At 35.7% G+C, this 132178-nt stretch overlaps 1 protein-coding gene across 1 annotated transcript; it reads right to left on the bottom strand.

Annotated features, from left to right (window-relative positions):
* Positions 1-14003: 14003 nt before the first annotated feature.
* On the bottom strand, positions 14004-127071 carry LOC148939089 (DNA mismatch repair protein Msh6-like). The gene is made up of 13 exons (XM_089107303.1): positions 127030-127071; positions 120715-120858; positions 107991-108207; positions 104376-104618; positions 102117-102346; positions 99404-99548; positions 75302-75561; positions 68157-68386; positions 37109-37226; positions 33289-33486; positions 30105-30282; positions 23349-23542; positions 14004-15332 (listed from the first exon to the last, which is right to left on the bottom strand). Exons 1-13 carry the CDS (start codon positions 127069-127071, stop codon positions 15108-15110), a joined length of 2424 nt encoding a protein of 807 aa, XP_088963429.1. The 3' UTR covers positions 14004-15107.
* Between the last annotated feature and the right edge of the window lie 5107 nt (positions 127072-132178).

The raw sequence follows: 132178 nt of genomic DNA, 5'->3' as shown, positions 1-132178 counted from the left end.
ACTTTTGTTCCGGTTAATCTTAAAAGTAATTAAATAGAAAAAACAAGTTATTTTTAGCTGGAAGCAAGGAGCGATATTAAGGCTTAAAACAAACAGAAATTATTTCGTATATGAAAGGGGCTGTCCCCTCCTCAACGCCTCACTCTTTACGCTAAAGTTTTTTATTGTTAAAAAAAAGAGCTTCGAGAAAGAGTCAAACTTTAGCGTAAAGAGTGAGGCGTTGAGGAAGGGACAGTCCTTTTCATATAAGGAATAATTTCTGTTCGTTTTAAGCTTTAATGTCACTCCTTACTTTCAGTTAAGAAAACCTTTTTTTTATTAATTTCTAATGCGGATTTTTTTCCCAACTAATGCTGGTTCGACTTTGGCTTACCGTACATGAGAAATTAAAAGAAAAATTTCTACATTAATTTTGGCAGATTTATTCTGGATGTGAAGGAGTGCCCCCTCCTCAATACCTTGCTCTTTACGCTAAAGCTGTTAGCCCTTTTAAAAAGGTTCCTATTCTAATTAAATGGGCCCCATGTTTAAATTTAGTAAACATTCAAACTTTAGCGTAAAGAGTAAGGTATTGAGGAGGGGACAACCCTTCATATACTTCATAATTTCTGTTCGTTTTCAAAATAATGCTTGTAAATTTGGCTCAACCTCTATGAGATATAACCCTCCCCCTCATAGAAAACTCCTCGGTGGGAATTTCATCCAACGTAAACAGCACCCTCCCCCGTCGAATTCCCCCTAGACTGTTCCATCCTCACCGAGAACCCCCTCCCCCCGCCTTTCTGTAAAATTGGTTATGAACGATTTACCCTGAAAAGTTCCCCTTAGCATTTTTCTCATTTGAATAAGACTTTAAATTCAAATCGGTTAGTCGATCACTCCAGAGATGTCCCCTTCAGTAGAAATTATTTTCAGAAAACAAAACACGCGAAAAAAAGCTTTTGGGCAATTCCCCTGGAACATCTCCACACCAAAAAAAATTGGCAAAGAGAATGTAAGACAATTAAAAAGAATTACATATAGTAATTCTGTCAAAACCCCGCAGTGTAACATTTCCCCTTGAATTTTGGGAAAATTAAAAGTGTAACACTCCCTAGAAATTTCCCTCCCCAAGGAAGATTCTCCCCATAGAAGTCCACCCTAAGCACAACCCTCCCCGCCCCCAAAAAATGGCTGTATACTTTCCATTAACAAATACAATATGTAAACAATCGGCAAAGTTCACAACTTGCAGCATGCAGCCCTTCCCCTGGGGACTGTGGGGGTCATTTTACAGCTATAGATATAGTTATTAGATTTTTTTCACCATGCTGAACACAATGAGTACCTCAAAATTTTGATCGAGTGACTTTGGGACAAAATGAGCGTGGGAAGGGGCCTAGTTGTGCTTCAATTTTTTGGTCAATTAAAAAGGGTACTGGAACTTTTAACTTACGTTTGAATGAGCCCTCTCACAATATTCTAGGACCACTGGGTCTATAAGATCACCCCTTAAAAAAAAAAAAAAGGCATCCGTGATCTTTCTTCTGGCAAAAAATACAAAATTCCACATTTTTGCAGATAGGTGCTTGTGTAAGAAATGTCCTTCTAATTTTATAATTAATACCAAGTTGCTATGAATCCGGCTTAAGGCAATGTCCTTTCAGGGTATGTTGAACCCAATGAACTTATCTTTGTAATCCTTTCCCTGTACACAATTTCCTTATTTTGCAATAGAAACCCTTTCTTAGAAAGGATTGAATTTAGCTACGTTTGTTTGACAAATAAGGGAAACATATCTTTTGATATAGCGTCACATTGACGAGGGAAGTCAGTTGGGTTTTTGGCTTTGCTCAAGCTTCTCGTATGCATGTAGAATGTAATTCTAATGTGTTCCTTGCTTTTTCTTAATTTTATTATGTTAAAATCCTAGTAAATGGGTATATATCCCATTCTTTAATATTATTATTAGATTCTCTTAAGCAGGAACACATTAGCCTTAATATATTAGTTATAATGCTTGCTTCTCTTTAATAATAATAAATTTTACTTCTATAAATTATATGAACAATAATTGATCTTTGATTGTTAATGATCATTATCGAATATTTATTTATAATGAAATAACTATTAACTAAAAGGTTCTCTTCTTTAATAATAAAATCTTAGCTTTTCTTATACCTGTGTTGTCTTGTATATTTTATCACGATGATTAGGATTTTGTCAAGATATCTCTCTCACTTGGTTCATTTCGTCTATTGAGGCTTATTTAGGGGTACTCGGGTTTCATGGCTTAGTTTGGTCATGGATTCATCACCATAAGAAGACCCCCCCCCTCTAACGAAAGGGTGGCAGCGGAAACGCGATGCGATTATATTGAATTAACAGCGCCTCTTGTTAACGATACGCTTAATTTCGAGAGAGCAGAATCTTGATTGTAAATCCTTTTTGTAATTTTTTATTAATTAAATTAACATAATTAATTGAATCCCTTTAATTTTTCTTCGTCTTCACTCCTTGCCTGTACGTTTATGCTTTTTTATATTTATAAAAAAAGACTAACCGCAATAATAAAAACAGTCAAATAATGTTTGGATATTGCTCAATTTGGTACCCTCATAAAGGAATTGTTGGTTGGTGGAGTATAAGAATAGATAGTTGCCTTTTCCTCAGTTCCAGTTCACTCAAACAGGATTAGTTGGTTGCTTAAGTTTGGTAAGCTATAATTAATTTCTCCTTAATTAATGTCCCTACCTCGGGAAAGTGATAAACCGGAAGCCTCAGCCCTTGGGCAAGCTTCTAATGTTAATACAGGAGCTACGCCAGCTCTAGTATTCCAACATGTAGCTTATAGCATTATCCATTGTCCATTATAAAACAAGTTCATTAAACCACAACAAATGTCTAGTTGGGTTAAATATCTTCAGAGAGTTTGTAGATTAATGGGATTCGAATCAGTTATGATCGAGAGGTAAGCATCCTTAATGTCTGATGAACCGTATAGCTTGCATTTAGAAAAATATGTGACCGCTACACATTTTTCTGGGCTAAAAGAATCCCTATGCTCTGCTTTTCTTAATAAAATTTCACCGACCGAAAACATTTAACATATTATGTAAGTTAGACATGAAAATAATGAGCCGGTCATAGGATTTTTTTATGCGTATTAATGCGGAATTTGAGAGCTACTCTTCTTTAGTTAAAAATGTTCCGGGGAGTGCATGCCTCCTTTCAGGTATTGATTTATTTAAATAATAGGTCTTTGAATAAAAATTACATGAGAATATCAAAAGATTGATTCGCCAAAAAAAAAGAATTGCGCAGATATTACACAAATATTTCAAAATGATAGATTGTAAAATAAGACAGTTAGTCTTTTCGGGGATTTTTTGGTAGTTGACAATTGCCTTTCACTGTAATCCTAGAGTTCAAAAATATGGAAGGAATAGACAGTCCCGTTCACTTTCGTGAAAGAAAGTTAGAATTTGCGACCAAGGCTAAGGATTAAGCAGGTTTAATGATGGATTATCATATAGGGGTGTATTAGTGATTTCTGATACACCAATTGACCCTAGATAATTTAAAAAGTAGATTGTAAGCTAGTTACTACAGAAAATATCTTAATTATTGATGGCGATAATTTAATATTGTTCCATAACCAGAATATGAAGACTTTTTTTCAACGTTTAACTTTTAAACGTACAAAAAATAATTGTTTTGCGAGAGCTAGTTCAATTGCTCTTAAATAGTGGCAATTGCTTTTCTCAAGAAGCGTATGACCAATGTATAAATGATTTAACGGTTTTGAAGCTTTGATGTACCACTTGAAAGATAATTTAAACTACCTAGGCAGTTGAGAATCCCTCATTAAATGGCTGAGTGCTAGAGGAACATGTATAAGCTATGCTGAAATCCGGCATAGTAGAAGAAAGGGCATCTTCTTTCCCTTCTCCTCTTTTCCATATAAGGAAACATTCTGTGAGTGAAAATGAGGCTCTTAACAGAAAAAAATACTCAATTTCTAATTAATTTAAGTACAGTTAATAATAACATGAAAGACACAGCCTTCCTAATTCCTCGAACTTCTGACATTTTACAAAATTTGTCGAAAGGAATTTTCTATAGTGAATTTGACATGCGCAGTGGTTTTTTTTCAAATTTCCATTGATGAAAAGTACCAAAAATTCTTTTCGTTTTTATCACCTTTAACTGGCCACAGCCATTGCTACACAAGAATACCACAGTGAAGTGTATTTGGGCCAAAAGCTTTCGCTAGCTTCATGGATAAATTATTTCCAGAAAGTTACCGTTCCTTCATTTTCAATTTTTTTTCATATGTTTATTAAATAAAACCTAACGTAATGACGTTTATTTCATGTCAAGATATTTTTCAGGCGTTTAAAAACTCACAACAATTAGTTATTAGCTTTTAAATCACAAGTTTTAAAGAACCTATTCCAGTATTAAGATATATCGTGTCGCCTGACAAAATTAGACCACAAGTATCCAAATTGGTTGCTATGGAAGAACAGAAGGGCCTGAATATATTCCTATTTTTAAATTATTTGTTGACTCCTCTTAAAATGGAGCCGGGGCTGTTCTTTGTCATGGAAAGGATGACGGAAGGATGGGAGTCGTGTTTTTTTTTTTTAGTAGAGTTTTTTCTAAACCATTTTCCAAGCAGTCTTCTATCGTTAGGGAGCCATATGGCTTATATAAAACTCTGAAGAGCTCTCAGATTCAGTATTATTTGGAGAAGATTGTGTAATATTTATGCGGATGCTAAGAAATTTAAATATTTATGTAAACATCGGGATCTCTCTAGAAAGATGTACCCGATATCATTACTTATTGTGGATAATCCTTTATATACGCATGAAACATATTCCTGAGATTAAGATGATACTTAATATTTTATCGAGGCCAAGTCGAGAGATAATAGACAGCAGTCAGACCTTATATCCGGTTCTTAACGAACTAGAAATTTTAGCAGCGGGCATTTTTTTTATTAGTAATCCTAATGTAGATTACTTAGGTCTGCAAGCTGAGAAATTATACCACGGACACTTACGTGATCCCGAGACGAGACTGAATATTGAGTGATTGAAAGAGCTGGATGTGTCAAAAGACAACCGTGCTCAAAAGAGGGGCTCTCGATATGATCATCCTACTAGGTTATAAGTGGATACTGACCCCACATTCCTGGTGTGACCCAGGAACCCAGAAGGATTGGCCAATCCGCGGTGAGCATAGTGTCTGCCGCATTTTTAATTTTGATGATATGGATATTGAGAAAACAATATGGTATATGATAGTCTCTTGGTGGTTTATTCATGTTATTAAAAGTTAAGTTTCAATTGATGGCGTTCTGTATAGAATAAAGTATGCTCCGAATAACCATTCTAGGCTAAACCAAAAAGCGCGCTCTTAACCATCTATTTTGATAAGTTTTGCCTAGAGTGATGATTCCAGGCAACTTAAAATTATTTCATGATTATTTGTTGTTCAGTAGCCAAACCGGCTACGAGAGAACGTTGTGAAAACTCGGCAGTTTGTGTTTTTGAAAATAAGGCCTTCGTTATTAAGGAATTTGTTGTAAAATTTTGACCGCGGACCGCGTTGTGTACCGCGTAAATAATAAACAGAAAAAGAAAAAAATATTTGCATATGTATACATTTATTTAAACCTCTGAGAAAAAAAGGTAAATGACTAAATTGCATTTTTGTTTGGGGAATTGACGGACAAGTTAATTTATTTAATTATGCTATTGCAGCAAAAGGATTCCAATATTATTAGGGAACCAAAAATTCATAATACGAGAAGTTTGATTCCAAATTAAGAGTGAACTGGTCAACTGAGTACAATTGTCACGGAATGAAACTAAAAAATTGCAACTCATTAGAATTGATCTTTTCTTGCTTTCTTCTTTTGCCCTTAGCCCCAACGAAATAGATGTAGTTAGTACTTAACTTAGAAAGACGGTGACGGATTTCGTTGTGATAGATGGTTTGGTTATGTTTTAGCTTGATGTTTGGGTTATGTTTGATTCTTCCCTAGTTACTGAGTTACTATTAACTTTTAAGCATCAATTAATATAACAATAATGTATGTAATAATTAATAGAAATATATATATATATATATATATATATATATATATATATATATATATATATATATATATATATATATATATATATATATATATATATATATATATATATATATATATATATATATATATAAATTAATAAGAAGAATATTTACCTTTAAATAATAATTGACCTTTTAAAACCTTTTATTTATAAGAAAAATGATAGTCGTTTGAAGTCCTTATTCTGTTCAATGGCCTTCAAGAAAAGAAAAGAATCGTGTTGTAAAAAGGTTCTACGTTCCTTAATGACACGATAAGGCACGATCGTAGATGTGAGGAAAATAGACCCAGTATCGCAAATGATAAAAAAGTATTAAATCATTAAAGGCTAGCGAAAGAAGCTACCTTCAGCTGATAATCTTCTGTCTAGTAATAGTCTTACAATTTTCTTGGTCACTTACTCATTCAATAGCGTTGCAGCCTAAAATTCAATTGATTTTCTATTGCTGTATACTAATTAAGTATTTAATTCTGTGTTTCAGTGTTTTCTTGTCTCATGATTTATCCTTGTAAAGGCCAGCGCAATTGTAGTGGGACGACAATAATATTTTTATATAGTTATTCGAAGATACCAGCATAATAAAATCTTTAAAAACTTTTACGCAAGCTTATATTACAAGGTCGGATTTGTAAGAAATGTCCTTCTAATTTTAAAATTAATATCAAGTTGCTATGAATCCGGCTTAAGACAATGCCCTTTCGGGGTATTGAACCCAATAAACTTATCTTTGTAATCCTTTCCCTGTACACAATTTCCTTATTTTGCAATAGAAACCCTTTCTTAGAAGGGATTGAATTTAGCTACGTTTGTTTGACAAATAAGGGGAACATATCTTTTGATATAGCGTGACACTGACGAGGGAAGTCAGTTGGGTTTTTGGCTTTGCTCAAGCTTCTCGTATGCATGTAGAATGTAATTCTAATGTGTTCCTTGCTTTTTCTTAATTTTATTATGTTAAAATCCTAGTAAATGGGTATATATCCCATTCTTTAATATTATTATTAGATTCTCTTAAGCAGGAACACGTTATCCTTAATATTTTAGTTATAATGCTTGCTATTCTTTAATAATAATAAACTTTACTTCTAGAAATTATATGAACAAGAATTGATCTTTGATTGTTAATGATCATTATTGAATTTTGATTTATAATGAAATAACTATTAACTAGTCAGTACTATTCCTAGTCAGTATCTAGCTATTGAAGAGTGAACTCCTATAATCGGATTACTTTTTCAAGTTAAAAAGATTAAATTTGATATTGTTTTGGACTTTGCCATTGCGTAATTTGATGCAAGTGTAGACTTCTACGTGCGGATTATAGCATTCATTATGGCTGTCACTCAAGCAAAATTTTATGAAGGAATGAAACCGCTTCAGGCGTTGCTGGATAAAATATTAGCAGAGCAGAAAAGTTTTTCTGTCTTAATAATTTCCCTTCAAGATGAAGTTAGGCAAATATCAGCTGAAAATGCGAATCTACAAGAGGAATCTAAAAAGCTTCGAAATGATCTAGAGCAAGAAAAATTGCGGAATAACGATTTGGAGAGTAAGCTTCTGGACACTGAAGTGAGAGAAAGAAAGTTGAATTTGATTGTTCATGGTCTGCCTACTGAAAAGCATAATCAATCAGTGACTAGCAACGTAAAGTCTCTTCTTTCTGAAAATATTTGAAAAAAACTACGTTTTCTAAAGAGTTAAAGAGGCTGAGTTACAAGGTCGAACCTTAAAACGTACAGGGATTAGGAGGCACAGTTGGGGGGCTACCACCCCCAAACCCCCGCTTTCGCAGCCTTTAAATATAAAAAAAATTTCTTTAAACTGAAAGTAAGGAGCGACATTAAAACTTAAAAAGAACAGAAATTATTCCGTATATGAAAGAGGCTGTGCCCTCCTCAACGCCTCGCTCTTTACGCTAAAGTTTGACTTTCTCACAACTCTTTTTTTAAACAATAAAAACTTTAGCGTAAAGAGCGAGGCGTTGAGGAGGGCACAGCCTCTTTCATATACGGAATAATTTCTGTTCTTTTTAAGTTTTAATGTCGCTCCTTACTTTCAGTTTAAAGAAATTTTTTTATATTTAAAGGCTGCGAAAGCGGGGGTTTGGGGGTGGTAGCCCCCCAACTGTGCCTCCTAATCCCTGTACGTTTTAAGGTTCGACCTTGTAACTCAGCCTCTTTAACTCTTTAGAAAACGTAGTTTTTTTCAAATAATTTCTGCACGTTTTTGTACAGTTTATTACTTATTATTGCTTGACTAACTGTTAGCTGATCGTGTCAGGAGTTAAAGTTGGGGGCTTCCGCCCCCCAAACCCCCCGCTCTTGAACATTCTTGTGTTAAGGCTTTTAATTCCTGAATACTCAAATCACGTCGTACAGGGTGCCTCCTAATCCCTGTACGTTTTAAGGTTCGAACTTGTGACTCAGCCTCTTTAACAGCCCCCCAACTGTGCCTCCTAATCCCTGTACGTTTTAAGGGTCGACCTTGTAACTCAGCCTCTTTAACTCTTTAGAAAACGTAATTTTTTTCAAATAATTTAAAAAAGAAACTGAGTTTCTTTTCAAAGTATATAAAAAAGTTGCTCTGATGGTGAATCGAACCCGAGTTTTCCGCCTGAAAGTCTGAAGTCTCAGCCGCTGGACTATACAAACACAATAGTAATTGTTGTTTAGCAAATAGAAGGTATTTTCGACGCAAGCAAATTCCCAAAAATCTTGATATGTGGTTTTTGGAAAACAGGGAAGGAGTGATCAGATTGAGCTGAAATTTCGACGATAAGCTCCCAGGCCCCAGGAAAGCTTATCCTCTAAATTTCAGCCCGATCAGACAACGTTAAAGGGGGGTTGTGGAGGGAAAAATTAACATGGGCTAATATAGGAAAACGAGGTTTTTCGTAAATGTAAATTCGGGGGATAATTTTTTCGGTCTGAAAATATCAAAAGGCCCTAACAGGTCGAATTCTGCTTCGAATGAGTCCTCATTCAACCGGATCCGGGGCCAACTGTGGCCTGTAGGCGTGGCTAACAAAAAAAAAAAGAGATGAATTTTAAGTGGCTATATTTGGTTTTTTGAAAACAGGGAAGGAGTGATCGGATTGAGCTGAAATTTCGAGGATAAGCTCCAGGGCCCTAGGAAAGCTCAACCTCTAAATTTCAGCCCAATCGGACATCGTTAAAGGGGGGCTGTGGTGGGAGGGTCCAAACTTCCGGCCCAGTTTACCCCATGAAGATAAAGTCGGAGGAGGATGAAATTTTGCAAGTTTCTTAGTTTGAGCTTGGGCTACAAAATGCAATTACCGCCGTCTCTCTGCGACCTCTAGGACCTGAAATCGCTTAACATTGTGGTGGGTCGCCTCTTTATAGAGGCACAAGTGTGCCTCCTTGATTGCAAGTTACCGAGGACATTTCTCTTACCAAGTGTTATCGCCTTGCGAGAAATAGCAGTTCAAACATCACTAGTAGGAAAACTAGTGTTCGACCGGCCCCTGTTTTTATATCGCTAGACACAGATTATAGCATTCAGGCGATTCTCAGTTAGGTGAATAAGTTGAAGGGTAGTGGAATTCGCATTTGCACTGATCTCCCACCAAAGCTAAATTTCCTACGGAATGATCTATTGTCCAAGGGAAAGGACATGCGTGATTCGGGTTCGGTTCATCTTACGCGTATTAAACAAAGGGGAGTAAATTATGGCTCGAGTTTAAAAAGTCTCCGTCTTCACAGTGGGCTAAGATTGACTAGTTACGGTGATTAATAATGACATTCGTTTGGTGAGATTATTTTTATTACTTTATGTAATGTTTCTCTGTTCATAGTATCTATTATTTTTATTTCTTGTGAGGTTTTTTGCCTCTCTGTAGACTTATTATCAGTTTATTTTCTGTCTTTTTTGTGTGTTTCTATTATTTTTTATTTCTTGTGAGGTTTTTTGTCCCTCTGTAGCTTATTATAAGTTTATTTTCTGTATTTTTTGTGTGTTTCTATTCATATGAAGTAATTTAGAACAATAATTTTTTCTGTATCCGCATTTCATGTTACAATGGATAAGTTCAGTTTCTTTCTCTTGTTTCTATTTATTTTCAAGCAGTTTCTTTTTCTTTCATCATTATTTTCGAGTTCTCGCTGGTTCAGTTGTTTTTGATACGTTAAGACTCAGACGGTGTGCATTTTGCGTAAATTTCTGCTAGTCCTGATTATAATTCTGATTATTTACATTGGATGATAATTGTATTGGGGATAGACTGAGAGACCTAGAGGCTAACCCTTTTGACTTTTCCATTTTCCAGAGCCATGATAAATTTTTTGGAAATGAGATAAATGATGGTGGGCTAATTAATTTTCCAAAATGTAGATATAAATTACCTTCCGAGGTTTCTGATCTTCCCAGTACTGGGGTTGTGAGAACAGGATTTTTAAATTGTAGAGGTTTTTTTAGTTCACCGGACGATCTTTTCGATGTAGTTCATAAGCTATCTTGACATGTCGTTGGATTATGTGAGACTTTTCTTATATACACGATGTTGCTTTTTCTCGATAGCAATTCACTTTCAAAAACCAACTGACATGACGCCAAGGTGGTTTGGCAGCATTAGTTAAAGAAGGTATCTCTTTTCGACGCCTTGCAAATCTAGAAGGTTCTCATGATGAAATGCTTTTTGAAGTAATCGTAACTGAAATTCGTCTTGGAAAAATAGATATAGTTTTTTGCGTAGTATTCCGACCTCCTTCTTCTCCAGTCAAGTCTTTCCTCTCTAAACTCCATGATTTTTTGCATCAACCTCATTTTCAAACTATAGATGTTATCATCTCCGGAGATTTCAACATTGACCTTCTAGAAGCTTCAAATGAAGCTTCTGTTGATTTATTGTCTTCTTGCTTTTCTGCATATCTGCTTCCTACTTGCCTGATACCTACAAGAATTTCACCTAGTTCTGCTTCTCTCATTGATAATATTTTTACATCTTTACCAATTAGAACAAATTTCGTTGTTTTAAGCGATATATCGGATCATTCCCTGCTGGTTTCAGATTTAGCTTTTACTTATAAAATACCGCAGATAAGGAAGGAACGTCCAGTACGGTTAATAAATAAAATATCATTGAAAAACCAGAATGGAAGCCTTGGTCTATTGGATTGGCAGGATGTAATATCCACGGAGGATACAGATGTGGCAACTGAGACTTTCCTAAGAAATTTCAATTGCTGCCTTGATTCTAGTTGCCCATTTGTTACGAAGAAAATGTGCAGAGAAAAATTTCCTATAAGGCCTTGGATAACGTCTGGAATTTTGATATCAGTTAATAAAAAAAACCAGTTATTTAAAAAGCAGTTAAAGAATCCAACTGATTATAATATTAAAAATTTTAAAATCTTCATAAATAAATTAACCGCACTGATACGATTGTCGAAACATAGATATTATAAAGAGTCTTTCGAAGAAGCTCAAAATTCTCCACGCAAAACATGGTTTTTAATTAATTCTATTATTAAAAAACAAAGGAATTCTAAGTTGCCTGAAGTTATTAGTTTAGAAGATGGATCGACTACTAACAAATTGGAGAAAGTGGCTGATGTTTTGAATACTTATTTCGCTAGTATAGGAGAGAAAATTGTTTCATCAGTAATGAACCAGTTTGATTCACGCAGTAATAAACATTTTTCTTCATACCTTCCATCTTCTCAAAGTAATTCAATTTTTCTTACGCCTATTTCTCGGTATGAAATAACAAAAATAGTGTGTGATCTAAATCCAGGTAATTCAGCGGGAATTGACGGGTCTAGTTCTATAATTGTTAATGAAATATTGTCTGCAGTAATTTTGCCATTACAGCATATAATTAATCTTTCATTTAAAAATGGAGTTTTCCCGTCTGCTTTTAAAGAAGCAAGAATAATTCCGCTTCACAAAGGTGACTCTCCTGAAAACCCATCAAATTACCGACCTATTTCTATTTTGTCAGCATTTTCTAAAATATTTGAGAAGGCAATTTATAAGAGGATCTATGACTTTCTTAAATCGTTTAATTTTTTCACAAATTCCAAGTTTGGTTTTAGGTCTGGACACAATACTGAGCACGCTATCATTGCTCTCATCCAATATATTCATGAATGCTTAGATAGAGGTGAAATTCCAGCAACAATATACTTGGATTTTAAAAAAGCATTCGATACAATATCCCATTGTATTCTTTTTTGTCAATTGGATAATTGTGGTGTGCATGAACCGGCGTTGGATCTAGTTAAATCTTATCTTGATAAGAGAAAGCAACGAATAGATGGAGGTAATTTTCTCTCTTCGCCTGTTCCTCAGTCCTCGATGTTTGGGGGCCTCAGGGCTCTGTCCTAGGTCCTCTGCTTTTTCTAGTTTATATAAATGATTTTCACCGCGCTTTGGCAATCCCATGTCTCAGCACGCATTTTGCTGATGATACGGCAGTTTCAATTTCTGAGAGGAATGACGAGGACTTGGAGGCAAAACTTGATACTGCATTTTCTAATGTTCTTGAATGGTGTTCTGCAAATTTTATTGCTTTGAATTTATCAAAAACTAATTTCATAATTTACGGCAGGAAGTCAAATATATGCCCTCGTATTACCCGAGTTACTTCTTCAAAGTATCTATTATCAATATCTCGGGCGAATGTGATAAAGTACCTTGGACTTATGATTGATGAAAGCTTATCTTTTAAAACACACATTCAAAATATACGCTTAAAGATTTCAAGGTATGTTGGTTTAATGCGGAGGTTGAAGCATTATTTGGCCTACTCTGCTTTACGAAGCATTTATTTTGCTCTGATTCAGTCTAATATTAATTATTGTTCTCTAGTATATTTATCTACATTTAAAAGCCATATTAAACCAATACAGATTTTACAAAATAAAGCAGTAAGAATCCTCAAACTTTTTATTTCATCGCCTATTTCACTTCCAAATAAGTCTTCTACAGCATCTTTATATACTTGTTTGGATATACTTTCAGTTTCTCAACAATTTTGGATTTACTTTTGGAGCAATTATTTTCAAATTTAATTATGACATTAAGAAATTACCGCCATATTACCTCAATCAAAGTTTGTTCTCCCAATCACAAGATTTACATCGTTATAACACGCGACAAAAAAAGAGTATCTACATTGACAAGTATAGTACTGAGAAAACTAAATTCGCCCCGTTTGTGTCAATAGCCCGGTGCTGGGATGCTCACAAGGATTTTATTGATAAATTTTCTTCTATCTATTTAATAAAAAGGAATCTTAAATTTCATTTAGTTCAGGATTATTTTTAATTAAGTGTCTTTTTAACATGATTAAGTTATTTGTTTGGATTTTTGTTCTATGTGAATGTGGGCCTCTCGGCTATCTTTTAGTATGAATTTATATTTAATAATATTGATCTCTCTTTTTTTTTATCTCTATTTATATTTATATTTGGATCCTGGGCTAGCTGCTACTTTCATATTATTTTTGTATTATTGTATATTTGACGTCGTAATTATCTTTGTATTGTAGAGTAAAATTTTTTATTGTATCTTTGTCTAGGCCTAGTTTTTCGAGCTTGTCTCCCCATGGGCCTATGTCAATTATATACATGTATATGTTAATAATAAAATGATTGAACTTGAACTTGAACCTCTATACCACGCCCGTGAGCTGTTTTGATGGGCAACGATACAGCACCATAGAGTAGGATGGCCCTGATAGAATAGAGTAGAACTGCCGTTGCGGAAACAAATATTTGCCGTAAAATATGTCGTAGCATTGAAGATAGTGATTCTGAAAAAGGCTTATGCCAGCCTCTCACTTAGACTATCTGTCTTGGATTTTACTCCAATTAGTCATGGCTGGATAACAACTCAATTTTGATTTAATTAATAAATAGCCTAATTATGGGACAATACAATGGCAATATAAATGTTACATCATTTAATAGCGGCCTGCTAAAATACAGCATAATTAAAATGGAATGATTTAAGAGTAGAACAAAGCAAACACAAAATACTGAAATAAAAGGAATAATGAAAGGTATATTCCAATACGATGTCGAAATTATGAGGTAAAATAAATAATTTTGATTTTGATTTAATTAATAAAGGGCCTAATTATGGGACAATACAATGGCAATATAAATGTAATATCATTTAATAGCGGCCTGCTAAAATACAGCACAATTAAAATGGAATGATTTAAGAGTAGAACAAAGCAAACACAAAATACTGAAATAAAAGGAATAATGAAAGGTATATTCCTATACGGTGTCGAAATTATGAGGTAAAATAAATAAAAATTTTCTTTTGAGTTTGATATAATATTGATCTCGACTTAACTGAAAGCTTCTATGTGAGTATGGGGGGGGGAGAAGGGGAGGGGAATAGGTCTTTGCTAAGACCAGAAATAATTTCGTTTACCACGCCCCCAAAGCACTATAGCGAAAAATGTTTGGTTCAATTAGGACCCCAAAACAACAAAAGAGACGAGAAGTCTAAGAATCCTCAAATAAAGTTCTGGGTTTGAGATTAATTTACTCATTTTTAAAAACAGAGGGGGAGATCAAATTACTAATGAAGTCAATACCAGATATGTGGAATAAACAAGCTTAGAAGGTAGAACATAGAGTAGCTTTGATAATTTTTTCAGGCTCAGGGAGGATGGAACGGAGGACAGTCTTTCAAAATAACTTCAAAATTATGAAGATACTGTTCGAAACATGACACTGCAACTATAATATAAAATGAAGGCACTGACTCTACAGTAGTCAGGACAACTTTACGACGATTTTGTAATACGTTTGGATGGTTTAGTGTGAAATTAAGTAAATCTGAGACAAAAACACTTAAACCTCTTAATATCGGTTACGCTGTTCAAACTAAAATTAACACTGCTTTAGACCTGAATCAAAACCCAAAGGGAACGTTTTCCTGACATTTTACCTAATCCAGAACTGTAATACCCTTCCATCTGTTTTTAGCAAGCATTCATTTTAAAAACAATCTAACTGCCTGAGTCAATTTTTCATCATCTTCTGAGGTGTCAATAATTCGTGCTGCTCTAGCAAGGGCAACTTTTCTTTCAAACTGCTGTGCATTTTTGTGACTTTCGCGAATTAGGTCATCGCTAAGACCCGCCAAACTTGCTGCATTAAATCCATAAGACTTTGGGCAGGAACCGGGAACAAATCGGTATAAAAATGTAATTGTTTCCTAAAAGAAAAAACGTGAAAAAAATGACTTCGTGAATGACGTCATCGCTCAAACCAGCCAAACGTACTGCATTAAATCTATAAGACTTTGGGCAGGCACCGAGAACAAATGGGTATAAAAATGTAATGTTTCCTAAAAGAAAAAAACGTGATGAAAAAATGACGAAAAAAATTGCTCAAACTAGCCGATCGTTCTGTATTAAATCAATAAGATTTTGGGCAAGCATTGGAAGCAAATTGGTATCAAAATGTAATTGTTTCCTAAAAGACGAACAAAGTGGTCGAGGCCGATGGCCTCGACCGAGTCCGTTGATTTTTAATTAAAGTTATCAAGTATTTTGCAGTAGGTTTGCATCGATTGCATCAAGACATGGGTAATTTAGATAGAGAAAATCCAAGACAGATAGTCCTAATAATTGAGAGGCAAATGTTTAAATGGCAGGGGCACGGGTAAATGGCGGGTTGTATGCATGACTCTCTTATTGAACACATACTTGTTTGTTAGTTTTTGGAAAGGCACGCCTGTCCAGAGTCTCAGGCATTTTGATCAAGAGTTTAAAATTGACATAAGACCGTTAGATTGCCTGTAATGAGAGGCAAAGAAGGCTCACCCGCTTAAAGAGAAAGAAAAAAAAAGAAAAAAGAGAAAAAAATGACATCATCACTCAAACCAGCCAATCGTGCTGCATTTAATCCATTAGACTTTGGGTAAGCATCGGGAACAAAATGGTATAAATTTTACAGTTCCCTAAATCAGAAAAAGTCACATAAAATAAAACATGAAAAAACGAGAAAGGGCAACGAAGTGAAAACGAAAAAGAGAAAACAATAGAAATTGTGTCTTGACCTCTGCTCAATCGTCCTCAATGCAAAATTAAGATTAACCAAACAAAATACAGTTATAAGTCCACCAAGAGAAATTAAAACGAAAAAGAAACAAAAAAAATCACTAAAACAAATAATACTAAGTAAAAACCTTAAATACCTTAAAAACAAATACTAAAATGAAAGAGGCACTTTCCGAAGCGACAGTGAAAACACATCTCGGTTTAAATTGTTCACTCTTTGCAGAAAAAAGCAATTGAGAGTGATAGCGAAATGTCCTACTCACTGAAAATTTATTTCGAGAAAAAGTGATATAAGATTTTGATTACCCTTTCTAGTTTCGACATTATTAAGAATCTTGAAAACAATAAAAAAGGGAATCTATATATTAAGCAGTGGCACTCTAGCCTTTCTTGCGACCCGGGCAAAACCTTGATTTGACCCCCCTCCCTATGTCTCCCCCAAAATTTTCACACAAATTTTCATTTTAAAATAAATCTAAGGTATAATTCTAAATTTATTAATTAAATTATTTAATTATTAATTATATATTTTACTATATTAATTATTAACAATATTATATTAATTATATCTTAATAAATGATTTTTAATTATTATCATCTTAACTTTTTTAATTAATTTTATTGATTTTATTTTAATAAAAAAAGAATTTCAAAAATTACAGAATGATTATAACCGTTAGATTATTTACTTGAAATTTTACACCCCTAAAATTTTTGAGCTCCGGAGCAAGTGCCCCCTCTTCCCCCGTCTAAAACCGCCTCTGATAAAAGGCTAAGATGGGACATAGAAAAATAATTTCTCTCCAAGAATACGAGAAAAAGAGCCGTAGGACAATTTCACTGTGCATAATTATGCGCAGCGAAAATCATTTGCAGCAAAAAAAAATATTTCGTGCAAATAACAGAATAGAAAAAAAAATACAGAACCAAAAGCTCATTTTTCATGTTTTTTTTAAACTTTGATTACAGTTAACTAAAGTTAATTTAATCAGTTAATTTAAGAATAAAAAAAGGCGAAGACACCTTTTTTTGCGTTATTCTCAGAGTGCACGACCTATAAACCCCCTAAAATTCCTAACCAATACTAATTACTTTGTTTGTCGATTCAATTTTTGTTGCTAAGCAACAGAGGAACAGACCGAGTCTCAACATAGGCCATTGAAAAGAGCTGAAAAAAAACCATCTTAGGTGGCAATCCATCTACAATTTTAGCTTCAACGGAATACGACAATCTCGTTCTAAGTCTTGCATTGTTCCCTAGCTATTTACATTGTTTTCTCTTTCTTCACAAGCCGTGATTTTCCTCATTTTGTCTTCGTCAGGCTTTCTGATTTTTTCCTGCTTGGCCAATATGGCCTCAAATGGTTAGTATGGTCAGTGTTATCTAAAAAAATTATTTTAAGAAAATATGTCAATCTTTCTTCTGGAACATGAATAATTTTTTTCGAGATTCTGTTCTTGGACACAAAATTGAAGTACCAGATTGACTTGTTCGTTTGTGGATTCCAATTTTCAGACCAGATTAGAAACAACGCTTAGACCGAATACAATGAAAATATATTTCAAAGCTTTAAGGCCATTTATAAAAAAAAAAAATCATAATTAAACAAGTAGGATAGCATACATGTAAAAAAATATAAACAAAAAACCAATTTGAATTTACAAAACGGATTCGACTGACAAAAGATAACCAGAAGTCACAAAAGAAAGAATGTAGTATTTCTAAGAAGTTATCAAATGTTACAACAAAAGAGAAGTTGATATTTAAACAGATAGAAGCTACTCATTTCCTTCTTGCTTAACCCTTTCAGACCTGAACCAAGAAGGAGTTGCGTAAAAATTCTGAAAATAGCAGAGAGTGATCCTGGAGGTTCAACTAGAACATATTTATTTTTAAAAAAAATTTATTTCATTCCAAATCCAAACTGTGAATGGTTACCATATGGTCACGTCAGGTGTATACAGATACTATTTTAGGTGAAAATTTGTGAAACAGTTGCGATCTGAGTTCAAACACAGTCGAACTTTGCACTTCGAACACATGATTCGACTGATTCCACCCCTAACGCACTTCTCAAAGCGACACCTTCCCTTTTCAGTCGTATCTTGAAAATGCGAGGTCTGGTCAAACCTCATTGATTCCGAAGGCATCCCGTCTTGCGAGGTAGACGTATTGCGCTTTGTCACTAATAAGGATGCCCTTTCATCTCAAGGACTTTCAGATATGCCAGTATGAACCAACACACGAGCAATTTATATTTGGAAGTACAGTATAGACATATGCTGAACATTGGTCTACTTACACTGCCGGTGGTGTTTGAGCCAGGCGTTGTACGCAGCCATGTTATAGAGGTAGTACACAATCCTCATATACCACTTCTTCGAGTGAATGTCAGTCCTGTAAAGCTCCTGAAACATGTCAGCAAGATCTATGCCCCCCATTGATTTGTTTTAGTCACGGACGATTCGGGGGCGATCAACTTCGATGTATTTCCGTGTTGTACCATCCCATCTCTGACACTTATCAATTGGGGTGGATGCACAGTATGACGAAGCCAAATGGACTGGTTTGTTGTCATACCATTTTACTACCGATACTTCTGAATGTCTTTCAAAACGGAAGTCCACTGACCCTCGTCCATTCTTCTTCATGTTAGCGTAAGTATCTAGAACAGCGCCCCTCATTCTGTTGTTACGTATCGTACCACAAGACTCGATGCCATATTCAACCCAAAGCTTGTGAATGAGATCGATGCCAGTATAGACGTTATCAAAGAACAGCTTGAAGTTCATGAACCTTGAAAGATTTTCTACAGGCCGAAGGACAACGTCAGTACCTTGGCCAACTTCAGAAATTTCAACAGACCCTTTTCCTGTATATATCTCTATGTCACACACTATTCCACTGATGCCGGCTCTCGTGAAAACCTTTACACCCCACGAGTGGGGCTTGTCCTTCAAGTACTGTCGAAATCCAATTCTTCCTTTGAACGGGATCATCTGTTCGTCAATACTTTGGATCTCTTCAGGGTCTTTTTTTCAGATTCTCCCTGAATGCGTCGTATAGTCTTCTGATCTTGAATAGTTTATCAAGACCAGCCTCCCCTTTCGGTATCATTAAGGTGTCATCGCAAAATGTGGAAGAAAGATCTCAAGCTGATGAACCTATCTCTGCTCATGGTATCAGCCACCGGGGAATATCGTATTCCTTTCTCCCAGTACATTCTCATAGCTTGAAGTTTGAGAATGCTCATAAGCATTTGAACTCCAAGAAATCTGTGCAGCTCTTCAAGAGAAAGTTTCAGAACAAGATTCTTCTTTCTCATGGCATTCAGGTTCGTTTGGTCCACAATGTTTGAAAGAATGTCTTCTGTGATAAACATTTGGAAGAGATCAAGGGGCGTTTGTACCTCGTCATAGTGTGGCATAGAACCCTTCCAGGTAATATCTCGAGGTTCGGGCTCCGTTTTTATCCATTTGTATTGCTTTGCATCCTTTGCTACCTTCTTTTTTGCTACTGATTTTGCCGTGACCTGAAGAACATCAGTTGGAGTTACTAGACCGGCCACTGCTTGGGAGGGAGCATTTTTCTTAGCTATTGTAAGGACAAAGGGTTCAGCAGGTGCAATAACTGTTGCTGACTGCATTGCATAAGAAGTTGCCACTGGTGCTGATGATGTGCTTGAAGAACTGTTTGACGCTGCTGTGTCATTCAAGCTCGGGAGAGGCGAATCGAATTGATCCGTGTCATCGCCATTGTCTAACTCGAACCTGCCAAGCATTGATAAAGGGATGTCGTCTGTGTGGTCAATATCCTCTTCATCACTTCTGTCTTCATTGCCAAAACAGTTGAGAGAACGTAGAGGTTGAAATTCTTGATCTGGATTGTGTGGTGCCCAGTTTGGGTCGTCGTCGTCGGACGAGATATCGAGATCTGAATAACAATCAGGTATGAATAAAAGCCCTGCTGCTTCTTCTGTAGTCATTTTCTTGGTAGCTCTTCTACTTCTTTCCTTGATCAGTCTCTCTTCCAAGGGCTTAGGACCATGACCTCTCATGGAGTCAGAGCTCGTGCTTGGGCCAGCTGAAATGAAATTCAAGGTAAGTGCATCACTTAATAATAATAATATAATGCAATAAAATAGGCCATTGGCCTCTACACTTGCTTGAGCCATCACACAAAATAGCTCTTTTACCCTTGTTACCAGAAAAAAGGAGGAACAGAAAGAAAATGTGCCTATTCCAGATCATAAAAAGGACTTGCTGCCTCGTTTGCTGTACAAATCTGCCTAGGTATGGTTTGGCAATGGATGCCTGACGTGACCATTTGGTAATCGATCGTTAGCAACCTTGTTTGGGGCTAAACTACAGCTCAGAATTAGACTAGTGATATCTCATTCAAAAGACCGCATTCTTAGCTACAAAATATTGTCATAATCAGGCTCTGAACTTATCAGAAACGTCCAGGTCATCGAGGTCAAAATCTGCACCTTTCCTCTTTTTCGACATTTTATGTTTTGTCTAAACTTGGACGGTCACTCGACCGCTCGGGTAAAACCTTGAGGGATAATAGATTCAAACGCGAGACAGCCAAGCAAGCGCTATCTAGTGGAAAAGAAATCACGGTTGTAACTTTGTCGAGTCGAGAGAAAAAAAAAATAGGGGGCGAGGGGTATCCGTATGGTGACCACAGGCATGAAAGGGTTAAAAGCGATTTCCCGATCGACAAAAGCTTAACTTACTTACATATACTTGTAGCAGGATTCAAGCATCTCAGCTCCCCTTGGCGTCCAGTAGCTTTGTCATGTGGTGAGTCAAGAGTCTCGGTCAAACGTAAGTGGCTCAATCAATTCGAAAAAGGACTTATCCTATCTTCGTACATACTTCTTGAAGTCATGAAGAGAGTCTAGGTTGGCCATGATGTAGGCAAGCCACGTTTTCTTCTGTCCTCCATGTCACTGTTTTCATCCCGAAAGAGGCATACATCTGAGGGCATTATCGACGAAGGTGTACTGTGGGCGGCAAAGTGCATGGCCGAACCATCGGAGTCTTCTTTGTTTGATGATAGTGGCCAAATCATAACGGTGATGAGAAATTTTGCGGAGTTCATCATTGCTGACTCGATACAAAGTTTGATGCCAATGATTCTCCTTAGAAATGAGTGGTCGAATGCACTGAGGGCTAGTATATCAGATGCTTTCAGAGACCATGTCTCACAGTCGTAGAGTAGGACAGACAAAGGCCTGATATTTCCTTATTCTTGTCTTCAAACAGGTTTTTTTTTTCTGGTTCCATAGAGAGCGGTTTAGCTGGGTGATTCTCGACTGGCTTTCTGATGTGCAACCTCCTATTAGGTCTACCAGAGGCCCTAAGTATTTGAATTGAGGTATCCGGTCTACGGGTGACGGTTGTAGTAAGAATGGGGGGGGATGGTGATGGTCTTGAAATGATATAACAAAAACCATAACTTTTGTCTTTCAGGAGCTTATCTTCAAGCTCACTAAAGAGAATTCCTCAGCTATTTTTGATAGCATGGATTGTGCTTATGAACGAGATTCAGTTAATAAGCTAATATCGTCGGTGCAATTCAGATCGGTGATCACAAAATTAGGACTTACTTCAACGCTCGAGAAGGTCGTCATTGCTCTGGTCATGATCCAGTCGATTACGAAGTTAAATATTATGGGAGAAAATATAAATCCCTGTCAGGCACCAAAATTAATTTGAAACATCGAGGAGAGCTTTTTGAATTTGGAAATCTGAATTTGGGCTCGTGTACGCTGGCAGTATGCTGAAAGAGTCTGACTATCTAGTCTGGTACTCCATCCTCCGCCAAGGCTATCCGGATTTCATCACTTAGAACAGAGTCAAAGCCGTTATAAAGTCTATGAATAGAGGCACTGTTGGTATCTAGTGTTTTGCCCTGTGTTCAAGGATTTGTCTTGTGACGAATAACTGATTCTAGAGTTCTGCCCCTCACTAATTCTGGAGTTCTAGTTATTCTGGAGTTCTACCATTCAGTAATTCTAGAGATCCAGAATTAGTTCTTGAGTTCCAGTAAATCTAGAGTTTTATTCATCAGTAATTCTCAGCAATTCTAAACAAACAATTCTAAAACAACTATTTGATACAAGGTCCAGTTATATTGAATTTTCTTTCTTTAACTCCGTTTTCTAAAAGGGGAACATTTAAGAGAATGCAGAAGAAAAGAGATGTTCCGACAAAAAATAAAGCGATAATCAAAAGTATATCCAGAAATTTAAGTTCAAAGTAAAAGCAAAAATACATGTATAATCCAAAAATAGAAATTTTTTTTTATTTAATTTAACTGGAGAATTAAATTTTAATAATTCACTTATTAATTAAATTACTTGGATTAATTAAATCAAAATTTAATTAAAAGTAAAAAAAATTATGGTTAATCGTGCCTGAGTTGGATCTTCATCGTTTTCATTTTCAACCATAGAAGCCATATGGCCAAGTCCCACTTTTGCCTCTTGAGAGAACTCTTCGACGAAATTTCATGAGTTTTAGGAAAATAATTTCCACGGGAGGGGGATCTCTCAAGTTGCAGGAAAACGATTAGAACTTAAAGGTCTTTTCAAATGAAAGTATGCCAAGGAGAACTTTTCGGACTGAATCTTCTACAATAAATTTTATGGAGGGGGGATTTTCCTCAGGTCTTGAATACGTCACTAAACACTATGAATATTATTCCCTTAACAAGGTAGGGATAGCAAACAGTGACAGACCTAAAGCTCTATGTTATCAAACTCAGCGTAAAGGGCAAGTTCATGAGATGGGGGCTACACCCTCATATACGCAATAATTTCTAATTTTTTTAGTTTTAATGTTGCTTCTTACTTTCAGTTGAAAAAATTGCATCAAAATTAAATTTTTGATCGTTTTTTTAATAATGTCATTTAATCTGGCTCATTCTCCATGAAAAAAATCCTCCCCTTCCGATAAACTTCTCTGTCGAGCGTTCTTTACACGTAAGATGCGCCCTCCCACCGTAAAATTTACTCCAGGTATTTCCATCTTGTCTGAAAATACACCTCCCCTCGGTAAAATTTATAGCGGTAGATTCGGTCTGAAAAAAATATCCTTAGGATGCTTTTATTTGAAAAAGTTATTAAATTCCCAAAAAATTTCATAATTAATCGTACCTGAGTTGGATCTTCATCGTTTTCATTTTCGACCATATAAGCCATATGGCCAAGTCCCACTTTGGCCTCTTGAGAGAACTCTTGGACCAAAGTGTGATAATGGGTGGAAAATAAAGTGCGAGCACCAAGACGAACCAACGCACTGACAACAGCAGAGGCAATGGCTGTCCCATCATAAGTTGCCGTCCCAAGGCCTAAAAATTCAATAAAATAATTAGTGCATATTAGCTCACAACTTATTAATACATAGTACATCAACTTGTAGATAATAAAATAATTAGTCAGCAAAGGGCCTTTAACAGGTTGCCATAGTAAGTTTGTTTGTTTGTAACTAAGTAAACATATGACGTCATAATGTGACATGATATCAAACATACATCTGCAAGGTCCATTCACATTATTAAAGCAGGTTCATAGGAGCCAAATTTCACTTAGGCACCCAGTTTGAAAAACAAAAAGAAAAGAAAAAAACTCTACTTTGGTGGATCACTTGGTTTATTTATGTTTCGGGTCAGGGAAAAAAAGTTCATCATTCATGCTTTGCGTCAATATTTCACGCTGTCCAATCAAAAATGCTTTAAAATTGGTGGATATTCAGTTCAATTCTATGTCAAATTAAACAAGAAAGAAAAACATTTATTTTTCAACAGAAAGTAAGGAGCAACATTAAACCTTAAAATGAACAGAAATTACTTTGTATATAAAGGATGCTGCCCCCTGCTGAGTTCCTTGCTCTTTAAGTTCTTTGAAAATACTTCTCATTCAAAGTAAACAGCACTTGTATTTGAGGAGTCGTTTTAAGAGAATTGGGACAAAAAGGCAGACTTGGGCGTAAAGATCGATGGGTGAGAAAAGGGCAGAATAACTTCTATTCGTTTTAAACATAAATATTACTCCTTAATTCCAGTTGAAAAAACTTGTTTTATATTTAATTTCTGCCGTTTTTCAAATCATACAAAGACCCCCCCCCCCCTCGTGTAAAAATTTCCCCAGGAACTCTACTACCGATAGAAAATTTTGCCTATGGAAAAACCCTCCTCCCTGCAGAAATTCCCCCGAAAAATTTCGTACATTTTCCAATATTAAATTCGATACGTAAAGAATGGGCAAATTGCATAAATTTATAGCCCTTTCCCCAGGGACTACGGGAGGTCATGTCATCCCCAGAGGCATAATACTGGACCTTTCAATTATACTGAATAAAATGGCTATCTAAAAATTTGGATTGGATGTTTTTGGGAAAAAAGGTGGAACGAAAGAGTGATAGTTCCCTTCCAATCTTTAAGGTCACTTAAAAAAAGGCACTATATGTTTTGATTTCTGTTCGAATGAGTCATCTCCCGATCTCATTGGACCATTGGTTCGATACAATCACCCCAGGAAAAAAAACATACGCTATCTTCCTTATGGGAAAAAATACAAAATTCCACATTTCTTTTTAGATAGGTGCTTGAAACCTCAAAAGTAGGGTTCTCTTATATGCTGTGTTTTCGTACATTGATATAGAAAATGACCTTGTCTTTCAGTGTTGCTTTCTTACCGAAAGCTAGTTTCACATTTTATGAAATTATGGACTTTTCTGCTATTTTTTTTTTTTGGCAAGGTTCAACATTTCTGGTGAGACATCTCCAGCCTCGATCACGAAATCTGGAGTAAAGATCCGTCTGAAAAGTGTCACAACTAGTATTTTGATCTCTGAGTGCATAATAATATTTTTCTTTAAAGCAGGGCACTTCATATAGAAGGGATAGTCGTAGAGGCTTCAAAAGGGGCTGATGCGATTGGAAATTTAGATTTCTAGGGGCCTTTTTAATAGTCGAAAGTGATTGGAGGGCAACTAACCCCCCCCCCCCTCACGCCAATCATTCCCCCAGACACATCCAATCGAAGTTTTTAGATAGCCATTTTGTTAAGCGTAGTTGATTTCCAGATAGAAAATGCGGTTTTGAGGAGGACACTTCCCACAACCCTGAGGGCAAGGGTTTTAAGTTATGCCCTGAGGGCATATAAGGTTTTCATAAAAGGCGTTGTCGTAGAAACTTCAAAACATGCTCATTCGATTGGAAATTCAAAGGACTAGTGCCCTTTTTAATAGTCGAAAGTGATTGGAGGGCAACTAGCCCCCCCCCCCCCATGCCCATCATTCCCCCAAACACATCCAATAAAAATTATGAGATAGCCATTTTGTTCAGCGTAGTTGATTTCCAGATATAAAATATCTTTTTGAGGAGGACATTCCCTACAACCCTCGGGGCAAGGGTTTTAAGTTATGCCCTGAGGGCATATAAGATCAATGTTGACACAATGTACAGTTTATAAATTTTTTTCTTTAAAGCAGGGCACTTCATATAGAAGGGGTCGTCGTAGAGACTTCAAAAGGGGCTCATGCGATTGGAAATTGAGATTTCTAGGGCCCTTTTTAATAGTCAAAAGTGATTGAAGGGGAACTAGCCCCGCCCATTCACGCCAATCATTCCCCCAAACACATCCAATCGAAGTTTTTAGATAGCCATTTTATTAAGCGTAGTATATTTCCAGATAGAAAATGTGTTTTTTGAGGAGGACACTCCCCCACAACCCTCAGGGCAAGGGTTTTAAGTTATGCCCTGGGGGCATATAAGGTTTTTTATAGAAGGCGTTGTCGTAGAAAATTCAAAACATGCTCATTCTATTGGAAATTCAAAGGGCTAGTGCCCTTTTTAATAGTCGAAAGTGATTGGAGGGCAAATACCCCCCCCCACGCCCATCATACCCCCTAACACATCCAATCAAAATTGTGAGATAGCCATTTTGTTTAGCGTAGTTGATTTCCAGATAGAAAATATATTTTTGAGGAGGACACTCGCCCAACCCTCAAGGCAAGGGTTTTAAGTTATGCCGTAGGGGCATATAAGGTTTTTATTGAAGGCGTTGTCGTAGAAACTTCAAAACAGGCTCATTCAATTGGAAATTCAAAGGGCTAGTGCCCTTTTAATAGTCGAAAATGATTTGAGGGCAGCTAGCTCCCCCCCCCACCCCGTGCCCATCATTCCCCCAAACATATCCAATAAAATTTTAAGATAAGTATTTTGTCAGCGTAGCTGATTTCAAGATAGAAAATACGTTTTTGAGGAGGACACTCCCCCACAACCCTCGGGGCAAGGGTTTTAAGTTATGCCCTGGGGGAATATAAGGTTTTTTATGGAAGGTGTTGTAGATACTTCCAAACAGGCTCATTCGATTGGATATTCAAAGGGCTAGTGCCCTTTTTAATAGTCGAAAGTGATTAAAGGGCAACTAGCCCCCCCCCACGCCCATCATTCTCCCAAACACATCCAATCAAAATTGTGAGATAGCCATGTATATAAAAAACCTTATATTCCCCCAGGGCATAACTTAAAACGCTTGCACCGAGGGTTGTGGGAGTGTCCTCCCCAAAAAGATATTTTCTATCTTAAAATCAGCTACGCTGACAAAATACCTATCTCAAAATTTTATTGGATGTGTTTGGGGGAATGATGGGAACGGGGTGGAGGGGGGCTAGTTGCCCTCGAATCATTTTCGACTATTAAAAGAGCACTAGCCCTTTGAATTTCCAATCGAATGAGCCTGTTTTGAAGTTTTTACGACAACACCTTCAATAAAAACCTTATATGCCCCTACGGCATAACTTAAAACCTTTGCCCCGAGGGTTGGGCGAGTGTCTCTCCACAAAAACATATTTTCTGTCTGGAAATCAACTACGCTAAACAAAATGGCTATCTCACAATTTTGATTGGATGTGTTTTGGGGTATGATGGGCGTCGGGGGGAGGGAGAGTTGCCCTCCAATTACTTTCGACTATTAAAAAGGGCCCTAGAAATCTAAATTTCCAATCGCATCAGCCCCTTTTGAAGTCTCTACGACTACCCCTTCTATATGAAGTGCCCTGCTTTAAAGGAAAAAAAATTATAAACTGAGCATTGTGTCAACATTGATCTTATATGCCCTCAGGGCATAATTAAAACCCTTGCCCCGAGGAATGTGGGGGAGTATCCTCCTCAAAAATATATTTTCTATCTGGAAATCAACTACGCTGAACAAAATGGCCATCTCAAAATTTTGATTGGATGTGATTGGGGGAATGACGGCCGTGGGGGGGGGGCTAGTTGCCCTTCAATCACTTTCGACTATTAAAAAGGGCACTAGCCACTCCAATTTTCAATCGAAAGAGCCCTTTACGAAGTTTCTAGGACAACTCCTCCGATACGAAGTGCCCGAGTATGAAAAAAAACACAAAAAAAACACACATTGTGCCCACAACGTTCTTTACTTAGGAAGCGCAAGCGCTTATTTTGAACTTTAATTTAACCAAATAATATTTGCGATAAAAATACTGACTTTAAACGTCGCCCAAAAAGTTCGTTATTCTGGTTTAAAATAATGCCGGATCTCATGCAAATAGACATATTTGAAAAAAAAAACTCTCCAGAAACAGAAATAAGGGAATTAGCATACGAAAAAAAGGCCAAAGAAATGAGCCAATGGAACTAGAGAGCAGTTCTTAATCTGGGAATACTTCCGGGAAGTATACTAGTCCCGAAATACACAATATTTCCGGGAAATGTATCTCTTTACAGGGGCAACTGCCAACTAGATTTCATATTCGTATTCGTTATTGGAAAGTATATAGACATTTTCAGGAAGAATTTTTTTCTGGTGGGGGGGGGGCTGGAGGAGGGGGTTACTCGGGAGAATATTTCCGTGGAGGATGTTTCTTTGGGGTAAGGGACATTTCTATGAAGGTGGCGCCGGATTTCCAAGCATTATTTAAAAAACGATAAGAAATTAAATTTAAAAAAAAAAAGTTTTTTCAACTGAAAGTAAGAAGCAACATTAGAACTTAAAACGAACAGAATTTATTACGTATATGAGGGGATTCGCCCCCAAGTCAATACCTCGCTCTTTACGCTACAGTTTTTTTAGTGCTTTCAAAAGAGCCATCTATTCTAATTAAACGACCTTTGCGATTCAGGGGTTTGTGAATTAATAAAAATTTTAACTTTTAATGTAAAGAGCATGGTATTGACTAAGGGAAGAACTCCCTCATATACGTAATAAAAAAAAACAATAAAAAAAAACAAGCGATACGGCTCAATAGTAATCGAAACTTTTAAGAACGGAATTTTGATGTCAATAAATATTTCAAAAGAATGAGCTTATAATGCTGATTCTAACTGTATAAATTTTATTAAGTTTAGTATTACTCATCAAAGGCTACGAGCCTGAGAAAATTTACCTGATTTGTTAAAGAGGGGGGAACATCCCCTAGAAGTGAAAGAATTTTAATGAAAATCACACCGTCAGATTCTGCGAATCAGAAAACCCTATTACATAGGTTTCAAGCTCATACCTGCAAAAATCTGCAAATTTGTATTTTTTGCCAGAAGAAAAATATACGAATATAGAAGTTCGTTACGTAAGTTAATTTGTAAATTACGTCAGAACCAAATTTAGAGACAGCCAATTAGCAAAAGAAAAGTAAAATTGTCATCCAAATTTTGTTTATTTATTCAATGACGGTGATCCAAAATAAAAGCTGCATTAACTAAAAAACGATCAGAAATTAAATAAAAAAACAAGTTTTTTAGACTGAAAGTAAGGAGCGACATTAAAACTTAAAATGAACAGAAATTGTTCCGTATATGAAAGGGGCTTTCCCCTCCTCAACGCCTCGCTCTTTACGCTAAAGTTTGACTTTCTCACAACTCTATTTTTGTTAAACAATAAAAAATTTCAGCGTTAAGAGCGAGGCGTTGCGGAGGGGAGAGCCCCTTTCATATACGGAATAATTTTTGTTCGTTTGAAGTTTTAATGTCGCTCCTTACTTTCTGTTTAAAAAAATTGTTTTTTATTTAATGTAAGCAATGGGCAAAGTTCATAACTTGCAGCCCTTCCCCTGGCAACTGTGGGGGATTAAGTCATCCTAAAAGATAAATTTATTAAATTTTCGACTGTGCTGAACAAAGTGGCTATCTGAAAATTTTAACTGGGTGACTTTGGGGAAAAAATGAGCGTGGGAGGGGGCTTAGTTGCCCTCCATTTTTGGTCACTTAAAAAGGGCCCTAGAAGTTTTAATTTCCATTCCAATGAGCCCTCATACGATATTCTAGGACCACTGGGTCAATACGATTACCCCTAGAAAAAAACAACAACAAAAACAAATAAACACGCATCCGTGATCTTCCTTCTGGCAAAAAATGGAAAGTTCCACATTTTTGTAGATAGGAGCTTGAAACTTCTACAGTAAGGTTCTCTGATACGGTGAATATGATGGTGTGATTTTCATTAAGGTTCATTAATTTTTAAGGGGTATTTTCCCTTTTTTTCGAAAATAAGCCAAATTTTCTCAGGCGCGTAACTTTTGATGGGTAAGATTAAACTTGATGAAACTTATATATTTGAAATCACACTGGAGAGGTTAAGAATGTAGCACAATGACGAACGAAGAGGGAAAGTAGGTAGAACCAAAGCAACTGGAGAGGTTAAATATGCATCACAATGAAGAGAAGAGGCAAAGAGGGGGGCACCAAAACAACCGGAGAGGTTAATTTGGTGGTGTAAAGGAGAGTAAGTAGGAACGGCAGATGGCACCAAAACGGCTGGAGAGGTTAAGTAAGCGGTACAATGATAATTAAAGAGGAAGGTTGGGCGACACCAAAAACGACGAGAGGTTCAGTAGGTGGTACAAAGATAAGTAAAGAAGAGCAAAAATTGCAGTATTAGGGAAACTCTTACCCAGTTCATCCATTAAGATAAGGGAGTGGACAGTTGAATGCTTGAGGATCGATGCAGTTTCATTCATTTCTACAAAGAAAGTGCTTTCTCCCATGAATATTCTATCGGTGGCACCAAGACGAGTAAAGAGTCGATCAACAAGAGTCATTTCGCACACTTCAGCAGGAACATAACATCCCTAAGAAATAAATTAGGAAATTTTACTAGTTTTTTTTATTCATTTTAGTCAACTTTTTCAAGTAAAAGGATATTTTACTTTTTTTACTTTTCAATTTTACTTTTGTTTATTTATTTTATTTGATTTTTCCAAATAATAAAATTTTTCACTTTTTTTTACTTTTTAACTTTACTTTATTCAAATTTTTCAAATAAAAGGATATTTCCTTTTTTAAATTTATTTTATTCAATTTTTTGAGGAAATAGAATATTTTACTTTTTTTTATTTACTATATTCAATTTTTTTCAAGTAAAAGGATATTTTATTTTCTTTTATTTTTTTACTGTTTAATTATATTCAATTTTTATTTATTTTATTTCATTTTTTCAAGTAATAGGATATTTACATAATTATAAATAAAAATTGTAAATAAATAATATAATTTAGATCAATAAAAAACACAATTATAGTAAACAATTAATAAAGAATAACCTAATATTTATTTACAAAAGACTGCATTACTAGGATATAATTTTTCTCTGTGCAAGTCATTTACTCTAGTCTCAAGGGGAGTTCTCATCGGTACCTCCTTTCTCCTACCGCTATATCCTAAGAATTAATTTCTTTTCCAGCAACAAGTTCTAAAACATTAAGCTTCCGGAGACCTTGGAAAGGCTTTACAAGTATTCCTTTTTTAGCCAACTGAAAACAATGTTAACCAAAGACAAACGGAAATTAATTTGTATTTTTTTTCGAAATGAACTGAACTGAAGAGTCTGAAGAGTTTGACTGTTCAAAGCTTCTGTTTTCAAATTTCGACATAACTTGGTAGATGTATTCCCCTCATCAGCATAATCAACCGTGCGTTTAAAAAAAAATACATCTTTTTGCCTTATTACCATTGCCATTTTTTTCTTTTTTTCTGGTATTGGACAAAAGATAGTTTTTTTTAAATCTCTCTGAACACCTTCACTGAACACTCTGAATTTTCTCTCTAAATCAAGATCATACTGTCAATTTCAGTTTTAAACATGTCATTTAACTAAAACTAAGATCATGTCCCCCTAAATCTCGCAGGTCACTTCAGAATATTTTCAATTAAGGTTTATTTTTCCACTCCCGGAGAATTTGTCTCAAAGAGTATCTCTGACTCTGTGTCTCTACAAAACATTCGGTTACTGCACAGAAACATTGGAAAACATACTTAAATCCTGAAGCTTGTCCCCAAATAGATAAAAATAGGTAAAACGCTTAGGTAGAAAAGAAAAACCTAGATACCTGAAAGTGGAAAGAGGTAATCCCTAAACAACCTTTATTCTTAAGAATATGAGAGAGAAGGAAGGTTTTTAATTAGCGAAGGCCTCTCACCCTTAAGGAGAAGGAGATTTTAAGGAGAAGGAGACTTAAAGGAGATTTTAATATGTGATTACACCTCACCCTTCCGAGTCCCTTCTCGTTGTTCGTACCTGCCCAAGATTTAAACACTCAAGATTGTCCAGGGGGAGGGGATTTTAATATGAGATTGGCTTTTACCTTTCAAATTCCTTTCTCTTTTTCGCACCGACGGAGGGATTAAACATACGAGAATGCCCTGAACATTCACAGAGATTTAATAAAAATTTAAACTCCTGACAGATTTAAATTCAAATTTTTCACTTTTTTCTGCACCATATTTGTTTTTTGCTAGCCACCCTTTTCCTTTAAATAAAGTGAAATATCATATCCGTTTCCTTTGTAGGACAAAAAAAAAACTTAATTAAATCTACACAATAAAGCAGTTCTTGCAAGCAAAACCCCTAATAAGTAAACACTCGATCAGCGATACAACGTTTGTGCCTTATCTTTGGATCTCCATGCTTTTTCTTCTTCTTTCTCAAAATAAAAATGAACTTAATATTTGTTTGTTGTATATGTTGGAAAGCTGGTTTCAGCGTATTTGATATGTATTTTCAACAAGAATACTACTCCATATTACATTAAATAAACTGACTTTAATTTATAGGTATCAGCAAGTAAACTTTATGTGTAACATACATACCGTATGTAAAACTAACGTTATCAGTTTAATAACATTATCAGTTTAGTAACATTATTAGCTTAATCAGATATGTGTTGGTGTCTTCTTTTTTTTAATCAAGTTATGCCGGGTAACAAAATTCATGCAAAATTAACTTCAAAAAGTCGTTGCAGCTTCGTTTCTACTCGGCAGTGTTACCATTTTCCCCAATTACCACCTTTACCCTATTTAACGTCATTTTCACTATCTTTATAACAAAAAGAATCTAATAAACCTCCTTAAAACTTTAAGAATCGACACAAAACAAAAGGATTTCTGTTTTTCTTTAATATAGTATCTACAATCTTCTATGGTCTTGGGTCAACATTTCCCCCCCTTATCTTTTTTTCCTTTCCTTTCCTAGGTCTTGGTTTCAAGAAATCAAGATGTTAGCTCAAGAGGTCAACATGTATCGCAGTTTTTTCTTTGCTGTCCCTGTTTATAATGGGACAGGTCGATCGACCTAACTTAGTTTTAAGACCAATCTTTAGCTTAGAAACCACAAATTCCACAGAATTCCAAAATAAGGGAGTAAAGGGATATTGATTTTAGGAGTGTGCGAGGCTTAATAAGAAAAACATAAAGACAAAAAGATAACAATTCTTAGATATATCAAAATAAACTCAGTTAATTCGTCACTATTTTTCTAAAACTTTCAGTCATCACGTTGGATTATTCCCAAATATATTGCCAATGTATTCCCAAATAGTACAAAGGATAACAAAGATAAAAAATATATTACCAAGGATTATCAAGATACCAATATATACCGCCAAATAAATTACCAAGATAATATATTTGCCAAAGATTACTACCAATATATTAGAAAATTTAACGAAAGGTGCAAATTCAATTTTGTAAGGAAAAAAAGAAAATTGTTGCAAAGGTAACACTCCAGGTAAAACTAAAACTCTTATTTACAAGCATTTCATTTTTCTGATTGGGAGAAGAGAAAAAGCATGACAACTCACAATTTGTGCTAAAAGCGCAATCAGTCCAACTTGTCGCATCAATGTAGACTTTCCACCTATATTTGGTCCAGTTATCAGAAGTATGTTAAAACCGGATCCATTTTTTCGACCAACTGTCACGGAATTGGGTATGAAGTTACCACCCATAGCAGTCTGAGTAAGGCACGGATGTCTACCCTCTTTGATATAGAGATAGGGCTTAAATAAAAGGATATTTTAAGCATTTACTCCAACCTTTGAAATTCTTAGTGGCGTAAACTTGAAATTTTATAAAAAGTGGCCCTGATTCCTAGAAAATGTGTGACAGAGATTTGAAAATAAAGAAGGAGAGCAAGACCGAGCAAGAGATAGAGGGAGAGAGGTGGAGAGAGAGAGAGAGAGAGAGAGAGAGAGAGAGAGAGAGAGAGAGAGAGAGAGAGAGAGAGAGAGAGAGAGAGAGAGAGAGAGAGAGAGAGAGAGAGAGAGAGAGAGAGAGAGAGAGAGAGAGAGAGAGAGAGAGAGAGAGAGAGAGAGAGAGAGAGAGAGAGAGAGAGAGAGAGAGAGAGAGAGAGAGAGAGAGAGAGAGAGAGAGAGAGAGAGAGAGAGAGAGAGAGAGAGAGAGAGAGAGAGAGAGAGAGAGAGAGAGAGAGAGAGAGAGAGAGAGAGAGAGAGAGAGAGAGAGAGAGAGAGAGAGAGAGAGAGAGAGAGAGAGAGAGAGAGAGAGAGAGAGAGAGAGAGAGAGAGAGAGAGAGAGAGAGAGAGAGAGAGAGAGAGAGAGAGAGAGAGAGAGAGAGAGAGAGAGAGAGAGAGAGAGAGAGAGAGAGAGAGAGAGAGAGAGAGAGAGAGAGAGAGAGAGAGAGAGAGAGAGAGAGAGAGAGAGAGAGAGAGAGAGAGAAAGCCTTAAATTCCTCACTTTGCAAATAAATTTTATTAAACTAGCCTATAATTTAATTATTAGTAAATGTAAAACTAGCTTATAATTTAATTATAATTAAAATTATTATTTAGTCATAATAATCGAAGTAACAAAATTGAACTGTTAAATTATAAGATCAATAAGGAAGGCAGAATTAATTTGGTAACGAAGAAAGTTGGATTCTATAGTCTAAACTTGTTTTTTATAACAAGAAATAGAAAACACATTACAAATATTATTAACACATTAATTACATATTAACACATTAAACAAAAATATTATTAACACATTAAACACATATTAACACATTATTAACACCTATCGTTAACACATTAAACACAAATATTATTAAAACATTTAATGAAAACATTAAAAAACCTGAAAATATTCGCAATTACGAAAGGAGTAGTTTGCAATAACATGGGCTTGGGTTTAATATCTGGCTACCCAAAGTAAATAGCTAAATATTGCCACGTTAAAACCATATCTGTTGACACTTCCCCTTTCAGCATAAAAAAAAACAAATAAAAAACATGAAAATACATAAGAAAACATTGAAAGATCAGTTCTAAAAATGTTGCAAACTAGAGTGATACTCCGCTGGGTAGATTGTTCGTAAGAGAAAAAACGGAATAATTTTTCTATATATCCTAATCTTCATGAAATAAGATGTTACTATTTGGATCATTTTTTTTACATATTTTAATCTTCAATAAATCCGACAATATTCCTTACAAACATTTTATAAATTCTATGTGATTCTCTTGAGGATTTATTCTATTTTATATATCCTATCTTCAATCAATTGCAATGTTGATTATTTGCATATTTTAACCTTCAATAAATATGATGCTACTTCACACAGATCTTGCGTATATTCTAATGCTCAATAAATCCTATGCGATTCTCTAGAGTTTTTTTTCTGTATATTTTAGTCTTCAATTAAGGGACTTTTACTAATTTATTTATTTGAATTAGTAAAGAACGATCTGGGCACAACGTTTTTTTTTCTTCAGCGGGGCACTTCGTATCGAAGGAGTTGTCGTAGAAACTTCGAAAAAACCTCATTCGATTGGAAATTGAGTGGCTAGTGCCCCGTTTAATGGTCGAAAGTGATTGGAGGACAACTACCCCCCCAAGCCCATCATTCCCCAAAACACATCCAATAAAAATTTTAAGATAGTCATTTGGTTCAGCGTAGTTGATTTCCAGATAGAAAATATATTTTTGAGGAGGATACTCCCCCACAGCCCTCAGAGCAAGGGCTTTAAGTTATGCCTTGGGGGCAACTAAGGTTTTTTTTATAGAAGGTGTTGTCGTAGAAACTTCAAAAAAGCTCATTCGATTGGAAATTCGAAGGGTTAATGCCCTTTTCAATAGTCGAAATTGATTAGAGGGTAACTAGCCCCCCTCCCACGCCCATAATTCCCTCAAACACATCCAATCAAAATTTTGAGATAGTCATTTTGTTCATCTTAGTTAATTTACGGATAGAAAATATGTTTTTGAGGAGGACACTCCCCCATAAACCTCAGAGCAAGGTTTATAAGTTATGCCCTGGGAGCGGGTAAGGTTTTTATTGATATCTTTGTCGTAGAAACTTGAAAAAGGGCCCATTCGATTTGAAATTCAAAGGGCTAGTACCCTTTTTAATAGTCGAAAGTGATTAGTGATATTTTTTGTTGTTGTTGTTGTTTAGACCAGTGCACTTCGTACCGAAGGAGATGGAGTGGGAACTCCAAAAAGGGCTCATGCGATAGAAAACAGAAAGGGCTGATGCCCTTTTTAATAGTCAAAAGTGATTTGAGGGCAACTAATACCCCTTACATTCCCACCCTCTCACGCCCCGCCTTCAACATGCCTAATATTTTTAAAAACTAAACATATGACTAAGATAAAATCAAAATATTTTATGATAGTGGCAAATCCAAAAATGACATCTCGGAATTATCCCAAAAATGAGTGGGGGCATTATGTTTAAACCTTTGGGGCTACTTCTGCTCTTAGAATTTAACAAAATCAAAATAGCGCAAGTCTATCAAATAAATCAAAGAAAGTAAACAGATTTTTTGCGAATGGTATCAGATTTTCCATTTCTGGTCACTTAGAAGAGGTATGAAACTAAATTAAACAGTACTATTTGCGTCCAAATTTATAAAAGGGTGTATGTTGTTAAAAATTGCTGAAACTTTTTCTCCAGCATACAAATAGCAGGCCAAACTATAAAGTCTTAAAAACGAAAAGATTCAAAGTATTATTTTCTGTTTCCCAGAAAAAAACTATGTCAATATAAAACGAACAGAAATTAATAAAAAAAACTTTTTATACAAAATAAGTTTATCAAAAAAACTAAAGAACTCCATTAAACAAAAAATTAGCAAAAATAAAATCAAAGAATCTACCAAGCGTGAAACTACCAAAAATCAGCATCGATAAATAAATGAAACCCAAAACAAACAGAAATTACAATAAATAACCGAGTCAAACTCAAAACGAGCAGATATTAACATAACTTGGGCGCAAAACCGCTATGCCTTCCCAAGGCCAGAACAAAATTTGTACTTTGCTGAAAAAATACAAATAAAGGTGCATTATCAGTTTAATATACATATACTGATATTTAGTAATCAAAATGTTAATATTATTTGATGTATTTAAGTTATTAAAGTAAACACATTTATATTCACATTCGTCCGCTAGGTCAGAACCAAGAAAGAATTCGAGTAGGGCTCATAAAGAACACATTTATACTAGATCCTCCTCCCAAAACGCCAAATATATTTAAAATTGCAACACTTTTCAAACAGATAACTGAATTTTTTCAAATTGTTGCCCCCGTCCACTGGAGAAAATACGTAAACTAATTAAAATATGTTCATAATTATTATTATTGTAGCCCTGTTTGACTTGACTGTGTGTACTCACCTTATCTGCAGATTCTAGAAAGATTGGTTTGCACATATCGCCACTTAATGAATAAACAGACAAGCAAATTAAACAGTCAAGGATTGAAAGACAGCCAATCGCTGTTTCCCACAATTGCCTGAAGAAGAAAAGAATAAAGTTTGACAAGGACCACGAAGCAAGAGTGCAAGAGAAGAGGACAATCAGACCAACACCTCCAAACCCCAAGCTTTGATTAGTTTCTAAGTAATTTGTTATGTTTTACAGATAATTCACAAATGGCAGGAGCGTAAAATTTAAATAGCAAATAAATCACATAGGAAAAAAAAAATAACATAGTGGATTGAAAATAACCGAATTAAAAATAAAAGTAGACAAATGATAATATAAAAGAGAAATAATAATAACAAATCAATTCTTCATCACTCTTCAATTGCGTAATTATTAGGTATATTAGGGAATTCGCCCCTTGGTCAATACCTCGCTCTTTACGCTAAAGTTTTTTTTAGTACTTTCAAAAGAGCTATAATAATAATAATTTATTTATTACCCACTATAAAAAAGAACTGGAGTACATAAAAAACAACAACAAAAAAGCAAACCCGCACACTTAACAATTATTTACATAAAACGACGTAAATTATGGTGCGCAGTAAGACCTGAAGATAACGACAGCTTTCCCGCAAGCACAGTCACTTTTTTCTGTAAATCAGGGAGGCTGAATCGGGATATTAGATGTCGGTTCCGGAACCACGGAGGGAGGCACAAAAGATGAAGAGAAAATTTACAATAATAAGTCCGGATAGATTTCAGATCTTTAGGCTTCAGAATTGAAAGAAAACCAGATAAAAAAAAAGAATAGAATGATCGCAAAACGAAGAATATTATTTCCCAAGCGCTTTTCTATTGTACCTTCGTCTATTTGCAACAATTTTTGAATATCCTATCTGAATTTTTTTTTTCATTAGAAACTGTCAGAGCCCGAAGTGTTTTGAGATTATTAGTAATGTGAAGACCAAGCCACCGAAAAGAAGAGACACAGGGAACAGAGAAAAAAACACAGTTAAGAGGGAGCACTCGAATTAAATGAAGTATATTCGCACTTATCAACGTTCAACACAAGCCCAATCCGTCTGAACTGATCTGAGATCCAGCTGACAGAATGTGAGAGCCCAGCCCTAGAACGACTGACAAGGAGAAAATCGTCCTCATAAGCAAGATACGAGACATCAATTGTATGAGAAATGAAAGTCGAAGGCAAGGAAGAAAGGATAGGAGCAATACATAACTTAAAAATAGTTGGAGAAAGCACACCACCTTGACGGACCCCACGCAGAAGAAACACCTTTGAATCAGAAACTACTCTATTACATTTTACCCGAATAAAAGACTTAGAATACCAGTACCGTAACAAAACAACAATAGAAAGGTTCATTTTATTGGAAAAAACTGAATAGAGTGCATTTGAGTGGACTATACTATCGAAAGCTTTCGAAAATCAAGAGTACAGATATGAAGAGATTTATCGTTAACATATTGCAACAGGAGGAAAGCTAGAACACGATGGGCGTGCTAACATCCCAGCCTTTTTTGAAAGCCAAATTGGTTTTCACCAAAAATTTACATTTCCTGAAATGAAAGTGAGAAGAATATATTCAAAAATGTTGCTAAGATTGCACGAAACAGTAATTGGTCGATAACAACTACACTCTGACCAAGTTTTTCCATGCTTCAAAACCGAGGTGACTGTGCCACAGAGAAAACTGTCGGGAACCATAGAAGTAGATAAACAGATTTGAAACATTAGCTGAAGGTGATCTATCAAAGTTGAGCAAACTACTTTTAGATGATAAGAGGAAATTCCGTCTTGACCAAATAAATTTAATTTAATAGATGTGTCCCCAAGATTCAAGAGCCGATTTTCTTTGAAAAAACATATTTCAAAAATTGTTCTTTGCCTGGATGTTGGGATTGGTGAATTTGGATTTTAGTATGAAATTTGTTGTGGTGTTCTCGCGCTGGGGTGGCCTCCTCTGTTATCTCCTACCATGTGTGTCTTTTTTTTCATTATTGATATGCTTTATTTGTTATTTCGGATTTTTTTTTTTTTTTTTTTTTTTTTTTTTTGGCCGACACATCGAGCCCTGCTCCCCGTCGGCCAGTTTAGAAAATAAATTATTCATGTAATTTGTTTGTTAAATAAAGTATCTTATCTTATCAAAAGAGCTAGATTGCATGTTCTTAATAGCTTGACTAATATCAACAGTAGAAACTGGTAATACATTACACTGAGAAATACGTTTAGCCAAACACGACTCGAGAAGGTTACTAAAAAGCTTTTCAACTTCCTGGTTCACCTTGCCGAAAATATCATTATAATACGACACTCAAGTACGAACTACTATAGGACTTTCAGAAAACTCACTACTAAGCTTATCCGAATTCAGAACATGAGACCACTCCTTTCTCGACGCAGGAAAATCAAAACCAGATACCCTAGACTGCCATAAACGTTTTTTATAAGCACGCTTGGTACTTTGCTTCAGATCGAAGACAACTCCCCGATTTGGCCGACCGCAAGACACCCATATTTGTAGCCAAAACTTAGTTTTATTCTTTACAACTTTTAATTCTGGGTCCAAAAACCATTCTGGTTTTCTACTTTTAACTTAAATCTTTTCTAGAGGAACAGTAGTCACCTCTGCTTGTTTTAAGCACCAAATTATTTTATCATAATATTTATTTAGAGACTGCTTATCATTTGAGAAACGGTCAGTAACTTGAAGCAAATGGTAAGGAACTTTTATAGAACCGTATAACGCGGACAAAGTAGCAATATAAAGTACAAAATTAGCTCTACTCCAGTTATTCCTGTAAAATCACTTAGAACTTTGTGTTAATGGTCTAGTAGAACGGGAAGCGACTAGTGAAGCAGAGAACGAAATCGAAAGGTGGTTAATATAACGACCGTCTTCATGAACAAGAACAGTCGATACATTAATATTTGGCGAGGAAACTACATAGTCAATATTAGACAAACTTCCATATTGGTGAATATATGAATAATCAACACTTTATTCGACTATTTTATAAGCAGAAAAAGCATCAAGGACTATATCGGATCGACCTGACTGACTTGTAATTTCTGTGTTGAAGTCACCAACCACTATGAAATCATAACCAGTTCATACAACAGACCGAAGAATAGCGTCAAGACTTGTCGAGGCTTTCAAATAAGCGTTTAAAGCGGAAATAGTTTTTTTGTTACACGGGAGATACACATTTATCAGCACAGTACTACCAAACTGAACCGCAGGGATGAATTTATCACTGTGAAAACACACTGGAGAGAGCAAACTAAGGTTATTCTTAACAATGCACGCTAGGCCTCCAAAAGGTCTACCAAAAGTGACCTCATTTTAGCTGTAAAAACGGAATGATTACGACTTCTTTTTAACACGTTAATACTAGTAGAAGTCAGGAGGTGTTCTTGAAGGTATACTATGTCAAACTGGTCACACAATGTACATCTAAGACTAAAGGAGGCATGATTTTCACCACAATTGACACATCTTGCATCAAGCTGGTAGGGAGAATCCGTGGTGGAAATATGAGGGCCCGCACAGCGTGCACACTTCGCAACCAAACTTGCACAATCAGCTACTCAATGGTCTGGCGAACGGCATTTGAGACAGCACCGAGGTGGCGACAGATTTTCTTTCACAGATAAATATTCATATCCAAGTTTAACACCATTTTGCATAACCTTGGCTTTTGACATGGAATAACAAAACTCAAGCTTAACCGTGCCAGTGTCACCGAGCCGCATAGCTTCCACCACCCCTGGATATCCTTGAAAGAATGAGAGGTCTAAGTCCTTCAATATTCCTCTGACTACCCCGAAAAACCGCTTAGTGATCACCTTGGATGGAGATTCTGCTAAAATTACTGAAATAGAGTCTTTGAATTCTTCAACAGCAGATTTTTTAACATTAATTAGCCATTTGTCACCTCGCAAACTCAGCTTGGTAACTGCATCATGACAGCTTACTTCATCGAGCACTTGTTTGCGTTTTATCGGATCATTTGGTGTTTGCGACACTTTAGAGACAACAACAGTGGTGTGAGAGTCAGTTGACGGCGACGCACGAGCAGTCAGTGGCGGAAAGTGATTATCATACGAATCAAAATTACTCGAAACGGTCTTTAGGAAGTGTTCCGTTCTATTCAATTTTGCGTTCAAGCTAGAATAAACCAAAGCAGGGATGACATGTACTTCATTTGGAGAACGAATTACAAACATCGGTAGGTCTATGTCTTCATCGTCACATTTCACGAATATGCTTAACATATCCTTCAGATAGCTTTCCAAAGCCTTCGGGTCCTGTCTTCTCGGAAGGTCAGTCCCAGGTAGAGCCACATCGTAGAGAAGTTTTTTAGTATCGATTACACTCGGCAAGTCCAGAAAAAACTCTATTCCAAATTTCATTAATTCGAAACTGACGGTCACTGCAATCTACTGTAATTTACTCCAAATTTAATCCAGCTTAAATATTAATAGATGTTCACAGGTCAAATGCTAAATGATAACTATTTATTCTAATTAAAAAGCCAATGTGATTAGAGGTTCTTTATACAGTGTTTACTGTAAAATGTCATTACATGTAAAATGTTAACTGTAAATATCATGACAACGTCAAGTTATGTAAGGTTAGGCTTATGGGGGAACTTTGGCCTGAGAATGGGCGGGTAGTAGATTATTTATGTTTAGTTAACACTAGCATTCACAAGAACGAGTCAAAGATTTGTTCCCAATGTTAAAAAGAAAATGTAATATTTCCACTGCAATATCAGATCAACAATAAAATTTTATCAATTTGACCATTTTTTCCTTACTTATCCCGTCAATGAATTATTTTCATACTAAGAGTATCAAATTACATAACAATTACATAATAAGGTTTGCAAATAACAGAACCGTAAAAATGATTAGGTAAACACCTCCGAACCCGAGGAGCAGTTTCTAAGTAACTTGTTATTTTTACAAACTAGATATATGCTTTTTTTGGTAAAAAAAAATAAAACCTATCGTACTTGTCTGATCGACAATATACTGTAACATTGAGCGTCTCCTTATTCAAAAGGGCTAAAATTAAGGACAAGTAGTTTGGCCTGATGTTAAAATTAGCCTACAAATAAACATATTCTTTCTGGCTTATTTATATGAGATATACCTTTTTTATACACACAATCATTATTTTTGACACAAGGTCCAAACGGGAAAGTGAAGAGTTATCTTTTTCAGGGGGAGTCAGACAACCGGAGAAAGAGAAAAAAAGGCGACAGAGAGAGAGAGAGAGAGAGAGAGAGAGAGAGAGAGAGAGAGAGAGAGAGAGAGATAGAGAGAGAGATAGAAAGAGAGAGAACAGCAGACTTCAGTGTTTCGGGTAAACTGATAATTTAAAAGCATGCTCCTTTCTGTCTAGTTATGCCCAGGGAGATTGCAATATTCTTATTAAATTATTCTAATTCCAAATAAAGTGAGTACAATGATATATTTTTCGTCATTTTGGTGTTATAAAATGACAAATGTTAGTTCGTCATAGAGCATTATAGAACGTTAGTGTTATAAAATGCAGAACCAACTGGAATCTGGCTGTCGATGACCGTAGTGAGTCAGAGATTTTCTAGTGAGAGAAAAGTTTATATAGCAGAAATGTGATCCTAATCGCTTTCCTCACAAAAATTTGTAAACGGCAGTCAAACCATTGGCTTTCACTCTTTTTTACCTTCCCCCTTCCCCATAATGGATATTTGATAAGATAAACTTGTGTTTAAAAAAATGCAACAAAGAAGCTAGTAAAGTAGCCAAATTTATAGCTCTTCTCCAGCTAAAAATAACAGAGAAAATAAAACTCATAATATCTAGTCGTAAACCGACATCACAATAGGTAAAAAGATAAAAAAAAACTGAAAAAAAGCTCACGAACAAAAAAAACTCACTGGATGGAGCAGAAAAGCAAAAATAGGGCATAGAATGAAGCAGCACAACGCAAAAAAAAATATCCCTTGTGCACAAGTTCGCACATACTATTACTATTACTACTAACAATTCACCAAGCCGCCAAAGGCCAACACAGTTACGTATGCTCCCCCACCATAAAAGAATTTATTTTTATAATGGCGTTGGAATGACATAAAATTACTGAAAAAAACTAGAAATTTTGATAAACAGTGAATTTCGAACAAAAACAATGCTTTTTGTACTAATAGTAATACAAGTCTGAACATTTCTTATTCAAATCAGAAGGCTATATCATCAGACAAAAAAAGAAAGTGTTTTATTATTTCTTTTGTATAGGATTTATGTTTTTGTTAACTTTTTGTGTTTCCGTTAATTTTTTTAAGTAAGTTTTAGCTTATTTTCCCCCCTTTCCTTATTTCCGTTAGTAAAAGCTTCTGGATGTGAAGTCAAAATATTTGGCTTTTCACAGTTCTTTGTACAATTATTTGCAGTTCACGGTCTTATTAAAAGTTTTCCCCGTTTTTTTAATATTTTAATTTTAATTATAAATCTAAAAGCAGTGTGGTCTACGAAACTATTTATAATGGCGTCTGTTCACTTGAAAAAAATTTTTACTTGGTTTTTACTTTCAAAGTATTCAATAAAATGTATTAAAAGAAAAAGCGACCCTTGTCAATACAATCCAAACCTCTCAGCAAAAAAGGAGTTTCATACAATCATATAAACAAAAAAAAATCCACTTTGATGCTGATTCCTGATATATAAACTTATTAATTCTAATCTTACCCATAAAAGTTATCATCATAAGAAAATGCACATAATTTGAGAAAAAAGGGGAAACACTGACCAAAAGGCTACGTATTCTAAGGGATGAGTAAATGTGTGTGGGTACCCTCCATGCGATATAGTGATTACTAGTGATAGCGATAATATTGATAGTGATAATAGCATATGTTCACCTTTCCAATGTAATATTTTTGGTGTTGTTTTTGTGCTACCAATGATTGACCTGAATACCTAGCAAAACATCCTCCTAATTAAAGTTAGCTTCTTAGAATTTAATCCAGTCAAATTTAAGAAGCCAAATTTATGTAAATATGGTGATGCAAAATGAGAGCCTGAGAGACATCGCTCAAGTCTTCGTATTTGTTACGCACAGTATGCCAGAAACCTTCCACTTTCCTCTCCATTCTTGCTTTTGAAGTTTTGTCCACCGCCATTCTAATGATTGCTCTTCCAAGTCATCAAAAATTTCAGGAAGTAAAAGATGAGAGAAAAGTGACTATCAAGATATAAGCCCCCAAAGTCAATTGACTAAATTCAGTTCTCTTTTTGTCTTCAGTTACAACTGAGACTTACTTCTAAAAAAACTTTTTCGCCTGCTTGCTGAAGGTCTGCGTTGCGCAGGTACCGATCTCCTGATTCGACCCACACAATAGAGACCCATAAATAATTTTAATAAAATTTGATATCTTAAAGCACAACGTTGCATTGTTCTTTCACAGTTCTGTCCGTTGAAATTTCAGGCAATTTTATCTTCCTGGCCACCAGGAAGCTCTGCTTTCTTACAACTGTTTTCACAAGATAAATAAAAAATCCACAGGTTTTGGGCTTTATCCTTTTCAAATTCAGAAGCATATAGGGGTAACTGACCAAGTTGATTCCAAGTTGCATAGTTCTTACGCTTGGAAAAACGGACGAACGTTTACTAGATGTTTTCCAGAGATAATGTCTACAGATTGTTCTGGGTACCCGACTGGCTGACCGTATTTCAAACAGTAGGCAGTACGAAAAGTGTGGTTCAATGTTGCTTTTTAGGTTTATAATGAAAAAATGGCTAAGACGGGTATGGCACGTTCTGCGGATGAAGGATGACAGATTACCAAAGATTGCCCTTTTCGGCCAAACGTATAGGGCTAAACGGAAATCAGGTTGTCTTCGATTGGTTTGGGAGAATGTCATAATAAAAGATTTAAGGGAAAGTGGAACTCCCTAGGAGGGTATGAGAAAGGAGGCATTGAATAGATTGGGATGGAGGAGGAGCGTGCGTAACTGTGTTGGCCTCAAGCGGCTTGGTGCTCCGGTGAATTACTATTTGTAGTAGCAGTATAGATCTTACTTTGTGCTATAGTCTGCCGTAATTTCAGATAACTTTTTCCGTCTGCTGGTCTGTTGTCTACTGTCTAAACATTGTTTTGATCCAAACGCAAGGTGTTTTGGGTATTATCCATTGATATTTTCAGGTAAATATTAATTAAAAAACTTTTGCAACAAAATAAGTTTTTCGAAGAAAAGTAAAGAACTCCATTTAACAAGAAATGAGCAAAAATAAAATCGAATAATCTACCAAGTGTGAAACTACCACAAATCAGCATCGATAAATAAATGAAACCCAAAACAAACAGAAATTACAATAATTAACCAAGTCAAACTCCAAACGAGCAGAAATTAATATAAGTTGGGCGATAAACCCCTATGCCTTCCCAGGCCCAGAACAAAGTTTGCACTTTACTGAAAAAATATAAATTTTTTTACTTTTATAACTTTAATAAATCAAATAATATTAACATTTTAGTTACTAAATTTCAGTATACTTATATTAAACTGACAATGCTTATTCATTTGTATTTTTCAGTAAAGTGCAAATTTTGTTCTGGGCTTGGGAAGGCATAAGGGTTTTGCGCCCAACTTATGTTAATTTCTACTCGTGCTGACTTGGTTAATTATTGTAATTCCTGCTTGTTTTGGGTTTCATTTATTTATCGATGCTGAGTTGTGGTAGTTTCACACTTGGTAGATTATTTCATTTTTATTTTTGCTCATTTCTTGTTTAATGGAGTTCTTTACTTTTTTTTGAAAAAATCATTTTGCGGAAAAAGTTTTTTTAATTAATTTTTGTTCGTTTTGTATTGTCATAGTCTTTTCAGGAAAAAGAAAATAATACTTTAAATCTTTTCGTTTTTTAAGACTTTATAGTTTGGCCTGCTATTTGTATGCTGGAGAAAAATTTTCAGCAATTTTTAACAACATACACCCTTTTAAAAATCTGGACACAAATAGTACTGTTTAATTTAGTTTCATACCACCTCTAGTTGACCTAAAATAGAAAACTTGATACCATTCGCAAACAATCTGTTTACTTTCTTTGATAGTTTGGATACACTTACGCTATTTTGACTTGGTTAAATTCTAACAGCAGAAGTCGCCCCGAAAGTTTGAACATAGTACCCTCAGTCGTTCTTGGGATACTGCTGAGGTGCCTTATTGGGAATTAGCATTATCACAGTGCATTTTGATTTAATCTTAAGGCAACATTGAGTTTTTAAACATAATGGGCAAATGGGAGGGTGGGCGTGGGAGGGTGGGAGTGGAAGGGGGATTAGTTGTCCTCCAATCACTTTCGACTATTAAAAAGGGCATAAGCCCTTTCTATTTCCAATTGAATAAGCTCTTTTCAAAGTTCCCACGACGACTCCTTTGATACGAAGTGCCCTGGTCTAAACAACAACAACAACAACAAAAAATAATAAATTATTCCCACATCGATCTTTACTATAAAAATGTCAAGCCTTCCAATCACTTTCGACTATTAAAAAGGGCACTGACATTTCGATTTCCAATCGAATGAGCCCTTTTGGAAACGACAACGCTTTCTATAAACACCTTATATGCCCCCAGGGCATAAATTACAACCCTTACCTAAAGGTCTGTTAGTGTGGTTGTCATCCTCTAAGACCAAATCCCCAGAACTTTCAACTGCGTTAACCAAAATGGCTATCTCAAAATTTTGATTGGATGTGTGTTGGGGAAATTGTGGGCGTGAGAGGGGTGGTAGTAACTCTCCAATCACTTTCAACTATTAAAAATGGCCCTAGCACTCTCAATTTCCAATCAAATGCGCCCTTTTGAAGTTTCTGACAAAACTTTCTATAAAAATCGTATATGCCCCCGGGCATAACTTGCAACCCTCGCCCTGAGTGCTGGGGGGGGGGTCTTTCTCAAAGACCAAATTTACTGAACTTTTTACTACGTTGCACAAAATGGCCATCTGAAAATTTTGATTGGATGTGTTTGGAGAAATGGTGGGCATGAGAGGGGGGTTAGTTACCCTCCAATCCCTTGCGACTATTACAAAGGGCACAAGCCCTCTCAATTTCAAATTGAATGAGTCCCTTTTGAAGTTTTACGACAGCTCTATACCTTATATGGGCAGAACTTACAACCTTTGCCCTGGGACTCTGGAGGGTTTGTCATCCTTAAATACATAATTTCCAGAACTTTCAACTGCGTTGAACAAAATGGCTATCTGTAAACTTTGATAGAATGTTTTTGGGGAAATGGTGGGCGTAAGAGGGGGGTTAATTACTCTCTACTCACTTTTGACTATTAAAAACGGCAATTTTAATTTCCAATAAAATGAGCCCTTTTGAAATTTCTATAACCACTTTCTATATAAACTTTATATGCCCCAGGGCATAACTTACAACCCGTGCACTGAGGGCTCTGAGGGGGTTACCATCCTAAAAGACCTAATTTCCAGAACTTTGAACTACGTTGAACAAAATAGATATCTCAAAATTTTGATTGGATGTGTTTGGGAAAATGGTGGGCGTGAGAGGGGCATTAGTCGCTCTCCAATCACTTTCAACTATTAAAAAAGGCACTAGCCCTTTTAATTTCCAATTGAATGAGCCCTTTTGAAGTTTCTACGCTTTCAATAAAAACCTTATAGGCCCCCATGACATAAGTTAAAACCCTTGCCCTGAGGGCTGTGGGGGGGGGGGGAGGGGTTGTCATCCTTAAAGACCTAATTTCCAAAACTTTCGACTACGTTGAATAAAATGGCTATCTAAAATATAGATTGGATGTGTTTGGAGAAAAGATGGGCGTGAGAGGGGGGTTAGTTGCACTCAAATCACTTTCGATTATTAAAAAGGGAACTAGCCCCTTGAATTTCCAATTTAATGAGCCCGTTTTCAAGTTTCTACAACAAAAGTTTCAATAAAAACCTTATATAACCCCAGAGCATAATTTATAACCCTTGTCCTGAAGACTGTGGGGGGAGTGTCCTGCTCAAAGGTATAATTTCCTGAACTTTGAACTGCGTGGCACAAAATGATTATCTCAAAATCTTTATTGGATGTGTTTGGGAAAATGGTGGGCATGGAAGGGGTATTATTTGCTTTCCAATTACCTTCGACTACTAAAAAGAGCAAAAGCTATTTCATTTTCCAATCGAATGAACCATTTTTGAAGTTTCTACGACAACGCGTTATATAAAACGCGTTATATATGCCCCTTGGGCATAATTTACAACCCTTGCCCTGAGGGCTGTGGGGGTGTTGTCATTCTCAAAGACCTAATTTCCAGAACTTAATACTACGTTGAATAAAATAGCTATCTTAAAGTTTTGATTAGGTGTGTTTGGGGAAAAGGTGGGCGCGAGAGGTGGGTTAGTTGCCCTCCAATAGCTTTTGACTATTAAAAAGGGCACTAGCCCTGTGAATTTCCAAACGAATGAGCCGTTTTTGAAGTTTCTACGACAACACCTTCTACAAAAACCGTATATGTCGCCAGGGTGTAACTTACAACCCTTGCCCTAAGGGATGGGGGGGACTGTCCTCAAAAACATAATTTCTATCTGGAAATCAACTATGCTGAACAAAATGGGTATCTCAAAATTTTTATTGGATGTGTTTCGGGAAATGGTGGGTGTTGAAGGGATGTTAGTGGCCTTACAATCACTTTCGACTATTAAAAAGGGCACAAGCCATTCCAATTTCCAATTGAATGAGCCCTTTTCAAAGTTTCTACGACAACTTCGATAAGAACTACCCTGCTTTAAAGGTTAAATAAATAAATAATACATTGTGCCAACATCGTTCTTATATGCCCCCAGGGCATAACTTAAAACCCCTGCCCTGAGGGTTGTAGGAGTGTCCTCCTCTTTACTTATTCCAGTTTTTTGTCTCATTCTCGAGTGTCCCTATATGTCCCTATATATACTATGATTTATACAACAACTTTCTATATAAACCTTATATGCCCCCAGGGCATAACTGACAACCCTTGCATTGAGGGCTCTGAGGGGGTTATCATCCTAAAAGATCTAATTTCCAGAACGTTCAACTACTTTGAACAAACTGGATATCTCAAAATTTTGATTGGATGTGTTTTGGAAAGTGGTGGGCGCGAAAGAGGCGTTAGTCGCTATCCAAAACTTTCAACTATTAAAAAAGGCACTAGCCCTTTCAATTTCCAATTGAATGAGCCCTTTTGAACCGTTTCTACGACAACGTTTTCAATAAAAACTATAATGTCCCCAGGGCATAACTTACAACTCTTGCCCTAAGGGCTGGGGGGAGGGGTTGCCATCCTTAAAGACCTAATTTCCAAAACTTTCAACTACGTAGAATAAAATGGCTCTCTAGAAATTTTGATTGGGTGTGTTTGGGGAAAAGGTGGGCGTGAGAGGGGGGTTAGTTGCCCTCAAATCACTTTCGACTATTAAGAAGGGTACTAGCCCTTTGAATTTCAAATCGAATGAGCCCTTTTTCAAGTTTACGATAGAGATTTCAATAAAAACCTTATATGCCCCCAGGACATAACTTATAATCCTTGCCCTGAGGGATGTGGGGGAGTGTCCTCCTCAAAAATATGTTTTTCATCTGGATATCAACTACGCTGAGCAAAATGGCTTTCTCTAAATTTTTATTGGATGTGTTTGGGGGAAGAATAGGTGTGTGTGTGGGGGGGGGTCTAGTTGCCCTCCAATCACTTTCGACTATTATAAAGGGCAGTAGCCCTTTGAATTTCCAATCAAATGAGCTTTTTTTGAATTTTCTACAACAACGCCTTCTTTAAAAACCTTGTATGCCCCAAGGTCTTAACTTAAAATCCTTGCCCTGAGGGCTGTGGGTGAATGTCCTCCTTAAAAACATATTTTCTATCTGGAAATCAGCTACGCTGAACAAAATGGCTATTTAAAAATTTTGATTGGATGTGTCTGGGGAAATAATGGGCATGGGGGGGGAGGGGGGCGAGTTGCCGTCCAATCACTTTCGACTATTAAAAAGGGTACTAGTCCTTTGAATTTCCAATTGACTAAGCAGTTTTTGAAGTTCCTAAGACAACGCCTTCTATGAAAACCTTATATACCCCCAGGTCATAACTTAAAACCCTTGCCCTGAGGGTTGTGGGGGAGTGTCCTCCTCAATAAAAATATTTTCTATATGTAAATCAACTACGCTGAACAAAATCGCTATCTCAAAATTTTGATTGGATTTTTTGGGGGGAATGATGGGTGTGTGGGGGTGGGCCTAGTTGCCCTCCAATCACTTTCGACTATTAAAAAGGGTACTAGTCCTTTGAATTTCCAATCGAATGAGCCTGTTTTGAAGTTTCTACGACAACACCTTCTTTAAAAACCTTATATACCCCCAGGGTATAATTTAAAACCCTTGCCCTGAGAACGTGGAGGAATGTCCTCCTCAAAAACAAATTTTCTATTTGGAAATCAACTACGCTGAACAAAATGGCTATCTCAAAATTTTGATTGGATGTTTTTGGGGAAATGATGGGCGTGGGGGTGGGAGGGGGGGGATAGTTGCCCTTCAATCACTTTAGTTTATTAAAAAGGGCCCTAGACACTCCAATTTCTAATCAAATGAGCCCTTTTCGAAGTTTCTACGACAACTTCTTCGATATGAAGTGCCCGGGTATGGAGAAAAAAACACATTGTGCCCACATCGTTCGTTATAGTTGGGGTGGTTAGTTGCCCTCCAATCACTTTCGATCATCACTCGAATCACTGTTGAAAAGGGTACTAGCCCTTTGAATTTCCAATCGAATGAGTCTTTTTGGAATATTCTACGACAACCCTTCTATAAAAACCTTATATGCCCCAGGACATAACTTACAACCCCTGCCCCGTGGGTTGTAGGGGATTGTCCTCCTCAAAAAGATATTTTATATCTGGAAATAAACTAAGCAGAACAAAAAAGCTATATGAAAATTTTGATTGGATGTGTGTGAGGGAATGATGGGCACCGGGGGGGGGTAGTTGCCCTCCAATCACTTTCGACTATAAAAACGGGCACTAGCCGTTTGAATTTCCAATCCAATGAGCCTTTTTTGAAGTTTCTACGACAGCACTTTCTATAAAAACCTTATAAGCTCCCAGGGCATAACTTAAAATCCTTGCCCCGAGGGTTTTGGGGGAGTGTCCTCCTCAAAAAGATATTTTATATCTGGAAATCATCTACGCTGAAAAAATGGCTATCTCAAAACTTTGATTGGATCTGTTTGGGGGAATGATGGGCGTGGGGGGACCAGGTGCCCTCCACTCACTTTCGACTATTAAAAAGGGCACTAGCCCTTTGAATTTCCAATCGAATGAGCCTTTTTTGAAGTTTCTACGACAACGCCTTCTATAAAAACCTTATATGCCCCCAGGGGCATATACGGTTTTATAAAGTTTATCTCAAAATTTTGATTGGATATGTTTGGGGGACTGACGGGCGGGGGGGGCTAGTTACCCTCCAATCACTTTCGACTATTAAAAAGGGCACTAGCCACTCCAATTTACAATTGAATGAGCCCTTTCCGAACTTTCTACGACAACTCCTTCGATACGAAGTGCCCGGGTATGGAGAAAACAAAAAACAACACATAGTGCCCACATCGTTCTATACTTAGGCAGCGCTTATTCCGCACAAGGAATAAAAGCCAAAGCCTATCCAGTGTCAGAAGTGTCTGAAACTGGGACACACAACAAATAAATGCAATAAAATTCTCCTAGCTTGTAGTAATTGTAAAGGCTCCCAGCCTAAGGAATTGACAACTTACAACGACACTCAGCCTACATGTATCAATCGTAAAGGCCCATATAAATCCAACAATAAATCACAATCCCCTGCATATAAGAAAAGAGCACTAAAACTTCAAATAGAAAAAGACAAGGCCATTCAATACACTTTTGCAGCTATGGAAGCAAATACTGCCCAATCACAACAAATAAAACCCATATTGAAATTAAATAAAACTCCCAAGTCAAACACTCCCAATGCATCAAGCATTCCTTACAAAACACCATCCTTTAAGCCCCCCAGCTCACATCACTATCAGAAAGAATCACCGAGCCAACAAGCATCCTTGCCTAGTGAGATGAGGTCGGCCTGGCACCCCCTCCCAACAAGAAACAAACCAGAAACAATACTAGGAATCAATCCCTTAACTGACAAACTGGATGCACAGCCAAACATGCAAACCCCAATTATATCCTTATTCATACTAAACTGCAATGCAGTTCAGGCCATGAATAGACAACAACAACAGAAAACAAAAAATTATTGCTGAATTGGCAAAAATCTACATCCCTAGTCATATTCTCATTCAAGCAAAAAAAGATCTTGCTCTACTATTAACAAAGCTGAACACTGATACACAGCTATATGAAAAATAAAACAACAACACAACACATATCAATACTCCAGTGGAACGTAAGATCACTTACAGAAAATAAGTTAAATGAACTAATATCTTTTATCAATAATAATTCCATCAATATTGCTTGCCTCCAGGAAACTCATATAGCCCAAAATCAACAAATTAAGTCTCTGAAATACACTATCCTGAGAAAGGATAGATCATCAGAGAAAGAAGGAGGTGGAGTAGCTTTAATAGTTAATAATAATACAAAATTCTGTGGCATCAACTTTCCAGATTTTCTAAATGATGTTGGTGCAATTGGTATCAGTGTTTGGCTGAATAATACAAAAACTTACATAATAAGCTTTTATAACCCTAATGGCCAGACTACAGATGCAATGGATTTCTTCAGCTATATAAATAATTCTAATATGTTGAAAAATATTATTATTTGTGGAGACTTTAATGAACACAGCCTTTTGTGGGGGAATAACCCAGCAAATAAAGCTGGTAAGTTCATTGAGCATATGACTTCAAATAATAATGAATTAGCTGTTGCTACCCCTCCAAACCTGAATACATATTTCAACCCAAAAGTGGCAGTTTCTCTACAACTGACCTACAAATTGTGTCTTTAAATATTTTGAATAAAACTTTATATAAATAAAATTGATAGTCTATGTACTGACCACTTTGCCATAGTTTGCTCCCTAAACGAACCTGCTGAAACCTTATCACATACCTCAAAATATGTCAACACTAAAGCAAATTGGCCTATGCTCCAGAATAAGATAAATGATGAAATTACAAGTTTCACCCAAAATTCATGCATTTCAAACGCAACAGCTGACACACATGCTGAAGTTTTGGCATCTTTACTAATAAATACAGCTAATCATTCTATCCCCAGGACAACACCCAGGAAAACCTTCCCTAAACATATTCCCAAGAAAATCGTGGACAAATGAATGCCAAAATAAATGGAGAACAAAAAAGACAGCTAGGAGAACATTCTTAAAAAAACCATCACCTAATACATATTTCAAAAAATTACAAGCAGAATCTAATCTAAAAAGGACCATAATAAATGCTAAATATAACTACTGGAATAATTTTGCAAATAATCTCTCCAGAGAAACACATGAGCCAATTATACATAGTCATAAGCCACATCTGTGGGAAAAAAAACTTCCCCCAACCCACTCCTGTATGAGCTTATACATATAATACCAATTATGACAATGATAATGAAAAAGCTAAGCTATTTGCCACTCTTTTTGTTAGTAAGCTAACATCAAACAATTGTAGCAAAATACCCCCAACTCCTATGAACCCAAGTTACCAACCTCGCCCAGGAACCGAGTATATAACCAGCCCATTTTAAATCCAGGAAATGAACAATCCAATACATCATATTAGGACCAAGACTAGCGGCAGCTATGACAATATACACCCTACATGGATAAAGAATATCACCCCTTCACACAAACAGGAACTTCTAAATTGTTATAATCATGCTTGGGCTTCATCTATGTTCCCCAATATCTGGAAATGTTCGTCCCTCTTACCAATCCTAAATAAAAATAAACCCAAAAATAACACTGAGTCTTATAGGTCCATAATGATTACTCCTGTGGTGGGGAAATTAATAGTGAAAATGATTTATTACCGACTCCTCTGGTTTGTTCAAAACGATAATATGATCCCTCACACTTAAACTGGCTTCAGGAAACATCATTCCTCAAAAGATGCTTTCATATTGTAAACAAATGCAATAAATGAATCATTCTATAAAAATAATGTCCTAGTTGCAGCTTTCCTAGATTTTGAAGGGGCATACGACAATGTGAACCACCAAATCCTTGTAATTAAACTTGCAAACCTTGGACTACCCCCCAAGCTAGTATCTTTTATAAAATCTTTCATAAATAATTTCTTAGACCACGCTGCTTTTCCATTTACAAACAAAAAATTAAACAAGAAAAAGGGGTTTTAATTTATATAATGCAGTGAAAATAAATAAAATAAACACTTAATTAAACAAAAATACTCCGAATATTTCGGCCCCACATCCGAGAGCCTTTCTCAGCGGAAAAAAATTAAACAAAACAAAAAAAAGATTCTTTTTGAAAAACCTTAACTTAACTTAACCTTAGCTTAAAACCTTGACCTTAACTAAAAACCTTAAATCGAGAAATGGGCAGCAATGACACTTAAACCTTTATTATATCTCCAAGATTCGTATATAAAAAACTTGGAATTCATAAAAGATAAACTTATAAGTGTAGAAATATCAGAAGAATATAGATTTTTCAGTTTTGATATAAAATCAATGTATACGTATATTCCTTTTGATAAATCGTTTAGTATTTTATCCAAAAAACTTGAGGAAAGTAAAAATGAGATAGAAGAATTATCTTCGGGAATCGAACTGGAAACTATATTATATTTAGTCAAAATAACTAGCAGTTATACTAACTACTTCACGTTTAGAGATAATTTTTACCATCAAATTAGGGGATTGGCAATGGGAGGGCCTTGAAGTCCGTTGTTAGCAAATATTTATGTAGAGTATGTAGAAAATTTAGCTATAGAAACATATTTTTTGAAACCTAAATTTTGGGGCAGATATATGGATGATATTTTAGCTATTTGGAATTACGGGGAATCACGAATTGAAGGTTTTTGGAACATTTAAATAATCTGGGAGGAGAATTAATTTTTACAATTGAAAAGGAAACAGAGAATAAGTTACCGTTTCTAGATATTTTGATCCATAGAAATAATAACGAACTAGCGTTTTCAATTTACCGTAAACCGACTAATAACAATCGTTACTTGTCTTTCGCATCAAATCATCCGATCCAGGTAAAAAGGGGTGTGGTTATTTCTTTAGTTGATAGGGTATTAAAATTAGCATCACCAGAATACATAAGCAATGAACTAATTTTTATTAATGATATTCTAGTAGGTAATGGCTATCCGGAAAATATGATTTCTCAAATAATTGAAAAAAGGAAAAAAAGTTGACGGAACCAAAAATATTAGAAGAAGATAGGTCAAATCAAGAAACAAATTACATAACTTTGCCTTTTATCCCAAAATTGTTACAAAAATAAAGAAGAGAATTAAAAAAAAACATAATATAAAGACAGCATTTAAATCAGGACAAACTATAAGCTCTTTGTTAAATACAGGGAAAGACAAGGTGCCGAGAAATTTGCAAAAGGGAGTATACAAAATTCCATGCTCTTGTGGTAAATTTTATGTGGGAAGAACACAACAGATTTTAGAAAATAGGCTACAGCAACAAAAGAATGCCATAGATTGCTCTCTAAATCAAAACAAAACACCGGAAACGTTTGAGTCAGCTGTTGCAGAACATTTTTATAATTTTCCTCATCACAGTATTTTATTTGATCAAACAAAAATAGTAGATACGTCTCTACAACTTTTACAAAGCTTCAGGGAAATTATAGAAATAAAAAAGATAATATATGGGGGAATTAGTATAAATAGAGATGAAGGGGATTTTAGGATCAATTCGGTTTTTAATAGTTTAATTAAAAAGCAGGTAAGATTTTCAACCAGTACTGATTTTAATAATAGTTCTGAAACGAAAGATGACCTTGCGGACAAAGGTCAGACTGGGTTAAATGCTGGGAAAGGTAAACAAACTGCAGCTAAGCTTGCAAGCAAACGAATCCGTTCAATTTATAATTCAAACATTGGGTGATGAACTTGTGAGATCTAAGTAGGGGTTATGGGCCGGGGGTTAGCTGACCTTTAATGTTTTAGTTTAAGTATAAATATATTTTCATTTTTTGATAGATTTCCATTTATATACCGAGAGAGGGCGTGGGTCAATAAATATAAACATTCGATTTTGTTATAACGCCAGTGAATGGAAGTGTTTATTTAATATGTGAGTTTTGTTTTCCTATTTATTTATATTTTTCTTTTGTTTGTTTAGTATGTGTTTATGTTGATGTTAAGTTAAGGTTTTTCAAAAAGAATCTTTTTTTTGTTTTGTTTAATTTTTTTCCGCTGAGAAAGGCTCCCGGATGTGGGGCCGAAATATTCGGAGTATTTTTGTTTAATTAAGTGTATATTTTATTTATTTTCACTGCATTATACAAATTAAAACCCGTTTTTCTTGTTTAATTTTTTGTTTGTAAAATCTTTCATAGAATTGCGAAGTTTCATTGTTTGTGTAGGTTCAGCCTCTTCACCCCAAAAGACAATAACCAAAGGCCTTCCTCAGGGAGCAGTCCTCAGCTGCCTCCTTTTTGCCCTGTATCTCTGGGACATGAATCTCCCCCACACGAATCTACAATATGCTGATGATCTGGTACTATGGTCATCTGGAAACACCTTTGAGATTGCACAGTCAACGCTGCAAAAGTCACTTTTCCAATTTGAAAAAATTCTCTCAACATTCAGATTTACCCATTGCACCTACCAAGTAAAAAATAATCCAATTTCACCGAAAGCGAAATAATTTTAATGTAAGATTAACTCTAAATAGAAAAAATATTCCAGAAGATAATCATATTAATTACCTAGGTCTCATGCTTGACCAAAAACTTAATTTCCACCTCCTCATTTCAAACACAATAAAAAATACTATAGAAAAACAATTATACTAAAAAAACTTCTTTCTACACCCTGGTGTTGTAAGGAGAAAACCTTACTCCAGTTTTATACATATATAAGACCCCATATTGGCTATGGGCTCATCGTCTATGCTGCATGTGCAAAGACCCAGATGCAAAAAATTGAAACAATACAAAACGATATAATAGTTCTCATATTTGGTCTTAGGAAACCCACAATCATCAAGTTTCTGCTTCTGGAGAGTGGATTAACAACAATAAGGGAGAGATATAGCTTTCTCTTTATTAAATATCTCAAAAAAATTTAAGCAAATAGCTCACACGCCCTACACAAGTGGCTTAGAAATCCAGCCATATAAACAGAGATTGTAGAAGAGCATACCAATATTCAGACGACTGTCAATGTCCCCGCCCAGTCACGAGCTCATGTTTTCACCCATTCCCCTCCATTTACGCTGCTAATTCCAATAATAAATAGTGATTTCTCAAAGTCGAATAAACATTTAATCCCCATTGCTTTTATGCAGAAAAAATTTGCTGAACTTAATACAATTACTTATAAAAACCATTTCCAAATATTTGTTGATGGGTCCAAAATGGATGAGAAGGTAGCAAGTGGTGCATTCCTTCCTCACCTGAAAATTGCAATGGGTGAGAGATTGTATAATAATGTATATATAATGTCTACAGAGTTAAATGCCATAACCATGGCATTAGAACACCTTATGGAAAATAAACCCTTGAGTTGCTGTCTTCAGCTCCTCAGTGTAAGCTGGATATTGACACTTATAATTGGTTTAGTATTATAGATAAACTTGTTTCAAGTGGCATAAGAACTTATCTTCAGTATATTCCTAGCCACTCTGGTATAAGTGGTAATCCTCAGGTTGATGAAATAGCAACAAATGCTATAAATATTGACCAGCCAAGTGGGAGACCAATCCACATTAGAGATATTTAGAGTAGGGTAGAGTAGAATATTTTTATTTATAACACGTACATAAATAAATGTCACAAAACAGCGCACATGCCTTGTGGCATACTTTAGCGCTAAAAATATTGCCAACGAAAATACAGTCATTTTCTAGCTACATTTTACAACAACGAAAAAGAAAACCCTACTGAACAAAATGCTTAGCACGTCATGCAATATTTCTTCACCAGTCTTAGAAAATGTCGCTTGTTACTGCATTCTCGAACTGATGCTGGAATTGAGTTCCAGATTTTTGGGCCAGTGTGACAGATGCTGAATCCCGCTCTCGATGTCGGCCGAATTTCGCACGAAAATTCTGAACGATGCGTAGTAAGATAATTATGAAATTGAGAATTAGTTGGAAAAATGCCGGGGAAATTTACAGGTAAATTACTACATTGATAATCGTGGCAAATACTAGAGATAGAAATTAAATGAAGTTGGTCCAAGGAGAAAATTCCTGGAGTGCCATATAGGTGTCTAACTGAAGTTCCGCAATCAACATTAAAAAGAATCCTCATTGCTTTATTTTGAAGTATTTGGAGAGATTTGAAAACAGACGAAAAGGTAGATGCCCAAACCGGAATGCAATAAAGAAAATATGGGTGGACGAAAGAATAATGATTAGATTTTAGAATAGCTTTAAGAAAGAAATGACGAAGACGAGTTAGCATGCCAATATTTCGGGGAATTTTTAACGACAGTGTTTTTACATATTTATGAAACGACAAATTTTCATCTAAAATAATCCCAAGATATTTGAACTGATCTACCCGTCTTAATTCAAGACCATTCAAGAAAAGAGAGAAGGTATCTGACACTACTGATCCAGTTCGCGAAAATAACATTTTCATTAAGTGCTAGTAAATTCCTTGAATACAAATCAGATACGGTTAGTAACGTACTTTTGAGGTTCTGGAAAAGAATAGATAGGTCCCGGTGAGAAGCAAAAATTACTACATCATCAGCAAACATTATAATTTTACAAAGAGGCAAAAGTTCTGGCAAATCATTTATAAAAAGAATAAATAGAATAGGCCCAAGGACAGAGCCCTGATGCACTCCGTAATTAATTGGAAAAGTTTCGGAACGGAGATCATGAGATTTATCAACACAATATAGTCGTCTCCCAGAAAGGTAAGATGAAAAAAATTTAACAGCTTGTGTTGAAAACCCATAAGCCTTTAGTTTAAAAAGAAGCAGCGAATGATTTACGGTGTCAAACGCCTTTGCGACATCAAGAAAATTCGCCAAAGCGTGTTGAACATCATCTAGTGAATCATTAATATTTAGTAAAAGCTCATGAATTGTCAATTCAGTTGACTTTCCTTTTATAAAACCATATTGAGACGTGTGTAAAATCTTACTATCAAATAAATATTTTTGTAATTGACAATTTGCAAGTTTTTCCAAAATGTTGTTGAAAACCGAAAGTAGAGAAATGCATCTATAATCTGAAGGGTCAGTTGAACTCCCAGCTTTAGGTAATGCTATAACATTTGCTTTTTTTTAAAGCTCAGGAAAAACCCCATGCATAAGTGATAGATTAAAAATATGTGCCAACAAAGGTGAAATGCTTGACGAAATTTGCTTTACGGTTTGAGCAGAAAATCCAAATTCTTCCTTAGAAAAACTCCGTTTATGCTTCAGAATAACTTTTTCAATCTCATGAGGCTTAATCTCAGAAAAAGAAAACGAATTTTCTACATGTTGCTCATTAACTGGAACAGAAGGGGAATTCAGTTGCATATTCATAGTCAAAGCAAGTCTAGAACCAATATTACTAAAATGATCTCCAAAAGCATTTAAAATTTCATTGGGCTCTGTAACATTTTCGCCATTTAAAACAAGGCAATTGACACTAGTATTCTTACGACTATGAGGACATATCTTTTCATTTATCAATTGCCATGTTTTTCTCATATCCAATTTATACTCCAAAAATTTTCTATTTATAATTTTTTCTCTTCTCATGTTTTATAATTTAATTTAGCTTATTCCTATAAACTCTTAATCCTACAAACGACTCAGGTGTCTGTAAATTTAAATAATTCTTAAATTTTCTATTTTTATGTTTCAACGATATCAAAATACTTTCAGTATTCCATGGGTCAAATCTCTGCACAAACTTTCCATGCGAAACTCGTGTTGAAGAAGCCCGATCCCGCAGTCGCATCATTTGATCAATACAATCTGAAAACGCAGCATTTGCGTCATCTGAGCCATAAACCGAACTCCAATCATGGTCACCAATTAACTGACGTAAAACTTTACAACCAATCCATGCATATCGCTTTTTGAATAATCCATTGTTGAATCTCGATGTTGTTTATTACTATTATAAATTTAAAAGAACACTCACCGGAAAATGATCTGACATATCAGACAAAATTACTGACGATTTTTTAGCATCAAATACAACAGGAGAGAAAAATATATTATCTAATAATGTAGCTGTGTTAGCTGTAACTCTTGTCGGCAGAGAAATACTTGGAAGAAAACTAGAACACAACATCAGAGTTAAAAACTCCTTATTATTTCCAACATCGAGATTCAAAAGATCAAAATTAAAATCACCTGAAATAATAACCGGTTTATTCAACGCTTCCAGATTTTTCAACAGCGGTTCAAAAACTTTGTTGGGGTTCCACCCTTGTTTCTTTTCCTTTCTGATAAATGACCTATTTTCGTTTCTTTAATTATATTTGCTTATAGTATAATTTCAAAAGACAGGTTAAATTCCCGTTACTAAGCGATAGTGGTTTTGCAATAGGTAAGCTGTGAAGCAAGTTTATTTATACTTCCTGGTTTGGGAGTCATTGAAAGATAAATCTAAGAGGTAAAATTGGGTTTGAATGAGGAGGTAGCTGATTGGCTGGGCCAAGCGACGGTCCACCCATACAAACAGTGCTGTACAAATTATTATTATGTTTTAGTCTGCGTTTTTGACCCCAGTCGGGGATATATATATTTTCGTGGTATTTGTGACCCTTTTGGAAGAATACAAGTAAGGTATTTTCTACAAACTGTGTACTATTTTCCGTAACCCAGGCAGGGTAGGAATAGAGCTACGAGGTACCGTCATTATTATATTGACAGGGAGGGTTGTTACCTCCAAGGAGAGAGTAGAGATTGTTAGCCGTAACCCAAGGCGGGTACATTTGGCTTTAAAAAGTGGCCATTTGACCACTCGATCGCGTTATCATACCCTGGGACAGGGTGTACTGTAAATAGGGTAGTACCAAACCCGATATTTGCAGAACCGTTGGGGTAAGCGCGGGAACCACACTAACATTTGGGCCGACAAGGGGTTCTCCCCTTCGAGTAAGTGGCATAGCAAACTTTTTTGCGCCATTTTTGCCTTTAAAAGTGGTGACCCCGCATATACACCCCGATAAGTGGTGGCAGCGGAGGGATAAGTGGTGGCAGCAAGAACAGGAATTATTAACAGAGTTGATAATAAAAGAATTCTACGGTTTCGAAGAGACTAGTCGAGTTAGCCTACATAGTGATAGTAGCCTATTGTGGCTACATATAAAGAGAAAAGAAAGAAATACTGAATCAAATAATACAATTATGAAGATCTATTATGGGCTATGCCTTGTGAGATCATAATTGGAAAATTTACGAATCAATATATCACGCAACTAATTAGTATTCAAAAATATAAGGCTAAAATTGCTGCGTGTCAAAACAATTTTTCGCAAGAGACCGGAAGTACATTGATAAAAGAATTTTCATTTAGACTGAAGAGGTAATTTCAGTTAAAGAAATTCTGAAATTATGTCGGACAGAGATGAGATTTACTCAATATCGAGAAGGGCGAGAGAAGCCCAGAGAAAGAGTAGGAAAATAGAACGAAAGGCTAAGATGAAGGCCTTAGAGAGACAATTCAGAGAATATAAGAAAAAAATGCAGGCTGATAGGATAGCCAGAGAACGAAAGGAGGAGAAAGATAGAGAAGAAGTCGAAAGAGATAGAAAAGAAAGGGAACAAAGAGAGAAAGATAGACAAGAAAAAATAGATCAAATTGAAAAAGATAGGCAAGCCAATGAAATACTTCATCCGGCCCGTATGGACAAAATTAAAAAAGATAGAAGAGAAAGAGAGAAAGAAAGAGAGAAAGATATACAAGAAAGAGAGAAAGATAGACAAGAAAGAGAGAAAGAAAGGGTAGACAGAGAACGAAAGGAAGAGGCTGATAGAAAACCCAGAGAACGAAAGGAAGAGGCTGATAGAAAAGCCAGAGAACGAAAGGAAGAGGCTGATAGAATAGCCAGAGAACGAAAGGAAGAGGCTGATAAAATAGCCAGAGAACGAAAGGAAGAGGCTGATAGAATAGCCAGGGGACGAAAAAAGCAGAATGATAAAATAGCTAGAGAGAAAGAAGAAAGATATCACCAGGACTTTAAAAGAACCATGATAGGTCTAATTCCAAAAGTGAGATTTTATCACAACTAACTTCTAGGCTGTCAGATAGCCATAATAATTTGTCTAAGAATCAATCGCAAGAAAATGAAAATTACCAAACATTAAACACTTTTACGAGAAAATATACAACTTCACTAACTACGGGGGGAGGTGGACCGGCCCATAAAACAAATGGGGAGGCTGCGCCGCCCTATCGGAAAAAAGAAATGCCTAATAGTCAAAATGATGATAATCTGGTAAAAATTGATGTCTCGGAGCCTTTTTCTAAAATTTGCCATAATAAAGAAAAGAAAGTAACCTTTAAAAGATCGAATTGGGCTATAGCACATAATCAAGGAAATATTGACGAGTTTGTGAAATCACATAAAATAGAAGGAAAATTAAACGGAAAATTCACCGAAATCGTAATTGACCCAGGGAGTGAGCAAACTTTTGTGCGAATGGACCTAATTAAAAAGACGGAAATAGACCATAAAAATAATATTACAACATTATATTATTATGGAGATAAGCACCAATGCCCGTCTGCTTGGGTAAGAATAGAAATTGCAAAAAGGACGGTACGGTCCAGAGAAAAACGATAAAAGTAGGGTTAGTACCTATGCTAGCAGTGGATGTTTTACTAGGAGGAGACTTTGGAGATATCTTTGCATAAAATAGAAAACTTGAGAAGACTTTTAATGAATATGAGACGCTAACAAGTACAGGTCAGAGTGAAACGCTGATTGTACCGGAGAATAAGGAGACAAAATTTATTGTACGCGCTTTTCCTCAGAAAGTTCGAGAAATTTTAGTAGAATATGAAAAACCAAATGTCGGAGTTCAATTCCCATTTGATAACGAACTATTTGTTTCGGCGGTAACAATAAAGAAGACTAAAATAGAGAAAAGAGATATTAAACGGAGCTACAATAAAGTAATGCAGTCAAAGATAGTGGACACTGGAGTTCAAATCAGATATAACGATGCTTTATTATTTTGCACGAATGACAGAACTGAGAAAAATAGAGACGAAAAGAGGAATGTAAAGAAGAGACAAAATTTGGAGATTCAGCCTGCAGTGGTTAAAAATAAAAAAATATCGGATGGTCTATGCCTTGAAAACATAAACAATCAGGGGGAAAAAGAGGTCCAATGTCCATGGGGAATAAAACAAGATGGGTACATAATAGAGATGAATGACCTGCAACAGGTTGGGGGAACGTTGTGAGATATGAACTTTCGAGTCGGATGGAAAAACGTGGGAATGAATCTGATATTGGTCTGATCAACTCAAAAGAGGGTTTGTTCCTTTATGTGGGGGAGGAATCCCTTGGGGAAGATCCCCTGCGGGAAGTGGCAAAAGGTAGCGATTTTCCTCAATGCACAACTGGTGGACAAGTTATGATCCCTTTACCGAGATTTTGCCTTTCTGATCTGGAGTCCTTGGGGGATACTCTCTCTCAGTCACTTCAAACTTCACCCAAACCTTTGTCCAGTAACCCTAATCATAGTTGTTATTCTTCATGGGAACCGACAATTAATTCCAGCAAATTGTATTCAGTGGGAGAGGTATCTAAGTTTCATTTTCAATTAGCATCAACGTATATTCTTCAGTTAATTATCCCAGGGGAGGGAAACCAGAAAAAAGCGATTCATGGTTCGCTCAGATTTTTACTTCATTTTCCTGAACCCTTATCGTTTTCACTGGCCTGTGTATTTTCGGCCTTAGACTATTTGAAATTATGCCAAGGGGCAATTTACTTTTTAATTGAGATGTGGGGTTGTTTCCAAAGATGGAAATTAAGAGGCTAGTGCAGCGAATTTTTCACGATGGCTGGCATCATCACATGTGCCAGAAACTGATTCTCTGCTCCTCTCAAATGTAAATTCGCGAGAGCGAGAAATTTTTTTGTTTTGATTGTGCTACGCACAATCATTATCTATGAATCTTGAAGACTTCAACTTGCAATACTTAAGGCGGATACTATACGATGTAGACCATGGTGGTCCTACAGTAGGGACGTGTCGAGGATGACCGAACCAGAGCCAAGCGGTGGAAGAGAGAAGGCAAATAGATTTTGTAAAGTTGAAGTTAAGTGTTTATGTTGTAAGGGTGGACCACGGTAGCGCGTGGGCGGTCATTTATCTTACGGGGGGAGGTGTTGGCGCAAACTTTTTTGCGCCATTTCTGCCTTTAAAAGTGGTGACCCCGCATATACACCCCAATAAGTGGTGGCAGCGGAGGGATAGGTGGTGGCAAAAAGAACAGAAATTATTAACAGAGTTGATAATAAAACAGAGTTGACCCCGCACATACACCCCAATAAACTTCAAAAAATATTTTTCGATTACCCGACGGAGATCAATAAACGGACCCGAAAATAAATGGATTACAGCCCAAAGGTACAACTTCAACAAAAATAGTCTCACAGAACCCTTCATCAAATACAGACAAATCACTGAGAATACTAAAAGACCAGTCATCACGAATATACAGCATCTGACCTCCTCTCGCATTCTGACACGTTGTACGTGAAATACACTTCATCCCAGGCACATCTAACATTGTAAGGGGTGTATGAGGAGACAGAAAAGTTTCGCAAACTCCAACAATGTCAGTAGGACTAGATGCAAGCAAAAGCTTCAGTTCATTGAATGCACTTTGTAGCCCCTGGGCATTTACATGTAACGATTGGATCGGAAAATTACAACTTTTTGTTTTATCCGATAGAAACTCGCCTGAAGAATAATCACATTTAGGTAGATTATTTACATAAGGCATATCTTTATCACTTCCGGTAGCTGAATTTAGAATAACATCTAATTTCAAACGAGAATCAAGAAAACACTGAAAACAATCCATAAAACAAAAACAGAAAAGAAAAATCCACAGCTTCTTAGTTTAGACGACAGGTTTATATGACATATTGCGAATCTGAACTACGTCGGAAATTGTTTTACACGGAATGATTTGCGAACAGCACTTGACATAAACAACACCTCGTAAAGCCCATACATTTTTCAATTCAAACTTATTGCGCGCAAGCTTGTAGATTTCTTGCCTTTCCCTGGTTAGACCCTCATTTACATAGATTCGGAAACCTTTCAAATTCTTGCGATTGCGCAGGATCTCAACTGCAGATGCCTCAGTAAAAATGTAAGTTCAATCGGAGTTTTTATTTCCGAGGCACCTCCCAAACGCCTTGCACCCTTGACAATGGATTTATCAAGATTGAGTCCCATTTCACTGTTAAGTCGAGCTAATACTTTCTCATCAAGGTGAGGCAAATCACGCGCGGAAGAGTCTATCCCAGATACAATGACCTTAGTCAGAAGAGAAGACTGGTTTATATCATCCAGCTTAGTTTCAAGCTTTTGGAGCTTTGCGCTATTTTGAACAATTCTTGCCCGAAAATTGCCAAGTGATTTCTCAAGCAGTTCAAATTTACCCTTGAATTGCAGATCGATCGCCTCATAGACAGATTGCGTAACAGTATCAAGAAAATCTGACTTAATCTGTGTCACTGAAGAACTCCCTAATCATCTGCACTGCTCTTCTACTCTCCTACGAATTTCATCCTGTATGCCGTCACGAAGGTTAACAATTTCTGACCGCATCAAGTTAACCGACTCAGATAAATCCCCTGCTATACCTTCCGAGTCCTCCGTACACAGCCTTATCGCTCTCTGAACATTTCTTCTGCCATCTCTCAGCGCTTCTTCATATTTCTCCGCGTAAGTCCATATATTCTCGGACGTTGCTATTTTAATTTCGTCAGTTCCGTAACAGCAAACTTCATAATTACTTCCATCATCTTTGACAGGTATCACCCTCGTAATTTTGCAAGGCCACAGCATGTAATATTGAAATTGAACAAACGCCCGGTTTCCCACTTGCATAGCTTCGGCAAATGACAAAATGAAAAAAAAGCAAAATCTGTCTCTCAATACGTCCGCACACCTTGTGTGTATGAATGTCTAGCAGCGACTGAAGACAGTGAGCGGGATAAAAAAAGGTAGAGCTGAAAACAGCCAATGGAAAATTTACCAAGTATCCAAGTTAAAATATCCAAAAAGTACGATATAATTCTCTTGTGTTAACTAGTCAATGACTGAATCTATACTGATTACCGATGGAGACTATCAGATATTATGTTTAATAAGAAAAATCCTACTCTTTCCCCCTTTCCCAATAAGTACTTTTCTAAAAATTTATCACAGAATTCGTTCTGGAACAAATGGACTAAACTTTCTTGCATTCTCGCATCAGTTTCCTAATTCAAGTGGTTCAGTTCCCCTATCCCCTCTTTGCAGGTATTGTATTATGAATAATGAAACAATTGACCACTGCCTATTTGAATGTAATATGCTGGCGTCTGCATAGCATACCTTGCATTTTAAACTGTTAAAGTGCTTCAATTACCACAAAATCTCACTATCAGCCAAAAGCCTAGCTGACTATTCCTGCACACCAAGCACAAAAATTTATATCGATCATCTTACATTTGAGCTTCTTGAGTCGAAAGATCTACTGAAAGATATTTGAGAATATCTAATAAATAAGAGACAACCAAGCCAGTAGCTCTGTAGCCCACAGATTGAAGCAAAAGGAATAGGGCTAAATAGTATCAACTGAAAAAGCCCGCCTGCTGTGAAATTGAAGAAGAAGAAGAAGAACACAGATTGGCATAGCTGTATAAAATTAAACAGATATCTATGTATATGCGCAACTCTTTATAACAATTAACCGTAGGATAGCATCAGTTGAGAAACATCAGTATCCAACTAGACCCTACCTCCCCCGAAATTTTTCTGTGACTCGTAAAAAAGATACAAAAATGCATATAAACAAATTTTGATGTGTTTTTCCAGCTTTCGCCCCCCCCCCCCCTGGACAAAACTTTTGTGTAAATTTTTGCTGAGGGGTATACGATTCTTAATTCTATCCTTTTCCTTTCGCTATAGGTTAGATTAAATGTTGAAGAGTGTATTGCTATAAAAGCAATTATTTACCCTCTTGCGTAAAGAATGTAGGCTAAATATATTGTATTTGCCATTAATTATGAAAATGCCATGAACTGTGCTTGATGCTCTACCAATCGTACTCTATGCTCGCTCATAGAAACAAAGCAGCTTTCCCACCAAGGATTTCCTAGCACAATTTCAGCGATTTATGCTTCTTCTTGAAAACAGCGGCAAAACCGAGAATTGATTTGAACACAGATTGACATAGCTGTATAAATTAAACAGATATTTATGTATATGTGCAACTCTTTATAGCAATTAACCGTAGGATGAGAAACACCATTCTTAACTTACTTTTGACCCAGACAGGGGAAACCATAAGTTTTAACCCCAGAAGGGGTGCAAGAGGCGAAAACATTCTGAATAGCGCTACAATATAAAATTGGCACATTCATAGCGCCAGAATTATTAAAAACATGTACAGTAATTAATAACATAACAGGGTAGGGTTATTAGGGGGTAGGGTTAAGGGGAAGGTGAGAATAAATTTATTTAAAAAACACAAATAAATAAATTTTATGCTACCCTGAAAGCGGGTTGAAAATATTCTGAAAATGAATTCTGGTATATCTCTGAATGGCATCTCACCTGTGACTATCAAATCGTTCAAATATCCTGCGAGCGATATCCTTTGAAATAGAATCTTTCCTTTCTTCAGCATCCATCATCATCTTCAGCAATTCTTTTGCCTCTTTCGTCCAGTATCTTTTAAAACCTGTTCGACTACCTTGAAGTTCGTATGCACTAGTAGCACGCCTGGCTGCTGATTCGGGAACTTCGATCTGAAAGCGCTTCTTCTCAGAGCCCGTGAAGGTGACCTAGAAAATCATTATAAACAAAAAATATTAGACCAGGTTAAAAGATGGGAAAAACCTGCAGCTTTCAAAAATTTGTAAGTAAAAGCTTCTCAGTGATGTAATTTTAAATTTGCAAAGTATTGCAAATACTTTTTGCCATACCTGGGAACTTCATATGGAAGGAGTTGTAGTAGAAACTTCAAAAATGGCTCATTCTATTGGAAATTGGAGTGGCTAGTGCTCTTTTTAATTGTCGAAAGTGATTTGAGGGCAACTAGCCCCCACACGCCCATCATTCCCCAAAACACATCCAATCAAAATTTTGAGATAGCCATTTTGTTCAGCGTAGTTGATTTCCAGATAGAAAATATATTTTGGAGGAGAACGCCCCCCCCCCCCCACAACCCTTCAGAACACGGGTATTAAGTTATAAAGATAATTTCTTAAACCACATTGGCCTGACATCACATAAAGAAAAAAAAACGAGCGAAGATGGGATTTTTTATAGGCCATATGAAAATACTGAAAACACTAAGCGAATATTTCGAGAGGACAAACGCCTCTCTTCTTCAGCGCGAAACGAAACGATGTATCCAAGGAAAATGCCGAAGAGAAAAAAAACAACAACAAAAAACAAACACGGAAAGTCAATGTGAAAAGAACCAAAAAACCAAAGAAAAAGCCAAAAATTAAAAAAAAATAAAACCAAATACCTAACAACCATAAAAGCGAGTTATTCGCAAATATCCGCGATTTGCACAAAATCCAAAAAAATATGAACTGCCATCGACGGATACTAGCGAACAAGTTGTTCGCTAGTTCACCCAAATGATGTTGAGGTTCACCCAATGATGGGCCAGGGGGCTCACCATTCTACAATCTATGAAATCAATCCTGCAATAACTGAAAAAATAAAGTATTTTTGAGTATTTTAACGTCTTCCAGAACTCAAACGGTCCAACATTCTACAGCCCAATGAGTCTTTCTGATCTCCTAAATCGGAAACGGAGGAGATAAGTGAAGTTCCGCCCCGTATTGGATGAGTCTCCAACCTCACCCTCCACCTCTCCTACTGTCTAAGCTAAAGTTTTCTTCCTTCTGCCAACTACGCCACCCCCAACCCTAAGACTTTAATGAGGTAAAGTTTTGTATGGGAAGAACGCATAGTAAATCTATTATAATTATCCAATTATAAGGTTAAAATATATACTCTGTGATAGATGCAAAATTGCTTTGGCACACAAAATCCTATTAAGGTCAATTCAAAACAGTCGTGATCCCTTTGTGTCAGCAAGTGAAATGGTCAAAACACCCTTATTGGAGCTATTTTTTCAATCCATTCATTGTTGCCAATCGCAGTCCACAAGTTATGCGAGCTGTCTATTGTTCATATATAAGGATTTTATCAAAGAGGTATTCGCATAGACTTTGATAAAAGCCTCATTCGATTTATAAATTGAAAGTTCTTGATCCGTTTTCTAAAGTCAAGAATAATCGGACAGTAAGCAACCCCCCTGCCCATGCAATAAAAACTTGAAAATTTTGGCAATCAAAAACGAACAAAAATTAATTTTAAAAAACTTTCCGAAAAACAAGTTTTTCAAAGAAAAGTAAAGGCCATTTTAAACTTAAGCTCAGGAGATATGAATACATTTTAAAATTCAAACTCAAAACGACCAGAAATTACTAATAAAGAATAAATGAAACCCAAAACGAATAGTTATTAAATAAACAATCATAGGAAAAAAATACATCAGGTAATAATATAAGTGAATAAATATATCTTAAAGCGAGTAAAACTTAGATTGAATATGAAAATCAAGCTTAAAACAGAAACGAATAGTTTGCTATTAAAGTATAAATGAAACTTAAAACGAACAGAAATTAAATAAACAATCAATGCGAACAAACACACAATATCTATTAATGTAAATGAATAAATAAATCATAAAACGAGTGAAACTTAAATTGAATATGCAAATCACGTTTGAATCGAATAAAAATAACTACAAACAAGAGTTTGGGCACAGTTTATAGAATTATCCATTAAGTTTATCGCAGATCATTTCTGGTCTTCGGTCTCGCCGCGAACAAAAAGCTCTTCCCACTTGTTTGTGCAGTTATGTATCACTGTGTTTGCGTCAATCAATGAGAAATGGTTAGAAAGTGCATTATTCGAAATTGCGAAAGCAGAAAATAACTTGGTGAGCCGGCCAAGTGGTTTGCAACTGTCCCATCTTACAGGTATGACTTAGTTGATGAAATTTGTGAAAATAAGGAATTTTTTTTTCTTCTGATAACTGGTGGAATAGGTGTGATGATTTCAGGGGCAAATCCAGGATTTTGTTTTGGGGGGGGGGGAGTAAAATAGGTTGATCGGATAAACTTACTTTAGGATCAAGTTTAATTAATGCAAACTTGCGTTAATTAGGTAAATTACGCTACTTTAGACTACTATAGGGGGGCACCCCTCGCCCCCCCTCTGGATCCACCACTGGATGATTTATCATTTTTTTTTCACGTCGTGATGTTTATTTTCTACGATATTTATTTTCTAGATAAGACTACTTTCGTTTTCAGTCAATGTTTTCGTATGAAATGGGCAGACCTTTCCTGAACTTTAAACAATAAACACCTCTGTTTGAAAATTTTGCACTTTGTGAATTTAGATAGCGATAAGGGTTCCTGATTGAGACCAATTTTAGGACTTGGGTTCTAATTATTGGTTACTGTGGTAAAAGTTGCCACAATAGCCCTATCCAAGAAAATACCAAACGTCTGTTAAGAAAGGTTTTTCGTAAAATTGTTAGGGAATTTTCAGAAAATTGAAGGACATCACACATTTTAGTGGCAGATCCAAAATTTTACGGGGCTTTACCCTAGAAAAGCTCCTATTATAGAATTTTCTTCCAGTTTGTTTACCAGAAAATAAATAAAATGCATTTCTTACTGCTGAGTCTGTATAATCTTAGACCTTTTACGGCACAATTTCCAAAATATTTTTAAGACTTTTTTCTAACGGGGAACTATAAGAAATATTACATTTTTAGCTATACATTTTTTTTAGCTTTTTTTAGCTATTCCCACCACGTAACTTCCCTTTGAGAAAAAATTGATAAAACTTTTAAAACTGAAATATCAATGCGAAGCACCAAATTTCATAATCAAATGTCATTGCTTTATGACATTGTTCAAATAAAACTTATTTTTTACTTGATTATCGTTGTAAATTCATTCTTTGTCTTTCTTTCCATTCTTAAACCAATGTTATATTTACCTTTTGCATTATTACAGCCCACTATATATACACATTTATATAAATTTATATGCAGTGTTACCGCCATACCAAATATTCTCCTTTCGTTTTTTATTCTTTAATAATAATTTCTGGTCGTTTTGAGTTATATATATATATATATATATATATATATATATATATATATATATATATATATATATATATATATATATGTATATATATATATATATATATATATATATATATATATATATATATATATATATATATATATATATATATATATATATATATATATATATATATATATATATATCGGCGCGTACAAACAGCACCTCTCATTGGATCTGCCATCAGCAGTCCAATTACCCTGGAACACGTATTTTGGCAGAAACTTTCTCAAAATGCTTTGAAACCAACTTGAGACTTCGAAACCTATTTTTAATTCCTAAAAACATCTAATAATAACATTGCACTACTAATTACCGATTTTCATGTATGTATTGGAATAAATTAATTTAAAATTAGATTCTTCAAAATTAGAGTTCCAATGTTGAAGCCAAGTTTCGCGTTCAAGAGAAATCTGACTTGTCTACCCGTGAAAAGATCTAATGCCGCTTATGTTTCTAAGTTCGTCGGAGCACTTGCACCTCGGTCCGGGTTTTTATAATGGGTGAGATAGGGAATGACCATACTGGATAATTATATAAACTGTGAGTTTGGGTATCGCCTCACAGCAGAAGCCTAAAACCTACCGCGTCATTGGCGTTTTACTGAAAACGAATTATATTACAAATGTTTTCTTTTGTACTTAATATTGAAAATAAATATTAAAATTACAGTAAAATTTTGAACTGATGAGATTTCAGCAATTAATATCATTATACATCAAATATTTAGTTTAATTTATTAGTTCTTTCAAGGATTGGTCAAGACAAATGTAGTTTCACTACAAACAAAATTTGGATACTGTAAGAAATTTCCTTCTAATTTTAGAATTAATATCAAGTTGCTATGAATTTGGTAGAATCTGGCTTAAGCCGATGTTCATTCAGAGTATTTTTCCGATGAACTAATTTTGTAACCATTTCCCTTTTTAACACAGTTTCCTTATTTAGCAATACACACCCTTTCTTAGAAGGATTGAATTTAGATACGTTTGTTTGACAGAACATATCCTTTTATATAGCGTGACACTGACCACATAAGTCAGTGGGGGTTATGGCTGTGCTGAAGCTTCTTTTATGCATGTAGAATGTAAGTCTAATGTGTTCCTTGCTCTTTCTTAATTTTATTATGTTAAAATCTTAGTAATTGGGTATATATCCCATTCTTTAATATATTACAAATTTATTCTTTTGAGTTCTTACAGCATTGAAAATGAAAATAAAAATTACAGTGAAAAAAAAAATCTTGAACTGATGGGTCTTACGACAATTAATATCATTATATATCTAATATTCACTTTGATTTTGTTTATACTTTCTAAGACTGTTCAAAACTCATATAGTTTTCAGTAAGGCGCCAATGACGCAGTAGATTTAGGCTTCTGCTGTGAGCCGATGCCAAAACTCTTGTTTGTAATTATTTTTATTCGATTCAAACTTGATTTGCATATTCAATTTAAGTTCCACTTGTTTTAAGATTTATTTATTCATTTACATTAATATATATTGTATGTTTGTTCGCATTGTTTCTGTTCGTTTTAAGTTTCATTTATACTCTAATAGCAAATTATTCTTTTTCGTTTTAAGCTTGATTTTCATATTCAATCCAAGCATTACTCCCTTTAAGATTTATTTATTCATTTATATTATTACTTCTTGGATGTTTTTTGCGATGATTCTTTATTCAATATCTTTTCGTTTTGTGTCTCATTTATTCTTTAATAGTATTTTCAGGTCGTTTTGAGTTTTAATTTTAACAGGTATTCATATCTCCTGAGCTTAAGTTTAAAATGGCCTTTAGTTTTCTTTGAAAAACTTATTTTTTCGGAGTTTTTTTTTTTAATTAATTAAGATAAAGAGCTAACCCTGGTATGTGGAGACTGAATAGGCAATTGAGAAATCACCACTTCCTTGTTATTTGCGTCAGTGGGCCCGATAAGATGTGGTTGATGCTTGGTATAAAAGATACATTTTATCGGAACGGGGAGCCTGATACTAATTTTAGGTTGGACTGACCTCTGGTCTGTTTATCTTGGGAATCCCTTGGGTGATCTGTTCAAAAATCGTTAGTGTTTTAAATGTTGTGTAGCTTGCATCAGATTATTATTGTAATTGTTTATTTTATGCGACAATAAGTCCCAGTGGCCTCTTTATAGCCAGACTCTGTACAGTTGTGGTCATAGATATCTTGTGATCATAGTGGCTGTTAATTGCTATGGGAGTTTTGTTCCAATAAGCTTGTCTTCTAATTTTTCAAACATGTCTTAAGATACATAAATCCCTTGCGATCATGAATTTTCCATTTTGGGTCAGACATCTTTGATTTTAAAACCAGGTATGTTTACTCAACATTTCCAAGTCATATTTTATAGATGAAGGATGAAACATCGTGCATTTTGGCCGACTATGAAAAAAAACTGAGCGTTTTGAACGGGTTCGAAGAGGCGATAATAAAATCTTCAAGGGACATTGAAACTACATTGGAGGGGATAAAGAGAAAACTACGACTAGATTGGAGTAAAACGGGATTATAAGCAGATTTCCGGCCAAAAAAAAACCTGGATGTTCTTGAACGGGTTCGAAGAAGTGATAATAAAGGCTCTAAGGGACATTTAAACTTCATAGAAGGAGGTAGAGGTTAAAAAGTGAAGATCCGAGTGTAAAATTCGAGTGAAGGAAAATTTTTACAAGCACCTCTTTTGGCTCCAGGCAGCTTGATGCTAAAAAGAATTATTTTGATGATTAACTTGCTGATGATATGCCCCTCCCATCTTAATTAAGCTTTATGTTCCATTTTCAAGTTTTTAAATGTTATTTTGCTGCTTTCCTACAATTTTAATGTATGAATGAAAGACGAAGATTTCATTTTCACTCCATAATTGAGATTGAGTCTTAATGGAATTAGCTTTTGGTTCTGTCTAAAACTCCTAGAGTTTCCATGGAAGGAGAAGTACGATCTGGCAATAATAATAATAATACTAATAATGTGTTTTAAAGTTTTTAAGCCATTCTCAAAAAATAGTTTCTTATACAACAGACTGTGCTAAAACAGACAAAAAAACATATGCAAAGTCGGTAAATTCAAACATACTACAGTATATATAACAGCTTGGTGCTGCTATATATACTATTTTTTAGCATGGCTTAAAAGGGATAAAACACATTATTAGTATTATCATTATTTTGGCGAAATCGTAATTCTCCTTCCATGGAAACTCCAGGAGTTATAGACAATGCCAAAAGCTAATTCCATTAAGACTCAATCTCAATTATGGAGTGAAAATGTAATTTTCGAAGGAGAGCAACAATAAATAACAATTATAAGCAGCTCTTTTGGCTCCAGGCAGCTTGATACTGAAATGAGTTGATAGTAGTAAAAGTAGACCCTCAGTCTTAAATTAAAAAAAAATATTTTAGACAAAAGCGTTGAGTTACTTCTCGTCGTCTACTATTTCCCACAGTTACCTTAAGTATCCATCCAAAAAAAATAAAAGAAAAGAGGTGATTTACCTTGCAACCAAAAACTTTCTGTTGTTCCTTTAGGTATTGGTCAAGCCTAAGTTGAACTTCTGCAATACCTTCCACTGCTTCATCATATTCAGCATCAGCACCTTTTCTAGGAACAATTTTCCCTTTTGAATTGGCTTTGCTTTGATCAAAAGCTTCACTCAATTCTTTCAAAGCAAGGGAAAGCACTGGAAATTGTCCCCCTTCTTCTGATTCGGTTAATACATTCTTCAACACCTTGGATGTCATGTCTTCTCTCAGACCTGAAGCAATACGAATTGGTGTAATAAATATGTTTCTATAGGTGTACCCTTTCCCCAAAAATATTACCCTCAGCCTCCCCCGTCAGGTGAAAGCCTGGATGTGGAAGTAACAGCGGCAACAATGAAATTTGTGCCCTGTTCTGAACTAAACATGACAATAATAAAAATCTTACTTTATAACATGTGAAGAATTTCTATTTAATAAATTTCTAGAGTTCCATTTTAGAAATTCAGTCCATTTTTTTTGGGGGGGAGAGCTCATAAAAAGAAATTTAGGCTTTTGTGCTTATACTTAATTTACATGCTTAACTACCATCTGGCCAGGTTAGGCAATTTGGGGCTTCTCTAATGGCATCCTAACAAATTTTCGATATGCCTCCCTTTTTGTTACAGTTCTGGGATGGGGTGGCCACTGGGGTTTGTGCTACTACCGGGCTTTAAATGTTACATCATTTTCAAATCTTACATTTTCCTTATTCAATAGGTTTCTTTGAGATATTTTTTGGGGGAACGGGGTAACTATAATATATAACATTCAATAGGAGACTTATATCACATACATTCTCCAGAAAAAGACTATAATTTCGATATAAACGTTATCGTGAACGCAAGCTGAATTTAGGATTAAAGCAGGAGGCAACATCCCGAAAGGGTCCCAATTTTTAAAAAACCTGAAAATAGATAAATTGTAAGAAAACTACATGAAAACTTAGAAACAGTTTCGAAATTTTGAGGAGAGGGGGCAAGAATCTGTATCTTTAACATTTTTTCAAGCACCTTTAATGTTGTTCCTATTATGAAATGATATTTCTCCTATGAAATGATATTTCTTCTGTGAAATGCTCTATTTAAATGCCTGAGATGATATGAGGTGACCAAGTAAATACTGTCTTCTATTATATTTCATCTACGATACCAAAGATATTCTATTGATGCTCCAGGGTTTCAAACTGCCTTTACAACTTGAGCAAAAGATGGGTAGGAATATATCATAAAGAAAGAAAATGATCAAAAATTCGGTTTTTAAAGGCCAAATGAAAATACTGAAAAAATTCAGTATTATTTATTCACCTTTTGATTATTTTTTTTTCAAATTGACTTTCCATGTTTGTTTTGTTTGGTTTTTCTTCGGCACTTTCCTTGAGTATATTTTTTTGTTTCGTGCTGAAGAAGAGAGGCGTCTTTCCTCTCAAAATATTCGCTTTGTGTGTTTTTTTTTCGTATTTTTGTTTGGCCTTTAAAACCCCGCTTCTGATCGTTTTTCTTTCTTAACCTTATGGCAGGCTTATGTGGCTTAAGAAATTATCGTAGGAATATATATATATGTAACCCAAAAGCATGAATTTGCACATTTTTTCTTTTTCTAAATTCAAATTTAAAGAATAAAATATTGGGTCAAATATACAGACATTTTGCATATATAACAAAACACGATAAACTTATATTCTGGTAAGTTAAATGTCTTCATGGTTGGTTGGTGAAGTATGGTTCTGAAACATGGGTGCTCTTAAGGACTGAGGATTTACTAAATGTTCTCTAGAGGAATAGTCTCTAAAAATGTGACAAAGAGAAAAGCAGGTCGTCCCCGACTGGGTTGGGAGGTCCTAAGAAAGGATTTAAGGGAAACTGGAGCTTCTTGGAAGGATGTTAAGAGAGAGGCTTTAAATAGAATGGGACGGAGGAGGAACAAATGTAGCTATGCTTGCCTGTCTTCCGGGGTGATTTTTGTGACCGACATTCTCATTCTTAGAGAGAAAATAAAATATGTAACTATATAAATGTAACCTCTTTTCCTTGAGTTATCTCGAAGTCAATTACCTCGAATGTTATGTAGAAATCAGATTCCCGGAAACGTTTCCGATGGAGGCATACGAACTAGCTACTTGCTGTGCGATTAGATACAGACATAAAGATAAAAACAAACACAAATAGAAAAGCAATAGTTTTATTGAGACTTAAATTTAGTGTACAACAGAGCTTCACTTTAACTGGCAACAATAGTGGCTGAGATAAAATGACCAAATCTCTACAATGACTGCTTCTAAACGAATGTCTTATAATAGTTTCAATTGCCATGCCTGAATGCCAATAATAATAATTCTGATCTATGAATGCCCCTGAAAAAGCACTTTTACAACACTATAAAACATAGTTTTGATCCTGCGCTCTAAGAGCTATATCACGATTAGCCCAAGTCCTGTGGAGGGGCCGCTACCTTGTAATTATGTTCGCAAACTCACTTCATTATGCTAACTCTCTATCCAATAATTTGTTTTCAATATTCGATGATTTAAACATTAACACTGTTCTTATGACTTAAACTTCCTGAGAAACATTGTATCTAGCATCTTTTTTATTACCAAATATCTTAGCGAAATTCAAAACCGAATAGCGTCGTTGTTTGGCTGAGGTCAAAACGCAGTTTCCCTTTTTGCTGATTAAGAATTTAGATTCTTGGAAACGGGATTAGAACTTAATTAGGGGAAGTTTAATTTATGTCGGAATTATCTTTAGAAAGAAGGAATTTTATTTTTTTTGTATTTTAAATATATCACATACTACTCACGGTACATATTACCCTTCCCATTATTTAATGACGTCCCATCATTAGGACTTGCTTGCCTTTGGGTTTTTGAAATATTCGCTATTTATTAACTATTTATTCTACATAATTTTGATTGACATTGTATTATTTTATATTTTTATTTTAGCTTAATCAGGACTGCTAAAAATTTTCTCTATTACTTTTCTTATTTTATTATATATCCCTATCTAAAGTTCATCTATCGGACTAAGATTATCTATGGTTCTAGCCTATGCTAGTATACTAAAGATTTTTTTTCCTACATCTAACACTGATGGTTTTTACATTTCCAAAAAGTTTGAGGCTATTCTACTTTTACTATGAGATTTTTTTTTGAAAATTCACCTTTTACAAGTTTTTTTTTTATTTTGTTTACTATAGGATAATTATGCTTCCTATCTACGCTAAATTAATGGGGAAATACATTGACTTTACACTAACTCTATCTAAGTAAATAGCAACACATATATATATATGAACGATTTAAAATGTTCACTACATTCCCTAGTAATCATTAAAAGATTTTCACTAGGTTTGTTCGTTGTATAATTCTGATAATAAGTCATCAAAGTTATTTTTTCAAAACTATTTTTTATCAAAACTATTAAAATGTAACATGTGTAAATTCACACATATTTCACCACCTACGTGTCTCTTAGCCTACTCACTCCTTCTGTTATAAATTATGGTCCTTCACTCCTTTTGTCTTGGCAAAAATTTTAAAACACCTAAAATATAGTTTCTTCCCAGAATAGTTCGAGCATGGTTATGTTCATCCTGGTTCTCCAATTGACAAACGGAAAATGATACTTCCAGGTACGGGTGTATGGAATTTTGATATCCGAGTTCATTCTCACCTGCTGTTTTTTGGATAGTTCATAAGGTGCCTTGTTGTAAGGGATTGAAAACTGGGAGTGAGTTCATTTTCTTCTCGGCATATCATGTTTGGCATATTTTAAAGCACACAGAGAATGTATTTCTACTATAAAATTGTTCATTCGTTCACTTAGAGATTACAGTTCTCTTATAAAATTGTTCGTGCCTGGCTTGCGTCTATTAACTTTTGTGGTGATTCCTTGATTAATCACAGGGGAATTGATGTTTGGATTTGGAAAGGGGCGACATCAAACTTTAGTGACTCCTTCAACTTACTGTCTTTTAACTTGTTGGAAGGTTATAATGTCACTGAGGTGTTAGTCTCTGTGGTTAATTTTGGTTTCTGTAATTGAATGGTTGGTTTCCAGGTCCATTTTTCAGAAATTATCTCGTAACATTTATGGGATAACAGAGATATTAACTTTTCGCATTTGATAGAGGGGATAGAATGGACTCCAAGAAATGGTCGGAAGGGATTCGACTCGTGAATCTGCGACACATAAATAATTTTTGGGTTCATCAAATACCATAACTATACAGTCATATGGTATATGTGTCCATAAGGATTATCAAGGGTGATATTTATGTACTTATATCTTGTACTGGTCGATGGGATTCACAGGATTTATGTGTTTATATAGTTCGATAATGCACTGGATACTGAGATTCAAATAGCGTTACCTGATACGTAATATGGTTTATGATCGAGGAAACACGATCAGAAGGTAACTGTAATCTTCGTAAATGAAGCTAGGACGAGAATTGCCTGGAGTGTATGGTGAGTACTCTTCGTTGGTTGAGGTATGATGAAAATAGATGCTACTAGGTTGAATCTGCACTGGATTATGCATTGTAATGATCGATTTCCAATATGTCATTCCACTTCCTGTAATAAAAATAACGAGGCAAAATCACACGTTCTTTAAAATCAAGGAGTCTTAGTACATAATAAACAATACGATTAGGTGCATTTTAGGGTGAATGTTACCCTACAAGACAATATTAAATAGATACACTAATATTACTGCATAAATATTGATTTTAGTAAAACGACATTATTATCATGTTGGTTTCAGATACATAGAATTCCCATCGGGAAATATAAAACACAGAAATTCCTTCTAAGTTGTTATAGAATAAAGACGATATAAGAGATTAATTCTTTAACTTTAAGTAAGGTCTCTTATTTTGCTCGTTAGTATTATTTAATACACACATTTCTCTTTAATTTCCTTCGGCACTTATTTAATTCTACATTAGATTTAAAATAACCATTTAACATAAATTACGCTACATCATTTAATTTGAGGTCTCAGTTTACAACATATTTCATGCCTGCATTGCTCACGTACGTCCAAGTTCTTTCAGAAATGCATGTTCCAGAGTCATAGCCGTACGGTTTTACGCAAACGACACTTACAAGGAAGAAACTAGACATAGCAAGGACGAGTGAAGACCTCTATACCCACTCGTTTTCTAATGTCTTTCCTTTTTCTTGGCTTAGACGTTCTCATGGGGTTCCGGGTTTAACTTCTGCATTTCAGCCGTTTCCCCGTGTTCATCCCTTGGGTTTTGCCTTCTTAGTCTCAGGATTTTTCCATAGTTAAAAGTCAATAAGGTTTTTATGGTCAGGGAAGTCGCGAATACGAAACATACGGTCAGTAGTATGTTCCACCAGAAATTGGTTGATTATTTGGATCTCTTATTTTTGTAAGCCTTAATGTCCCTTTATTCTTTTCTATTTTGGACCATATCGAGGTTTTCATTTCCTTTTCTATATTGGGAATAGTGTACGACAGGTTAATTGCCTTGAAGTTGATTATTTTGGGACTTATTATCTTTGTGCTCGTGGTAATTAACGGCGTTCGAACAGTTGACTCTTTAGTTACAAGTCGACATCCTTGCTTTATGGTTATCGTACCCACATTTTGTAACAGTAATTCTGTTTTGTAACTTGGGTCTATTCTTTCTGTATTATTATAACAAGACAAAGTTCCAACAGTTTCTCTTGGAACAGAAAATAACCAAAGATCATTTCTAAGGTGTATGAATATTTCTCGCTTTTTACTTCCTATCAAGGCTTCTTTCAGTTGGACTGGATACATCATACGTGAATGGTACGGAGACTTTTTATATTAAAGGAAATTATTCGAATTAATTATATGCAATGTGACTTATTAATTAGAATTTGTTTTCGGGAATTGATATATGTTGAACAAAATTTTTCTACAGCATTTTTATAATTGTATGATTTTTACTCGTAAATTAAAAGTTTTTAAATTATTATTCCTTTATGACGCCTATCCATTAAAATCTCTTAATCCTGTACTGACTAGGGGTAATTCCATCTATCAGGTTTTTTAACCGTTCTACCCGATTGTGTCGTTACTTTCTCTTCGACTTCTTGCGTTTTTTTTCTTTTTTGGTTTCTCTAGCGAAAAAAGATCAAACTTTTTGTATTGTTTTTTCAAAAATTCTTGCCCTTTTAATTTTGTTTCTTTCGCGTGCGCGGCCACTGAAGTCGGTTTTGATTTCCCTATTTCTTGAACTACCATATGGTCTGATTCACCGCCAGACTCTTCGGAACTGGTTTCCGACGAATCCACATTAGAACTTTTAGAGGTGAAACTTCGCATTTTTGATGTAGCACCTCCCCTTCCTTCATAAATTTCTACTCCTCTGGAACTAGAAGGTTTATTCTCTAAGTCCTCGCTTTGAGTTTTCAACTCGGGAGATTTGAAAAATTCTTGAGAACTTTGAGAGGAATCAAAAGTTTTTGCGGGGTTCCTCCACTGCTTAAATGCCATGTCTTCAGGGGGATGGGGCATTTTTTGCACTAGTGTTTCCCTCCATGAAGTCCATTGATTAGGCTTGACCTTGGACACAATTATATCAGGATATTGTCCTTGCCGGTCATCCTTGGGGGTTTTATTATTAGGCAATGTACTTTGACTCGTTTTTATTTGGACATTTATTAAATCCGTAGCTTCTCGCAGATTTGTTTTAGTTGAATCTTTGGGATTTTTCTTTACAGTAATACCCGGAATTTCTACAGCTCAGTTCAATTATTTCTGCAATGACAGGGGCCTCTCTATTGGTGTTGCAGGGGAAGCCATATCGTCTGGAAATCTTTTGGGGGGACAAGGGGTCGAAATTCTATCAGGGAGAAATTGGTTTTTCGGGGATATCATATAATCTAATTCTCCCGCGCTCTCCGATGATGAACTTTTTGGATATTTTGGCGTTTTATTCTTACTGTTATCAGGTATTTTCTCTTGGGAATAATTAGATTTTTCATAGCTAAGAATTCTTCAAAGTTTTCCTCATCACTCTCATTTTCAAAATAAACTTGTTTGAAATTAAAGAGTTTTAGCTCTGCCAGTCTTGATTTAGGGGGCTCGTTTTCTGCGTCTGACGAATCGGTAGACGAGGGACGCGATACCCATCTTTCTGGAAATTTTGCTCTTTTTATTCGGCTAACATGCGCCTTGTAAGTTCTTCCACTATCGAGGTTCGCCATTTTAAAAGTATAATCGTTATCATACTTTTTGACTATTCTGTACGGTTAAGAATATTTGTTGGAAAGTTTTTTGCCTTCCGTTTTGCCTTGTTCTTTAGGTAGACGCAATCTCCTATCTTGAAATCTATGTTCCCCTTGACTTTGGGTTGGTTTCTTAGTTCTTGGTTTATTTTACATTTCCCAACTCTTGCCTAACTATCTTATAAGTTTTCCTCATCCTATTTATGAACTCGTTTGTAATCCTCCGAGTTATAGCCAAGCTTCAATAATCTCGTCATAGGGGATTCTAAAATCACAATCAAAAAGGAAATAAAATGGATTGTCTTTGGTTGTTTCTGAATAAGCAGTATTGATTATGTTAGTTAAATAATGTCAGAATTGATCCCAATCGTTCCTGTTGTCCTTTGTATAAATGCTTAATACATTCGAAAATATTTTATGCCTATTTTCTATTTTACCATTAGCTTGTGGGTGATAAGGGGAAGTCACCAAGTTCTCTATGTTAAGAAAACTCATTAAGTCTTTTGTTCCTTTTGAAACAAAATTGCTTCCGTTGTCACTTAAAACTTTATTTGGAATGCGAAATTGTAAAAATAATTTCGCTAACGCCTTACTTGTGGCGTAAGCACCTTGATTCTTTGATGCTTTACCAAAAGTAAAACCAGAAAAATGGTCGATAACTGAAAGAATACAAGTATGGCCTCTGTTGGAGACGGGTAAGCTTCCACTGGTTCCATATAAATCAAATGATATAATATCAAAGGGGTACCTTGCTACCGAGACTCTTCCCATTGGAGGATTAGGATAGGCTTGGGGTTTTTTCTTAAGCTACACGCTTCGCATGTACTTACAAATTCTTCAAGTTTTGTTATTCCCGACGGCACGTAAAAATATTGTTTTAATTTATGGAAAGTTTCCGTTACTCCCAAATGTCTACCTATGTCTGAATAAAAATATTGGAATGCAGGAGTTATTAAGTTTTGGGGTAATACAGGTATTATTGATGCTTGGTTTCTATTTGCCTCAGCAGTCACGATTCTGCATAGTATTTCTTCATCAAGATCATAGTAAAATTATCTATTTCTTTTCTAAGAATTTTGAATTTATCTGGCAACGCATCATCATTCACAAAATAATTAATAAGTACTAAACACATTTCGTCCTTTTTTGCTTTCTTTTTATATTTTACAAGGACAAGGTGCACTAGCTATCCTTATTTTCTTTTACTGTGTCTTTGTCTTTGTTTTTCTTACATTTATTTTTGCTCTTAGCATTGATAGGGTTAACTTCATTTTCCTCAGTTTCCGACGGAACATTTTCTTGGTATCTACTCAAAAAGTCACAAGCAGCATTTTGCTTACCTTTTAAATATTCAAATTCGTAATCTAGGTCTTGGATTTTCATAATCCATCTAGCTAGAATTCCCGTGGGGTTTTTTAATGTGCGCAGGTACTGCAAGCTTTTATGATCTGATCGTAGCATAAGTTTTCTACCGATTAAATAGTGTCTAAATTTGTCCAAGTGGTGGATTATAGATAATAATTCTAAGTTTGTGGCGGAATAACTACTTTCGCCTTTTGATAAGGTTCTACTCGAATAACATATAACTTGTTCTATTTTTTTTGTTTAGGCGTTCCCTCTAGAGGATTAGGGTTTTCTACCGGGATTATTTGCGAAAGAATAGCGCCAATGCCCTTTGAACTAGCATCGGTTGTGACCACAAATTGTCCGTTTTCGAAATCAGGCAGCGATAATATTGGTTCAGAAGTGAGACCCTTTTTGAGACGGTCTAGGGAAGTTTGAGCTTCCTGGGACCAGGTAACATTTTGGGAGTTCCCTTTAGTTAATTCCGTGAGGGATTTCGCAATTTGGGCGTAACTGCGTACGAATTTTCTAAAGTAGCCAGTAAGACCTAAAATTCCGCTTAATTCTTTCATAGTTCTAGGGGGTTTGAGGTTTTCAACACATTTTATTTTGTCAGGGTCTGGAAATATCTCTCCTTGTGTTACCACTACTCCTAAAAATTCAATTTTAGGTTGAAATAAATTTAGTTTTCCAGGCCGGCATTTTAAATTGCCCTGTCTGATTTTCTCGAACACATTAGGTAATGTTTCTAAGTGTTGTCCAGCGTTTTCTCCCACGCATATGATATCATCAACAAAATGAATGATATTTTTTAACCCTCTTAACAGGTGTAATAAGGGTCTACATAGCGCTTGAACTTGTCTAAGTCCAAAAGGTACTCTTAAATATTCGTGTGAACCACATTCAGCCGTAGAAAATGCAGTTTTATGGACATATTTTTCGGCTATTTTCACTTGGTGGTAACCTTGGGTAAGATCCAAAGAAGTAAAAATTTTGTTTTTAATCGAGATAGTCAAGGATTTCATCTATTCTTGGTAAAGGAAATTTATCACTAACTACTTGTTTGTTAAGGGCTCTATAATCTACAACAAGTCTAAGGTCACCATTCTTTTTTGGTACCAAGACCACTGGTGCAGAATAAGGACTTATACTGGGGCGTATAATTTCATTTATTTCTAATTCATGGATTTTATTTTTTAACCATTCTTTGTGCTTATACGGCACACGATATGGCTGTTTCGCTACAGGATCACCAGTCGTTAAAATTGAAGGTTCATAAAATGGTATCAGTCCGATGTCATCTTCAGATACGGAAATACATCCTTGAAATTCCGTAATAATTCGCATAATTTTTTTTTAAGATCTAAGTCAGTAATATGATCCATATTAAATTTGCTTAAGAATTGCGATTTAGTTAGAGGGTATTTGTTAATTGAGGTTTTAATGCCATTTACTAGGTTTCTTTTGGAATTTTCCCATCTATCTGAATCATTCTCCGAGGTAACCTGGATTTGGACTAAACACGTCCCCTTTTTTATTGTAATTGTATCATTTTCGTGGTTATTAGTTACCCAAATAAAACTTTCTCCCTTGTCGTAAGATATAATCTATTCTTCGTATAGCAGATTTTCGGGAATTTCATTTGACGGGATCGCAAACCATATTTCAGATTTGCTATCTACTGGTTCAATCATCTGTGACATTTGAATCCTTTGCATTGTTTTTGGGAGGGATCTTTGTTTTTCGAAAAGCGAACCCATACAATTTCTCTTTATTTTCATTGTCTATTAGATTCATACTGGCGCTATGCTGCGTCATTGCGGCATCTTTCGACGCCACGTTGGGTTTTACTATGTTTTTTCATAATTCCGCTATTTTCTTAATTTCGTTTGACCAATACTGTCGCATATCTCCTATTTTTATTTTTGCAGATACAATAAACTTATTATTTAAATTTACTTCAATTCTGCAATGTCTCTCAGAATAATTGAACAAATTTCTGATTATGCCATGTCCTCCTTGCGAGACATAAGGTTCAAAAGATTGCGACATTATATCGCCAGAAATTTTATTTACGTCCTCTTCGTAACCTCTGTTGCAATTTCTTAAGGTAGAAACTCCTTCCCCTACCTTAGCCGGGTAGACCAGCCTTTCGTTTGCCACGTGTAATAGTACTCTATTAGACCTTAAAAAATTTGCGCCGATAATGGCTTCATTCGGAAAGTTATCGCATATTATTAAATTTGTCGGAAAGATTCTATTATTCCTTTTTACGTCTAGGCGAATTGAACGTTTTGCATCCAATTGATGCCCTGTCACGCTAGTTAAATTGGAATTATTAAAATTTCTTTGTTGCCTAATATGCGGAGGCAACATATTAAATACGCATGAGTTTATGATGTTTGCGGTAGCACCAGAGTCAATTAAAGCCTTAAAGTAAACATTTGCCACACAAAAATCATTAAATATAGTTAACTTATTATTACTATCACTACAAGACGGTACTACTATCGGTTTGGACCTATAAAACATTCTAGGTACCCCCTGGGTCCAATTTATTCTTCTGAGGGGCCTGAAACGTTTCCCTGCGGATTTATTTCATGCGTCGGTGCCTGCAATAGATATTCGGATATGTTCATGGAATCTCTAGCTATGGCAGTGCCGGCTGCTGGTGCTGACTGCCAATGCAGTCGGCTTGAAAAATTTTCAGTTCCCGTTGGCCAATTAACTATTTGCCGTCGGCTTGAAAAATTTGCATTTCCCGTCGGCCAATTAACTATTTGCCGTCGGCTTGAAAAATATGCATTTCCCGTCGGCCGATAATTATTTTACCTATTGGGATAGGGTTATACAAATTTGGCTGGTACGCGTTGTAAGGTGCTGAGTGGCGCAATCTTCCCTGGCTATAGCCTACTGCACCACTGGCGCTAAAAATTTTTCTTCCGAACAAATGGTTGTCATAATTTTGCGTTTTACCGACGGCGATCCTTTGAGTGCGATTGGGGACATAATGGCACTCCCTCGTGATATGCCCAGGTCGATTACAAATACAGCATCTTATTATTGTCGGGTTATTTTCATAACTAATTTGTTTGACAGGCTGAAAACGTACTGTTTTCTGCCTAACGGGTTCTTGCGTTCTATTTCTTTGTGGCACTGGAGAGTTATCCCTTGAAAACAAATTTGGAGACGCCTGATCGCCCTTGAAGGTCAGGCTTGCGTTTGATTTGCCTAGGCTATTTATTTTTGTTTTACTGTGATTTGCCACCATCGTATCGAGTTCAATCAATCGTCCTACCTCCTGAACTGCAGGATCCAACGTCTGAATATTTTTGAATATTACCATTCTATATAGTTTTGGGGGTAGCCCTTGCAAAAAGGTATTTAGTTTAATTTTTTCATACAGGTCTCCCTACCTTTCTCTATATTTTGTTTCCACTGGAATCTACATACTATTAAGATATTATGTTCCGTTTTTTGAATGTTCAAAGCATATCATTTCGTCTTTTAAATTATTTGTAGAACCAGTTTCGATAAACCTATCTTTAAATGCCGTTAAAGATTTGTCCACCGTATTTATTGGCAAGCTGGTGTCATCACCTATAGTATGTTCAATTTGCTTTAGGAAGCTTAAAGTCTGCCTTTTTAATCTTAATAGGAGCATGCCGACTAACGTTTCTAGCTCTGTTTTTGTTAATTCTTCAAGCTTGGCCAATTGGATATTAAATTCGTCGATACCTGTTTGTCCATCGTATTGCGGAATAGATTTTGCTATTTCGACATTTTTCGCGACAAGCTTTTGCGCCATTAATAGTTCGCTTAATTCTTCTGACATTTTTGCGTTTGAATAACTCAAAATAAATTTATTTTTTCACTTAACCTATTTCAGGGGAGGCTATTATCTCCTATGAGATATTTTAAAGGGTTTTCCTGTATTATGTTAGCGGTTATAGGCCTAATCACTTTTTTTTCTATAAGTCTGTATCTCTCCAATGATATAAACTTAAATTATGAAGTTTGTAGCATGACTAGTTCACATGTTTTCCTCCAAGTTTACGACCGCGCCAGTTCTGCCGGGGTGATTTTTGTGACCGACATTCTTTCATTCTTAGAGAGAAAATAAAATATGTAACTATATAAATGTAACCTCTTTTCCTTGAGTTATCTCGAAGTCAATTACCTCGAATGTTATGTAGAAATCAGATTCCCGGAAACGTTTCCGATGGAGTCATACGAACTAGCTACTTGCTGTGCGATTAGATACAGACATACAGATAAAAACAAACACAAATAGAAAAGCAAAAGCTTTATTGAGACTTACATTTAGGTGTACAACAGTGTTTCACTTTAACTGGCAACAATAGTTGCTGAGATAAAATGACCAAATCTCTACAATGACTTAGTCAAAACGAATGTCTTATAATAGTTTCAATTGCCATGCCTGAATGCCAATAATAATAATTCTGATCTATGAATGCCCTCAAAAAAGCACTTTTACAACACTATAAAACATAGTTTTGGTCCTGCGCTCTAAGAGCTAACTCACGATTGGCCCAAGTCCAGTGGAGGGGGCCGCTACCTTGTAATTATGTTCGCAAACTCACTTCATTATGCTAACTCTCTATCCAATAATTTGTTTTAAATATTCGATGATTTAAACATTCACACTGTTCTTATAACTTAAACTTCCTGAGAAACATTGTATCTAGCATCTTTTTTATTACCAAATATCTTAGCGAAATTCAAAACCGAATAGCGTCGTTGTTTGGCTGAGGTCAAAACGCAGTTTCCCTTTTTGATGATTAAGAATTTAGATTCTTGGAAACGGGATTAGAACTTAATTAGGGGAAGTTTAATTTATGTCGGAATTATCTTTAGAAACAAGGAATTTTATTTTTTTGTATTTTAAATATATCACATACTACTCACGGTACACCTGAGGTGGCTAGGCGCTGCAGTGAGTTATTAGAAGTAGTATTAAAACATAATATTTAAATCAATTCTATTTAAAAAGAATAACGATCATCCCAGTAAAATATAATAATAGAAAGAAATGTTTAAAGCTTATTTTTAAATTTAAAGTAAAAATTGGGCATAATTCAAATTTCTTGTTCTCCATAAAGTGCACAAGACTGTCATAAAAAATATTTCCTTCAGTCTTCAATAGTCAGTTAGGTTTCTGTCGCATACATGGACTCTATCTATTTATTTGTAGCTCAAAATTTGCCTCAAAATCCACAAGACAAAAAAAAACCTTAGAAGATATCAACTATTATATTATTGGAGTATCGATTTCTGTAACTATTTTGTTTATGTTTTTATTTAATTATTTTATTCCATTTAATTAAATACTTAATTATCTTAATTAATTAATAAAATAGTATTATTATAATTAAAACCCTGTCTCAACATTTATGTTGTGTCGCAGTTTAAATTAGTTTTTCGGTGAACAGATAATTTCTTCCCGAATGTTCATAAAAAACAGGCAAAATATATTATCATGCACGAGTGGACTCCAGTACGCTATCAACATTGCGTCCATATATGTGGTCCATATTATGATGTCCAGAACAAAAATACTAATCTCATAATGTCGCATTAATCAGTCAAAAAATAAGAAACGTTCCTGTAGTGGATATTTTCCAAAGGGTTAGACTAGCAAAGGCACTCCATAGGAAGTAGTGAACACAAACCTTTGTGGTACCTCCTTCCTAGATGAGAAGTGGAATAGGTTTTCCTGGTTGTTGTTGTGAGTAATAGTAGAGAATAATAATTAGAGAGAAAATAATTAGTAATTGAGGTGGTAAAAGTTGTCTAGCCAGTGGAAGAGTGACTCTGTTTCGAAACATAGATAGAAGAATTTATTTTGAGCCCAAAACGATTCCTTTGGGAAGCCAGAAATCCAATAGTGTCGATCAAAATCCATTGAGAAGATATCATCTGCCACCTATAACCAGCAGTTCAGTCGGTGGGAAAGAAACCCCTCTAGGCGACTAGTCGTAAAGCCATCCATGGGCTTAGCTATACCCCGAAGTATACGGCAAATATGGTAAGACCGATTAGCCTTTGCGTGGATAAATATTAAAGGCTATTTAAGGTACGTGATATTTTATTTTAAGTAGAATCTAATGATGAAAATGGAAGAACTACTATCCGAAATACAAAAGATGAGGTGAGGTCACGGAGAAGTTGCTGCGAATTGAAAACACCGTTGCCACCACTGAACCTTTACGGAGGGTATGGGCTACGTAGATACAAGATAAAAAAGTTAGCACTTTGGAAACTAAAGCTCAGGAACTCTCGTTCATGTTGAAAAGTTCAAATTCGAATCTAAGAAAAATAACATGGTGATATACTAGCTTAACCCAAAAGCAAGGGGTCGTTCGATAAAGGATGACTTATATCAGTGTTTTGGTAGGGTTGTACCCAGTTTAGACATTCGCTGGAGTGACATTAAAGAGGTGTTTAGAATGAAAACTCGTTCCAGAGAAGTCTCACCGGTCCTAATTAGATCCATAGCTAAAGATATTCGCGACTCACTTCTACAGATCAATCGATATCTGAAAGAATACGGGCTGAAAGCGGCCAATGATTATACCAAGGCTGAAAGGGAAGCGAGAAACAAGCTGAGACCAATTGTAGAGCAAGCGAAAAGTGAAGGTAGATCCGATGCATTCCTACGGGGGATGAAATTACAAATTGGAGACCAAACTTTTTTTACGACCCTAAAATTCAGCGACTGATCGAAACTGTCCAAAATTCCAGCGGGACAAGTATAAATGTGGTTGGTGGGGGAAGTGATGGGGTTGCAGATGGGGAAAAAGAATCGGTTATGAGTGATGTATCCAATACTACTTTCATAGACGGCAACACGACAGAGATGCCGGCAAGGATGTCTCAAGGGTCATCGGATTCGGATGTGAGACCGCTAAGGGTTCAAAAAAGACTGGCAGAGAGAAGACCGGAAGATGCATATCGTAAAACCAGCACTACAGTGGGAAGAGGGAGTACGAGCGGGCTGGGCGGAAGAGTCTGGGAAGGACGGACGAGAAGCAGAGGCATGGGAAGAGGAAACGAATCTAATAGGTTAATTCTTGATCCGGCAATTAGGGAACAGGATTTTGAGGGCCGTGGTGCAATGAATTTGAAAATATGTTTCTGGAATATTCAGGGATTTAGTGATCAGAAACTAAGTGATTTATGCAGGTTAGATGAGTGGGATATTATAGGCCTAGCTGAGACGTAGAGAAGTTCTTGTATTTGCTTTAAAGTGTTTATTCGTGAGTGCGCTTGTAGAAAACCATCGAGGACTGGCAGAGTGCACGAAACAGTTGCTGTTTTATGCGTAGAGTCGTTTCGAAAGATCTTAAGCCGAACTGGCCAGCCATGACAAAAAAACCAACAAAGAGAAAAATCTCTAAAAAAAAAAAAAAACGAGACTGTGGCCAGTGGAGAGAAAAGAAAAACAACAGAAACAAAACTATTACAGTTTTACAAAAATTTACAGTTTTTTTTTTTTTTTTTTTTTTTTCTTCAGTTACTCTGGTGTCGTCACTGAAGTAACTCTATTTTAGCATCTTTTCCCTACGTGGATTTGTTTGCGCCGATTGTACATTTTTGTTGTTTTTTTTGGTGGTGTTTTTATTGGTTTTTAGTTTTATGTTTTTTTTTTTTGTGTTTTTCGTGCTGAAGACGCCTTGTTTGTATACAGGCGAAATATCCGCGTTGTTTTGTTTCTGTTGTTTTTCTTTTCTCTCCACTGGCCACAGTCTCGTTTGTTTGTTTTTTTTAGAGAGATTTTTCTCTTTGTTGGTTTTCTAGAGTCGTTTCCGCATGGTTTTGAGATTTAAAAGTGAGTTTGAGAATATTGTGTGATTAAAGGTAAAAATGAGTGAATTAGATCTGGTTATAGGAACTGTTTATATACCACCACAGAATAGTTCGTATATGAGGGAAAATAGTTGGGAGAAGAGCTGAGAAAATAAGTTGAATTTTAAGGTGACAGCTATTTTATTCTTACAGGTGACTTTAACGCGTATACTGGGATTTTAGATGGTGAATTTGAGGAAGTTGGAGATAACTGGAGGAGCAATGTATCGCGGGATCCTTCCGAATCACCTTGGTATTATGAAGATTTAAAAATGGGTAAGCGAAAGGGAACGGACCATAACCGTAGAAGGAAAAAATGGGGATCTAACCTTTTAGATTTTTGTGTGAATGAAAAAATGATAATTGTGAATGGTAGACTGGGAGAAGATGAAGAAGCGGGGAATTTTACTTGTTTTTCTGGGTCACTAAGTGTGGTAGATTATGGTTTGGTTGGCTTGAATCTGTGGTCAATGTGTTATAATTTTAGACTGATGGGTTGCGTAGGGTCGGGCCACGTCCCAATTGCTCCTAATCTGAGTCTTCCTGGGTACCATGGGTCTATATGCGAGATAAGGGTTCGGAGTTGGCAAACAGAGGGAGAGATAAGTAGATTTACAAAGAATGATCTGTGTTTTAGAAAACCGATAAAAAAATAGTTAAGGAGACAGAAGAGATACTAAACCACGGAATAATAAGAGTTAGTACTCAGGAGCTAATAGAAGAGTGTGAGGATTTTTGTAAGATTGGTAATGTGGAGGAGAGTCTAAAGGGACTGAACAGGGTAGTGTATGATATATGCGTAGGAGCAGGAGAAAGTGATAAAATTGAGGTCAGGAATTCAGAGGGGAGGGAAGTGGATATGGTAAGTAAAAAGTTAAAAGCTAGGCTACAAGAAGCGTTTGTTGTAGGCTACAAGAAGCGTCAGGCTCCAGTGACCAGGGACTTTAGATAATAAGCTATTGGCATACCGAAGAATTAGGAGAGAGTGTAAAAAAGTAGTAAGAAAGTGTAAGAAGATAAAAGAAGAAGATATTAAGGAGATAAAGCAGGCATTAAATGATAAAGATAGCAAGTTTTCTTGGAAAAAGGTTTTAAGCTCTACCAGATGGGAGACAAGCCAAGATCCCCCCCCCCCTCGCGGAAACCTGATCGAGTGAATTAGAGGCAGGAATCAACGGAAAATGAGTGTGTATTTGAAGAGAATTGGAAGAAGAGTATCAAAGATCAAATTTATGCCGCTATGAAGAAAGAACATGATGCTTTAATCGAGCCAGTAAGGGCAGAAGAAGCTTGGAAGAGTTTAAAAGAGATGAAAGGATGTTCAGCACCTGGTCCTGGTGATATTCCAGCACCTCTATGAAAGTTTAGTAGAATCGTAACATTGTATATTATTCCTTTGATATTTACAGCAGTCCTTCGATCTGGAAGTTGGCCTAACGAGTCGAACCTGGCAGTAGGAGTGCCGATTTTTAAGAAAGGGGATAGGAAACTTCATGAAAATTATAGATGTATACATTTAGGTAACAAACTAGGAAAGCTAATGGCGAAGGTATTAGATAACAAACATAAAAGTTGGCTCCAGAAAAGTGAAAGGCTAGCCGCGAAGCAGTCAGGATTCAGGGAAGAGCATAGTACGATTGATCAAATTTTTACATTAAAGTGTTTAGTTGATAAGTCAAGGAGGCACACTTGTGCCTCTATAAGGAGGCGACCCACCATAATGTTAAGCGATTTCCGGTCCTAGCGGTCGCAGAGAGACAGCGGTAATCACATTTTGTAGCCAAAGCTCAAACTAAGAAACGTGCAAAATTTCACCCCCCTCCGACTTTATCTTCATGGGTAAAGTGGGCCAGAAGTTTCGACCCTCCGACCACAGCCTCCCTTTAACGTTGTCCGATTTTTAGAGGAATTTAGAGGTTAGGCTTTCCTAGGGCCCGGGAGCTTATCCTCGAAATTTCAGCTCAATCTGATCACTCCTTCCCTGTTTTCCAAAAACCAGATATAGCCACTTAATGTTCATTTCTCTTTTTTTGTTATAGACGCCTACTGGCCACAGTTGGCAACTGATCCGGGTGAATGAGGACTCATTCGAAGCAGAATTCGACCTGTTAGGGCCTTTTGATATTTTCAGACCGAAAAAATTATCCCCCGAATTTACATTTACGAAAAACCTCGTTTTCCTATAAGAGCCCATGTTAATTTTTCCCACCACAGCCCCCCTTTAACGTTGTTTGATCGGGCTGAAATTTAGAGGGTAAGCTTTCCTGGGGTCACAACTCTTTTTTTTAAACAATAAAAACTTTAGCGTAAAGAGCGAGGCGTTGAGGAGGGCACAGCCCCTTTCATATACGGAATAATTTCTGTTCGTTTTAAGTTTTAATGTCGCTCCTTACTTTCAGTTAAAAAAAAATAAATTATTTAAAGGCTGCGAAAGCCGGGGGTTTGGGGGGCGGCAGCCCCCCAACTGTACCTTCTAATCCCTGTACGTTTTCAGGTTCGAACTTGTGACTCAGCCTCTTTAACTCTTTAGAAAACGTAGTTTTTTTCAAATAATTTACAAATAAGAAGGGAGGTAAATTGTATGTAGCTTTTTCGGATTTAAAAGGGGCATTTGATAATGTAAAGAGGAAACTGTTAATGAATGAATGTATAAATGTTGGCCTGCCATACCCACTTGTATGGACTTTAAGAAGTATGTATGAAGCTACAAAGTTTGGTATTAGGGTGGAAGGAAAATTTTCAGATGTAATTTTTTCTAGAAAGTGGGTTAAACCAGGTTGCCCCTTGTCTTTGTGGTTATTTTCGTTTTTTATTAATGATTTGCCGGATTTTCTTAGGAAGCAAGGAGCCCTAATGGTGTAATTAGATGTTTGTGAACTATGCATGCTGATGTTCGCAGATGCCTTGCACTAGTAGCGAAGTCAAGAGAGGATATGATCTTGTTGGATAGAACTGAGGAATATATAGACAGAAAACAACCAAGCCTGAATGCAAAGAAGTCGGTAGTTATGGTTTTTAGAAAAGAGGGTAAGATTACAAGCAGGGATAGAGTAAAATGGGAGGGAATAGATTTAGAAAGTAGGGATGAGTTTACGTGTTTAGAATGTAAGATTTCGTCAAATGGTAAGTTTAGAAAGCAATTGAAGCTAAGTCTTGCTAAAGGAAAGTCCAGCACCTATGCTGTGACTGCTAGCCAACTGGCGAACATACAGAACCTGAATATGCATAAGCAGATATTTCAGGTAAAGATTGCATCGGCTATGCATTATGGATCTGAAGTTTGGGGATTCATAGCTGGTGAGAGGATGGAGGAGAATCAGCTTCAGTATTTTAAGAGTCTTAGGTCTACATTTTTCAACGAATAGTTTAGTACTGAGAGGAGATTAAGGTTTATTTTCTTTAAGAAGTGCTAGACTAGTAGAGATGATGATTATGGGAGAAAATCCTGAGTACGCCCAGAGTAAGGATAACAAAAACAGCATATTTAGAAGCTCTGATGATCCCAAAGAGTGATACGTGGCCATCTCAAACAAATCAGATATTGGATCAGTGTGGATTTTCAGATCTATGGAATGGCAGGCTAGGGATTAGATTAAAGGAAGGAGAAGTTGCAAGCAGGGTCAGGGAGATGTTAAGGGACCATGAGATCCAGGAGTGGAACGCACGAGTGAACGAGATCCGATCACTGGAGCTATATGCACAGGCTAAAAGGAGCAAGGCTAAGGAGCAGTGGGGAAAAGAATTGCAATTTAAGGTGGGGCTTCAAAAGAGGCAGCTAAAGTTTGAATTGAATTGAATTTATTTTTATACCCATCATAAATACAAAAATTGATGGGAAAAAAACAGCAGAAAATAGAAAACGAAAAACAAGTACTTAATGGTACATACAGACAAAGCAAATACACATACACATTAATCAAAGTGACGAGAGTAGAGGTAGCATAGGAAGGCTAATACCCTCCAACTTAGCAAAATACTTGTGAAGCAAATGATTAACCGCAGAAAATGAATCAGTGACTGCGTATCGCCGGATCAGGTACGAATTACTCGTTCTCAGTGGAACTTACAGCAGAAACTTCAAATATCTGAAGAAAATTCTACGGATTCTAAATTTATCTTCTTAACGCAGAAGTTTAAAAAATGGTGGTATATATAATATATATGGCAGCACGACAGCATTATAAATTCTAGCCAGTGAAAACCTATTAAGATTTCTCTTCGAAGAAATTGTAGCCCCATACACAGTTGTAATTTTACGCTCTATTGTAATTTTACGCTCTACGCTCTGTAATTTAACGGGTAGATGACAGTGTGTCACCGATGGGCAGTCCCAAGCATACTAGTGATTCCACATGCTCGACAGACTGGGATCCTAGTTGAATGTGAGGTGGAACAGATTTATTCCAATTAAACAACATTACTTCCGATTTTGACACATTAAAACTAAGGCTAATATCACAATACTGAGATGACAGGATATTAAAATTACTTTCTAGGGATATTATTTGCCGAGAAAAATTTAGGATCTTATCCGCAAATCCAACTATGGTCACATCTATTCCTCTTAGAATACAGCTGGTAGTGACTTTGGACTGCGCCTCGGAAATACTATTAATAAACAACTCTGTCGAAGAAATCGCACTCTGTTTTGTACCCTTTTTTACAGGGATTTTCCTAGTGGGTTCTGCATTAGGAATGCGTAAACACACATTTAGTTGGCGGTACAAATCATAAAGAGGTCGAGCAATAGCTGGTTCGACACAATTTTCCCGTAATTCTAGCATTATATGCGCATGTATGCCCAAGTCAAATGCGCAGGGTACGTCGTATTCACCAATAGCCAGCGACTCATTAGAAATGTGCGCATCTAACAGATCATTTGCTACAACATGTAATGCGGAGCACATCCCATTCCTGACTGGAAAGCAAACTGGTGGGGAGGGGCCTTGCAACACTTCCTAATGTCACCTATCATTAGGAATTCAAAAAGCTTGCAAAAATCAGAAGAAATAGTTATTGGTCTATAAGAAGAAGGCTCTGTTGTGGGTTTTCCTTTTTTAAGTACAGGCGTTATGGATCCTAAGCAAAATAAATCTGGTTCAACACCATGCGTCATAATAATCTTGTAAGCAATTGCAAGATGTTTAAATAATAGGGGACTACCATTCAATAAATGATGTGCACATATTTTATCGGCACCAATTGACGATTTTTTCTTAAATTTTTTGCACACTTCCCGGATTTGACTATTGTTCACAACAAAATAATTTAACTCCTTAGTAAGGAGGGGACTTAGTTGCTCATAAAACATTTGGTTCTTATACTCATCTGGGGCTGTAAATTCCGCACTAAAATAATCAACCCATTTTTTCTCACCAATCGCACTGGAAATCGGATTATTATGCTCAGCAGGCTTTGCACGCAGATTCCAAATCAGGTTAGGATTGCCTATGATTTTCGACACAGAAGTTTTAAAGCACAGCGATATTTATGCAGTTCTTTTCCAAATTTCCGCTTAGTAAAAATAAAAATTTGATTGACTGTACCACTTTTAGGCATGTCACACTCATGCCAAAACTGCAGCCAAAGCTTGGCCGCAGCCTTTGCATTAACCAAATCGGAGTTTTGGGCCCATTCTTTTACTCGAGATGTACGGCACAATTCAACACTCGGTAAAGCTGAGCTTTTAGCTATTTTTAAAGCGTGGACATATTTCAGCAAAGTATACGTCCAATTGCAGTCTTATTTCACATCAGGTAAGTCAGCATTCCACTGTAGCAGATGAAATGAAACCTTAATTTTTCCGAGGACTTCGTCACCCTTTTGTTGGTATAAAGGGCGGGAGACCTTTTTCCAGTCAGCTTCGGTTTAGATTTCGGCGGGTATGCATTCACAGTACATGGGATAGTGACAGACAGGGGCAAATGGTCTGAGTATATTCCGTCAAGTTCTACCTGTACGGTAGGTAGCTCAACATTATAATTAATAGCGTGATCGATGTTAGACACAGACTGATACACTTATAAAAGAATATTGCTTGTTTTTCGTGGCTAGCTTGAATCCATTAGGAAGTGAACTTAGAAGCACTTGGGCCCGAGAGTTTGTTTTAGGTCTGTGTTAGCAAACATCAGCATGCATTTTTCACAGACATCTAATGACACCGTTGGGGATCCTTGCTTCCTAAGAAAATCCGGCAAATCATTAATAAAAAACGAAAATAGCCACGGAGAGAGGGTTCAACCTTGTTCAACCCACTTTCTAGAACAAATTACATCTGAAAATTTTCCTGCCACCCTAATACCAAACTTTGTAGCTTCATACATACTTCTCAAAATCCGTACAAGTGGGAATGTCAGGTCAATATTTATACATTTCTTCATTAACAGTTCTCTCTTTACATTATCAAATGTCCCCTTTAAATCAAGAAATACTACACACAATTTACCTTCCATCTTATTAATAAACTTATCAACTAAACACTTCAATGTAAAAATTTGATCAATCGTACTATACCCCTCCCTTAATCCTGACTGCTCCACAGCCAGTCTTTCACTTTTCTGGACCCAACTTCTAAGTCTGTTATCTAATACCTTCACCATTAGCTTTCCTAGTGTGTTATCTAAATGTATACATCTATAATTTTCATAATTACCTCTTCCGTTGTCTTCTGCCTCTCTAATTCACTCAACCAGGTGTCCGCGGGCTTGTCTCCCTTCTGCTAGAACTTGAAACCTTTTTCGCAAAAAAATTTGCTATCATTACCCTTTGATGCCTGCTCTATCTCCTTAATATCTTCTTCTTCTTTCATCTTCTTACACTTTCTTACTACTTTCTTATACTCTCTCCTGATTCTTCGGTATGTCAATAACTTATTATCAAAAGTCCCTGGTCCCTGAAATTTTTTTCAGAAGGGGATTTATAAAAATAAACTTCAAACACGCATAAAATATTTTTTATATTCATTTTTGTAATGTTTTTACGAGTCCGTAAAACATTTCGAAGGGGGTTCAAACCTCTCAGCCCTCCCCTGGATACACCCTTGAGCTACAGTAAATACAGTGATTAGGTATGACCCTGAAAACTGGACACTCCTAAAGGCTGAAGAAGATATATCAAATGTTTTTTCAGATGAATTGGCGAAGGACAGTTTTAGATGCTAACCGTTGACTGACCATTCATGAAACAATCAGTGGTACGAAAAATATGTTTTGATCCCACTTTCTACAGTAATAATTAAAGAATTTTTAAGATGGCTAGACCATGTTATAATGATGAAGAATATTAGATTGCAAAGATTATGATTTTTGGCCTGGGGCAAACAAAAAAAAACCCGGTCGTCTCCGGATACGTTGGGTAGAAGTCACAAGAAAGAAGTTAAAGGAAATGAGAACTTAACGACAGCGGGTAAAGAGTAAGACTTTGAATATACTGGGCTGGACGAGGAGTGTGCGCAGTTGTGTTGGTCTCAGGCGGTTCGGTGCTGTAATGCATTGTATACCGTATGAATCCTTAAGTCTCCTCCCTTCTACTTACCTACAGTTAAATCTCTCAACGTTTTTGCGTATTTTTCGTTTTACTTTTTTTTTCTTTAGGTTATCAAGATAGGAAGAGCAAAGAAATTATATTACCTTTAAATAAATCTAAGATTTCAAGTGAACTCTTAAAACCATTTATTGCTGACATTAGCGCATAAATTTTCTTTTTTGAGTACATGGCTTCTTCAAAAAAGATGGCTCTGCTATCTGGATGATTTAAGCTCTTACCGAGATGACCCTGCAACATGAAAGAGGGTTTAAACTCATGCTTTAGCTTATTGAACGCAAAAGGTTTGCAAAAAGTTAAACACACAAAAAAAACTAGTCAGCCCAGAAATAAGCTCTCTGGATGTCTAAATAAAAAAGAAAGAAAGAAAAAAACACCGAAAACATAGAAATTAAATGAACATTTGAAGAAAATCGAAAGTGAGGATGATTAGGAGGGTGAGGGGTGTTAAACTTCGACCTCCTCCCTAGCGAAAGTGCCTTAGCCAAGATGAGTTGTTCTTATTAACGTATTTCACGTAATTTTGTAAGAGAGTTGGCTTAGACCCCCCATCAGGGAAAAAAATATTTGATTGACTCCTTTACTGCTTTCCTAATACAAAAAGGATATTTTAAGAAATATAAAGTTATTGCAAAACATTTTTGACTGTGCCTCTTGTTAAAAGGATGGTTAAGATAGGGTTTTCTACTTGTGAAACAAACTTTGTATTTGTTGCTTCTATTTCAAAATTAAATCACCCCCTCCCCCAACAAAACTTTGCAACCTCCGCCTCTTATCGTAGAGTAGTAAGTTAGTACTTATTTAGTGTTCCTTAACAAAAAAAGAATCCGTAAATGACATAAAAAAGGTGGAACCTTTTCAGTCGACAAACAAAGCATTCCCCTCCTCCTACATTACTCCTCCTTTTATCTTCTCTACTATTTATTTTGCTATTATGGTCAGTGTTTAACCACTTAATTTAGAAACATTAGTTTTATCATTAACGAGTTTATTATTAACAGAAATGTTAGCGAGTTCTACTTTTATTGTTGTTTCTTTGCTTATCTTTAATATTTGACACATATAGAAGATATGTGTCATGTGTCATGTGTCAGATATGTGTCATGATATATGTGTCATAGATATGTGTCATGTGTCAGATATGTGTCAAAACAGTTACTTTTTATTTTTGGAACAAAAGAAAACGATGAGGATACAAAGTTTAATGCGTAGTTTTTTTCCAGTTTCCATTTTCCATCTGTCTCTACCATGAATCTTACAACTTGTTTAAAAATCAAGAACCTGCAAAGGTACTCAGAAACATATAAATACCATGAATCTACAAAGGTACTTGGAAATTTATAAACACCAAGAATCTATAAAAGTACTCGAAAAATTATCAATACCAAGAATCTACAGAAGTAATAAGACATTTAAAAATATCAAAAATCTAAAAAGGTACTTAGAAATTTACCAATACTAAGAATCTATAAAGGTATTTAGAATTTTATACCAAGAGAAGAAACTACTCTCAAATTGTCAAAAAGTTTTCTTTTTTAAGAGGACTTCAAATAAGGAACTTTTAACTTTTAAGAGTCTGACTCTTCCTCTTCGGAAAATTTAAGACCAATTAAAAATGATAACTGCAAAGACAAGCAGAAATAAATGGTACAAGCTGTGCAAAAAATTTTGCTATAAAAGAAAGTAATTTGTTTTTTATTTCACAATTAATAACTATTAATTTAATGACTTAATGACTAATAACATTTAAAAAAGCATGGGTATGTACGATTTAATAACTAAGAAAGACACATTTATAACTTTGCAGTTATTTTCATGTATAATATCAGATATTTTTAGATTCTACTTCAAATCACAACTCAAAATATACTACTGATACTACTACAACCAATCACCGCAGCACCAAGCCACCTGAGGCCAACACAGCTACACACGGTTCTCCTCCATCCCAATCTATTCAAAACTCAGGTTGTAAAGCTTTAAATAGCTATTCTCCTTTTCTGGACAAAAATAAAAAGGGGATAGAGCCAATCAAATACATGAATAATAAGTTTAGAAAATTTCAATCCGTCTGAAACGTTACCCGGTACTAGTATAATAAAGCCCCTACCACTCAAGTTGTTCATTCATTGACGCATTATAGACCCGGGTTTTTCGATAGTTTCTTTCAGCTTAGCGTGAGAGAAGACAAAGAAAAGTGACAGAATAAATGAAAAATATATATTTGCACATTAGGGAGGGGGATAAAGTATTTGGACAGCTTGAAGTTAAAAAAAACAATTCTTACTACATCATATGCAAAATGATTTTACCTAACACATTAGGAATCCAGACACGCTATACTTTACCCCCCCCCCTCTATTGTGCAAATATATATCCTAAATTTGTTTCCAAAGTATTATATTTTTATCATACTTCTGTCTATTTCATTAGAGTTGAACATCAGAGAAACATATTAGAAGAAGAACATAAGGTAGGGCGTATATCATACAAGTACCTGTTGCCCTTTTTCTAAAAACAATGAGAGAAAAAAAACGACTTTTCATATATATTTTTAAATAAGGGAGATACCAGGGTATAGAGAGATGGCCATAGACAGAAAAAGATAAAAGTCAGAGAAAGATAGGACAAAAGATATAGAGAAAGAGATACATGGGACAAAGAGAGAGAAAGGGGAGGGGAGAGTCAGAGAAAGAAAGTGAGAAAAGAGCAATATGGAGTAGAAGAAAGAGAAAAAAAGGGGAAAAGGAAAAGATAGAAAGAGACAAGTTTTTACATAGTAAAAAGTAAACAGCATACCTGGCTATGAATTTTGCTAACAAGCCTTTCTAAATCCGGTAAGGTTTTCATTAATTTTCTAGCATCTGAGAGTATTCCTTGAAAATTTAAAAGGTCTTCAACTGCCATCTGGCGATCCGTAATGGCTGAGACGCTGCACAAGGGATTGCAAAGCCATTGCTTAAATAAACGTTTACCAAAATGGGTGGTGCAGTGGTCCAGTCTCTCAGAAAGAGTACCTTCAGTGCCACCTATAAAATATGAATATTTACCCAGGATAAACCGTAGGTAAATTCCCCAGCTGTCTTTAAAGGGTAAACACTTACACGTGATAATCCCATAATAACTCCGTATACACTACGACAACAAACATAAATATATATATATATATATATATATATATATATATATATATATATATCAGTGATAGAAAATTGTTCATGTTTGAAAGTAGAAAAATAAAACTGGATAAAAAAGATCACAGGTCTCAATCTAATGAACTATTTCTATAAAATTTCATTATTTATAAGGAACAATAGCAGGTAAATTACATATGCTACCTGCAAAATATAAACATTTACACGTGGTAAATTTCATATGAACTATGACAAGTTCGTAGTTCGCAATCGCGGTACTCAGAAAAGAGGGCATATTGAGGCTTCCTCACCTAGTTTCAAGTAGGACCACTTTTTCAGTTATATATAGAGGGGCTAAGCTTTAAATTCAGTTTGTCCCAAGTGTTGAGGAATTACATATCAATCAATTTAAATCTGAGCTCTGTATGGGGCTACTCGGCCATTATATCCTCGAAACAGATTGAGGTTGAATTAAACTTTATAATAATGTCTAGAAAAAACAATATTTATTAACCAAATTAAACAAAAAAATTTTCTTAACTGAAAGTAAGGAGCGACATTAAAACGAACATAAATTATTCCGTATATGAAAGGGGCTGTCCCCTCCTCAGTGTCTCGCTCTTTACGCTTAAGTTTCTTATTGTTTAAAAAAATTGAGTTGTGAGAAAGAGTCAAACTTAAGCGTTAAGAGCGAGGCACTGAGGAGGGGACAGCCCCTTTCATATGCGGAATAATTTCTGTTCGTTTTAAGTTTTGATGTCGCTACTTACTTTAAGTTAAATAAAACTTGTTTGTTTTTTATGTTATTTCTGAACATTTTTGACTTAATTCAGGTTTTGATTTTGGCTCACCGTACATGAATAATTAAAACAAAATGTGCATATTAATTTTACTTTTTTTGGTTAAATGGGGTTCTCGAAAGTTGTTTAGTTTTATTTACGAAAGTTTTTTATTAGTAATAGATATACGTAACTTACGAATTAACTTACGTAGCGAACTTCTATATTCGTATATTTTATTACCTATATTAGGGAGTTTGCCCCCTAGTCAATACCTCGCTCTTTACGCTAAAGCTAAAACTTTGTTCCAATTCTTTAAAAATAACCCCTTAATCACAAAGGCCTTTAAAAAGAATAAATAGCTCTTATGAAAGTACTAAGAAAAACTTTAAAGTAAAGAGCGAGGTATTGTCTAGGGGGCGAACCCAATCACATACGTAATGATTCCTGTTCGTTTTAAGTTTTGATGTTGCTCCTTACTTTCAGTTGAAAAACTTGTTTTTTTATTTAATTTCTAATCGATTTTTTAAATAATGCTGGGAAATCCGGTGCCCCCTTCATAGCAATGTCCCTTCCCCATGAAAACTTCCTCCACGATTTTTTTAAACCTTTTGGCAACAAGCTTCAATTAGAAAAAACATTAATAGAGATTAAATTTAAATATTAAAACCCGGCTATTTTATTATCTAAATGTTCTCTTCGTCACTCAATTAATAGATTTTTTTAACTTAAAAGATGTTGATTCTGGGTAAATTATATTTTTTATTCAGCTTAGTTTTATCTAATTTGTACCTTCAATATAAACCAAAATTATGTTTTAAGTATTAATGAAATTTGCTCTTAAATACATTTTAATCTGTAGGCCTACGGTTAAAACCAGGTACCAATCATATCCATTATTATCTTTTCCAAAGATAGTCAGCTAGTTCCCGACCATCACAAGAGAGTATACGTTACGTTTTTTTGTGCCTGTCTTGAGCAAAGATCTGTGGCTACGTCGGTCCTCCACGCAACCAAGTTAAGGATTCATGCCCAACCTTTAATTCCGTAAAAGCAAACGATGGGAAAAAATTAATTATGGGAAAGGTTAAAATATTTCAATTTCACAACAAGTTTAGCGTTCTGAAGTAAAGAAGTCACCTTACATTGGGCGTTGTTTTCAAGAACATCGAGATTTTTCATGGTAATGGCATCAAGCACCATGAATCTACCAAAAGCGTCCATTTTCTTATCGGGGGTATATTCATCAACAGGGGTATATTCCATAAATTTTTTCATTGAAAACAGTTCCTGGTCCAACTTGCAGGTCATAAGATACCATGCAATCCCACCAAGAGATTTGACAGCTAATGCCTTATCTGCTTTGGGATTAAGGCCAAGTGTTGAACCTAGAAATATGTGAATAAAGAAATATAGAAAAATTCTATCACTCTTAATCATAGAAAAGGTACAAGGCCAATAATAGCAAAAGACACTGGATATATTTCCAACGAATACTGACGAACAATGAAGAACCTTAACCACCCAACATGGAACTGCGAGACAGGTTATTTAGCAAACTTTAAACATGCCTCATTTAGTTTTATTGAACTTAAAAAAACTATGATCCTAGACGTTGCGACGTTTCAAAGACGTTGGAACGTCTTTGTTTCATTTCTGCTTCCCAAGCCGGCATGTGCACCTATATATTTTTAGGGGGGGGGGGGTGAAAATGCATGTTTTTTTGGGGGGGGGGGCTGTTCCCACGATGATTATTGTGATCTTCTTGATATTGGATCTTCCTTCTTATTTTTCTCACTTTCTTCTTATTTTTTAATATTTATGCTCAGAAGATACTGTGGCCATTAGTCCTCGATCTCTGCCATTTCTTTTGTTACCTTTTCGGGTTTTAAACATTGGAGATTTTTCTATTTTGGAAAATATCCAACTTTCTATCTCTTTTCTATTTATATTTCTTCGACTTCTAACGAATTATGATTTTGTTTGGTTTTTAACAGTCCCTTTATGGAAAAACATTTTCTAATACATTAAAGGAAAGTAGCTAAGCTAGGCCAATCAAACTAAAGAGGTTTTCAGGAATTAAAATGGGATACTGGGGATATCTAATCAAAGTCAATTACAGGATTTAAAATGGGATAATCTACTTACTTATTTTTGCGAATCCACCTATACGTAAAGAGTAAAATGGGTATAAAAAGTTGGAGCTGTTCCCGTGCTGTGAGATGGTTTGGGGTCTCGGTTCCGTCATAAGCACCTTCTTCCGTCACAATCCCCGAAAGGAAAACCCGGATTGTATGGCCTCATAGAGTCGTCATGGTGGACTTTTAACGAGTTTGCCTTGCCGGAACCGTGGCTGCAGATGGCGCTGTAGGGCGACCATGAGGTATGGAACCCCTTGAAGAAATTACAGCCTAGTAAACAACATGGCATTTGTACTAGTTATATCGGAAGCTACAGTGATGACAGTGGTCAAGAATGGTTCTGAAACGTGAGGTCACCGAACGGAAGTGGATTTGCTTTGTGTTTTACAGAGGAATTTTCTAACAATTGTTTTGGGCACCAATTTTAAACAGTAAACTGTACAAAAATGTTATTCTATTCCCCTTTCTAGGGCTATAATGAGAAAAAGGTTTAGATGGCTATTACACGTTCTGCAGATGGAGGATGACGAATTGCCAAAGACCGTCCTTTTTGGTCAACCATCTAGGGCCAAACGAAAAGGAAGTCATTCCTTAATTGAGCTAGAGGAGGTCGTAAGGAAGGATTTAAGGGAAACTGGAACTTCATGGGCGGGCGTAAATAGGGGGGCTTTAAATATATTGGGAAGGAGGTGGAGCGTAAGTAGCTATGTTGTCCTCAGGCAGCATGGTGCTGCAGTGAATTATTACTATTAGTAGTAACAGTAGTAATAATTAGTAGCATATTAGTAATTAGTAGTATAGTAGCAACTAGCAGTAATATTAACTCTGAATTAGCATCTAGTTGACATATTTGCTACTTTGAACAGAAACGTATAGAAGAACTAATTTTAGGGAAAGAAGGGGTTAATTAGACGCTTGAAGAAACTTTTGATTCGTTCAAAATGCTTGATTTAGAGGTGTCTCAAACGGAGTAAAAGGTGCTATGGTTCCGACGCATATAAGGTATGTATGTAGTAAGAATAATTCAATATCATTAATTCTAAAATTTATTTTTAAAAGAAAGGAATTGCAGTCTATTTTCACACCTTTTCCTCCTAGGTGTAAATATCTGAGCATTTATTCGCTATTGTTAATGTTTAACTTGCCAGTGTTTTATTCTATGTATGGTATCACTCCCCTAGTTCTTATTCTTAAAACAATTCAAAAATTCACTTTATTATATTTATTCAATTTTAATTTTGTTGTTGTTTTTCCCCGTTTCCCCATTTGGGCAAAATTTCCCCCATTTTTGCCGTGTAGGTTTTTGCAGCAGGCCCTGCTAGCTTTGGGTATACTACTGATTATTATTTTTTTATTTATTTTGATTCATAGTTAATTGGGAGCTACTACTACTAATACTATTCAAAAAATGACAAGAAAGAGATTTTTCATATCTGAAACTCGCTTTTTTCTTTCAAGTTCGAAGAAGTGTCAGCTTTCAAGCTTTCAGTTTTCAGCTTTCAAGTCTTTTCAAGTGAAAAGACTGTTGGACACAGTCTACGGGGATAAACCCGCACAGATTCGTTCAAAAAGAAACACATTTATATATTTTTAAACGAGATTCCGCTAAATTCGACATTTTATAATTATGAAAAATTTTTACTAGGCGAGTTTAAAAATTTAAAATGATATTTAAGAATATTATTTAAATATGAATTTGTAAATACTACATGACATATCTAATTTGTATAATGACACTCCCAAGTTTTATTCTCATTTAGTAAAAAATGTTAATAACAGATAAACAATTATTAACAATAATAGACAAACAATAATAATAGTAACTAACTAATAAAAATAATAAATAATATAAAAATAAAATAATAATAATAACTAATAATAGGTAAACAATAATAATAGATAAACAATTAGTAACAATAATAGATAAACAATAATAATAGTAACTAATAATAGTTACTAATAAAAATAATAAAATAATAAATAATATAAAAATAATAATAATAATAATAATAATGACTAATAATAGATAAACTATTATGTTATTAAAAATTGTTGCCAGTAGGGGTCATTCTGATAGTCATGATCCAACAAAATTCTTTCATCTTATCAAAACACAATATTCCTGTTTGAAAAATAATTTACAATATACTTAAACATCATAACGAAATATTTTATTAGTTGCATATTTATAACTAGCGGGGCTGTATCCAAGGATTTTTTTTTGGGGGGGGGGGATTCATTTTTGTTACATTTTTGCCAGACATAATTTTTTTTTGGGGGGGGGGCTCAAACTGCATACCCCCTCCCAGGGACACGGCCTTTATAACTAGTTAAAATTTTACACTAAGAACAAAACCAAACATAAACAAAGAATAATTTGAAATTGAAATGGGACAAAAACGGTAAAAAGACATATCCTGCCCCCAAAATCCTGACTATATACCTAACAGCAAGCCCCCTCTTATAAATTAAACGAGCCACTATATCTTCGTGAAGTCATACATTTCTGGCTATGGCTTTGTGCTGAATTGCATAGTGACCAATGGCCCTATGCAAGGCCATTCAAATAGCTCAATCCTAAAATGCATAAAATAAAGAATAGTTTGCAAAAAAGTATACCTTCATCCAAGAAGGGAACAAGTCCTTTTGGCCAATTGGTTTTGCCAACTTCTCCTGGTTTGTCGCAAAAATAATCCCCTTCAGCTAAAAACTTCAACGTCTTTTCGGCATCCCAAAATTCTGTATTTGGTGTCAGGGCTTCAAGTGCATTGCTGCCAAGTGTTATCAACAGCACATGGTGCGTTGTCTTCGAAAGATTTTGTTTCTCGTAGAGAGCCTGGAGGTCAAAACTTAAATTCAATTTTCCAAATCAACAAAAAAAAACATCCTTTAGTTCAGAGTCAGCTCAATTTCATTAATTTAAGACGCATCTCAAACAGAATAAGAGACACTTATTCAAAAAAAAAAAAAAAAAAAAAAAAAAAAAAAAAAAAAACTAGATGTACGACAGACAAGAAAAAAAAATTTAAATAGTCGAGAAAACAAGGGTAATACGAGCCAATGTACAAAAAATAAAAGTACAAAAGCAGATATTTCGACAAGAATGTCCCCCAAATCACCTTCAGTGCTAAAAAAATAAAAAAATAAGAGTAACCTTTTGAAGTAAACTCAAACAGTGCAGATGAGACATTTATGAGATTGAGATACTCAGCAGATAAGAGTTTTAATTGTGCTCTGTTTGATTTTACTTAAAAAAAACATAGTTTCCTTCTCTCTTTTGAGCACTGAAGACGGCTAGGTTGAGGTCCTTGCCGAAACATTCGTTTTGGCGCTTTTGCATCTTTTCAGTCTTTTGGCTGATATTACCCTCGTTTCCTCGACTATTTATAATTAAATTATTATTTAATTTATTTATAACTAATTATATTATTTTGTTTCTTCTTTGTCATACTTCATGTATAGCCAGTGCGGTCTTAGAATGTGTTTAAAAGCACTAGAAATGACGTAACATGCAATTAACCAAAAAAACGGATAAAGCCATGTTTAAAAACAACAGTTATTGTTAGTGTCTTACGTTTTTCTTTATGTTTTTTTATATTTTATTTATGTTTTTTTATAGTGTTTAGCCAAAATATTCAGGCTTTTATTATTATTTGTACTAAAGGTTTTGTTTTTGCAGAGTACTCTATTTTATTGAAAGTTTTATAAGTTTTATAAGTTTATAAGACAGTGTTGTCTAAGCAGTTATTTACCATGTGTAAGACGCACCTGACGAGATAGACCAAAGGACTAGAAGCGTTTGCCAGTAGCAGAAATTGTAAAAAAAAAATTAAGCGGAATTTACTCAACGAATAACACTTTCTGGTCGAAAAGAGAAATTTGAAGATCTGGTCTAAGGTGAAATTTGGCAAAACAATAATAGTTTCAACGATTAGATAACTTAAGAAATTTAGTGAAAAAAAAAAAATCAGACAGGGTAAAGAGTAAGGAGATGGGGGAAAGCTAGAGCGTTATTGGTACTTGAAAAATTTGATCGGTAAAGGTGTTTGAAGAACCAAGGGCATTGAAAATGAAATATGATTGGAGGAATTACCAAATAGCAGTGCAGGAATCAAGTAGCAAGGACAGGGAAACGAAACTGTGATTAGGGGAATTACCAAGTAGTAGTACAGGAATGAAGTATCAAGGATACTGAACAGGAAATCTGATTGGAGGAATTACCAAGTAATAGTGCAGGAATGAAATAACAAGGATAGTGGACAGGAAATCTAATTGAAGGAATTACCAAGTAGCAGTGCGAGAATGAAGTAGCAAGGACAGCAAAATGGAAAACTGATTGGAGGAATTACCAAGTAGTAGTGAGAAGAAAAATGAAATCTGATTGGAAGAATTACCAAGTATTAGTAGCCTACAGAAATGAAGTACCAAGGACAGTGAACAGGAAATCCGATTGGAGAGATTACTAAGTAGCAATGCAGGAATGAAGTAGCAAGGACAGCAAAAATTAAATCTGACTGGAGAGATTACCAAGTAGCAGTACGGGAAGGAAGTGCCAAGGGCAGTGAAAACGAAATTAGATTGGAGGAGTTTCCAAATAGCAGTGCAGGAATGAAGAAGCAAGGGCAGCGAAAAAGACATCTTATTGGAGATATCACCAAGTAGCAGTACAGGAATGAAGTACCAAGGGCAGTGAAAGGGAAATGTGATTGCAGGAATTAACAAGTACTAGTGGAGGAATGAAGTACCAAGGACAGTGAATAGAAAAATCTGATTGCTGGAATGGATCAAGGCGAAACTGAAACAACCACATTTACATAAAAACAACTATAAAATAAAACATCCAGAACGTGATTTTTACGCCTCCGTATATAGTTATGCAGTTTCGGTAGTAGCGGGCACCAAATTAAAAAGACACGTGGTTACAAAATCAGTAAAAAATAAGCTAAAAACATATGGCACTAAACTGCTTTAAGAGGATGTAAGTTTCCTTTTTAGGTATCATAGGCAGCGCGTTAGCAGTGCCTAAGTAAAGAACGATGTGGCTACAATGTGCTTTTTTGTTTCTTTCTTCGACAGGCACTTCGTATCGAAGGAAATGTCGTAGAAACTTTGAAAAGGGCTCATTCGCTTGGAAATTGGGGTGATTCCCCCAAACATATCCAATCAAAATTTTGAGATAGCCATTTTGTCCAGCGTAGTTGATTTCCCAATACAAAATGTGTTTTTGAGGAGAACACTCCCCCACAACCCTCAGGGCAAGGGTTTTAAGTTATGGCCTGGGGAATATAAGGTTTTTATAGGAGGCGTTGTCGTAGAAACTTCAAAACAGGCTCTTTCGATTGGAAACTCAAAGTGCTAGTCCCCTTTTTAATAGTCAAAAGTGATTGGAAGGCAACTAGCCCCCTCCCCCCTCACGCCCATCATTCCCCAAAACATATCCAATAAAAATTTTGCGATAGCCATTTTGTTCAGTGTAGTTGATTTCCAGACAGAAAATATATTTGTGAGAAGGACACTCCCCTCACATCCCTCAGGGCAAGGGTTTTAAGTTATGCCCTGGGGGCATATAAGGTTTTATATAAGGCGTTGTCATGGAAACTTCAAAAAGGCCTCATTCGATTGAAAATTCAAAGAGCTAGTGCCCTCTTTAATAGTCGAAAGTGATTAGAGGGCAACTAGCCCCCCCCCCCACGACCATAATTCCCCCAAACACATCCAATCAAAATTTTGAGATAGCCATTTTGTTCAGCGTAGTTGATTTCCAGATAGAAAATTTGTTTTTTAGGAGGACACTCCCCAACTACCCTTAGGGAAAGGGTTTTAAGTTATGCCATGAGGGCATATAAGAACGATGTTGGCACAATGTACTATTTATTGTTTTTTCCTTTAGAGCTAGGCCCTTCATATGGAAGGGGTCGTCGTAGAAACTTCAAAAGGGACTCATTAGATTGGAAATTGAGAGTTCCGATGCCCTTTTTAATAGTCGAAAGTGATTGGAGGGCAACTAGCTCCCCACGACCATCATTCCCCGAACACATCCAATCAAAATTTTGAGATAGCCATTTGATTTCCTGATAGAAAATATGTTTTTGAGGAGGATACTCCCCCACAACCCTCAGGGCAAGGGTTTTAAGTTATGCCCTGGGGGAATATAAGGTTTTTTATAGAAGGCGATGTCATTGAAACTTCAAAATAGGCTGTATCGATTGGACATTCAAAGGGATAATTCTCTTTTCAATAGTTAAAAGTGATTGGAGGGCAACTATCCCCCCACCCCCGCACATCATTTCTCCAAACACATCCAAACAAAATATTGAGATAATCATTTTGTTCATTGTAGTTGATTTCCTGATAGAAAACATGTTTTTGAGGAGTACACTCCTCCACAGCCCTCAGGGTAAGGGTTTTAACTAATCACCTGGGGGCATATGTGGTTTTTAAAGAAGGCAGTGTCGTAGAAACTTCAATAAAAGCTCATTCGATTGGAAATCCAAAGGGATAGTGCCCTTTTTAATAGTCAAAAGTGATTGGAGGGCAACTATCCTCCCCCTCCCGAAGCCCATCATTCCCCCAAACACATCCAATAAAATTTTGAGATAGCCATTTTGTTCAGCGTAATTGATTTCCAGATAGAAAATATATTTTTGAGGATGACACTCCTCCACAACCCTCAGGGAAAGGATTATAAGTTATGCCCTTGGGGGCATATAAGGTTTTAATTGAAATCTTTGTCGTAGAAACTTAAAAAAGGGCTCATTCGATTTCAAATTCAAAGGAATAGTACCCTTATTAATAGTCAAAAGTGATTTGAGGGCAACCAACCCCCCTCTCACGCCCACCTTTTCCCCAAACATCCAATCAAAATTTTTAGATAGCCAATTTATTCAACGTAGTTGAAAGTTTTGGAAATTAGGTCTTTAAGGATGACAACCCCTGCCGCCCCCCTCCCCACAGACCTCAGGGCAAGGGTTGTATGTTTTGCCCTGGGGTATATAACATTTCGTTGTTGTAGAAACTCCAAAAAAGCTCATTCAATTGGAAATTGAAAGGGCTAGTGCCTTTTTTAATAGTTGTAATTGAATGGATAGCGTCTAACGCTCCTCTCACTCCAACCATTTTCTAAAACACATCCAATCAAAATTTTGAGACATCTATTTTGTTCAACGTAGTTGAAAGTTCAGGAAATTGGATCTTTTAGGATGGTAACCCCCTCAGAGCCCTCAGTGCAAGGGTTGAAAGTTATGCCCTGGGGGCATATAAGTTTTATATAGAAAGATGTTGTATAAATCTTACGCAGCCCAATCGCACTGCCTAAGTAAAGAACGGGGACACTCAAGAACGGGACAAGAAGTGGGGACTAAGTAAAGAGGAGGACAATCCCCCATAAATCTCAGGGCAAGGGTTTTAAGATATAACCTGGGGGCATATAAGAACGATGTTGGCACAATATATTATTTATCAATTTTTTCCTTTAGAGCAGGGCACTCCGCATCGCAGAAGTTGTCGTAGAAACTTCGAAAAGCGCTCATTCAATTAGATATTGGAGTGGCTTGTGCCCTTTTTAATAGTCGAAAGTGATTGGAAGGCGACTAACACCCCTCTCACGCCCACCATTTTCCAAAACACATCCAATCAAAATTTGAGATAGCCGTGTTGTTTAACGTAGTTGAAAGTTCTGGAAATTCGGTCTTAGAGGATGACAACCACCCTAACATACCTTAGGGTAAGGGTTGTAATTTATACCCTGGGAAATATAAGGTGCTTATAGAAAGCGTTGTCGTTTCCAAAAGGGCTCATTCGATTCGAAATCGAAAAGGCTAGTGCCCTTTTTAATAGTCGAAAGTGATTGGAAGGCTTAACATTTTTTATAGTAAAGATCGAAATGGGTATAATGTATTATTTTTTGTTGTTGTTGTTGTTGTTTAGACCAGGGCACTTCGTATCAAAGGAGCTTTCGTGGGAACTTCGAAAAGGGCTCATTCGATTCAAAATAGAAAGGGCTGATGGCCTTTTTATTAGTCTTAAGTGATTTGAGGGCAACTAATACCCTTCCACTCCCACCCTCCCACGCCAACCCTCCCAATTCTGCTCTTAAAAATTAACCAAAACAAAATAGCGGAAGTGTATCCAAGCAATCAAAGAAAGTAAACAAATTTTTTTGCGAAAGCTATCAAGTTTTCCAGCCAGAGTTTTTCAGGTCAACTATAGGAGGTATGAAACTAAATTAAACAGTACTATTTGTGATCAGATTTTTAAAAGGGTGTATATTGTTAAAAATTGCTGAAAATTTTGCTCCAGCATACACATAGCAGGCCAAACTATAAAGTCTTAAAAACGAAAAGATTTAAAGTATTATTTCCTTTTTCCCTGAAAAGACTTTGTCAATATAAAATGAACAGAAATTAATTTAAAAAACTTTTCCACAAAATGAATTTTTCAAAGAAAAGTAAAGAACTCCATTAAACAAAAAATGAGCAAATAATCTACCAAGCGTGAAACTACCACAAATCAGCATCAATAAATAAATGAAACCCAGAACGAACAGAAATTACAATAAATAACAGAGTCAAACTCAACACGAGCAGAAATTAACATAAGTTGGGCGCAAAACCCCTATGCCTTCCCATGGCCAGAACTAAATTTGCATTTTACTGAAAAAATACAAATGAATGTGCATTGTCAGTTTAAGTAATCAAAATGTTAAAATTATTTGATTTATTAACGTTATAAAATTAAAACATTTATATTTTTTTCAGTAAAGTGTAAAATTTTGTTCTGGCCTTGGGAAGGCATAGGGGTTTTGCGCCCAACTTATGTTAATTTCTGCTCGTTTTGAGTTTGACTCAATTATTTATTGTCATTTCTGTTTGTTTTGGGTTTCATTTATTTATCGATGCTAGTTTGTGGTAGTTTCACACTTGGTAGATTATTTGATTTTATTTTTGCTCATTTTTTGTTCAATGGAGTCTTTACTTTTCTTTGAAAAACTTATTTTGTGGGAAAAGATTTGTAAATTAATAACTAAATTTGCACTTAACTGTTTAACTTAGTTTCATGTCTCCTCTAGTTGACCTGAAATGGAAAACTTGATACCATTCGCAAAAAAATATATTTACTTGCTTTGATAGCTTGGATATACTTACACGGTTTTGATTAGGTTAAATTTTAAGAGCAGAAGTAGCCTCGAAACTTTGAACATAATACCCTCAGTCGTTATTGGGATACTGCTGAGATGCCTTATTGGGAATTAGCATTATCACAGTGCATTTTGATTTAATCTTAAGGCAACATTTAGTTTTTAAACATAAAGGGCAAATGGGAAGGGGGGAGTGGAAGGGAAATTAGTAGCCCTCCAATCACTTCCGACTATTAAAAAGGGCATCAGCCCTTTCTATTTTCAATTGAATGAGCCCCATTCGTAGTTCCCACGACAACTCCTTCGATACGAAGTGCCCTGGTCTAAACAACAACAAAAACAAACATATTACTAATCACTTTCGACTATTAAAAAGGGCACCAGCCCTTTGAATTTCAAATCGAATGAGCCCTTTTCTGAAATTTCCAAGACAACGTATTGTATAAAAAATCTTATATGCCCCCAGGGCATAACTTAACCCCCTTGCCCTGAGGGCTGTAGCAGAGTATCCTCCTCGAAAATATATTTTCTCTCTATAAATCAACTACGCTGAACAAAATGGCTATCTCAAAATTTTTATTGGATGTGTCTGGGGGAATGATGGACGTGGGGGGGGGGGCTAGTTACCCTCCAATCACTTTCAACTATTACTGAGATACTAGCCCTTTGAATTTCCAATCGAATGAGCTTGTTTGAAGATTTTACGACAATGCCTTCTATAAAAATATTATATACCCCCTGGGAATAACTTAAAACTCTTGCCCTGAGGATTGCGGGGGGAATGTACTCCTCAAAAACATATTTTATATCAGGAAATCAGCTACGCTGAGCACATTGGCTATCTCAAAATTTTGATTGGATGTGTTTGGGGAAATGATGGGCGTGGAGGGGGGGGGGTTAGTTGCTCTCCAATCACTTTCGACTATTAAAAAGGACACTAGCCCTTTGATTTTCCAATCAAATTAACGTTTTTTGAAGTTTCTACGACAGCGCCTTCTATAAATACCTTATATGCCCCCAGGGCATAACTTAAAACCCTTGCCCTGAATGTTGTGGGGGAGTGTCCTTCTCAAGAACATATTTTCTATCTGGAAATCAACTACGCTGAACAAAATGGCTATCTCACAATTTTGATTGGATGTGTTTGGGGGAATGATGGGCGTGGGAGGGGCTAGTTGCCCTCCAATCACTTTCGACCATTAAAAAGGGCAAAAGCCCTTTGAATCAAATGTGCCCTTTTAAAGTTTCTATGACAACGTCTTCTATAAAAACCTTATATACCCCAGGACATAATTTAAAACCCCTGCCCTGAGGGTTGTTGGGGAGTTTCCTCCTCAAAAACATATTTTCTATCAGGAAATCAACTACGCTGAACAAAATGGCTATTTTAAAATTTTTATTGGATGTGTTTGGTAGAATAATGGGCGTGGGGGAGGAAGGACACTAGCCCTTGGAATTCCCAATCGAATGAGCCTGTTTTGAAGTTTCTACGACAACACCTTCTATAAAAACCTTATATGCCCCAAGGGCATAACTTAAAACCTTTGCATTGAGGGTTGTGGGGGAGTGTCCCCCTCAAAAACATATTTTCTGTCTGGAAATCAACTACGCTGAATAAAATTGCTATCTCAAAATTATGATTGGATGTGTTTGTGGGAATGATGGCCGTGGGAGGCTATTTGCCCTCCAATCACTTTCGACTTTTAAAACGGGCACTGGCCCTTGGAATTTCCAATCTAAAGAGCCTGTTTTGAAGTTTCTACGACAACGCCTTCTATAAAACCTTATATGCCCCCAGGGCATAATTTAAAACATTTGCCCTGAGGATTGCGGGGCGGTTTCCTCCTCAAAACGTATTATCTATCTGGAAATCAACTAGCCTACGCTATAACAAAATGGCTATCTCAAAGTTTTAATTAGATGTGTTTTGGGGAATGTTGGGCGTTGGGGGGGGGGGGGGTCTAGGTGCCCCCCAATCAATTTAAACTATTAAAAAGGGCACTAACCCTTTGAATTTCCAATGAAATACGTCTATTTTGAAGTTTCTACGCCTTCTATAAAAACTTTATTTGCCCCCTGGGCATAACTTAAAACCCTTGCCCTGAGGGTTGTGGGGGAGTTTCCTCCTCAAAAACCTATTTTCTATCCGGAAATCAACTACGCTGAACAAAATTGCTATCCCACAATTTTGATTGGATGTGTTTGGGGGAATGATGGACGTGGGGGGGGGGGGGCTAGTTGCCCTCTAATCACTTTTGACTATTAAAAATGGATCTAGCCCTTCGAATTTTCGATCGAATGAGCCTGTTTTGAAGTTTCTACGACACCGCATTCTATAAAAACCTTATATGCCCCCAGGGCATAACTTTAAACTTTTGCACCGAGGGTTGTGGGGGAGTGTCCTCCTCAAAAAGATATTTTCTATCTGGAAGTCAGCTACGCTGACAAAATGCCTATCTAAAAATTTTGATTGGATGTGTTTGGGGAATGATTGGCGTGAAGGATGGGGGGGGGGCTAGCTGCCCTCCAATCACTTTTGACCATTAAAAGGGCACTAGCCCTTTGAATTTCCAATCGAATGAGCCTGTTTTGAAGTTTCTACGACAACGCCTTCTATAAAAGCCTTATATGCCCCCAGGGAATAACTTAAAACCCTTGCGATGAGGGTTGTGGGGGAGTGTCCTCTTCAAAAACCTAGTTTCTATCTGGAAATCAGCTACGTTGAACAAAATGGTTATCGCACAATTTTGATTGCATGTGTTTGGGGGAAAGATGGGCGTGGGGGGCTAGTTGCCCTCCAATCACTTTCGACAATTAAAAAGGGCACTAGCCACTCCAATTTCCAATCGAATGAGCCCTTTTCGAAGTTTCTACGACAACTTCTTCGATATGAAGTGTCCGGGTATGCAGAAAAAAAAACACATTGTGCCCACATCTTTCTTTACTTAGGCAGCGCTAGCGCGCTGCCTATGATACTCTCAAAAATAGAAAATCAAAGTCTATACCTATTCGCCTTAAAGACACAAATGGTAGATTAATTGACCCTTTACATGCACCTGACGCATTTAATAATTATTTTTCTAATGTTCCTCATACTGACTCCAGCTCCTCCTTAGAGGCTGTACTTCCTTGCGTCAATTCTAGATCCATGTTTTTCTGCCCAACTGATAGCAATAAGGTACTTCAAATCATCGGTTCTTTCCCTATTAGTTTTACACCTGACTGTCTTGGATTAAGTAATAAGCTCCTGAAGGCCATATCTCCATTTGTTTAAGAGCCCATCAAGCACATTGCCAACCTATCTTAAACCCACGGAGTTTTCCCTGATTTACTAAAGTCAGCCATTGTTATTCCAGTTCTTAAAAAGGCTGATCCAACTGAGATAGGTAATTATCGTCCAATCTCAATTCTTCCTGTTTTATCCAAAGTGCTCGAGAGAATTATCTTCAGGCGTATGTCTCCCTTTCTGTTTAGCAGTCAGCATTCCGTTTCCTTGATTTCTCCTCACCAATAGGGTTTTCGGCCAAAATTTTCAACTTCTCATGCTCTAATTGACGCCACACAGTTCATACGCTCACAACTCGACCTTAAAAAAAACTGTAGTGGGCTTATTTTTGGATTTCTCTAAGGCCTTTGATACGGTCGATTATAGTATTTTAATAAGTAAATTAAATAGTTACGGTAATCGTGGTGTTCCTCTCTCTCTTGGTTGGAATCTTATCTATCTGGAAGGGTACAGACTGTGAGCTTAGGTGGAGTATCATCTCAGCCCATACCTGTTCGGTGGGGTGCACCGCAAGGCTCCGTTCTAGGCCCGATCTTATGTCTCCTATATATCAATGATCTTGTTATGGACCTGGGCCCTTCAGTGTATCCTGTACTAATTGCTGCTTGATTTGTACTCAGATTTTGGCATAGCTCCATTAGATCAAATCATACAAAAACTAAACTTATCGCTTGCTTACTCTGCTTTCCACAATAATCTCCCTCCTCAACTACCAACTTATTATAATATTAACAATTCGGAAGCCCATTGTCTCCGTTCATCCAATAGAGCCTTGATAATTCCTAAATGCGTTTCTAGTTCTGCCCAGCAATCTCCTACTTACAAATCTATTATTCAATGGAACAAAATACTAACCAGTGTTGAGCTAGCCACAAGTTGCTGCACGCTGTACAATAATGTAACAAAACTTGATAATATAATTTAATCTTTCAACTTTTAACCAATTTTCTTTAATTACCCATGTTTTATTCTCCTATCTTTTTTTTCAGTGTCACTTTAATTTTTTCTTTTTTTGGTCCTTAACAAGTTCTCTTCTAGTATCTTTATTGTTACTGATGTTTGTGTTATGTTTTTATTCGAATAGTAAATTGAAAATTGAAAAAAACAAATTAAAGCTTCACTGAAACGTCACTGAAAAAAACTGAGACACTGGATCATTATTTAAACAAAGCCCAACATCTTATGTTCAACAGGAAGCTTCACTGAAACAAACTGAAACACTGGAAATTTATCTAAACAAAGCCCAACATCTTTATGTTAAACAGAGAGCTTCAATGAAACGAATGAAACACCTAAAGAGCACTGAAACAAAGCCCAACATCTATATGTTCAGCAGGAAGCTACGGTAAAACAAACTGAAACACTGGAACATTATTTAAACAAAGCCCAACATCTTTATGTCCAACAAAAAGCTTCACTGAAACGAACTGAAACACCGATAGGGCATTGAAACAAAAACCAATATCTATATGTTCACCGGGAAGCTTCACTTAAACAAAATAAAACACTAAAATATCTTAACCACTAAAACATTTGAAACACTGAAACATCTTAAACATCACTGAAACAAAGCCCAACATCTTTATGTCCAACAGAAAGCTTTACTGAAACGAACTGAAACACCGAAACAGTACTGAAACAAAGCACAACTTCTATATCTTCAGCAGGAAGCTTCCCTTGAAAAATTGAAACTCTGAAACATCTGAACCACTAAAACATCAAACATATGAAACAACACTGAAATAAAACCCAACATCTACAAGTTCAGCGGGAAGCTTCACTGAAACAAACTGCAACACTGAAACATCTGAGACACTGAAATATAACTAAAACATCTGAAACATCAAACATCTGATATATAACTGGAACATAGCCTAAAATCTGTATGTTCAGCAGAAAGCTACACTGAAACAAACTGAAACATCTTAAACACTGAAGCACCACTGAAACAAAATTCAACATCTATAGGTTCAGCAGCCACCTCGTGAATTATGTTTATACTTTCACTAAAAGTCAAATTTAAGTCTAGAATGTTGTCAGTAATATATCACAAATCATAGCCACAATTATACAAATTCACTTCCATAAACGGATGCACCGGAATTTGATTTTGAGTCCTGATAGAGCCCTAGCAGGACTAATTTTCTCATTTTCATCTTAAGTTGAATTTAACTTAGTTCTACTTTCATTGTTTTAACTTGCTTTTTTGGACAAAATATTAACCAGTTTGACTAGTTTGAAAATATTAACTAGTTGAAAATATTAACCTGATAGAGCCGGACTAGTTAGAGTCAGGACTAGCTTTGAGTCCTGATAGAGCCAGACCAGTAAGACTAGTCAGACTAGTCGGACCTGATAGTTTTCCCATTTTTTTCGTAAGTTGAATTTTATCCTAGTTCTACTTTTTGTTTCAACTTGCATTTTTTTTTTTGCAAAAAGGTTAACTAGTTTTATTCTAAAATTCACTTAGCATGATAAAAGGCAGAGCACTCTTCGTCGTTGTTTACTACTACCAATACTACTTCTAACAGCTCAGTGCAGTTCGACCAGAGGCAAACATAGCACTAAGCTATGGCAGTTTCTTTGCTAAGTTTATCTCAAAGATTGCCACTTCTCAATGAGGATGGCATTACGACAGGTAATTGCGACCGTTGTGTTTTTGGTCGTACTTTTGGCTTTCTAGTTTTTTTATTGTAAGATAAATTTTATTTTGCTTCCACTTTTTTTTGCTGATGATGGCTATTAGATAATGTTATCTTAGAATATTTTTGGGAAAAAAGCAAAAATATACGCATTACATGGGAAACTGAAAGAGCCATACAAAATAACAACTAAATAGTAAAAAGAATAGTCAAACAAAAACAAAAAATGTCAAAGAAACATTTGGAACAAGCAAAACGAACGAAGCAGCAACGACTTACCTGAACAACGTTATAATGGGCAACTAGGGTGAGGAGCCTGGAGCGGTAGCAATCGTCTTGAAACTGACTCAAGTTAAACGCTCCAATCGACGTGTCTATAAATGCAACACCAACGTTTACACTCTCACTGGCTCCTTCCAAACACTGCAAAAAAAACAAGTTAAAAATACAACTAATGTAATAATAAAAAATTAATACAAAGGAAGCAATCAAAATTTACAAATGCCAAATTACATGTAAAAAGTTACTTGGAGAAAAAATACGCAAGATTGAAAAGGGGAGGAAACTTATCCAAAAGGGTGATAAGGGCACTCGCAGAGTATGGGTAACTCATAAAAGTGAAAAATGGCGCTAGTGTCGCAAAAAAACTCAACGCCATCTAGCATTTGGTGACATATAGTTTTTTCAAGCTTTGCAATCGTTTTTATATCAAGAACTAAGATCAGACATTTATTACGACACTAGTTTTCCCAACTGCACAAATTAAATTAATTATTCTTATCATTAAACTGAAAAAATATCAATTGTCACCAAAACGCTAGATGACGTTGAAATTTTTTGTGTCGACACTAGCACCAGTTCCTACTCTTTTTAAGATAGCCATACTCTTTGGGCACTCCCAAATGACTGAACGATTCAAAAGCTAATGTTAAAACTCTTTGAGCTGTAGAGCTCATGGCATCTCATTCATATTCATGAGTACCCTAAATCAGATCATGGGCAGCGCAATCACGCTTCCTAAGTAAAGAACGATGTTGGCACAAGGTTTTTTTTGGTTTTGGCCAGGGCACTTCGTATCGAACTTAATGTCTTAGAAACTTCGAAAAGGGATCATTCAATCGGAAATTGGAATGGCTAGTGCCCTTTTTAATAGTCGAAAGTTATTGGAAGGCAACTAACACCCCATCCACGCCCACCATTTCCCCAAACACATCCAATCAAAATCTTGAGATAGCCATTTTGTTCAGTGTAGTTGATTTCCAGAAAGAAATTGTGTTTTGAGGAGGACACTCCCCCTACATCCCTCAGGGGAAGGGTTGTAAGTTATGCCCTGGGGGCATATAAGGTTTTTAAAGAAACCTTTGTCGTAGAAACTTCAAAAAGGGCTCATTCAATTGGAAATTCAAAGAATAGTGCCCTTTTTAATAGTCGAAAGTGATTAGAGGGCAGCTAAACTCCCTCTCACACCCACCTTCTCACCAAAGACATCCAATCAAAATTTTGAGATAGCCATTTTGTTCAACGTAGGTGAAAGTTCTGGAAACAATGTTCTTGAGAATTACTATCCCCCCCCCCCCCCGAGCCCTCAGGCCAAGGGTTGTAAGTTATGCCCTGGTGGCATATACGGTTTTTATAAAAAGCGTTGTTGTAGAAACTTAAAAAAAAACGAATCCGAATTGAAATGGCTAGTGCACTTTTTAATAGTCAAAAGTGATTGGAGGGCCACTACCACCCCTTCCATGTCCACCATTTCCCGAGACACATCCAGTAAAAATTTTGAGATAGCCATTTAGTCCAAACCAGTTGAAAGGTCCGGAAATTATATCTTTAAGCAGGACACTCCCCCCACAGTCGTCTGGGCAAGGGCTGTAAGTTAAGCCCTGGGGGGGGGGGGGTATAAGGTTTTTATAGAAAGCATTATCGTAAAAACTTTAAAAAGGGCTCATTCAATTGGAAATTCAAAGGGCTAATGCTCTTTTTTATAGTTGAAAGTAATTGGAAGGCAACTAACCCCCCTCTGACGTCCACTATTCCGCCAAACAAAATTTTGGAATATCCATTTTGTTCAATGTAGTCGAAAGTTTTGGAAATTAGGTCTTTGAGGATGATAACCCCTCAGAGCCCTTAGGGCAAGGGTTGAAAATTAAGGCCTGGTGGCATATAAGGTTTTAATAGAAAGCGTTGTAGAAGAAACTTTAAGAAAAGCTCATTTGATTAGAAATTGAAAGGGCCAGTGCCCTTTTTAATAGTCTAAAGTCATTGAAGAGCAACTAACCCCCCTCTCACACCCAACATTTCCCTAAACACATCCAATCAAAATTTTGAGATAGGTATTTTGTTTAACGTAGTTGAAAATTCTGGAAATTATGTATTTGAAGATGACAAACCCCCCAAACCCCCCAGGGCAAGGGTTGTAAGTTATGGCCATGGAAATATAAGGTTTTTATAAAAAGTGTTTTCGTAGAAACTTCAAAAGGGGCTCATTCGCTTGGAAATTCAAAGGGCTAGTGGCCTTTTTAATAGTTGAAAGTGATTGGAGGGCAACTAACTCTCACACCCACCATTTCCCCAAACACATCCAATCATAGTTTTGAGATAGACATTTTGGTCCCGAAACTATGACTTTGAGTATGCCACTTCCCCTACAGCCCTCAAGGCAAGGGTTGTAAGTCATACCCTGGGTGCATATACGGTTTATAATAGAAAGCGTTGTCGAAAAAACTTCAAAAAAGGCTCCCTCAATTGGAAATTGAAAGGGTTAGTGCCCTTTTTAATAGTTGAAAGTAATTGGAGGGCAACTAACCCCCCTCTTATGCCCAACAATTCCCCCAACACATGCAGTCAAGTTTTTGACATATCCATTTTGTTCAACGTAATTAAAAGTTCTAGAAATTAGGTCTTTGAGGATGATAACCCCTCGGAGCCCTCAGGGCAAGGGTTTTAAGTTATCCCCTGGGAGCATATAAGGTTTCTATAGAAAGCGTTGTCGTAGAAACTTAAAAAAACTGATTTGATTGGAAATAGGAAGGGCTATTACCCTTTTTAATAGTCGAAAGTGATTGGAGAGCAACTAATCCCCCTCTTACACCAACCATTTCCCCAAACACATCCAATTAAAATTTCGACTACTTTTTAGCAGTCGAAAGTGATAAGGAGGGCGATTAATTCCCCTCTCAAGTTCACCATTTCCCCAATCACATCCAATCAAAATTTTGAAATAGCCATTTTGTTCAACGTAGTTGAAAGTTCTGGAAATTAGCTCTTTGAGGATAACACCCCCCCTCTCACAGCCTTCGATGCAATGGTTGTAAGCTAGGCCCTGGGGGCATATCAGTTTTTTTTTTATAAAAAGTGTTGTCATAGAAAGTTCAAATAGAGCTCTTTCAATTCAAAATTAAAAGGGCTAGTGCCCTTTTTAATAGGTTAGTCGAAACTGAATGGAGGGCAACTAACTCCCCTCTCACGCCCACCATTTCCCCAAACACATCTAATCAAAAATTTGATATAGCCATTTTTCAGCGAAGTTGAAAGTTCTGGATATTCTGTTTTTGAGGATGATAAGTTATGCCCTAGAGGCATATAAGGTTTGCATAGAAGGCATTCTCGTAAAAACTTCAAAAAGGGCTCATTCGATTGTAAATTGAAAGGGCTACTACCCTTTTTAAAATTCGAAAGTGATTGGAGGGCAACTAGCCCCCCTCTCAAGCCCACCATTTCCCCAAACAAATCAAATCAAAATTTTGGGATAGCCATATATTTATGGAAAAAAAAATCCAACTGAATTTACTGAACAAAATGTGCATTGTCAGTTTAGTGTATATATGCTGATATTTATTACTTAGAATCTTAATTAATTTTTGATTTCTTAAAGTTATAAAAGTAAAAACATTTAAAATAATTTTTTTAGTAAAGTAAAATTATATTCTGCTTTTAGAAAGCATAGGGTTTAGAACCCTACTCAGATTAATTTCTACTCGTGTTGAGTTTGACTTATTTTAATTTCTGTTGTTTTTGCGTTTCACTTATTTATTGATACTGATTTGTGGTAGTTGCATGTTTGGTAGATTATTTAATGCTATTTTTGTTCATTTTTGGTTTAATGGAGTTCTTTACTTTTCATTGAAAAAACTTATTTTATGCAGATTTTTTTTTATTATTTAAAACTTTAGTTTTTTGGGGTTTGAGGCGACAGATACCTAGGTTAGGTTCCGTATTTAATATATGCTATGCTTTTAAATTATCATTTATCATGGAATCAGAATAATAATATACGAACTAAACATCAGTTCGTGTTTTCACGAACTGATGTTTTTTTTAAACTTGATGTTTTTTTATTTAGAGAAAGATACTATTTTTTATGCTATGCTTTTAAATTTAATATTAGACCTCTAACGTCATAACATTTACAATTTTTCCATAACATCTAAAATTTTAAAACTTTAGTTTTTTGGGGTTTGAGGCGATGTTAATTTCGCCTGTGTGAATGGTTATTATTGTTAGTTAAGCTAATTAGCTTTAATTAGCAAAACAAATTAAAGAAACGTTTTTTTTTTAGAATTTAAATTATTTAGAGTTAATTACGTTTTAAACGTAATTTTTTTACGTTTAATTTTTTTTTACGGTAAGAAAAACAAACTTCAGTAGGTTAAATATTTAGCCTACTGCTATATAGTAATATAGTCAAAATGAATATATTACATAACTAAATGACTATATAAATGAAGTATAAATGACTATATTAATGATTAAGTAGAGAAACATATTATGTTTCTCTAAATTTATGACTAAAATAGCATATATTAAATACGTTGGCCTCATTTAGCTTCATCATTAGCTTAACTCCTCATTAGCTTTATTAAGTTAGCTTAATGATTAAGTTATTTAAACATCTGCCGTTTATTTTCACCAACAGCAATCCTGGCTGTCAATGTTAAATTATACCAACCTTTTTGTTTTTTTGATCCTTTTTTTATAAAATATAAATATATAACCTAGTACCTTTTTTTATAATACCTAGGTTAGGTTACCTTACCTACGTTACGTTACGTTACCTAAAATATATATAAGTCATAAATAACGTTTAGACACTTGGACCGCTACCCTAACGTTTAAAACAAATGTTAACGTTTAAACACGGTTCCCGTATTAAATACGTTAACACCGAACTAGCGGTCCAAGCGGTCCTTCGTATCCTTCGGAAACTTTATTATAACGTTTGACATTAGATGTTAGACGTTAGAGGTCTAAACGTTTAAAACGTTTTGTTTTAAACGTTAACATTTGTTTTAAACGTTAGGGTAGCGGTCCAAGTGTCTAACGTTTAAAACAAACTTAAAAGCATAGCATATAGTGTATTACGGTAATCACCTGGCAAAAAAAAAACTGCCTTCCTACTTTAGTAACTAAAATAAATGAGCACTTGAACAAGGTCTAGACCCTACTCATCCTTCCAGTTCCCCAGGACAAAACAGTAAAACCAATCCGACAGTCCGAAACTCAAGTCTAAAATAGAGCAAAATCAGCATCAATAAGCATACGTCAATGTTCCAACACCAATCTATAGCACCTTAAATCTACAAAAACATTATATTCCCAAGGTGATCACCGTATATCGGGGCTCGTCAGATGAAAACTCATTGCCTATTTGGGTTTCGGCGCTTAAATTTCATTACCCAGGCAATTTGAGCGCGCCATGCCATAATCTGGCATACCCCTTATATAGTGCCACCAATGGAATAAACATAAACAAAATCAAAAACATCCAAAAAGTAAAAATATATATCCAAGAAAACTTTTTTCAAACATTCTTAACCAACCTTCAAATAACACTGAGAGCCGAACTTCAACCGATTTAAATACAAAAAAATAAATTACACTAGTCCTCCACCCGGAACAGTTTCACTTTCACTCAAATTCTAAGAATTAAATTCCGAGTATTCCACCATAATCTTTACCTTAAATGTCGCAATCAAACCCTCAACAACCGGGAAGATAAACCATTTCCGTCAACCAGTCACCGTAAAATATCATTCAAGATATCTTGATAACTTTTATTATAATTATGTAAAAGCTGATTATACTTAAAACAAAGCTATTTAAATCGTCAAGTAAGTTTATTGGCGCAAAAACCTCTTATGATTAGCTTCTTGCTAAGTAACATACATCTATTTCTAAAATCAATGTAATTAGTACAAATTCTTGCATATCTAAATAGTTGGGAAAAATACGATGAATATGTTATATTTGAATGAATTTTACTTTTTGGAAATGGAAAATTAACTATTTCAAAATTAAAATCGTCTGTTTTATTATATATTTTAAAATTTATTGTATTATTAGGTATCACATTAATCTCTAAATCTAGAAAAAAGTCATATTTGCCATTTCCATTACTGGATTCCAGCTTTAACTCTGGTGGATATATTTTACTTGCAATCTCTAAAAAATTTGAACAATTTATCACCAGAAGGTCATCTAAATATCTTTTATTATTTGAGAGCAAGTACTTTATATTGCTTGGATTCTTTTTATCCGTCATATAATCGTATTCTAAATAATTTAGAAATAGGTCCGCTATAACTGGACTGGCATTACCTCCCATAGGAATTCCATTACATTGATAATATAGATTGCCATTATATCTATATTAATAAGTTATCAAAAAATAATTTAATGAAATTATTTTGGAATGTAAATAACAAAACACCATGTAACTCAAAAATTAAACTGATTTATGATACAGTATGTATTCTTGCTAGAACTAAAGGTAATTCAAATGAAAAAAAGTCAGATAAGACTGTTAATAAGGAGAATAGATTATATCTTCCTATAACTTTTATAAGTAAACAAATAGAGGATATAAATTTACCTAGAATTTTAAACCAGGCTGATGTGAAACAGGCCCTTCCTAGTAATTTGAAGTATAAGAATAATCCGATTATAACATATAAATTTTCAAAAACGATAGGACAAATGATTTTTAATTATAATTTAAAACTTAAGAATTTTGCCACGATAATTATTGGAAATCTATTTGTAAGTGTGACCAATTGTTATCGTTTGTTAATCCTACTTACGAACATATTATTACAGGTGATTTAAAAATAATTAAGCAAATTGAATTGCAGAATATAATGAACATGGGGGCTAAATTCTGTCTTTTAAATCATCTAAAACCCTCAAATCTGCTTAGAGGGTTAAATAATAATCTCGAAATATTTATTGATAATTGGTGCAAAAAAGAGAAAATTAATAAAAATAGTTTTCAGAATTGGAAAAATTTAATTATTAATAAGGTTATAAATAACATATATAAGAGGACAAATAAGCATGATAATGATGTAGCTTTTTGTAATTCTATTATAAAACAAGCAATTGATAATATAAAGAGGGATTTTGTAATTGTACCCATTGATAAAGCGAATAATAATTTTGCAATAATTTGTCAGAAGCTTTATTGTGATGTTTTAACAAAGGAGCTTTGTACAACAAATACATATAAAAAGGTTCAAGATGTTAATAATAGTCTATTGATTGGAATAGAAGATATACTTTTTAAAAAATTTAATATTAAGGTTAATGATAATGATACAAATTTTCCGTTTTTATATTGGACGGCAAAGTTTCATAAAAATCCCCCGAAACCACGCTTTATTGCGGGGGCAGCAAGGTGCCCGGCCAGAATTGCGGCTACTGACTTGTCGTGTATTTTAGGAGAAATCAAAAATAAGTTTGAGGCATATTGTTCGGGAATTAAAAAATTTTCTAAGTTTAATCCATACTGGAGTGTTAATAGTTCGCTGCAAGTAATAGACTCTCTTATATATATTAAATACGTAACCTAACCTAGGTATCTAGGTATCTCTAATAAAAATGTATAATAAATAAAAGTATTTATTTAGACATTTATGACTTATATATATTTTAGGTAATGTAATGTAACGTAGGTAACGTAACCTAACCTAGGTATTATAAAAAAGGTACTAGGTTATATATTTATATATTATAAAAAAATGATTAAAAAAACAAAAAGTTTGGTATAATTTAACATTGATAGCCAGGATTGCTGTTGGTGAAAATAAACGGCAGATGTTTAAATAACTTAATCATTAAGCTAACTTAATAAAGCTAATGAGGAGTTAAGCTAATGATTAAGCTAAATGAGGCCAACGTATTTTATAGAAAATCGAAAGAAAATCTAAATTTTAAATTTGTTTTAAACGCTTTTAAAACTTTAAACGTTTAAACAAACGTTTTAAAAAAAACGTTTTAAACGTTTAGACGTCTAACGTCTAACATCTAAACGTTAAACGTTAGAGGTCTAACATCTAAAATTTTATTAAACGTCTAAAATTTGAAAGATAGAGATACCTAGGTATCTATGTATCTCTAAGAAAACTAAGAAAATCTAAATTAATATATGTTTATTTTCACCAAAAAACTTCATATATGACTAAATTAAAGAAAAACAAATCTAAAAGCATAACGTTATAAGGCATTCTTAAGGTTTGTTTTCTTTAATTTAGTTTTTCTTTATTAAAATAATAGTCTTTTAATTTTAAACATATATGGCTTTAATTTTAAAAAGAGAATCATAAGGCGTTTAATAAGTCCCTTCAAAACAGCATAATTAATCTTAGTCAAAGTAACTTTTTCTTCTTCAACAACACTTGTTCTACCTAGGTTAGGTTACCTAGGTTACCTAGGAAAGATAGCTAGGTTAGGTTACGTATTTAATATATGCTATGCTTTTATTCCATTAATTTTAATTTTAATAAACTTTAGTTTGTCTTTAAACTGACTGTCTTTAAACGTTAACAAATGTTAACGTTAACAAACGTTAACAAGGTTAGGTTACGGAAAATTTCTGACGTGTCGGTGTCACAAGAACATGGAAAACTTGCAATCAGTGTTTTTAGTCGCTATGCATATGCAATTCCATTGTGATCAAAGAGAGGTGTTGAAGTTGCTCAGGCCATTGAAAGTATTCTCGAACAGGATTCATATAAAAAAATTCAAACGGATAGTTGTAGTGAATTTGTTAATCCCCATGTTGCAAAAGTACTAGAGAAATATAGTACACTGCTCTATCATAGTCACAGTCCTATAAAGGTTGCATTGGCCGAACGATTGATAAGAACTATTCAACTTTTAATTTCAAGATGTACATAGAAAAATACATCGGCTTTTATTCATGATCTTGATAAAATCATGTTGATTTATAATCAACGACCTCATCGATCATTGTCCAACTCTACGCCAACGGAACTTCATCATTCTGATCATGATACAATTGACACCTTTCTTAAACAATATTCCAATGAATCGGTTGTCAAGAAGAAGAAAAATAAATTCGATGTTGGTGATACTCTTCGAATTAATAGAACAGTTAATGTTTTTGAAAAGGAGAATTACTTGTGGTCCACCGAACTTTTTAAAGTGGCAAAAATCCTAATTAACGCAAGATTGCGTTAATTAAACTTGCTCGTCATGTATGGGAAGGCATCCAACCCAAGTATTTACTGCCATTTGAGGAAAAAATTGGATTAGGTAAAATAGTGGCCGGACGTGCCTCTATTTTTTCGCTATTTTGGGGGGAAGTGATTTTAGATATATTGGCTGACGGATCTAAATGACGTAAAATCAATGCAAGAAGATCGGTCTCAGGCGGCATGAAAAAGAAGCACAATACTGACCCACTTGCACCCATCAGCCCCCCCCCCCTAAAAAAAGAAAACGTAGATGACCTTTAGCAGGGCCAAAATAAATTTGCGACTCAAAAAGTTTTTCTTCTCTATACTGGTTTAAAACTTCACAACGTAAAACAACTCATTCGAAATTCAACATGTTTTTTCTCATTGTTTTTCAGTCCAAAGATGCATTTTCCGTAAAAATAACTTTGAACTACGATCATTCTTAACTTCTTTTTGTGCTAAATATACACTGATCATGGACGGATACAATTGAATATTAATAAAATCATAAGAAAAAAGATTCTCCAGAACCAATATTGGCACACAGGACGTCAAACTGTTTCAGTTGCTGGGTATTTTTTACATGGGGATAAGGACCAAGCCTGTTGCCCAACCTGCCTGTTGGCCAAACCATCGCGGCGGAGATAGATCCCTGAGCCCCTGATTGTCAAGCAGACAGTCAATCTAATGTGCTACAACAGGATCACAAAAAAAAGATTTATGCAAATTGCTGAGTATATACGGCAAAAAGGATTATTGACTTAGATACAGTATTATCTAACACAAGCTTGTCTGTGTTTGATACAGAGATAAATTGTTAGGTTTGATCAAATGTCAATTTCCTAAATGACTTATTTCAATATTGTAAACTTAGCGTGTTAGCAGGAATTCCTCTACCGTGATAGATTACATAGTTGTATAATTGACAGGTTAGACTATGGCTGTTCCTGTCTTATGTCCGCGTGTCTATATCCTAGTTTTACTGAATATAAGCCCCTCATTTAAATAGAGGCCGTATTTTAAATTTGAAAGTATTCAAAAATAAAGTTATAATTAAATTTATTTTATAATTTTACATAAATGAGCATAGAGCTGATTAATTACTTATTTTTAGACTTTATAAAATAGTGAATATTGCACATGGAAAATTAATGCTTTTTTTATAGATTAACATTGGTGAATTATCGCCTCCATCAACATCAGCTCAAGGATCAGTTATTTTCAATGTGGCTACACCGATTCTAACACCACCAATGGGTTTTCAAGATAGTGCTTTAGTTGACGATAACATAGAATGGCAAACGGGGTTTTTAAACTACTGTTTTTGGGAATTAGCTAGCCTAGACGATTTAACCTGTGATATAGGACCCGGAATTGTCAAATAAGTTTATAAACAAATATTTAGAGGATATTCCCACAAGTTCATTTGAACCTGGATCACTTGATAATTTTTTTCATGCTGATACATACGAAAATCAAATTGTGTCAAAAGACGATGATGGGTTGCTTGATCAGCTATCCCCAAACACAAGCACTACTTTGCACTACTTTATTTACTCGTGGGTTAATCGAAAACCCTCTCCCCACTATTTTAATGAAAGAGCTCACGCAGACAATATTGAAGTTTAGAATAAACTCGCAATAGCTGATCAACTTAGCCCTGACATATTAGAAGTTATGCTTAGTGAATTGCATGATTTTACACCACGCCCCATCCCCATTATTGAGATTGAAAAGACTGGTGGTGGTATTGAATTGGGAGATATTACACCACCCCTCATCTCCATTATTGAGGTTGAACAGAGTGGTGATGATGATATTGACAGATCACCGCCACCACCATCAATTACGCTACCATATTTTTCCCTTGTCCAACTGTGCCTTGTACCATACCACTGTTTATACAGCCGTTTTCTTTAATTATTTAATTTAATGTTATATATTAACATATACCCAGGCTAGTACCCGGTCCTCTCTCCAGGTGGCTAGCCTCCCCCCCCCTCCGGCGATTTTCACCCTGGAAAACACCCCCGTGACAAATATCCCCAGCGGAAAAATACCCCCCGGTTAATACCCCACCCCTTTGAAAATAATGCTTTACAAAGTTGTGAAGTTTATTTGAGCTTTTTTTTAAATTTACGGAGGGGGAAGGACTTTTGGTACTTGCTTTTTATGCGCCACTCACTCAAGTATATGCTGCGTAAAATTCGAGACCACACCGGTTTTTTCGTTAGTTTCTTTGTTACTTTAGAAATAAATTGGGGCTATAG

Source organism: Artemia sp. Qi Xiang Cuo, unplaced genomic scaffold, assembly GCF_049724085.1.
Source record: "Artemia sp. Qi Xiang Cuo unplaced genomic scaffold, ASM4972408v1 HiC_scaffold_22, whole genome shotgun sequence".
NCBI classification, from domain to species: domain Eukaryota; kingdom Metazoa; phylum Arthropoda; class Branchiopoda; order Anostraca; family Artemiidae; genus Artemia; species Artemia sp. Qi Xiang Cuo.
This window is presented reverse-complemented; position numbering and strand designations above follow the sequence as displayed.

Excerpts from the sequence above, each read along its gene's own strand:
- LOC148939089 (XM_089107303.1), bottom strand. The coding sequence starts at position 127,071 with ATGGCAATCTATATTATCAATGTAATGGAATTCCTATGGGAG. Across the intron at positions 75,562-99,403 it reads AATCTTAGATTTATTTAAAG|GTCTGAGAGAAGACATGACA; the intron begins GTAATATAATTT and ends GTATTGCTTCAG. Across the intron at positions 37,227-68,156 it reads GAACGATTTGATAGTCACAG|GCAATTGTGGGAAACAGCGA; the intron begins GTGAGATGCCAT and ends TTTCTTCTTCAG.